Genomic DNA, 115,358 nt, shown 5'->3' on the forward strand with positions numbered 1-115,358 from the left:
GCACCTCTGGTCACCTCTGCTCTGGGCACTGGCACCTAGCAGTGGACTTGCCAAGCTGGCAAGGGACTGGTGACACTTGCCATGGAGAACCCCAGATCCCCCAAATCCCCAGGTCTGGGATGAGGCTGCTGCTCCACAGCTCCAGCTCCCCCCATGGTGCTACTGGTGATGGGGAGGGCTCAGCTAGGTCAGCCTGACCGTGTCAGCAATTCCTTCTCCGGACTGCAGAACACTCTCCTCTGCTCCTGATAGAGCAATGCAGCTGGGGAGGGACAAACACCAGCTCCTTAGTCCCTGTTGTCCCTGTCCTGACTCCTGGAGCTACCCAGCAGGTTAGGACATCCCAAAGTGAGCCAGAACAGTGCTGCAAGGACGCGCACCCAGAACCAAGCACGGAGCTGTTTTGGCAGGGCTGGGGAAATAGGGAGCACAACAAGGAAGAGGAGGAGGCGAGGAAGGTTCACTTCCCAGCACAGCTCTGCCTGCATTTCACAGCTCCTCCCTCCCAGCCAGACCCACTCGGATTCACACGGGACTTTGGCTATCCAAAATCTGTGACCTTTCCCCAAACCCTTTGGGCAGCTCAGCCACATCTCCCAGTGAGCCCCCTCTGCTCACTGCTGGCCTGGGCACCCGCATTCATTCCCACCCCGGCTGAGCTGCGGCACTGGCTTGGCACCTGCAGATATCCAAAGCCTTTCATTTCCTCAAATCCCGTTAAGGGTTTGCAAAAAAGAAGCCCCGAGTGGGGCTTAGCATCTGCAGGGCCCTGATAAGGGGGCAGCAGCACCATCTGGCCCAAGCAGGAGCTGCCACAGTGTGTGGGACTGATGTCTCCTGCTGGCTCCCTGCAAGGACTCAAATGGGGGATTTTGTCCAAGAAAAAAACTGAGAACCAAATGTGAGCAGACTCTGGACTGGGAGGGGAGGGGACAGACACAACCCTGCCACCCTTTACATCATTTTCTGCCTGTGCTACAGCAGAGCCCTGGCCCCAAGAAACACTGTCAGACAGACGGATGGACTAAGGAGGGAAGGAAAACTCCCCCTGTCTTCATTTTCAGGGGAGCTTAAAGCACAGGGAGAACAAAGGCTCAGCTTCCCAACTGAACCAGGTTGGTACTTCCCTCTGTGATTCTTCTTTTTTTTAAGCCTTCCCCACCTTGGATCTTGTGTTGGACAAGCTCTCTCACCTACTAGGTGAGTCCCTGTCTGTCTGCCCTGACAGAGAAATGGACAAATGATGATGCATTGGGATCACCACAGCTTTTTACTCTGCCAGAGAGATCCTTCAGAGGCCTCGGGTGAGGATGAGCTCTGAGTGAAGGGCACTCAGCTCTACACACTCCATCCATGCCCAGAGCAGCTGGTCAGACTGGCTTTCTGGAACAATGGGAACAGGGAGAAACTCAGCAATGGCATTTCTCAGCACAACAGCAGGAGCCCTGACAGCTTCCAAGGAGCTTCCTGTATTCCACTGGACCTTTCTGGAAAGGGTCCTGCCTGCACCCATCTTTACTTTTGGATCAGTTATTTCAGTGGAGTAGCTGTAGCTGGGTTTTCTGATGCTTTGGGCAAGAATGCACATGGAACCATGTGCTGGATGGGAAGGCTCATTCCTCCCCAGACCCCTCCCCTGGTGTTCTGCTGTGCCAGGGAGGGAATGTTGTACATTGGTTTGTTGGTAGCACACCCTTGTGTAACTGCCTGTGTCACCCAGGACCCCCCCAGAGACTTTGTTTTGACTTGCACGAGAGGTATTTAATCCATGCCAAGATGCAGGATTTCCCAGGATTATTCCCAAGAGCTCATGCATTGCTCCATGGCCCCGGATTAGGTTAAACCCATCCGTGGTGACACCTCCCTTGAAGGGGGTGGGCAGGGGTGACCATGGGTCTGGGATGTGGCCATGAACCTTCCCAGAGAAGCCCTGGGCCAGGCCGTGGTGTGTAGCAGTGCTGTGAAGTCTAGGTTGTGTGTGAGTGTGTCCAATGCTGTACATGTGGACTTTCTAAACTCCTTAATAAAAGGATCTCATCGTTACCCACCGTGTGACAGCTGGGCACAGCATGGGGACAGGGCCTCAGGGACCTGCTGTGGTGACATCAGAGAGAGTGACACTGAATCACTGCAGCTCCTCACTGTGCTGGGAGATGGCTCGTGGCATGGCATCCTTGGGGATTTGCCCACCACACTGAAACCCCTCTGCAAAACAAGAGCTGGGGAGACCCAGGGGGCTGAGGAGGCATTGAGGGGGGGTAAGGAGGCTTCCCAGGGGGCTGAGGAGGCTTCTCAGGGCTCCAGCCCAAACCAAGGCCCTGCAGGACATTGGGGTGACCCTGGGGCTGGAGTGGGAGGGTGGCAGGTGTCTGTGCCAAGGGGACCAATGGTTCCTGCTCTGAGGGACAGAGCACCGAGCGATGCCCCCAGTCCCTCCCCACTGCCCACTTCCCATTCCACTGCCACAGCCCAGGACAGACCTGGAGGGAACAGCAGGGTGCCATGGGGACCATGTTCCAACACTGGTGGCTGTGTGTGTTGACCAGGGAGGGTAGGAACACTTGGGCATGTCCATGTGGGGCCAGGCACTGGGTGGGTTTGGGGGTGCAGGGGTCCCCAGTGGTGCCTGTGCCCACAAAGGTGTGGGACCCCCAACCGCTGCACACAAGGACACACCAGCCAGATGAGGAGCAAACACTTGGGCCCCCAGATAAGGAGACCCTGAGCATCCCTGACAACTGCGAGGGACACAGGGCCAGCTCCCAGCTGCTCCTCCAAATGAGGCAGCAAATGAGGGCGGTGCGTTAATGAGTGGTGCTGCTGTGTTCCCATTGTGGCAGCTCTACCAACCCCTTTCCCCTCCATCCCCCCCTTCAGCTCCCTCCCCGAGGATCCCACCCTCCTCTCTCTGTGGCCACACGTCTGAGGGGTGACATTGCAATTAGTGCTCGTGGCTATTTAATGGCCCAAGGCGGGCTGGCCGCTCATCTGGACACAGGGTGGACACAGAGGAGCCAGCGGTGGCAGCACCGAGGTGCAGAGGTAAGTGACTGATATCTGTCTCTCTGTCTGTCTGTCTCTGCTTTACATCCCTGCCTCGATGGGCAGCACAGCCAGGGAGGAGTCAGAGGCTGGTGGGAAGCACCTGGAGACCCACCAGCACCACCAGACCCCAGGAGGGGCCTCAGCAATTTGGCTCCGTGACAGGCAATGGGGTGCAAAGAGGGAGTAGAACAGAGGCAAGGTGACAAGAAGGTAGGGGTGAAGCCCTGAGTGAAGCTTCAGGGCTAAGGGGTGTTGGGAAGGGCAGGCTGAGTTCCCCTGGGTCTGGTGCAGGAGTGAGAAACAGCCCCCTTAGGCAAGCACGGAGCAGACAGTCTGGCCCCCAGCACCTCCAGCAGCTTTCAGGCAATATCTCCAGATAGTAGTAGTAGTAATAATAATAATAATAATAATAATAATAATAATAATAATAATAATAATAATACAGTCCGTTTCCTCTTTCTGAGCCTTTGTGGGAGGAGAAAAGGAGGCAGAACAGCCCTGCCCCTGCTGAAGGTCACCCACTGCCTGTGGCACCGCATGAGGCTCAGGGCTTCACTCCCTTCTCTGCTCAGACTCCTCTGCCCGGGCAGCTCCGAGCCCCGTGTAAAGCACAGGGAGGCCGAGCACCCTCCTCTGCCCCTGTGTCACCCAGGCACAGCGGGCAGTACAGTGGGGACGATCAGGGCGATGCCTCCAAGAGGAGCGGGCAGCTCCTGAGCCCATGGCCCTGCCCGGCTCCCAGTCCCCTCCTCAGCACAGCCCAGAGAACCGGCGGAGCGGCTGCCAGGCTGGAATTTGTGAGCTCGACCTGCTGCCGATGAAGGGCAGCGGCTCTCGAGGAGGCGGGGGGGGGGGGGGGGGGGGAGGGAGCTCAGAGCCCGCCCTGCTGCTGGTGCTGCTTTGGAGGCTGCAGAAGGAGCAGTGAGGAGTGAGGGCTTGGGGGTTCTGGCAGAAGTTGCAGGGCTGGTTCGGGGGTGCTGCAGCAGGGATAGGGAACTGCCGGAGGCAGCCCGTGCTGCTGCCTCACCCTGCCCAAGGATGTTCGGTGCTTCACTGACATTGCCTCCCCCTCCTGTGCTTCCCCCAGATGAGAGCACCCTACTCTCTGTCCTGCCTCTTCCTCCTGAGCCTGGGAGCCTGTTTCCCTCCCGGCGAGCGCTGGCAGCCGGGAGAGCCCGGGGAGGGGGCTCTGCTCGCTCCCAGCTGGCAAACGGCGGCGGAGGGCCGGGGTCCCGGCTGGAGGGCAGGGGCGAAGCGGAGGAGAAGCGAGGAGCTGGATGCGCTGCTGAGCATCGCCCGGGAGCTGCGGGGGTACGGCACGGCCGGGGAGCGGCCGGGCAGGCGGGGCGGCCCCGAGCTGGGGGTGCCCATCGGAGGGGAGAAGCGCAGCGGAACCCTGGGGAACCTGGCAGAGGAGCTCAACGGCTACAACAGGAAAAAAGGGGGCTTCACCTTCCGCTTTGGGAGATGAAAGCTTGGACTTGATTCCCCACCTCCTGCGGGTCACCCCGTCCCGTCCTTCCCTTCTATCTCACCTGGGTTTGCTCGGACAAAAGAGTATTTGGGGCCTTTGCTTCTGGGGTTGCCTTGGGGAAGGAGGACGCTGCATTTGCTTCACTCCCAGCTCTGCTCTAGATCTCCCGCCCTTGTTCCCGACCGATGGAATGAAAGAAGTCGGTGTTTTAAGGAGAAATCACCAAATCCCTTCCCTGCTCGCACACAGCTTTTGCTGGGGCACAGGGAAAGGAGCTGATGCTGGGTGCCCAGTGCTGGCAGAGAGCAGGGATGGCACATGGGCATAGGCAGAGCAGGGGGGACACAACGGGACAGGCAGGGCCAGCAGGGCCAGGCAGCAAGGCTAGAGGGCTACAGCAGGATAGTTCTGGTGCTGATAGTCCCCAGGGACTGCCTGTAGTCCAGGGCCAGCTGTCAGGGAGGAAAGGGGCCCTAAGAGCTCTCCACTGAGTTCCTCCTCTTCTGCCTATTAAGGAAAAGTCCCTCCAGCAGCATATTCTGCTTAGTGTCAAGATGCCTCTTACACGAGGCAGCTCCTGCCTGCAAAACCAGGGCAGAGCAGCGGGGTTCGAGAAAATCTTGTCCTTAGCAACCCCTAGTGTGAGCACAGAATCCTGCCCTGCCACCACCAGTCCCACCACCCTGCTCATGCCCTGACCCCCAGAGTCCTCACCAGGGTGAGACAGAGATGCCTGACCTTCAACGTCCTCGTCACACCACCCCAGCTCCTGCCTGACAGCCTGGCCCTTCCTGCTGCCTTCCTGGCCTCATCACCACCTAATCCTAGCTGTAGCTACTGCAGAACTTGGGTGCAGGACTGAAACAAGAACTTCTGCACCTACTGGGACCACTGAGAGGTGCTCAGTGTCACTGGTGCTCCAGCGGTGCAGCTTTGGGACCCATTAGCCCCAAAAGCCAGCATAGGGGGAGCCTCACTGCCCAGCCACTGTCTTCCCCTCTTTTGGGCAGATTTAGCTCTGCCAATCCCAGTGTTTTCTCTGTGCCTGCCAGAGGTACCAGCAATCAGAGCTCTAACTACCTGCTGCAGGCACTAACGGCAACTTACACACTGAGCCACTGCTGATATTTCATTGCAGGCACAAAAATGAGACCGAAGATGATTTGCAAGTGCTAAATTGCACCCTCAAAAATCAGAGACCGTGGCAGGACTTGGTTGGGGGAGTAAAAAGATTTAAAAAAAAACCTAAATCAGGCTGCAAGAGGTGCATTGTAATATCCATCAAGCAGACAGACCACTTAATGCAGTGCTGCGTTGAGTCGTTCTGGCAGCAGGAGCGGTGACTGAGGCTGAATGGAGGAACCCAGGGGAAAACAGGCGTGGGGCAGCAGGGCCAGGGAGCAGTGGGGGCACAGGAGCAGGCTCATCCAGGGAGGGAGCAGAACGGGGGGGACTCCAGGTTTGCAGGGATACAGACAGTGCCAGGATTTGGCCCTCACGCCAGGACTGCGAAGATGAGGAAGGGCATCTCCTTCCCCTGCATCCCCGCAGCCCCGACCATCTCCCACCGGGGAGCACAGCAGCGACCGCCGACGGCTCTCAGGGCGGCTGAGCCCAGGCAGACCCCCACCCCAGGCACCCCCAAACCCATCCCCGTCCCTCTCAACCCCCGCCCCACCACAGACTCCCCGTTTGGATCGGGACTGAGGCGCCGCGCTCGTATCACACAGCGGAGACGGAGCTTCATCGATGTTTCTATGGCAACGACTTCCCCCCACCCCTTTCTTTTGAGTGTTGAAACCATCAATAAACACGCACTGATCAATTTTACCCTGCGCTGGAGCCGGGGGGAGGGATGGAAGGGAGGAAGGGGGAAGAGTTTCGGAGTAACTCAGGGTTAGTGAGGGCCGGTACATCCCCGGCTTTGCTGTGATGGATCATTGCAGGGGAAACTGGCACTGACTGCTGCGGAAAGGGAAACCTGCTGTGGCTGCGGGGATGCCTGAGCTCCTGCACTCAATTCTGGGAGAAGAAAAGGCTCAGAGCAGCCTCATAAAGGCTCACACATAACGAGGCTTTGATTTCATGTGCAATAACCTCTGTAGAACTCACTGAAAATTGGAGCACTTACCTGGCAGGTGGGACAGAGTTGGGCTCAGCCCCCACACCTCAGGGCTCCTTGATGGGGAGGTTGGTGCCACCAGGGTGATGTCATCAGCCTCCTCACCCTCTGTCAGGAAAGGGGCTCCTGCCAGGCTGTGACATGGGGCAGGTGAGGAGCCGTGGCATCCCTAAACGCCCCTGAGCACACCTCAGGCTGCCTGGGGAGAGGCAGCATTCCAGGCTCTTGATTACTGCTCCTTGGTGAGTAATGCTGGGGAGGTAAAGGTGAATGGAAAATAACTGCCTGGAGCCTGGGGGTGTGGCTGGGAGGAAGGAGAGGGGAACATGTCAAGAACAACCCCTGTGGGGCTGGAAAGGCCACCCCTCCACACTGGACACGACCTCTCCCACAGGAAGCTACATCCCTTCCCAGTTCCTCTCCTGGTGGGGAGCAGTTCCCAAGGGGACACCTAGACTCCGAAAATCCTTGAGGGGTGGAGAGCTCAGAACTCACCCACCCCCTAGTCCTCAGGAGCTGGACCAAACAGGCCCTGGATTCCTGTGCATACGGGCAGTGGAGAGCAGCACAGACATTGCCATCACTGCTGGGGCTCTCCATGAAACACCCCGTTAACCTTCCCTGCCCTTGGCCCTCCCCTGGCCTCTGCTCACCTGCTCCACTCCCATGGGCTGCCCCTCATCATTCCTCCACCCTGGGCAGACCCGCAGCACTACAAACACACACAACAAGAGCAGCAAGTCTCAGAAACCCAAAGGATCCTCTGCAGAGGAAGAGCCCGGTTTAATTGTATCCCAGGGACTCATGAAGAGACTCTGTGCATCATAACTGGGTCATGCAGGCTGCAGGAGCACAGGTGGGACCTTTACCAGCAGAATAGATGGTAGGACAAACACAGAACCTTCAACGGGGATTGCTGGGAAAATGTTCAGCACAGCCTGGATTGCAGGTCAGTTTTCTGCTGAGCTGGATCTACCTTAGCAGCACTGCCAAGAGGACAGTTCTGAGCCAAGCCTCAACACTGAAATGACTGAGGGCTGTCCCTCACCCACAGCTTTAGGGGCATTGGCAATGCCGAGGCATCAGGACTGACCAGGAATTGATCCAGGAACATCATTCTCAGCAGCCCACCCAGGCCAGGTCTCACCCTCAGACAAGAAGCGTGTCCCACACTGCTGGCAGACTCCTTTTAGATGCACAGGTGCTGACAGGAACCCTCTCCTCAGAGGTGACACTGTGCTGAGGTGTATTTTCCTCTCTTTTCAATTGTGGAAGGATGAATGTCAGCCAAGGGAGAGGCTGTGAGCTGTCCCTGACCGTCCTGGGGGGCAGGCAGTGGCACATCTGAAAATACCACTGGCCTACCAGCCTGACCATAAAAACATTAGGTTTGTAAGAAAAAGAGTGAGCAAAAAGCACTGACCACATTTTACATCTCATGACAAGCAACTTCTCAACAAAAAGCAAGATGACATTAAAGGAAAACTTAAAAGAGGGAACATTGTAATTTCAAAGACATGAAAACCAAAACAAAACCACAAACACAGCTATTTTTCCCCCAGAGCACTCTCACTTTCAAGCTCAATAGCCTTGAAAATTGGAGCAATCAAACTGTTAAATGCATCGATCTGTTAAATCAACTCCTACTGTACTCAGCTAAATTTAGCCTTTAATCCCCTCTCTCTCACTCCCAACACCTCAGATCGGGGGCTTTCCCCAGCCAGGTCAACCGGCCTCTGCCTTCCCACGACACCACAGACGACACCACAGACGGGTCCCTAAGCCAGCAGAGATGGAAATCACCAGCAGTGACTGCACTGAGGGGCAGGTGAAGCTTCTCCATCTCCCCTCAGCCCACAGCCATGCCCCATATTCAAGTTTGGACACTGACCTTTGCGAGGTGTTGGTCACAATCCCACCCAGAACTCCCAGAGCACAGCAGCTCTGCTCACTGCAGACCCTTTGCTGTACCTGTGCCTTGCCAAGTGCAGGCCATTAATTTAGTTTATATTCACCAGTGCATCCTCCTGCTTCTCCTCCATCTTCTTCAGCCTCACCAGCAGCAGCCCAATGTAGCTGATGTCACAGCAAGCCAAGGTTTCCCATGAGCCTTGTTCCCCCAAGCCCAGGAGTGAGCAGATCCCAGTGCCAGGACCCACAGATTTCACCATTTATTGAGGGGACTAGAAATGCAGAGAACTGGATTATAACCCTAAAACATCATTGGGAAACTGTGGGACCTAGGGCACACCACACACTGTTGCCTCTCCTTGTTTCCTTCTCATCCTTTATTTTTGGTCTTTAGCATCTTCATTAATCAAAGCAGTGGCTCATTTTAGAGGCTGCTCAGTACCTGGAAACATCCCTCCCTCAAGGTTTACTAGAAAGGCTGAAGGGAAACAGAACATAAGAATGGGCAACCAGAAATGAGGGAGGGAACTGTATGAGGAGAGAAACTCATGGGTCATTTCATGGCAGAGGAGGAGGAAAACACAACAGCAGCTGAATGACAATACAATCCATTAACAGAAGAAAAGTTAAATCTCTGATACAAATCTCCTTCAAGACAACAGCAAAGTCTCTGTCAGAAAGTCAGAAGATGATGTGATGAGGTGATGACACAGTCTTACTCTGTGCATCTCTTTTCTCTCATGACTTTTCAGAGCCAAATCAAAGGAACATGGGAAGGGGCTGCTGGCCTGGCTCTGACCATCCCACTGTGCTGAGGGGTCACAGTGAACCGCCCAAAGAGGGAACCCCTGGTTTTGGATGAAGAGTCTAAGGGGAGTCAGCTGGGCTGGAAAAGTCTCACTAACAGACAAACACAAGTTTTCCTCAACATTGATTTATTTTTAAATATACTACGCAAGAGAGACTGGAATAAAAAACAAATTAAAAAAAATGGAAATAGAGAAAGAGAGAAGAATTGAAAGTCATGTACAGAAACAATCTGCACTGGACTAAATTAAAGGGGAAATGACCCCCTTAAGTATCACAGAGATGAAGGACAGAGCTATTTACACACTGTAAAAAAGACAAGTCTACAAAAGTGTGTAATAACAAGATACAAATGTATAATATAGTGGCACAATATGTTATCAAAGTAAAAACAGTACCTCCAGGAAAGAGACAATTCAAAGGTTGGGTTTTTTCTTACATTTTTAAAGGCAGCCTGTGGCAGAAGTGTGTACTTTCTTTTGAACATTTGTCAGGTGTTAAGTCATGGCTGTTTGTGAGGGCGAGAAGTGGCATGAACACACACGAGTGAACTACTAGAAATCATATACAAAACAAACAGTTCCAAAGAGAACAGCATAAAATACAATTGAAGGCAATTAGTGTTTAAGATACACAAGAGGGGTCACAAGTTACAGGGGAACAGAAAATGGAAAATGTGTTTTTGTCATGTTTGGAACTGTTAAGAGGAGTTAAATTGCACCGTTAATAGCCCTAAACCTTGTTCTTTCACTATTGTCCCGAGTCACCGTTAATTCCCAGCATTAATTGGGAAAGTCACAGGACCTTGGCAAGGAAGCCCAGGAGTCTTGCTGTCAGCATGTTGAGGCAGTTTCCTTGGGAGATGCACCCCAGAGAAGTGTCTGCAGTCTCCACAGATCCTTGTTTGATGCTGGATGGAACCACGCTGGCATGAAGGCAGACATGCTTTCAACCCCAGAGTACTGGCACTGGAGCTCCTCCAAGGGGGTTCCAGTGGCACAAAAAGGCAGGCACCACAGCTCCCCAAAGCACAGGGCTCTGCAGGAGGGCAGGGGCCAGGCTCCATCTCCCTTCACAAAACAAAAAGCTGGAAATTCAACTGGAGACACAGCTGCTCTCCCCCACTGTGATGTGCAGGCTCAGCTAGAACAGCTGCTGGAGGCACAGTGGTGTCTCAGAACTCACCCTGAGCCATCTCTTCCCACTGCCACCCTCCCAGCTGCCCAAGATCTGCAATCCCCAGCCCAGTTAGTGTCAGACATCACCAGAGTGCCACAGCACAACCTCCTCCAGACACTCTCCAGGCCTGCTCTGCTGCTGAGGGAGATCCACAAACAGGCTCCTGGGCTGTGACATCAGCAGGTGCTGCCTCCAACACTCTGAGTGAGCCCAAGCAATTCACTGGAGCTCAACGACACTGAGAAACTACTGAAAACACAGACATGAGGGGTAGCAGGTGGAATCAGAGGAGGAATTTGAGCAATCATCACTTGTAGCATTCTGTCATTAAAAAAAACTTACATTAATAATTTTTCCCCCTTCCCTCCCAAGCACCAAATCTGTTGCATTAGTGTCAGGTAAATGTCAGAGCTGGGCCAGGGCCATGTGCTGGGCAAAGTCTCCCAAGAAATGCAGTGGGTATATTGCTATCCAAACACTCATCCTCATATACAGGGGGGCAGAGGGAGGGGACAAAAATGCAGTACAAAGTCCTCCTGAGGAGGATGGCATCTCAGTGTCCACCAGTCTGGCTTCAGTCTAAATGGTCTGTCCAGAACAATAAAATATTAATACAAAGGCATGGTGTGACATCAGCATTTAAACTTGTAGTCCACAAGGCAAGAACTCCACAGATAAGATGATTAGAAGTATAGGAAACACAGGGAAGCTGAGCTCAGAGGGTGGGAAGTGCCTCCTGAACACAGCCCTGCCCTTTGGAGCTGGGGCATCCATTCACAGTCTGTGTCCTTGGCACAGCCTTAACCTGAACGCCCTGCTCCTCTGTCAGTCCACACGTTACTCTCTCCACAAAGCTGGCTTTGGCCCATTGTGATTGATTGATCCACTGGTTTGTCTTGCAGCCTGGTTTCTTGCTACCTTTGAACAATGTCGCTGATTTCTTTCACCGAGCTGAGCAGTTTGCTAAAGTCCTGGGTGGCCGCAGGGCCGCTGCCAGCGGTGGCTGGGCAGATCTGAAGCTCCCGTAGGTTGTTCTCCAGCTTGTTGATGGCCTCCCGAAAGGCAAATTTGTTCCTCATCTGCTGAATGGAGTCCACGTAGCTCACGCAGAAGGTGTAGAGGTTCTTGCCAGCCTCCAGGACGGCACTGTGGCTGGCCATTTGCTCAGAGTTCTTGCTGATGGCCAGCCGTAGAGCCTCAGTGCTCTCCAACACCACCCCTTTGGTGATGGTGCCACTGGCAATCCTCTCTGGGGGCTGCCGGGTCTTCCGCAGAGAGACCCTGGTGGAGATGAGGGGGATGAAGGCTGTGGATGACGTCTGGTCTCCCCCTGGGGTAGAGGGTACGGATGAGCAAGAGGCAGCTGGGGTTGCTGTGCTCAGCAGCAGCTTTGTAGAGGACTGTGGCTTTGGTACAGAGGGGATCCCCAGCTTTTTCACACCTTCCCCTGACTGGTTTGGCTTGACAGCATCACTGCCTGCAGCCTCTCCAGCCTGAGTCAACTGTTTGGATTTTGGCCCAGACACCACATCTGCTGCTGCTTCATGGCTGGGACTGTGAGAAACCTTCCCAGGCTTAGCAATGGAGGATGAAGACAGTGGGAGTGGAGGGGCTGGTTTCAGTTTTGATAATTTCCCTTTGTCCTTCCCTGCCGGCTCTGAGGTCTGCTTGAGCCTCCTCAGGCGTGGCTCCTCAGAGGAAGCTTTGCTGGCCCCCATGAACCCAGCAGAGTTGGGTTTAGCAGCAGAACCTTGGTCCATCATCACAGTGGTACCTAAGGCACTGGATTTGACTCCATCATCCTTGTGGAGCCCACTGGAGGAAGGAGGGGCAGCAGGTTGCCTACGGCCAAGTTTTGGCGTCAGGGTGGGAGGGCTGGAACCAGGGCTCGACTCTGCATCTTTGAACACATCATCAACGGCCTCTTCATTCTTCTTGAACAGCCGTGGAGGAGGGGTCACTGTTCCCCTGACAGCAAGGTCAGCCTTGGCCTCGTTGGCTCGCTTCCGAGGCAGGGCTGGCTTCTCACTTTTGTGCCCCCCGAATGTGGAGGAATCAAACTGGCGTCCTGTGGACTGCAAATCCCGAGGCAGAGTCACGGATTTCCACTCTGTGTCCTTCACTCCATGGGGCACGCAGGAGGCTGAGCAGGACCTCAAAAAACGCTTGCTAGAGTTGGAACTGCTCTCCTCCTCCCCAGCCACCCCTCGGCTGCTGCTCATCGTGCTGGACTTCTTCCGTAAGTGGGGAGATAAGAAGCCAGAGTTCCCAGTCACAACCCCGTTGGTGACACCGGCCCCGTTGCTTGGGCTCTGGAACCTGGAGGGGTCAGCTGAGTCTGCAGGGGGGGCAATGAAAGCTCCATTTCCAGTATCCCTGCACTCCTCCTCCCCGCCTGCCCTGCGCTCCGAGTGTCCGTCCATCTCCCTGAAGGAGCTGCTCCGTTTCGGAGGAGTAGGGGCAGTTTTCTTCTTCTTCTTGATCAGGGCACTGAAGAGGTTGTGCTTTTTGTCTTTTGGAAGCAGCCGCTCATCTTCATTCAAACTGCTCTCCAGGGCCACCCTCTCCTTCCGTGGGAGCAAGGGAGAAACAGCAGGTTCATGATCCAGAGGATCTGCAAGGGAAAAGGTAAGTTTTCTGAGCATTGCTCAAAGAACCAGAATAACCCATTTTCTTACAGGATTAAACCAGTGCAGCACCTCTAAAAGGTGTGGGTTCTCTAAACAGACACAGCTATGGAGCAGAAATTAAGTAAGTGCAGCCACACTCAATCCTGGACTGAACATGGTCTATGATCCTGCATCCATTCTTTACTGATGTGGCTGCCAGACTACTTTCCCTGTGGGTTTCTGACTGGAAGATCGACATGCAAACACTACATGTTTGTGTTCAGATTCCCCTCCTACATCTGGAGATTTGTCTAAACTTCACACTGTGAAGAAGATAAATAGGAAGAGGCCTTTGCTTCAGTCCCTGTGCTATTGCTGTCTTTTGAATCGCTGACCCTCTGAATTAATAAGGTAACTCTGTAACCCACCTCCATCCCCAGGCTCCTCGTTCATTTTCCTGATGTCATCCTTTGTGGGGAATGGAAATAACAGTTTCATGAGCAGAAATCGAGATCAAGATCTGACACTTCAGGTCGTACCACTGTGAAGATGCTCAGCTTTGTACAGTAACAGAGAAAAGGGGCAGTGCCAGCCTCCTCCAGCATTGCTGCTGCAGAGGGAAGCGATGGGGTGACCCTCTCTCCACTTACAAGCCGTACTTCAAAATGAATAACGGTTTATAATAAATTCATACACACTCCTGAAGGTCTCTGTGTTTGACTGACAGAGGGGCTCGTTCCCAGGCCAGGCACTCCAATGGCATTCTAATCCAAAGGAGGAATGCCTGCAGGGCAGCATATACATTTACAGCTTGACTAGGCAGCAAGAAGGGAGATGAAGCAGAGTCATAAGGAAGGATGCTTCTTAGTCACAAATTGGTGATCATCATGCTACGGGTAGGATTTTGGCTGAGGAATGGATTTTGGTGGAGGGGAGAGAATTTGAAAAAAGAATGTTTGTGTACTTTGAGAGGACAACATGATTGCACAGGAACACTGCATTTACACCTTTTCCACAGGACTCAGGGGGATCTGGACAGCCAGAAGAGCCAGACCATGGCCTTACTGGGTATAGACACAGTAGAGGTGCAGAAATCCAGAGAAAACTAGCAGCTAGCATTGAGGATCAGCTTCCAGCTGCTGGACTTGCTATGGAAACATTGACAATTGGAAGGGAAACTGCAATAAAACTTTATTGTGAAAAAAATTCTTCCACAGTAAAGAAATGATTCCCAGCATAATGTTAAAATCATATTATGCCTGCTGTACTTGAATTTCTCAAAGCTCACAAGTATTTAAAGGAAATTATTTTAACTTCAAAAAGCTTGTAATAATAGGCAATTATATTTCCTATATAGTGAATCACTGATACTTTCTTTTTCCAACATTTTAAATCCCCTCTTTTTCCCTCCTTCTGCCTACATGTGTATTGGTTACTGAAACATGTACCACTGGGTAAATCTGACATTACACAAAAGAGGTCAGTCATATGAATGGTCAGAAGAGGCAGCCTCAGCAGGAGCTGGAAAAACCCACTGTAATTCATTTTATATTCTTGTTTTTCAAATATAAAGCTAGATACAAATCTCCTGTACTCATTCAGCCTTTTACCACTGCTTTTATTACCTTGGAATGCAAGGTAAGCACCTGAAAAAACTGATTGGAAGTTTAATTTTATGGAAGAGTCTGTAAATACCTCTTTGTCCCTTGCTGAAATTATATTTGGTGCCTGCCAAGAGTAATACTCTTCTATGCTGCAAGCATAAATCTGGGTAGGATGGAACAGTGAAGAAAACTCCCTTATGGGGCTTGCTAAACCTGAGCTATCACCCTGCTTTAAATTATGCAGTGTGGTAGTGTAAAGTGGCTTGAACACAGCAGATTACCCAGCACTCAGATGCAGTGGGAGATCCCAATGATAGCTCCTGCCAGGGAATGGGAAGAGGATATGATCAGAGAGCTCTGTGCTCAGGCTCTGGTCTTTAGGGAGCTGCAGGCAACAGCCATTAAGTTAAAGGAACTCCAAGGGCTTCTCTAAGCAACAGCAGGGAGATCACCAGTCCCTCAGCCAGTTAAGGATTCACACTCCCAGCTGCTGCGTGTATCTGGCTTCAGAATTAACAACCTACCTTTGCAAAAACTAATAAAAGGAGTTCTGGACCCAGGACAGCAAACTCAGCAGCCTGTCACCCAGAAACACCGCACTGGTACGGAGAGATGGCACCTGCTATTAGGCACAGCCTTGCCTACGTGAGGGCCTGGAGCTAGATGTGCATTTTGTTTCCCCCTGTATCTCCTGAAGGAATAATGACTTTAATTAAAACCTACCACATTCCCCCTGGCCTCGAGCATGTGCAGTCTCCAAGCCCTCGTTGGCATCTTTGCTTTCAGCAGCTCTCCTCAATGTTCGTGTTTTGGTTGGCAACTCTGGAGCCTGGAGGAAATTGCTCACTACACTCCTCATGCCCTTCTTTCCCAATTCCTTCTCCACCTCTGCAATGCACAGAAGAAAAACAATCACTGCAATCAACTGAAGATTAAAAACTATCACTCTGTTTGGAATTAAGAGCACAAAAGAAAAGAAAACAACTCAAAACAGGGGTTCTGTGGAGTTGTTCAGCCATTTTGCCCTTTAAAATGAGATGTTTGCCCAGAAAAAAATACCCATATTTAAACAGATAACTGCTTTCTACATCATTTACCCCAGGTAGTGTAACACAGGACTGAGTTTCACTGCAAAGCTATGAATAACAGGCAAAGTTAAAGATGCCCAGAGTTAAGCCAGTCCTTTTCTCACCCCTGGAATTACTGCTCCAACAGGGACCCAGACCTACCATCGGATATGCTGGATTCCTGAAACATTGTTTCAAAGGCCTGATGGATCTCAGCAAAGGACGGTCGATCAGAAGGACTCCACTGCCAGCCTGAAAAAAAAAGCACACCACCACTCAAAACTTCCCTCCAGCAGCAGACAGTCAGTATCCTGCAGCAGGAGGAGGCAGAAATCACAGCTCTCCTTCCAATACACTGAGATAAAATACTGACATGAAAATCTGATTTACAGGGTGCTGAGTGTCTGCAACCACTCTGGCTCAGTGACAGCTGCAGACACCCAGCACTCCTTAAATCAGGTTTTGGTGTCAGTGTGTGACAGTAGGTGCTAAGCACTGCTGGGGAGAAGGGCAGGACACTGAATCACGTACCAAAAGGCCACAGAGAAGAGTCACAGCCAGTCCTACAAGAAGCCAAATGAAGCTCCTGCTTCATCCTTGGAGAATAAGCTTTTCTTTAAGTTGTCAGGAAAAAGGAGACAAAGGAAGCATTGAGATCTACAACAAACCCCCTCTCCAGGCCTGTGGGCTCCCAGTAGAGATGAACAGCTGGTTTCATAGCATGTTCATCCTCTAGAGAAAGCAGTTTTAACCACACGCTTCCACACAGCACTGCACCTTCCCTGCACTGGCAGGGGATTCTCGTGTCTTGTCACACAGAGCCAGACCCCTGCACTTTCATTGTACCCTTGCAGAGCTAAAATCAGCATCTGCAGGGCTAAGAAACACTTACATGCTCTCATGAGCTCATAAACTTTCTCAGGACAGCCTTCAGGACGCTCCATACGATAGTCCTTCTCCAGCAGCTCATAGACTTGAGACAGGTCAATCCCAGGGTAAGGGGACATACCATAGGTTGCAATTTCCCACAGCAGAACACCAAAGGCTGCGGTAGAGAACAAGAGGGAAGAAAAAAAAAAAAAGGAAGGAAAAAAAAATCAATAAGCTTTGTTTTCATCTTGAATTTGAGAGGATGTTTAGTGGGAGTAGTCACTAAACAGTGCTGCACACTTAGACCAGCCCTGGGTGGCTCAGATCCCATGCTCAGCAGCAGCTTAAATGTTAAAGAAGCATAACAAGGCTCTCCGTCAGCACAGACAAGTCTCCTGCGATATGACAGGGTAGAATTAGACTAATTTTCAATGTATCAGTTGTCTCAAACCTGAACGCCTTGAGATCCTTCAAGTCCTATTAGAGGCACAATTAAGAGACTTCACAGTGGATTAGCTGAAATGGCTTCACTGCTGCACTGCAGTCGCTCCCTCAGTGTGGCAGCTCCTCTCATTTGCAACCTCTCCCCAGAGGACTCGCATTTTAATAGCTCAGTGTTTTTGGGGGTGCCCTTGTTTAGCTGCAGTGTGGTCTGGAAAGGGAATCTGGGAGGCAGCAGTGTGAGGAAAGTTTCAGCAGCTGCTACCAATGAGATGTGGTCAGGGTGAGACATTCTGGTCCCAGGGAAAGCTGAATAGGAAAAGGGAGAGCACAAAAAGGGTCTCGGAACAGGCATTCAAGTGGCAGCAGTCAGTGGGGATGCAGGTCAGCAGTGGGGTCAGGCAGCTAACCCAGGAGTCAGGCACACAGAATAAACCCAACACCAGTTCAACAACCTGCATGTAATTAGTTCAGTCACCCTATTTTGTTCTTAACCTGAAGAGAAAGCGATTACAATTCCGCATAAGTAAGGAAATCACATCACATTACATGGCAGTGCCACCAAGGGCAATTTACATTAGACATTTCTGTGCACAATTTTCTTTTGATTGCTGTCTTGAGGCAGTGAGGTGAAAACATCTAAACCCTGGCGTGCCCAGCAGCAGCCATGGCCTCCAGGGACAGCTGATCTCAGATGAGATCCCAAAGTCCACTGCCCGAACTCTGCTTCCTGAGGTTACATTAACCCTAACTGAAGATACTCCCTATTCCTTTGGGATCTTTCCTCCCCTGAGTACTCTGCTATTGAAATAGGGATCCTGCAGCCACCACAGCAGTACAGTAACATCCTAAGACTGTGGCAGATACTCAACAGCCGACACCACATGGAAACCCAAAGCAGCAGAAACACCCTGGTCAGCAATCACATACTCCTTGGGAGGCTATTTTGGCTTTTCCTCCTCCATCTACAAAACATTTTACATCAGCCATCTACCTAAAAGTTTCTTCAACATAAAACCTTTCTCTGCACATTTTCCCCCAAACTGCAGAAAACTTCATCTCTGCTTCACTACTGTCTGTTGGTTTATACATAGAAGATGCTCAGGATATAATTTTTCAAGTGCCTTTGGGACCACATTCCACAAACTTCTATCTCATGTCACTGGGCACTTTTGAGAATTTGACCAACAGCTATGGCAGAGATATAAAACCCAAAGAAAGGCTGATAAAAGTACAATGAGATTTTCTGTGGTCAGATTTTATACAATATAGTTCCATTTAGCTAAGCCTACTCTTATCGCCAGCACTTCAGGGCTCTTCAATAACCATTTGTCATCAAATTTTCCCTCTGCTTCTCCTCATCTCATTCCAAAGATTATTCTTTTAAAATGCAGAAAGACAAGCTTGGAGCTATCACTAGACAGATACATGCATAATTATTTTTTTAACATAAAACGAACCAGATTCTTTACTCCTTAAAGTACTTAAAAAGTTTTTGGCTACACAATTAGTCCTGTGTAGAACTCCATCAAGGCAGCAGTACTGGTGCCCTTCAGCCCCATTTCATACATTTCTATAAACACTACAGTATACTTTACTTTTCATATCTGCCTACAAAATCAGGTGGGCACTATCTGTGCTCTCCTCTGAGACTGCTCCAGCAGAGATTAGCTCCTGAACTCTGACAAGCTCACAGAACAATGTAGCTCAAACCAGGCTCAAACTGCTGCTCCCTCCTGAAATGTTCCACCATGACCTCATTTCACAACCCTGGAAAAGAAGACTGATCACCTGCACTAATTTGTCCATGCAAATTCTTACCCCAGACGTCAGATTTAATGGAGAACTTGTTGTAGGCCAGGCTTTCTGGTGCAGTCCACTTGATGGGGAATTTTGCTCCAGCATGGGCTGTGTAGGTGTCACCCGTCATTAACCTGCTCAGGCCAAAGTCTGCCACCTTCACCAAGTGGTTCTCCCCTACAAGGCAGTTCCTGGCAGCAAGGTCCCTAAAAAGAAGACCAAAAATAGGCAATGAGAAAAGTCTTTACCATCTCACTTTAGCGACAGCAAGGAAGCCTGCTGTTCCCAAAGAAACCTGGGCCTGTGTGATTATTTTGATCCAAATATTACACAGAAATTCTGGAGTTACACGCACACACACAAGAGGGAAAGTTATTCTCCATTCTGTCTTCATAAGACTGTCATCTAAACTCTTTTTTTCTTCTAATTTGAAGTGAGAGCTTCAAGAAGCCCCCTCACTTTCAATAAAAGCTGCCACCCTCAGGATAAAAATATTCCAAAGAAATGTCAGTGCTCAAGTTATCAATAGCTGGGGATGAGCACTGAATAAACTGAGTTTCAATTCCTCACTTCTTGCCCACCTCTGTAGCACTTCAGTCACCCCAGCCAACACCAGTCATTCTCCAGAACACCTTTTCCAGTCCTTGTTTAAGCACCAGGATGAGCTTCCCAGCCCGGCTCTTTCTTCTCCCAGGTGTACCACCTTTTACAACACAACTTGTCCACAACCAGCATCTGGCCTTTGCAAACCTGCAAGAGCTTCTGCTATTAGTGATGGCATTTTCAAAGGACTGGGCAATAAGCAGATTTAATTTTTTCTCCACATTTTTTCCCACCACTGGCCCCACCCTGGCAGGTGAGAGACATGCACGTTCCATTTGCCACTTCCCTGGCTTGTACATAATGTTTGCATCCTTGGAAATGCTTCAGGAGGATAAAAATGTAAAGCACATAAGGAAATTTCTCCTAATATTAGGTTTTGTTAAAAACACTTTTCCAGATTATGTCACATTGAACTAAAAACTAATTGCACCAGGAAGCTCCTGTGAGATCTTTAGATATGAGGCAGACACTGCTTGTTTCTGTTGCTTGTTCTGCTAAATCAGAATAAATTGAATTAAAAAAAAAAAAAAACAAAAAAAAAACAACAAAAAAAAGACCAGGAAAAAAGTACATCTTACTAGACGCCCATTTAAATTTCAATGTTTTTGAATGTACCTTCTTATCAATGCTGATTACTATAATGTGTATCTAAATAAAAGCTCCTCTCCATAATCAAATTCCTCCTCCTTCCTGATTCATTAAATGAGGTCAGAGCACGGCATTTCAATCCATGGATGTGAATTGTGACAACACTCTTCAAATAACTGGGTAGGTGGTTATGGAGGTGGCTGATAAGGAAAAACGTTACTATTTATTTTAGATAAATGGGTCATCAGAAGGAAGAGGAAATGAAATTAAATGAATGGCAGGGAAGACAAATGAGATTCACACAAAGGGAGTTTTTAAAGTTTACTTCCTGTGGGCTGAAGGGACAAAATCCTTTCAACAGAGCAAATCAAAGGCTGGAAATTTTAACTGGCAGCATCACTGTTCAATTTATTGACTAATAGCAGCATTTAACCAGGCCTTTCAAGCAGCAAAGGCAGCTCATGGCATAGAAGAGCACCTAGAACTTTTACACACGATCTTCATATTTGTCTCTGTGAAAAAAACACGTGCTAATTCCATATTCCAGTTAATTGGGCAGGAAAGGTCACGCCACGACACCGAGAGCATCTCATACAAAGCTCAGCCACTCTTGAGCCCCAGCGCAGGATGTGTCATTATATCGCCAGGAGCCCATTTCTGCAGACAAGGAACGCAAAGCTCCAGCCATAATTGCAGCACACTTTAAAGGTCAGAGTCCCTGAGACTTTTAAGACAGCAGAGATGCTTATTAAAGTGAATACACAATCTGGACAATAGCATGGAACAATCTCTGCAGTGGAAAAACAAAGTGAACCAAACAAGAAAGAACAAGGGACGAGGCGGCGCTCGGAGGGTGATTCTGCTGTGGGGAACTGTACACATCCAGCATCACCAACTGCAGCTGGTTTGAAAGGCTGTTAGAAATAAGGAAGTGGCTTGTCTGGTCCATTAAAAGTCCATTATCTTAAATTTTGGCCTTGCACAAAATATGTAAGTACTGAAGTGTCTTTCACCTGCAGCTACCTTCAAAGGCAAGAGAAAAAAAATCCTGAGAGAAAAGCCATCCTTTGGACAGGTTAACAGATTGTGCCAGATTTGCACTAGTGTATTAAATATATGACACCAATTAATGCTGTGATAGCCTGAAAAGGAAGAAAATACATCAAGGATTGTTCTGTGCTCAAGATTCAAAGGTGCTCACTCTCCTTCCTTCCTTCCTTCCTACCTGTGGATGAAGTTTTTCTTCTCCAGGTACTCCATGGCTGAGGAGATCTGAGTTGCCATGTACAGCAGCACCACAGCATTCACCTCCTGCCTGTTACACTCCCGCAGGTAATCCAGTAGGTTCCCATATGTCATGAACTCTGTGATGATGTAGAAAGGAGGTTCCCGTGTGCACACCCCTGGGGAACAACATAAAGTTGACAATAAATGTTGCAGAATAACAAGTGAATCTTCAGGTTTCATCCTCAAAGGCAATTTGTACCTCCAGAAGGCAGAAAAATGGGGCTTGTGGAAAGAATGGATTCTGCTTGGAAGTGGTTAATAGAGGGGTTTAATTTTCTGCTTCAGGCTCTGGCAAATTAAACATTAGGGAGACGAGATCATTAAAAATCATGTATTAGTGGTACAAATTGTGAATTTTTGCCAGACAATAAGTGTCTGTATTTAAAGCCTTGGTATGGTAAGCAGCTTATCTGCTCCTTAACATCCATATCACTGCACAAGGGTTTAGTCCAAATCCCTTTGCTTGGTATTTATCACTTACCTAATAATTGCACCAAGTTTGGATGCTTGATCTCTTTCATTACTGCAGCTTCTTTCAAGAACTCTTCCACCTCCATGGTATCCTCCTGCAGAACAATGGCAAAGCTTTGGCAAAGAAAGTGTACACAAAGGAGGAACAGATTTTTGTACGAGGACACAAAAAGAACTGCAAACTGACAACATAAGCCATAGTTCCCACACAGTTATTTTTCCCTGTAGCCACAGCACAAAGCCAAGGAGTTACAAACATTAATTTTTTGTATTATTTTAAAAATACATATTTTTGTCATTTTCATACTAGCTGAGCTTTCTGGGGCAAGAAAATCCATATCCCTTTTGTGAAGGGTCTCTCACAGAAGGCTCAGGAGCTGAAAAGGAAAAACAAGCCTGTTTCTAACAGAATGAAAAAAGATAACATGAAATAAAAAGTACAGAAAAGGAATAAGAACGAACACAAAAGAAAGGATACACCACAATCAAATGCTTGAGAGGCTGCTGAAAGGCAGGCCCTTGGGTTCACTGGGCAGGAACAAGAAATCCCCTCTCCCAGTCAGGGAGGCACAACTGATGGCAGCCACTGTGAGACCGAAAGCCTGAAGTTTCACAGATTCATTTCTGGCATTTAGAGTCTGACCCATGATGTATCCATTCTGGGCAGACGTGTCACTACCAGTTTGTTGGATGCCATAAAGTTACTTGGCACAGCACAAAACCAAGGAAGATACAATCTTGCTCAAAAGACATATTTTTTCTGAAGCAGATATGCCCCAAATGGCTGGAAGGTCACTTCAAAGTGGTGCAAAAATACAGATCTATTCCTAAAGCAATGTTTCTTTCTATATCCATATTTTTTTCAGTGATGGATTAATGTTGACAGGCTACACGGACAAAGTGTTTTAGGGAAGGATTGGAAAGGATTTACTGCTGCTGGTGAGAACGATAACAGTGGGCTGCCACTGTGAGATCCAGCCAGCTCCCTGCTCTGCACTTAGCACTGAGAACATTTTTCCAACACTTCCATTCAATCATTTACTATTCATTGCCAATTAGATTGATTGACAGCTGCGATTTGCTCAACACACTGCCAAAACTAATAGTCCAAAGGTCCTTGTGAGTAGAACCTTAAACTGTTCTCTTTGGCAAAGGAAACTGGGTTAATAATCCAGGTTGCAAAATTATCCTAAATATGCCTTTGTCTTACGCTACACAAACCTTGGAAGGTTTTGTCCTTTGCATAGCTGCTCCACAGTTTGAAATTTCTTACCTCTCAGTGACCATATTAATAGGAAGGACACATCAGAGAACCACTGTAGCAATGACCTCTCTGAAAACCTGATCTCGTGGAAAGGACCAAGCTTTAACTGGCTCCCAGCTCCCACTATATTAAACCATGGTAGAAATAAAACAGTTCTGGCTGTCCAGCATTTTCCCAGCACAGCACAGGACCATGCCATGACATTAAGGGACACCAGGGTTACATGTTACCTAATTTAAAACATAGGCTTCTCTGCTGGGGAAAAAATAAAGGAGAGAGAGGGGAAAAAAACAAAAACCAGAAGAAAAAGCAGAGACAGTCCTAGGGGCAGCAGAGCTGAGGTGTGCAGTAAGAAATGTGCTGAGCTGACCAGCTCACAGCAGCTGAGCCATTAAATGGCCCTCAGGAGAACCAGCTGTGGCCAGAGTCACAATCAGCTGCACTTGGTCCAGTGCAGGTCACAGAGTTCCCTGTCCCTGCCTTGTGCTCCTGTCCAATTTGGGGGTAAAAAACACAAATTCAGAGTGTGTCCTGTTATAACAGCCCCTGATAAATACTGTGTCCTGTGCAACCCACAGAGCTGCCAGGGGTGGATTTTAACAGGCAACATCTCATAACCAAAACATGGTCTTGCCCTCTCCAGTTAAACACTGAGGAACAGTGTGTGCTGTTTCGATCGCTTCTTCTCCAGTTCTGTACCAGCCATGAGCTATCTTTAGAGACACTTGATAGAAAACTGAACAACAAATGGGTGTTCATAAGCATCATTATTCAAAAAGATGTTGGAAGGACTTTTCTCCTCCTCTCTCTTTTAGTCTTCGCTCTCCTTTATCTTTCTTATAGCTATATCTGAGGTAGATGGGGAAGGAGCAAGAAGAATCATACAAAGTTTTGAAAAATATTCTCTCAAAGGAAAATAAAATGAGTCAACCAAAGATTTGGGCAGGAGCTGCAAAAGGCTTGTTTTTCCCAGTAGAACCGGGATATAAATGTGATTTTAAAATGTTTCCCTAAACTTTGAAGAAAGCTATAATCCCACCTGTCAGGCAGTAGACTAATGGATTTAAAGAAGGTGGATTATAAATTTGCTTTTAAGGATGGTTTTAGCGTGCATAATTGCAGGTTGAAGTGTTTCTCAACTCTCTTCCTGGTTGTTCTTACACTCCCCAGTGGAACATGCTGCTCCATACTACATTATGAACCACTTTTAGTCGTGTTTCATTAAATATTTATTTATTTGAAACAGCCATGGTCTGTATTAAGGTTTCTCCTTTGCACAAACAGATCTGATGGGATAACATGGAATTTGTCTTTGTTGATGGGTTTTAGGGAGAAGAGAATGAAAGCAACAACTCCAGAGTGGAGCAAGATGGGAAGTCTGAAAGCATCAGGAATCCTCACACTGCAACCAGGGAAGATGTTACTGCAAGCCGTACTCCAGGGAAGAGCTGAGCTCTCCTCGGTGTGGGCAGGTTTTGCTGAACCTGGTCACACTCCAGCTCACCTGCACCGCAGCGCTCTGAGCAATCCTGAGCAGGGACAACACTAGATGTCACTCGCTCCCTGTGCAAGCAGCACTTGGATCCCCCACTGGGAGCAGCAGCAGGAAGCTCCAGAGTACAGAAAAGGCCAAAATGAAAATACTTTCTGCAGCCATGGCAACCCAGAAGTACTGAGGCAGCTGCTGCTCGGAGAGTAAGGAGGAAATATTTTCCCCAAATCAAGGAAAGGTTCTTCCCCTGACACTGAAGTGTCTACAGAGTTTTCTCCACTTCAAAATTTCCATTGCAAAAAAACTAAAGAGAAACAAACAAAACCCTCGGTTCTGTTTGTTTCTGCAAGACCAAACCATGTCCCCATTCGAGGAGAGAGAACATGGTGTCAAGTTCGCATAAACTCCTATTAGGCAATCAAATGCAATGTGTGCAGACGGTGCCAGAAGATCTCAAGACAGTTTTATAAACATAGATGAATTAGCAACGACCTTATGAACTCACAGAGCACTATTTGCATTTCAAGAGACAAGGAAACCAAGACGCAGAAATCAGGGAGCAGAGCCAGAAACAGAACTGATTATCCAGTTCTTCATTAAAGCCACTTATGAATTTTAATATACCTTAGCTTGCATACCATTTTTCCTTCTCTTGTGTCTTTTGATAAGAAGCAGCTGTGAACAGTTGCTTAAGACTTCCAGGTACACAGGGAGCTTGTCTTTTGGGAAAGATGCCACATAAGACAGAAAATCAAAACATGTAAAGCCTCCCTGAAGCACAGGCTTTGAATTTCATGTTGACTAACAAACTCTACAGTTTTCCTTAATACACCAGTTTGTGCTGGTGTGCTCATCCCTGAACAGCTCACCTTTACCACACCCTGAACGTGAGACACTGCAGCACTGTTTACTTTTCTAAGGCTTCATCCATTCTCCAGCAAAAATTGTGCTGTTAGCATCCTCCTTTGTTTAGATATGAGTGTTATAGCTATCACATAAACCATAAGAGGATCAAGCTCTTAAAAATAGTCAATTTCCAGCCTACAGCACTCAAAGGGAAGACTGCCATCAACACAAACACCTAACCAGAACTGAGGGCAGGCAGCTAGCCTGAACTTGCTCCCAGCTGAATGGGGAACACTCAGAGATTGAGTCCTACCTTGAGAGTCTTCACGGCCACTGTCAGGTTATATTTCTTCCAGACTCCTATATACACCTCTCCATACTGGCCCCCACCCAGCTTGTGCTTCATGGTGATGTCGGTGCGCTCAATCTCCCACTTGTCGTAGTTGGGGGACACGCCGTAGATGGTGGGCTTGTTGCGCTTGGGCGCCGGGTAGTGCAGCGTGGTGATGAGCCCATCTGCCACGGTGGAGTGGTGATGGACCAGCTCTGCCAAAGTGTTGAAGCGGCTCTCTGAAGACACATAGAGCTGGGAAGCAAAGGGGAAAGGAAAAGCTCCTTCAGGTAATGCCCCTTGGAGAACTCGTAGATGGGAGCCACGTCACAAAATTGTGAAAGCAAAGTGTGGCGTTGCTTCTACTTGAGCCATGGAACTGTGAGCTCCACAAGCTCTGTAACCAGCTCCAGAGCCCAGAACAATCAATGCTTACATGGGAAAGGCATGGATTCAGGAGAAAATACATGCACTTTGCCAAAACAACAGGGCAAAAATGGCTGCGAATAGCATGCTGTTGCTTGAGATGTCTTTTTTCAAAAGGTGGTCAGTGGGACATTTACTGGAGAGTATGGGAAGTGTGTCAACCTCAATGTCTCGATTTCACTATTACTATTTGGGTTATGACACTTTCACCTGCCTAAATTCTCTTTGAAGCATCACTGGCAAATCAGAGTTTTCCCTGCTTTTAGCCTGAGCTTCTGCAGAGGTTTAGCATGAAGTCAGGAGCTGGTCTGTTCCATCTCTGTGATGGGCGCTGATCAACAGCACAGAAGGAAAATCATTACCCTGAATGAAAACCTGCTGTGAGGCATGATAACCCATATTTGTTACCTTCTTAACATTTATACAGAAGATCCACTTTAAGCCTAATATCCTGCTAAAGATAATGGACAAATGACTCCCTCCCACCAGAGCTGTGTGTTTCCAGTTTTCATCCTCAAGCCCAGTCTTCTGCCAGGCAAGGAGAAAAAAGCTAGAAATTTGATTATTTGAAAACTTCTCCGTGAAAGACAGGGAGAAATCTTTGTATCAACACACATTTTTGCATCATAGTCTAACCTACAAGACAGAAGATGGAAGAATTCCATTTCTCACAAAGGACCAAGGTTTGGCAAGGGACAAGCTCACAGGAAGAACAGCACAGTGTCAGGCCACCCAAATTCCTGTCCAGTCCACACAGTAGTCCTGCTGCTCACATCACACCCCAACAGCTATGATCAAACTTCCCAAATGCTTCTGCAATGCTGGATGTACACTCAACAGTTTCTACATTTGCAGTGGCTATCTGTTTGGGATTTCAGGAAGCTGGGAAGTTGATAGGGCTGCCAGGCATCTAAAAATCCCAGACTTAGAGTCAAATTCTGCTTCTTCCACCTAGACAGAATTTTTGGATGGAAAAAGAAAATGCATCTTTGAAGCTCCAGCAATAAGACAGTATCACCCAAAAAAAGGGAGCTGCATTTGCAAGAGAAAAAAAATGTCTGCAGGAAGGGGCAAAACCACCTTCAAACTTGACTAAAGTCTTTTTAATGGAGACTGGAAAATAATAGCAACTTCTTGGGGAGAATGTTCACAACTCTCTACCAAAATGAATCTGTTATTATTTTGGTAAAGTAACTGGACCAAATCTCATTTCAACACTATGGCTAAAAAAAACCCTCAAACAAACAAACAAACAAACAAACCTACAAAAACCTACAACACATTTCATGATCAAACAGGTGAAACCTTAAAACCACATGTTCTCTGAACAGAAAAGTGACAACATAAGAGGCTGTTACAGCTGCTTGGTGTGTGTGACCAAGCATAAGCCACTACAACTACAATTTAAAACAAGCCATGGCTGTTTGGGAATGACTTGAAGTACTTGCAGTGGTATGAGCAGTTCCCATGTTACACTGAGAATTAAAATCTAAAAATATGGATGTAGAAAAAGCTGAGCTCCAGGATTACTTGGAAGTATTAGAGAGTCATGGAGAAGGAAGCTCCCCCATGGTTTTATGACAACTTGTATCTCATGAAAATTAGAGAGATCTGTACTTAGTGTGACAGATTGTATGATCCTGTTATAGAAGGAGAAAAAGCGAAATAAATGGCCAAATATTTCAGAGAAAACCTGTAGCAGGATGAGGACAGAAAAGGACTACCCTGTACAGGCCACAAAAGCAACATTCCATGCCTTAATACTCATTAAGTTTTCCATTTACATTAAGATAAACTTCCATCAGTAAACATGTTTATTCTGTAGGCAGGTTTTTTCTAACCTCTCACTGATGACACCCAACAAGAAAACCATGTGGTGCTGCTGACTTGTACTCTCACAGAGGTGACAGACCCAGCACCTGAGTTTTGTAGGTACCCAAGTTTGCTTCCTGGCTATGTTGTTGAGACATTATTTGGTCAATTTTTGTATACCAAACAAACCATAAACATCCGACCTGTTCCAAGGGGCTCTGCTTGCACAAATGGGCTGCTCATCTGCACTTCTGCCACCAGACCACAGCTCTTTTTCCTGGCTGGAGTATTTTATACAGCTGGTTAAACTGGCCCATACTAACCTCAGCACATCCTCAATCCAATGGCATTCCCACTCCACACTCATCAGACAAAACTGAACATCCACACCAAAAAACCCATGAAGGTTCAAGTCTGCATCCAATTCAGAAACTGGAGGATCCAAGAGACTCAAGCAGGACCCCAGTCGCGCTTCCTTCCTGCTGAGGACAGCAGGATTTGAAGAACTGGCTGGACAAGGCTGTTTATTCAGTTGGGTTACTCAATAGGAGGTTTTCCCTCAAGTACTATCAAGTCAGGAAAACCAAGTCCCTTGTACCACAGAAGTGGTTTACCAGATGACTGGCTGCACTGTGCCAGCCAAATCAAGAAAGGTCACTTTTAATACCTTCCTTAAAAAAACCCCAACCAATAAAACAAAACATTAGAGGGTGGTCCAGAAAAATATGACCCATTAAAGTGGGAAATAAAGAAAAAATTCCCAGAGGATTTTCTTTCAAGTTGTTGAAGGCCAATGCACTCAGTACCATTTGTACTAAAATTAAGATGTACAAACCTCTGATCTCTCTAGTCCCTTCAATTTTCCCCCAGGAAAAAGGCTTTGCAATGCAGGACACACCACTGTGCTGAGCAGCAGTTGCTCCACATGTTCCTCTAATACCTCTTTCTCCCGAAGCGTGTTCTGTCAGGCACAGGATATGATCCCACCAAAGCCATTCATCCTTACTGCAGCACTGGGAGATATTAAATTCCCTGGACAGGCTGACTAAAGATGCAGCAGGCTGGGAGGGCCCTAGGTGCTCAAGGTAGTGAAGGTAAGAGCTTTCCTCCAGCACAGCCATGATCTGATCATGGTAATAAACAGAGTGAGACATGAGCAGCTCAGAGCAGGACCTGCTCCAGCAGCCTCCATTCCGCAGAGGGACAAACAGGGATATTGGCTCTTTCTCTTCCCAGCTCCTCAGCTTTGACAGCCAAGGACAGGGTGCTGGAAGAGCACAGTGTCCCCAGCCCAGCAGCACATCTACCTCTAAGATGTCGCAATTCACTGCCCAGCTCATTAACGCAAATTGAAACCGATGAGGTTTAACACGCCAGGCTGCGAACTGCAGCACATGATGCATGGACATGGCAAACTGCCCCTTCTGCAGGGATGCTGGCACTTGGCACAGCGTCAGGAGGACTGTGGGTACCTCTCTGCTAGATCCTGCAATGCCCAAAAGCCACAGCTCTGGGTCACTGCTGCTGCTCAATTTTGTATTTCCAACTACCATGAGCTGCAGACCTGCTTTAGTGAACTGTTCCAACCTGCACTTTTTCTCAAAAACACCAACACAAGCAACTTTGTGGAAAACAAACAGTTAACCTGGCTAACACAGACCTGAATGGATTACTGGAGCTCTGCAGAACTGTTTTTCTGGGATAAAAACAGCTCTGCTGGGATGAAAGCCTTCATATGCCAAACTCTGTTACAGCTCAAATGGAGAACATGTGCTTTCTCCTCATGGACACATGACTATTTACACCAACCCAAGGAGCCTTCGGTTCAAAACGTTCACATGTGAGCACTGCTCTTCTGCCAGCATCTATGGGAATAGAAGGAATATCCACTGCAGAGACAGGAGGAGGAATAATATTCCAGACTGCCATGTAGTCCTTCCAGTATGCTGCATGTCAGCACTTCACAGAGCTGATGCTGACCACAGAGAGTGTCTGTCTACATGGGAGGGAGAAGGAAGAATCAAAATGCCATAAGTTGGAAATATGTTGCCTTAAATAACATGGTCAGAATTGTCTAAATTACAACCTGTTTGCTAAAGCAGACAAAAAGTATTTCATCACTGAATAAAATCTGGTTATCTTATTGGAGGTTTTAGAGTGCTGGGTCTGATAAATAGGAAACAACTGCGTACTGGGTCCCTGTATTTTTACACTAAAGATTTTGCTGTCCGCATTGCTGTAAGAAGAGTAAAGCTCTCACAGAACAAAGGAAAATTGGGCACAGTGGGCTGCTACTATACTTCATTTACTTTTATTTTTTTCTGTTGAAGAAATTTAATGGCACAGAATCTGTCATCTATTAGGTGCTGGCAAGAAGAGCCTCAGCAGCCATGCTCCAGACCCACACTTTAACTTCTGCACAGGATCTAAAGAGACACTGCTTAAAATAGATTTGTTAAAAAACAACATTTCCAAAATCCAATGCCAGTAGAAACGTTTCCATGAAATTAAAACAAAAATCTGTGGAAAACTACACTTTTATGCTAACATTTCTCTGCAGCATCCACAAAGCACAGCATTGCAACACTGCTACAGCACACAACAATCTAAGGAAAAAATGAAGGAACTGGGGACAAAGCCCATATAAAAGTGAAAGTGCCTACCCGTCTCCAATGATCACGCTGAAATACTGTAGAGAAATCAAAACAGTAGTTAAAAATACTGCAGAATACCTCAGAAAGCATTCTGTCCCTAATATTTATAGGATTATTAGCAACAGGCTCTAATTTGACAGTCAAAGAGATTCTCTTTTGAACATAAAGGACAAGAATTCTCAGAATCTCTTATTAACGACCTATTAGATTCTGCTCTATTATTTTCGCCCATAAAGTGCTTCACTGCTGATCTGTATCACACAGTTTGCTAAAGGAATAAAATCTGTTTTGTCCCAGCCACATCACAATCTCACAGTTCACTGTAACTACACATAACAAGCCCTGCGACCAGAGCTCAGAACTGCTACAGCTCGACCTCGTGCAGAGACTAAGCACATCCCAGCGAGGTCTGCACAGCCTGGAGCCTCCTACCTTGCCATCGGAGGCGGTGTTGATCCTGTAGTGGTAGACCCTGCCCTCGTAGCGCAGGGAGATGGATCTCTGGCCGGGGCTGCTCTCGCTCTCCCGCACCAGGAAGCTGCCGTTGATGCCGCTGCTCAGCAGGTACTCGGCGGCGTTCCGCGACACCGGCCCGTGGTACCACGAGTGCTTCTCCAAGCTGTTCACTGGGGTGATGTAGTTGCTGGGGACCCAGCCCTGCCCGTTCTTGGTCTGCGCCTCGCACCACTCCCCATTGTGGTTGTAGCCCAGCACACGGAGCTTTTCACCTTTGGGGAAAAGACAATGTCTTTAGACCACTTCTCATTGTGACTGTAGCCCAGCACACGGAGTTTTTCACCTTTGGGGAAAAGAAAATGTGTTTAGACCGCTTTCCCATTGTGATTGTAGCCCAGCACACGGAGTTTTTCACCTTTGGGGAAAAGAAAATGTGTTTAGACCGCTTTCCCATTGTGATTGTAGCCCAGCACACGGAGCTTTTCACCTTTGGGGAAAAGAAAATGTGTTTAGACCGCTTCCCATTGTGATTGTAGCCCAGCACACAGAGCTTTTCACCTTTGGGAAAAACAGAATGTATTTAGACCACTTCCCATTGTGATTGTAGCCCAGCATATAGAGCTTTTCACCTTTGGGGAAAAGAAAATGTATTTAGACCATTTGCCATTGTGATTGTAGCCCAGCACACGGAGCTTTTCCCCAAAGGTGTTTAGACATGGCAAGCCTGAGAGCTGAGGGCAAAGATAAGTTCTTTCTGCCTAACAGATCTCCTATAAGAGTAGGTATCTGACTCAACAGGGAGCATGTGTTTCTCTTCAAGCTTGAGTGGACCTCTCCAAGCCAAATAAAGTCACATGCTTCAGATTTTTAGGCTCTCCTGCAGTTCTGCACCAGCTCCAATGCTGCTTGAAAAAATGAATCCAGCAAATTTTATTTGAACTGAGTTGGCTTGTTGGAGCTAGGAAAGAACTGGAGTGGATAAAAAAAAATAATTTCAATTAGGAAGGTAAATAGATGTGACTTGGAGTACATACAGTGTTTTCTTACACAATCCTTCTAGTTCTTATATCTGTACAGTCATTTTTCAGGGACTGTGTTTTGGAGAACTGTGAAGATAAGAGGCCAGCCTCCAAAATGAGCTCAGTTTAATTTCTCAGTTCAAATTCTTGCTCCTAATGGAGACTTCAGTTTTGGCAAACAGTTTCTTGCCCAATGAATATAAAAAACAGTTATAACCTTTTAAAAGGTCATGACTTTGTGAATTATTTGTATTTGTTTAAGATGATTTCCCACAGTAAAAAAAAATTCGACAGGGCTTGGTGTAAAACTTAATTATTTCACAGCGACTTTCCTCCCATACTCCCAGTGGAATTCTGGCCAGTGACCTTACCTTTAGTTATGCTGAGAGTGTTGTCCCCACTTGCCACAAAATCATACAGTGCAACAAAGAGATGGGGGTCATTTTCACTAGGGCAGGAGAGAAGGTTTTCCTTGGAGTTCCAGCGAGCTGCTTCGCTCAGACCCTGCGGCTCAAAGTCTGACACTACTGGTCTCTGAAGGGCTTCTGGAGGAGAAAGAGGGAGAGAAAGGAAAAGGCAGGTTCATTTCGGCTGATAAAAGACATCTGGTCAACCCACGCACTCTGACTTTCTAAGTTGCATTGTTTCGTGACATATGTGCTCCTTGTGCGTCACAGGACAGATATGGACAGTGCCGTAATACACATCTCCTGCCACATAGGCAGGACACTCTTGTTCCAGAGCTGTCCCCAGCCTCCCCAGAGCCCCCAGCTCCTGCCTCTCAGGAAATGCAGGAAAGGGAAAGCCCCTCTCCATCAGTCCAGTAAATGCAGCTCATGTAGGCTGTTTGCTGCCTGTAAATCCTTTGGCTCATACCTAACTGCTGGAATGGTTAGATTTGAAAACAAACCCAGGACCTTTAAAAGCTAAACCCCCTAATTATCCTATAAATGAAATTGCCAGAACGTGCAGCAAATAGAGCCAAGCAGGGCAAGATTTATAAGACATGGTATTTAAGGAGGAGTTAGGTCTTTCTGCTCTTCACAATATTTTTAATGATTTCTTTTCTTATTTGAGGACAAGGCAGTATCTTTTTTGTTGCCCTCTCTCCTGCCCATCAGTCTCAAACCAGAGCAGTGTTGAGCATACTTCTACATTTTTTAGGAACCCTGAGACACCTCCAAAGACAGAGATTCCTGAAAGCTGAGCTTTACAGGTGAGGAAAAAAACCAACCTCCAAAGCTTTTTGTACACCCCACCACATTAGGCATGTAATATTCAGTAAGTATCAGGCAAGTCCCAGTACATTAGGGAATCTTCCTGCAGTTATTCCAGCAAGTCCTTCACTTTGGAGCACGACTGCAGAGTTTGGAGCAGAAATGCTCCAGGATAGTTGTGCCCCCTCACTCTAACACGTGACCCCTAGATGTGCTGGCAGCGCCATGCCTGACTGTGCTGGCACAGAGCCTGGACAATAAGTTGTGAAACTCTTGTATTTTTCTCCATCTGGATGAGTTTGTTGAGCGAGGTCAGAGTGTTGCACACAAACCATTGCGTCAGTGTGGCTCTGGGGACAGGAAACACGGCACTGCCACAGCAGCCCCTTGCGCCATGGAACTGCCCTTCATTACACAGCATCAGCCCCTCCTCTGCACACACAGGGCTTTGGACAGAGAAATCCCATCCCAAGTGTCTCCCAGACTGTCAGCTCACCTGGGAGCACTGTACTCTTTTTATATCAGTAACATTGTGCTGCTATACAGATGCAAGCCCATCAAAACATTGTTTTAACACTATCACTTGTTTGGCCTGGAAATTCAGTATAAGCTATGCCAGTAAACCAGTGAAGATCTGATGCAATTGACACCAGAAAAGGCATGGAAGTTCAGTGAGGATGAACTCACTGAACCCAAAATATATTCCCGATGGGGAAATGCTAAAATAAAAATCCCCATCAACTCCTCAAAATTCAACCCTACAAATCCTAACAATATATATTATTTTCCAATATTATCTGTTATCTTTGACAGTGAAAGTGCAAATAGTAGTGGTGGCCACTGTTTACCCAAAGATAATCTGGGATCCTTGATATGTTGGTCAGGGGACCTCTGGTAAAGGCTCTCTGGGTGGTTATTTATGTACATGAGTACTACTGTATTTGTTGGAAAATGTATATGATAAATGTGAGCAAAGTAGCAAATACAGACACTGCTGGGCCTGTTTTCCTAGCCAAACTGTAAGTGCAGGGAGATATATTTCCACGGTGAATCAGAGCAGCTAAATAATTCCACTTTCTAAATGATTCCACAGTCAGAAAAAGTGGTAGTGTGTTGGGTGGTTATTTTAAAGCACCTTGACATCTTGTCTTCCTCTTCCTGTGTCTTGCAGGAGAATATATTTTAATAGCCTGGCTTTCCCTCAAGAGTGACAATGAGAAAAGAAACAGAAAATCCACTTTCAGAAATTAAGCTATAATCATTTTACCATGAAAACGCTTTGATCCTGTCAAGCCCATTAAGCTCCCTTATCAAACACAGGGCACTGCAGTGACGGGAGATATTCCCAGGAGCTAAACCATCAGTGAACACCTGGAACAGACAGACACTGGAGCTGCAAGTGGCAGACACAACCTCAGCAAGCAGCTCTCCCCCAGATATGGGACAAACCAGCACTTGCTGCTCCGTGGGATGGACCATAATCTCTTAGGAAGGAAAATGCCTCCCACACGGGGCACTGATTCGACAGGAAGGCAGGAAATCCAAAGCAGGCTCCCCTCCAATCCCAGCCCGATCGCAGCCCAGCGGAGGATGGCTCAGGCACAGACAGGGATGGGGATGTGGGAGCAAAGCCAAGTGCTCCACAAGAATCCCTCCCTCATACCCAGGCTGTGGCGAGGCTGGGACTGATTCATTACACATGGATGCCAAGGTATGTGCTTTGATTCAGCTGTGAGATAACACCGTGCCAGCTGCCAACAACACCCACAAGCTGCGGTTCGGGAGTCAGGGAAGGCTGGTTTTGCTCCATGACATTCCTACAGACACTGACTCAGTGATAATGCCTGCAAAACCAAGGACCAGCAAGAGCAAGGGCTGTTACACACACACGAGAATTTGCTAAGCTGGAAAACCACACCAGTCTCCCAGTGGAATCAGAGGATGTTCATACCCTCTGTCTCTCCCAGTTTGACCCTCCTGTGCAGCCACAGGCTCCCCAACAGAGGTGCAGGCTGTGTGTGAACGTGCTGTGCAGGAGAGCATGATGGAGAGATGCCAGACACTACTCTTGGGCTGAGTGGGGCTGGTTTTTCCAGAATGTAGGAACCCCAAGTTAAGAACTGGGGTGGGGAAGGTGGTGAATGAAGCTTGAAGAGTGTCCAGAAAGGGAGGATGAGGCCCTGAGTCAACAGAGAGAAAGAAAAGCATAAAGAGCAGAATTGTGGTGACCCAAGTGTAGTAAAAGCTTGATAGACCGTGACAAAACACACTTTTAAAGATCTGGGCCCCAAGAGGAGACTGTCAGCAGACTGAGGACACAAAACCATGAAGCGAGAGAAGCAGACAGGACATGTCCATCTGGGAGCCACATACAGCCGGCTGCCAGCAGCATTTATCCCTCTGAGCAATTCTCCAGCAAATCTGCCCAGACATTCCAGTCCTTCAGAGCAGGAATTAGACATTGCTGTTCCTACATATTGAGGGCCTTTTTCAACACACAGCTTCTTCACCTCCTACTGCTGGTTTTAACTACAATTTTACAGCACTGCTGAGATCTTCAGTGTGCCAGATTCCTCCTAATAAATCAGCCTGGCTGCTGTACCTACAGGAGGCCATCCTGGCACGCTGATGGGGCAGGAAGCGAGCGTAATTCAATCTGTTATCACTGCGCTGTCGCTCCTTCCACACATCCACTTTGTCTTGTGCTGCATCCCAGCAAGGCTGCAATTTATTACTCTGATCGTACCGTGCTCTGGATAACACCTGGGTTCCTGATAGGTGTCCTAAAGCAGTAATTCAGTTCTCCACTAACACCAACTAAATGATGACTCTTTAATTAAAGCAGTGCAGACTTTGAAATAAAGACAACAGCAGCTTGTATTTTGAGGCATTAAGAATGTCATCATTTCCCCCCTAAATTAAGTTTTTAACAGACGGTATTTATGCTTGCACATTAAAAGGTTTCGTAAGAGTAACTATCTCCTGCTCATTACTGTTCACACAAAGCCATGAATCATTGTTAGGGGCTGTGTGAGAACTTCTCAGATATGAACAATTCTGGTCTAGATCAATGCAAGCAAATTTCCTTCACAATGTAAGGGAAGGGTTGGAAAACAGGCAGGAGCACAGAATTACACTTGGCTCCTCCATAGCTGACTGCAGGCAGTCCCGAGGGAAGGAGGAGACCTCCTGTCTCCCTACAACACAAACATCCTGTGGGCTTACAAACTGTGCTGGCATTTTTTTCCACAAGGTTTATAGAGCAAGGGAATGCAGAACACGTCTAGTAATCTCTTTGGAGGCACAGCACATGCCACTTAAACCTTCTCCTTTCCCTACATTCCCTCTACACTTCTTTTCTACTGGAAGAAACTATGATAAATGGCAGAATAGCAACGTAGATTTAATACTTTCAAATGTTTCCAACTCTGAGCACATATGATAGAGCAGCTGCCTCTCTGTTTCAGTATTTTTCCTTAGTGGCCCTCACAGACTCCCTATGCCTGATGGAATATGGATTTAAATATAAAATCGAAGAACCTGTAAACCAGATCTTTCCAAAAAAGAAGGAAAGATTCATGTTTTATTTCAGACTCATCCCTCTAGTGACATCAGGCTCAGACTCTCTCGTTACCCACTGCACAGCCCAGCCCACAGGCCCTTCTGCAACAATGGCAACTGCTCATTTTCCTGCTCTTGGCTGATATTTGGAAAGTCTACCTTCTTAGAGCCAGCATGAGGATAAATACCACTTTTTAAACATTGTGTCTTAATAAACAGAGATAAAGTAGTGCAGAATCTGATCCAGCCCCACTCCCCTGAGCTGGACCAGTCTCCCCAGCTGTGTTGCCCTATTTCCCCTCCCAGCAAGGCACCTTCCTCTTGCGGTGCTCCCTCCACATGGACACCAGGAATCTCCAGTGCCCCAAATACTGAACACCAAGACTGCTGAATGCCAGCATGAGAAAAAGGGTACCCATGTCTCCTGCTGCATTGTCCAGGCTCAGACTCTCACAGTCAACTGCAGTGTTGGATGTTGTCTGAGCACCCCTGATGATGCAGCATCTCCCACTCCTCCAAGAGATTATTCCATAATTTAGGGGCTTTTACTGATGTTTTTTTGCTTTGTTGGTTTGTCTTTGGGTTGTTATGTTGGGTTTTTCTTCAAGTTCACTCTCACACAGACCTGTAGGTCCTACCTGAGCTCATTCACTGAGTTTATTCCATTTATAATCCCTTAGTGACATGGCAAACATCATCTTTCTTCAGCCAGCTAATCACAGCTGTAGATGGATGGAGTGGAACAGTGGGTATGGCAGAAATTTGAACTTTACTCCCAAATATGCCACTAAGTTCTGTCTGACCTTAGAAAATAACCTCTGGGACTCTGGGAGAGGAAAGGAGAAGAGTAACTAGATTCAAGTGAACTTCAATGACACTTCAGTATTTCTGACAACTTCATCATATAGCCTTTGGTTTTGTTTCCTTACTGAAGGAGCAGAAGTAGGGAAGTCTGCCTGATCCTGAGCCCCAGGCAGGGAAAGCACCAAGCAAAAATCATTAAGATTTACTGTTATATTCCCTTGTTTTACTAAGCAGCCCCACAGACTGCTCAGGGAAGGACAGGCATATTTGTGGATGATCCCTTTTAGGTCTGATAACAGTTACAATTTTTCCTGCGAAATGATAATCATTTCCTCACCACATCCCATGGGAAACTGTAACAAGCACAGCAATCAGATTTTATAACAACGACAGGACAAATAAGAACCACTGCAAGAAGCACATAACTAAGAAGCCACTACAAAGCCAGAAATGTGGATAACAGCAAGAACTCTACTGAGGGGTGGTAGACGAGAGGCCATGAGGTGAAGAGCAGAAAACAGCCAAGAAGAGAGGAAGCAAACAGAAGGGAGGCAGCAATTCCAGGTTAATGCATTTGCTCTCCCTAACAGGGTGATCAAAGTCCTGCTTGCTGATCCCAGTGACACTGGGGCAGATGAGTCACTGTGCTGCCAATTTAGGTCTGGCTTAATATGTGCCCAAATGCATTAAAAAATCCCTCTCCAGGAACAGGGCAATGGGTACAAGCTGCCACTCCTCCCTAGGCTTTAGCTGCAACAAATCAAGCTAAAAGAAATAAATTAGAGGGAAAAAAAAAAAAAAAAGAAAAAAAAGAAAAAAAAAAAGAAGTCTGACAGCTGGCAAGACAAGAGTCTTTTCAGTTAAGAAACAAAAGGACTTTACTAGTGTCCCCACAATATTTTTTTTAAACTTCACAGAGAACACTGACAGGTTTTAAACAAGGCTTCTGCCTTTCAGTGGTAGAGCCAAGCCCAAAAAGGCAGCAAGACTATTTCAGCCCCTATTTGGGACATGGACATGCTCTGTTTTCCTGATCAGATTGGCAGCAATGCTCACTGTGCCTCCTCCCTTCTACTCTTTACCCTTTCTTGGTGTGAAGTGGGTGAGGAATTACTCATTTTGGCAACGACAGAAAGGAGAAAGCAGACGCAGAAAATTCAAATCTGTCACATTTTAAAATAATATTTACTAGTGGGAAATAGAAATGAGGGCAAAGAAATGCCCAGCTCAAACATCAATATGACAACTCAGTCATTGTTAAATGTCTGAACTTATTTTTGATTGAGTTAAGAGAAGATTTCAGCTTTTTCAGGGAGCAGGACAGTCTGTCTTTGCACAGCAGCACATGTCCATGGGCCACAGCACCTGCCAGCCCTCCACACCACACACAGAGCATCCCCAAACAACCCCCTTCCTGCAAACTAACAGAGCAGAAAAGCCTTTCAGACAGGACCACCATGAAAAGAAAACTACATTTCTGATTACTTGGTCAAAGGACACAAACACCTGCACCTTAGACCAAATCCACACTTGGCACAGTATTCTCAAAAAGTATCTTTAAAAATACAACAAATAGACCTGAATTATTTCTGTTAACATATGGATACAAAAATAAGGAATGAAGTAAAATTTCATCTATCCTCCTGGCTGCAACTGGTTTTCCAAGCACTTAATGGACCTTTCAGCCTTTAAACTGTAGTGTTTAAGGTTTCCTAATATATTATAGTAAATTTCAGCTTTCTATACAACTAAAATAACAACAGCAGAGTTAAATCTTCCAATGATATCACCATCATCCCATTAATTCTTTCAGAAGCTTCACAGAGGCTGAGGGGTGTGCATGGAAATGCACAGGCTGTTCACAGGGATCCAGGAGCAATGATCTGGAGTTTCTGGCCCTTGATACAACCTTGCCCCCTTCTCATGATCTGCCAAGCCTAAAATAACACATCCATATCTAAAAACTTGTTACATTCTTAAGGGCAACACAAGCAAACGGTTTTCACTTGTGCTCCTGGAATTCAGGAGTTTGGGACAAGCCATCACCATTCTTTTGGAGGAGTCCTCAATAATGATTTCAACCTCACAGTAATGTTTGTAAGAAAGCTGCCCAGGAATACATTCAGCTTTAGAAAGGAGTAACAGAAAAGTCTGCTTTTTCAAACTTCTTTTTCTTCAGATGAGTATCTCGCCCTGCTCTCCAGGAGTTCCCCAATCAATTATGGCGGTTCTGGGCAGGCTATGTCCCGACTGCCACATTAAGGCTGCAGTTGCCACATTTGTACACCTTTAACATCCACTCTGACACTGGCTTTGGGTCTGCCCCACGCTGAGCTGAGAAGTGAGACTGAGCAACCTTGAGAGATCCAGTAAAAGTTGTTCCAATGTGCATGTTCCATGCCATCATAAAAAACAAATGTGGCAACCACAGTCTCTGGGAAGCAGAAGGTGGAAGTACAATATTAATTGTGTCCAACATTCTTAACTCTTACTGCCTATACAGCCAAGTCAAACTATGTTCTAATCCTATTATGAAACTGCATTGCAAACTGGGGAGGGGGGGAGTGGTTGTAATGAACACGAAAGAGAAAACTTGCAAAAAGAGTCAGGGCAACACCCTTGTAACATCATCCTTCAGCGTTCATTTCTGCAGAGGGAAATGAGGCCCCAGATGCTCTGCCTGTTCTCCCAGGGCTGTGTTGAAAGATCCAGCAGCACAGACAGGAGGCCCAGCACAGCTTGGGGCTCCTTCTCCATGCACACCCTGAGCAATACCAGAGGCAGGGGACACGGACAGGGGTTTTGTATACTTAAAAGACTGCAGAAGAATTCAGTCACATAAAAACATCAAATTTATTCATGCATCTGCCCACCACTTGGTTCCCGAAACTTTAAATAAGCAGAAAAAGTCCTCTAGAAACTATTCTTTCTGATTTTAGAGAACAGAAAATTCCTCAGAGTCACTGAATGTATCCAATCAATACAGACTCTTGATACAAAACTTCTTCAAGTGAGTTTGCCACGAGTAGCCATTTGTAGATCCTGAGATTCCTAACCCATGAATTTCCGAGGGCCGTTTCTGCACTGAATATTTGAGAGTTGAGCAACAACGACTTGCGATAGGCCCCTGGAAATCAGCTGCTGCCTTTCGTGCCTCTGATTTGATGAGTTAGCACAGTCCTCCTGGCAGGAGGATTATTTTCACTGAAACAACCTCCAGCAACACGAAAGAAGTTGGAGGAGCCTGTGGGATGGACACAGCCCTGGGAGGGCAGCGAAGAGGCTGAACGGAGGGACCACAAGGCTGTTCCACGGGCAGGGTGTGAAGCCACGTCAGGGTGAAAATCTTGCTTGAGGTCACACCGAGCAAGACCTCAGCCCAAAGTCCCCAGTGCCTCTGTCGCCCAAGCTTTCCATCCAAACCAGTTGAGTCCATATGTTTAACAACTCACTGTCTACAAGTAACCACGGGTGTGACTCAGAAATCACTTTTTAAAAGCAAACATGCAAGAAAATTCAGTTAAATTCAGTTAAATTCAGTTAAATTCTTAGTGTGCTGTAGAAAGCACACTAAGAAAAGGGATAACCAAAAGGGACCAAGGAGTTACATATTAATGCACGCCGAAAATATTTCAGCCATGGACTCATCAGAATTTTTTTCTTGAGTATGGAGTTGGGTTTTTTCACGTCCAAAGTAAGGACGATTCCCCCCCGCTCCCCCCCCCCGGGAGAAGAAAAAATATATAAAGCTGAGGCCTGAAGATAGGGATTTGTTTATGGGCTCGGCAATAAGATCACTTGACATTTTACAACCATAAATGGTAGAGCCGCACTCCCTCTGTAAGTGCATTAATGAAAGGCACCTGGGTCCGCATGCCGCCGACACCGCTCGCTCCTTCACCCCCGCACGGCAAAGCCCAGACTGAACCCGGCCAGCTCCAAACATCTCCCCAAAGCTGGCCCCAACTTGGAGCCGAGGAATAAAACTCCGGGCTGGCAGTGATGGGATCAGGCTGTACCCCCCCCGGGAGCGCGTCCCAACTCCGGCCCCTGTGGTTACTCACCTTCCAGGTAGCAGCTGGAGGAGGAGGAAAGCCCCTTCTTCGATTTGCAACCCACCAATTTCAAGCAAATCTCCAACATTTTCATTTGTTAGAGTTTGGCTTCGGCTGTTTGTTTTCCCTTCCCTCCCCCCCTCCTTCAGCTTCTTCTATGTGGAATTATCCGTTAGAAGTCTAAACCAAAAAGTCTAAAAAAGATCCGGTAAAAGTCTAAAAAAAAGTCCAGGAGAACTAAAACAACATATCCAGGAGAAGCCTAAAACAAAACATCCAAGAGAATTCGACGAAATCCAGCGCTCCGAAGAGCATTACAACAAGGGCGAGCCCGAGAGGCGGAAAATCCAGGGGCCCCGCACCTCCTCTCCCGGGCAGTTAACTCCAGCCATCTTCCCTCCTTCCCCAACTCTTTTGGCGGGAGAGAGAGGAAGGGAAAGGGAGGAAGGCGGGAAATAAAAGAAAAAAAAAATAAAAGCAGTAAGAAGAGGAGAAGGAAAAAGAAAAAAAAAAAGGCGAAGCCAACCAAGTCGGGCAAAGTCAGCGGTGCCGGCCGTGCGCGGCAGCCGCCGGGCGCTCCTGGGGCTCGGCTGCCAACAAAGGGCCCCTCACTCCGCCGCCGCCGGCCTCCATGACATCAGGCATCCAGCAACGCCCTCGCTCCTTAACCTCCTCCTGCCTGCGCCTCTCGCAGCGCCGCCGAGGCCGAGGGGGAACCCAACAGGTTTGGGAAGGCGGGATCCAGGCGCTCCGTGCCGCCCGGGGAAAGCGGCAAAGCGCATTTCACAGCCCGTGGAGAGAGGGGCTGCTCGAACACCGCGCCGGGGGCACCCCCAGAGCGATGCCCCTTTGTAACCCGGCACAAAACCGGCGGGGGAGCTGCAGCTCCTGCCCGGGGATCCTGTCTCAGCATCTCTGCGCTAATTACAGGCACAGGGATGCTGGTTTCAGCTAATGAGGTTACTGCTGCTCCTCTGGCACAAGGGCCCAAAAGTTTTCACTCTCCCACTATCTAGTTGTCTTCTTCCCTGCGAACTGTGCCCTTTCCCTGCATGTTTCTCAAGGCTACACACCAATTAATGCTCTCTGCTTATGCATTTTTTATAGATTGTTTTCTGGCATTATTGTGTGTGTGTCCCATTTAAACAAGCATCATTTTTGGTATATATATAATCTATCTACCTACCTACCTACCTACCTATGTTTCTCTCTAAAGGAGATAGCCCATTAGGTATGTACACAACTGCATTATTTCCACTCAGAAATCCCTTTTCTTCTTCTCCCAAAGCTTGAGGTGCTTTTGCTGCTTGAAGCCAGAGGTGCTCAAGGGTGCAGAGTTCATTAGGGGTGCAAAACACAGAACTTGGGGGAAACGGCCTGGGAAGCTGATCCCAGCACAAACCATGGCACAACGTGTGGAGCCCTCGGTGTGCCACACACAGAGTCAACAGAGCAGCATATCTTCATTTTTGTCCCTGAAAACTTGCCTTCACATCTGACAGTTTATTTTGGCAAGGTTTCTGACTAGTGCTTGTGCTCTTTTGCCCTCCAGCGTTTTCAAACATTGAATACTTTAGGGGAAACTCTGCATGCTTCCAGCATCTGAGGTCTGTGCCTTCGAAACAGCAAACATTGCTCAGACTCCTTAAACATTATTTTACAGCATCACTTTGCCTCAGTCTTCTGTTCCATGGGGTGAAAACAGGAAAGACAGCTGGGAAAAAAAATCCTTGATCTCTCAACCCATACTGAACTGCAATAAGAGCATTTACTTTTTTTTTTTTTTTTAATATCACAAGTCACAGTTCTAGCAAAGAAATAACACTAAGGACAGCGTGATGTTCAAAGTGATTTCACCTTTTTCTCAGAAAACATGAACATTCCCCATTTAATGTCCCAGAAAGCAGGTAGAGAACTTCAACATTTCCTCGACTCAGTTCAGCAAAGAGCTGAACTCTCCCATCCCCACTCCTGGCAGCCTGCATGGCCATTGGGAAAACAACAATACAGTTCTCCCCAGTCTATCCCATTCTCTCTCCACTTCTGGAGAATTTCTATTTTGTGGAAGCACCTGAGTTTTAAAAGAAACCAACACCTATCTATTTGTTCCTTGCCTGCCTAACAGGGAACTTGTGTGCAACTGCACTGGGGGAGAGAAGGGGAAAAAAAAGAAAAAAACACCAAAAAACCCACAGAAAAAAAAGAGGAGTTAAACACAGATTTGGAGGAGAAAGGTTTCATAAATCACAGGAAGAGCTCAGTCCTCACATGTTTCAGCCCAGTGTCATGTTTAGGGAACTGGGATGAAATGAGGTTTTAAGAGCAGACCAAGCACCCTGCACACAACTTCTCTTCCATGAGAGGAGCATCCCTATCCTGCAGCTGTAGGAACACAGAATCCGCAAAGCATTCCCCACAGTACAAAGGCTGCCCCCCATGAACACCACCCAGCCACTACAATTAAGGTTAATACGACTGCCAGCAGAATTAATGCGGATTACATTTCTGATGAACTCCTGGGGTTCTAATTCCTGAAGAAGAATGCCTCATCTCAAATTAAATTAACCCGCTTGCAGAAGGACCTCACTGTAGGAGAAACACATCCACTTGGGGAGTTAAACACAAAGAGCTATCCGGGATAACTTCCTCTGTAGATAAACAAATTAATTCCCTTTATGCTTCCAGGCAGACACGCTTGTGTGGTCCCTGTGCTACAAACATCATCCTTCAATGTTTCCTCTTTTGTGTCATGGCAAACTGGGCTGTAAATACTTTGAGCAAATACCCTCTGCCATTCCTGAATGCCATGAAATTAACTTGTGATACAGAAATAAAAGCCATACTGGTAAGTGTCACACAACCTCTGCCACGCTTACTGCTGTCACCTATTAATCCCTCTCACATTTGTTTGTCATATACACATCTTAGAACAAGATCAGTCATGAAATGTGTGCAGATTTCTGGACTACAGTGACTGATGCAACCTTCAACTCAGGCTCTCTGCTGCAGAATGGCAAAACAATTTGGTTGGGAGCAGGCTCAGAAGGGCTCCAGTTCCAGCTCCTGCTCTGAGGGAGGCTATGTCCCTACATCAGGATTTTCCAGGCTCTATGCAGCTAAACTTTAACAGAATCTGCTGGGCACTTAAACACTTTTTATCCTCTCATACCTACCCAGCTTTCCCTTGTTGCAAGTTTTAAGTGTTGCTTCTCCTCCTTTTGCTGAGCATCACTGAGAAGAGTCTTTCCAGCCACCAGTTGGGTGGTTATGAAAGCTCTGGGACCCCTTCCATCCCCTCTCTCCCTTGGCCCCGGGGGGCAGCCCCGGCTCCAGCTCCCGCCAGGCTCCCTCCAGGGTCTCGGCATCTGCTACAGGGAAGGAGCTCCAGATGTGGCTTCACCAGAGCCAAAAAGAGGGAAATAATCACTTCCCTCGACCTGATGGCTCTGCTCTCATTAATGCAATCCAGTATCCATTAGCCTTTATTGTTCATGCACCTACAAGAGCACAAACCTATTTAGCCAACGGCCTTTGTTTGAGCTGCTTCTAGCAGACAGATATTTATTCTTTACGTTCTTAATGCTACCCAGAATTTGAGGACAGATTTTTATCCAAAAGAAGATGATCACACATACACACACACATGACAGCAGCAACGAAAGGACTGGACTCCATGAACAGAAAGTGAGTTTTGGCATGATCTCACATGTTAGCAGCTGGAGTGAATTTTGTTGCAATACTGTTAAAAACAGCTTGAGTGTTTGTCATCCATTTAAAATCTGAGCTTAATTTTGTTTTAAAATCCTCTTCTGAAACATGGAAAGTTAACAAAGTTTCAAGTCCTAAAGTCTGGGCATGTTTTGATAGGCACATTCAGCTGATTTGGGATGGAGAAAGTCACTTGAAACAGAAATATCACAAACTAGTGGTTAAAGCAAAGGAGTAAAGAAGCCTGCCACAAGAAGAGCAAAGTCTTGCTTACAGTTAAAGTTACCTGTGCCTTATCTTTCTCTTCTGTAATTGCAGTTGAGAATTTCCCCAGAGATGATAAAGACTAATTCAGTGCCAGCTGTAAAACAGCTTTTTGTCTCTGGAGCAACAAAATGTAGAATTATGTAATTTATAAGATGCATTTTTCTTAGTAAGTGGTAAGATTACATGTGATTTGGGGCATTCATAGGTCACTTTGTTTAGGATTAAAAATACATCCATGCCACACAGCTCTCTTCTGAAGGCATTTTTCACACATCCTAACACTGTTACCTGATTAAAAAAATGTGTGTGTATGTGTATATGCAAATAATTAAAGAAACCTATGTTGAATTCATGAATGACCATAGCAAGTGCTACAGATGCAGCTGTAACAAAGCTGGGCTTTCATCTGACAGTAAATGCAGCATTCCCTGTTTTCCTGGGGGTTAGTCCTGCTTTGTTTGACAGGTTCCAGTTTTCCTTTGGATTTTCAGATTCTCCACTGTTAAACAACTTCATCCTCTCTTAGACACAAAGTGCCAAACATTTGGGAAGACAGTGCTGTCTATCAGATAGAGAGGACTAGCAGCTTTCAAATGCTGGCTACTCAACTCTATCTTCTTGGCATGTGCAGCACAAAAAGCTCTATTGGAGTCTTGTAGAGCTGTTTGCAGTGAATACAACAACTTCAGTGAGTCAAGCACATTGAGTCATAAATTTTTTTTTATGGTAGAGAAATTCCTTCTGCCAAAGAAAGCACAGCAGAAGGTGAGCCCAAGGTTGGCAGGGTTGGAGGTGAGTGCATATCCCACACCCAGCCAGTTAAAAGCCAGCTCAGATTTAAACAACTGTCTCCTGAGTTGGTCGCCTCTTAGTCTCAAGTGATTGTTCAGACACCTTGTAGCTACTCCAAAGGACAGGTGAAACCAAGTCTTCCAGGATACTCCAAGTTCTTCACTTCCTTAGCTATGACAGCATTATACAAGAAGGCAATGATATGTGGGATTTATTTGTAGTATCTACCATGTAATGAGGAGAGAGTGAGAAAAGCCCTTGCTGGTATTTTTCACACAGAATATCCTCTTCATCAACCTGGTAAAATCTCCAAGTGTGTTCACACACCACAGGAGAAAGCCCAAGCAACCAGGATGCTGAGGGATCTACAGCTACCACTGATTTGGTGAGCTCTGGGAATCCATAATACCACTGGCATTAGGAATGCACACCCAGACAAACAGGACTGGAGTGGTTTTACCACTCTGCCCAGATGAACCTTTGTGCCAGAGATGTGTGTAAATTCCAGCCTTTCTCCACCACTGCCCTAACTCAGAACCATTCCACCAGTGCTGCCACTGTCTCTCTTCCATATTTTCATGTAGAAACCTCTGCCTCTCCTTTTCCAATTCACACACAAACCATTTTTTTCTACCTTCCTGTTCAAGCTCTTCTCAAAATCCAGCTGACATGTTTACAACAGCTAGTTAAAACAGCACGTTAAAAACAAAAGCCTCTTGCTACTACTCTGATCATTTTACAATAGGTATTATTATAAATAAAATAAAAACCTCACACATGAATTTGAACAAAGGCAAGTTAGCACCTGAGGGTAAAGAGTGTTTTTCTTCCTTCAGTCACCATCCAGCACAGCTGGAATAGCCCTGCAAGAGCACAGAGAGGTATCTGCACTTGCAGGGAGATATTAAACACTTCTGGTACTTGGACTTACTAAGTCCCACTCTCATCAGTAGAAACTTCAGAAAAACAAGAAAAGCCAGGTTACAAAGAGTCCACTGTACACATCAGGAAAAGCCAAGGATTTTGCAATAACGCATGCGCATTTGTTGGTTTTTCTCCTGGATTTAACAGATGTTTGTTATTTGCAATTTTCATGAGTGAAGGAGGTGGCTGGGAAGTGGTGGGATTTCAGAGCTGGAATGTTCAACTATTTGAAATTCCTTTCAAGCAACAGCGCAGAATCCTTATTTTTTAAAGGTAGTAACAAGGCAGAAGGTACTACTAAATTCTTTCAATGGTGGTATGTCTTTATAAACTACTAAATTCCTGCAATGGTGATCTGTATTCACTGCACTCATGTAAAAACACAAGATGAGTCATGAGTTCCATAGGGAATTGCTTGGAGTATTAGCAATTGAAGCCTGCAAGGTTAAATTCAAGTCCAAAGGGGCTCATCACCCATCACTGAAAAGGTTTTCAGCCTCTTCCACTGAATGCTTTTTGAAACATCTGCAGGCAAAAAAAAAAAAAAAAAAAAAAAAAAAAAAAAAAAAAAAAAAGCAGTTTCTTGCACTTTTCAGATCTGAAAAAAAAAAAATAGCAGCATACTTTAAAGACACAAAAATTGCATAAATTCCTACTGACTATTAATGACTAGACTTCCATTGTCCAGGAAGTTTATTAAGGTTGTGAAAGAGGGAGCAGGGACTGGAAGTTCCTGTGCATTAGGTAGAATTCCATCCATTTAGGAATCCTGCTGAAGTTCAGTATTTTCTGCCAGCCCAGGGAAAGGAGGAATAACAGACAGCCAGAACACAATCAGAAAACATACATGCTTGGAAAGGATCAGCAAACAAATTTTAGAGAAAGATCTTTGCCAAATACTGACTCAGATCTTGAGTGGGAGCATTTCCGTATTTCTTTTAAATGAAGAGGCAAAGAAATGCAGATGAAAAAGTAAAGGTAAGAGAAGATATTTTAAACAGGGAGCTCAAAGCTGATGACTATGTGGGCTTTTCTCATCTCCGAGCACAACCGCAGGAAGAGGCAGAAGGACCAGTGAACAGGGGTTACTCTTGGCAGTAACTAAATGGTTAATTTCTTCCATTCAAGAGCTGAAAAATCTGCCAAAGCAGAAGAGCAGGCCTCGGAGATCAAATTACACATGAGGAGGGGGTGGAAGGGGAGACGAAGAAAAGAAAACAAGTATTACTGAACCACTGCCGCATGAGACCCAGCGGGGATTAGGGGGAACATGGAGGAGGAGAGGTTTATCCAGGGCTGGCTGTAAACACACACCGACCTGTCCTGAGCCCCTGAGCCAACGTGGAAAACCTCCTGGGCATCAGCTATGGAATTCCAGTGATGGGACCAGCTGGGACTCCCCACCCAGTCAAAGTGGTTGTGCTACGTTTTCTCTCCCAGCTGGAGAGTTTAGGCTGGGGCTCGGATCTATGGACGTGTCCTGCCGCTGCCACAGGTGTGGAAATCACCCAAGGACTTGAAAAGCAAATGGATAAAAGCCACGCAGAGCAAATAATGATGCACAAATAAATAATCCATCAAACCCGGGAGCGATTCAACTCCTTTGCCTTGAAGTTGATCACACAAAGGAGGTGTCCCAGCAGTATTAACATTTTCACAGCCATTTCAGGGCAGGTGAAGGTTCCTTTCCCAGCCACACATCATTTCTGTACTCACTCATCTAAGCTTTTTCAGCACTGAATTCACCAAAGATTATCCTAATTTGCTGAAATGCAGAAAAATCCAAGTAACATGCATAAAGTCACAAGAGAATAGGATAAATTTGATTGCAGAGATCATTTTTTACTAGGTATTTAATCCTAGACAGTTAGTGCCTTTGAACACTATCAATATCAGCGGGCAGAAACCTTTACAACATACAGATATTTTGACACTGCAGTGAGTGTGCTTTTTTTCCTCTTCTTTTAAATGAAATATTTTTTTAAAAACCAAGGAAAAAAACCCTCAAAAACCCAACCCAAAGCCCCAAACTCCAGTGCCTTCTGCTCAGGAATTCCAGACATCACTAATTCATCCACAGGGGAATACATATTATTTTGAGAAAGTAGTAGAAGCCCTCTGTAACTATAGAAATAAAAAAGCATCCATATAAGCATAAAACCCACTATATAAAGCCATCTACAGTCACTTGATTTGAATTACTCTACTTATCCACCCTCAGGATCTACTCTCAGCCTCCCTCAGATGTGCAGGTAAGTGCCTGGTGCTCCATAGTACTAATTGCTTATTATTCCCAGTGTAAGAAAGTAAATATATGCTCCCAGAAAGGAAAAGCTTCCAGTTAATTAGAACTGCCTGCAGCAATGGTTCCCTCCGAACAGTTCAGCATTTCATTTTGTTGTCAGGACACAAATAAGAAGTTTTGAGAGTCCTGCTGGGACTATGACGTAAAGGCAGGACCAGTATTTTTTCCTGTGAAGGCTGGGGCCGACAGGAAGAAACTTCAGACAGAAATAAGCTACTTCACCATGAGGAAAGGCAAAAGCAAAATGTATATATACACCTCTGTCCTGGTCCAACTGGAGCAGGGATGCAGGAAAGGGGCTCTAATTTACTCATGCACTGCTGAGCATAGACAGATGCAGTTCAAGTGCTAAACTCTCACAAAGGCTCAACACCTTTTTCCAATTCCTAAACATAAAAACACATTGAAAAAAGCATTTTAATTTGGATTTTTTAAAAAACATTCACCCTAGGTTGCACCATTAAGACAAAACAAAAGACTGATGCTGAATTCGTAAGGAGAAAACGTTTTTAGCTAAGCTCTTTCAGGATGAGGTTTTTTGGTATGCTTAATCATGCATACATCTGAATACAGATTTAGAAAATGGCACAAGACTGTTCAATTCCTCTGCATGTTTTCTGCCTTTCCAGGCAGAAAGTGGAAAGATAAAGGAAGGAGTAAAAAAGAAAACAGTGCTACTGATCTCCAGTAACCCCAAAAGTTCCTCTCTGTTCACTGCCTCTTTACCTGCCCATCATTAATCAGAGCCATTCCCAGAGCAGATATGTTACATGTGGTCTTGAGGTTTTCAGCTGATTCTGTCTGCCCACATACCAGACAGAAAAGAGGGAGAAATGCCAAGTATCAAGGCATAACAACCACTGGCACCCTCCAAGCCATCCCACCCTGCTCCAAAGGATGAGCTAGACACTTCTTTCATGTCAGGCTCAGCTGAGTCACTTCACTGTTCAGGTAGAGAAGAGGATCTTGATGATGTGCACAAATATTTAAACAAACAAACACAAAACTAAAATACCTGTGACTGCTCTGAAAACTTGCACAATGGAGCGGCAGGGCAGGAAGCAGGAAAGTGCACAGACAAACATGGAGATGAGTTGGGAAGAAATCCTGCTGACACAGAGTGAGGGTCTTCAACCAGTTAACCCCATCTAAAGACAGAGTGCCTGGGTCCCACCTTTCCCATCTTCTCCCTCTTGCTGGCACTGGTTCTCACACAACCATGTGGTGACCCAGTTCAAAGATGTGAAGAGTCTCATCAGTGTATGCTCACACAATTAACAGTGCTGGCATCATGAGGGGGCCAGCAAAGCTGTTGCTTAATTCAGAATACTGAGTAAACCATCTGTATTGACAAGTTGTATAAACAGCTTAATCTTACCAACCTTTCCTACTGAGAGAGATACAAACAAATCCCAAAGAAATAAATGTGAATATAGAGCTGGACTAGCTATAGATGGACTTCATCAATCATTCAGTGATTGAATGATAGACCACAGTTATTCTGTGCTGGGAGATGTGCTTCCACCTGAAATGGGAGTACTTCATCCAGCCCCAGTAACTGGCTGCACTCCAGTCTGGATCTAGGGAATGCAATGCCTCGAATTCCTAGAGAGCTGAGAGATACCCAGATATGCAGAAGTGCTGCAATACAGACAACAGTACCAGGAAACACAGCTTGGTGAGAAACCTTCTGGAGTAACAAGTTCCTCTGCAGCTCCACTCTAAGCCTCTTCTGATTCTGGGGTTGTTCCATGAAGTTGAGATAGAAGATACTGCAACTCTGTAATTTAATTCACAGCTTTTCCTATTTCTCATTGATTGCCAGTCCATACTGAGGTCTCAAGCCAGTGATGTGCAAAGCTCCTCTGCCTGCCCAGCCAAGTCAGAGATATTATATTGACTTACTACAAGAATAAAGACTGAAAAATAGTGAACTAACAAAAGCAGCCTAGAACATGGGAGAGGGAAGGCTCTGGCTTGAGCTGACATCAGAGCAAAAGTCAATGAACCGGTTTTTGTTAGGCCACACGTCCTGATTTCCTCCCTTCCTTGGTTCAGCTCAGTCTTTGCAAGTTCAGCGTGACCAGAGGATTTTCAGGTGGTGAAAGAGCTGCTGTGTTCTCCTAATCCCTCCCTCCCACACATACAGCACTCAGGGTGCCAGGAGAACCTATTTTAAAATTAATAGAAAGGATCAGGACTAGAAATCTTCAGCAGCCCAGGAGTCAAGGGGAATGAAGCAATGGCACTGGCATGGACAACAGAGGATATTGAGGAGGTGACACAAAAGGATTTTAAGCCATGTAACACACCATTAATAAAATGGAAAAACCTCAGAGACCATGTGATCTCTCATTTTTTAATTCTACCTGAAGTAGAATTAAAGCTCACTGGGAGGATTAGCGGGTTATTGTTTTGGAAAGACATGATGATAGCTTGGGTCACTTTTGCTTACACTGTCAACCCCTCAAATGGGGCCTGGATTTTAAGAAAAAATAATTTTAGGAAAAATAAAGAAATAAAATAAGGGGAAATTAACTATTCTGCTTCATCATATGAACAGGCATGTCATAATTTCATTTCCAACTCTTCTTTAGATTTCACCAATCACTGTGGATAAATAATTAATTACCTGACTTGGCATCTCTTTTTTTTTTTTTCCAAATGTAACTACTACGAACCTTCAAACTAAAAATAAGGTCCCAGCCTTGGGACCCACGACTAGAAGGTACCACACAAATATGAAACATTCAGTAACACACCCAACGCACCAACTTCCAGCTTAGAAACCACACTTCCCATGTACTTCAAGGGCACTCACATTCTTTCCATCAAGTGGGGCTGCCTCTGGTGGCTGTGGCACAGGGCAGGATTTTAAGATTCCTGACGTTGAATTTGAAGGAGGCTTTTCACAGCTCGCTCAGGGTGTGCTCAGTATCACCAACACACCCTGCACCACCTGTGAAATGTCTGCACATTTAGAAATTCTAAAGGACATGAGAAAGAGATAGTTCCAAGCACACCGGGCAATTTTTTTCTCCCCTTGCACAGACACACTTTGTTTGCATCCAAGAGAAAGGAGGTTTCTGTGTGATGGAGCACCAAGAAGCCTATCCTGGGAGGAAAACCAGGTATCTCAGAGGACAAGCTGTTCCACAGAAATGTGCTGGGACTCCCTGGGGTCTCTTAGCACAGACAGAGGAATAACACAAGCACAGGGAGCTCGACAGCCTGAGGGCAAAACTTCTCCAAACCACTTCAGTCTTGAAAGCTTGAGAAGTCAACATCGTATTAATTGGAAAATACAAACGCTTCCACAAATGTCTGTGAACACTGATTAGTGCCCTTTTCTGAATCCACTCTCTTCAAGCTTCTTATAATATCATAAGAAAAAGCAAACATGAACAGCAATGAGGAACAGCCTATTCTGAAACCACTTCCAGGAACAGGGATTGTTTAAACAAAATACATTAAGTGAAACCATCTGTATTAAGGGTCAAACGCCATCTGAGGCTGAATGTGCAGAAATAGCCATTTTACAAAATTTGGGCAACTATCCCTTTGTTGTTTTTGTTTTTAACATGAATAATCAGTGTGTTGGAGGTGTTACCAAAGGGGCAAAGCTTGAGGAAAGAATTTAACTCCGCAGCTCCCCAGCTGATGGTGCCAGGAAGATACTCCTGTTAATCTCGGTGCTACCCTCTCCCAGTGCTGGGAGGAAAGTTTGCTCAATCCCATGGACAGAGCATCCTCTCCCCAGGCAGTGAAGGGTCCCAGGGTGGGGGTCTGGCCTTGGATTGCTCCCCACAGGAGGGTCCTGTCCTGCTGCCAGACAGTCATTTGATCTGAATCACAAGGGATGCTGCTTTCACAAGACTTGCTGGCAAAACAGAGGTGACAGAAGAGGCTCAGAGAAGGAAAGAAAAAAGGCAGTTTAAAGCTGCAGAGCCACAAAATATGTTTTAAGTCATTTCAGCACAGAGCACTAGTACTGGAACTCAGGAGGTTTCAAAGATGGTTGACCATTGCTAAGGATAAATACTAAGCTAAAATATTTGACATTTATGTGGAGCCTATAAATGGGCACCTTGAATGAGACTGACACGTTGTACTGTTTCAAATACATGTTGATCCTTTCCCGCCCTAAATCCATCCAACTTATCTGAAACTTAACTTTAATCAGAGCAGCAGTGCCTCAAAGCAAAGGGAACAGAGCACATCTTGGGCACTAAGCTCCTCCAAAGCAAAGGGAATGGAGCAAATCTTGGACATTAAGCTCCTTAAGTATTTATTTAATATAAAGTGTGAACTAGTATCACTAAACAATGGGGTAAAGTGCCATGGAGGGAAACCTGCCCTCAAAGATCCTGCTCATTGCAGCAACTACATCTGAGTATGGTCTTAATCACTTGCTCTGGATTTGATAACATCCAAATAACTGCAGAAATATTTCCGTATTCATCACTAGTGATGTCAGACTGCAATCAAATGTTGCAGCTGCAAAAGCTAAGGCTCATTAATCATTTTTTTCTGGAAACCAAGAATGATGATGATGGAAGGGAAAACTACAATTCATTTGTTTTCAACAAAACTGCCAGCAAGAAAACCAAAAGAATACTAATTTCTATTTTTTTAATTAATATTTGCATACTAACATGTTAATGCCTGCCAGCTCTTTAGGTGGACAAGTATTTAATGGATCCAACATAAATGTATATGCCAGTTATCAGAAGGCAAATTGAACAGCTATGATGTAATGAAATAGCTTTGCTTTATGGAAATGAGGTCACAGGTTTGAAATATGGCCTTAGGTATAAAAAAAATAGATTTTTCACAGAAGCCACAAAACTGTAGTGCAATTACTTGCCTAAGTCTAACATTTTATAGAAATTTAAATTCAACTCTAAAGATATAAATGAGTCATCCATTTGCATTAGCATGGCTGGGGACTATATCACTCTTCAATCAACATGAACTAATGAAGCTTTCCTGGTCTGAATAAAACAGCTAAACTGTAGTGCTGAGGTGCATACACATTACAGTCACAAAATGCTTTTATATTCTTGATAATAAAGTGTCAGAATAGCTCTGAGGGAGCCCAGGGACTGAGCTGCCCCTGCTCAAAAAAACCCCAAATGAATGGGAAAAGCCAAGTTTTCTCATTTCTCTTCATTATTGGCTCTCTAGAAACTCATTCTTTTATTTACAGAAAAGTCACTCTGGAGGTTCATGTTGCCTGTAAAGGGCCAGCTCACTTTGATGCCTCTTACCCTGTCCCAGTTAGATAAACCACCTAAGTTCAGCCCCTCAAGTTACTCTGTTGCAGCAGGGAAAGAGCCTACCGGGAGGGGAGATTTTTCAGGATTTTTTTTGCTGTGTTCTTCTACATCTGCTGGGAGGAACAGCCTCGTTCTCCTGGTCTGGTAAATGAGGAAAACAGGCTCTCAATTCTGAAGCAGAACCAATAGGAAATATATAAGCACAAGACACTGTCTTTGACTTCACTTCTAGGCCACTTTCCCTCTTGTCTTTGTACTTTTTCCCTCCAGAAGCAGAGCATAAAGATGAATTCATCTGTGGGTTTTAGGCACCCAAATGTTACAGTGGTTCACATCCCTGAAAGCTTTCAAATAAAACAACCAACACACCAACAGTATCATGACAGACCTTAACTATTTCATCTACTGAAAGCATTTTAAGGAGAATACACCTAATCTCTGAAATGTCCTGCTGTGGATCACTGCTGGGTTTGGAGGAAGCAGGGATCCCATAACCACTTTGTCTAACTGTGGGTGGACACAAAGAGAAAGAGCAGCATCCTCTGACAGCAAAGATGGTGACACAGCCCAGCAAGGACTGGGCACGTCCTTACAAACCATACTGGGTTCCCGACAGGACCTGGGGCATCTCCTGGGCCAGATGAGCTGGGCCAAGAGCAATCCCAACACAGCTGCACTGCAGCAACATACAGCTCGTAATGCTGTGGAAACCATCCCAAATCTGAAGGCGGTTGAAAACGTTAAGGAAAAAGGAGGAGTGGGGGCCAAACCAAGAGGCTGCCCCCACCTTTCTTCCTGTCCATCCCCATAAGTTATTCATTAACATACCAAAATACACGTATCAATGAAGAATTCATGGAGATTCCCTGAATACCAAATTACTGAGTATAATGACAAGGAGAACTTGCTTAACACCCTCCTCCAGTCCCACACCCTGTCCCGGGTGGATCACTCATAAAGCTCCACTTGTATTTTACAGCAGCAAAGTCCTTCCTGAACCCTTCCTCACCAATGCCTCTGATGAATGCAGACCATCTCTAAACAGAGCAGCAACCACAAATGCTGTATCTTTAAATCCATCCCCATTTCATTTTCCAAGTTTCTGTTTGAGCCGTTACAGCTCCCTCAGGACTCCACTGACTCACTGCATTTTCTGGATGACGCAAGCATGCTCTTCTGCACAGCTTCAAAACAGGCTCCAAACATTTCCAGGCAGAAAGTGGCCACCAAAGAACCATGGAAATTAGGTGTTTTTCCTGAGCAGGCATCACCCCATGAAGCAGGGGGCAAACTTGTTCCTGTCCTTATTGCAAACAGATTAATCACTGGCACTTCTCCCTGGGAATACTTCTAGGAAAGCTTAAGTTTCCACTCTGAATCCAGTGGAAAATATTTTGGTCTTGACAGAACACCTACAAACAGTGGTCCATCACTTCCTCTGACTCTGCCCCTACTCCCATGGGACTGTAGTTCCAGTTCTCTTATTGAGTGCAAACCTCTGCTTTCAAGCTGGACCCTTTTCAAAGGGCTCTGAAAATTCAAAATCACACTAAATTTTCCAAGCTGATTCCAAGTTTCTCAGATCTATCTTCCCAGGAAGAGTAGGCAGGTAAAAGAAAAGAAAATCTATTCCAGGAGGGAATGTTTAGGAAACACTCCAACAGGTTAAGCACACATGCTCGTGCGTGGACTCTGTGAAGAGACCTGAAACCACCATGGGGAGAGATGCATGCAAAAAACCCTGGATTGGGAAAAGCATTTTCCATGACTCAAGACTGAACTCTGTTTCTCTTCCTTCTGAATCCCTGCACTCAGCTCTTTGTGTTCTCCTAGTTACTGCAAGTCAGCAAACAGCCCTTTTATGTACATTTTTTTTTTCATACAGGAATGGTAACAAAAGCAAAATAAACACTCGGCTTCTGACTGATGTTTGCAGCTTGATAGCAAAGGCAGGTGAAAAATTCTGGTTTCTGCTTGTAGCCTTCAGCTTTTATCCACTCTGAAAGATTTCACCATGATAAGAGAACTGGAAGTGACATAAAAATGTAAAACTGCATAATGAAGTGGAGAACAAATTCAGAGAGAAAGATGAGTGTCTTGTTTTATCATCTCCACTAACGTTGGTAACACACATCCTAGGGAAAAGGCCTCCTTGCTGGAGAGCCTGCTCATTCCATTCAAGCCAAGTTAAGGAAGATAAATGTCTAAGACAAACCTGTTCACACTTCACTCTCTAGAGCAGAAAGGCAAAAACCTTTTGCTAGCAGAGAGTTCCTGATTCCTGCCTCACAGGGAGCACCTAACATTCATTTCCTCTCACTGCAGAGTGATGTGTTATCACAAACACTGCAATATCTGAGACCAAGAATATGGAGCACATGAGGAGCTTGGAGCCACCAGAAGAGCAGGCAGCAGGACTGGAGCATGTACATGTTAAGAAATGTAGGATGGTTTCACATGGGCCAAAAGTTCAGAAATCAGTGTATTGGCTCCATTCATACTGCAAAACTAAGACTTGAAGGGTACCTGTAGAACTTGCTTTAATCCTTATTTTCAGTCATTCATTCAAAAAAAGCAAAAGGGCATACAAAGCTTCACATTCTCCATACAGAATTGGGAGTTTTATGTTGAACCATATGTGAAAAAGATATCTAGTGTTAATATATGCAAACAACTTTATTTAGATATAGACTTTTTAATTAGTATTTGCACTGTCTTGGAAAGACAGAGGATTGAGGATCCTGCCAGTTCTTAAGAAAAAGAGCAGATTTTCTAAACAGACAAACACACTCTGTTTTACAAACTGTGAACTGAAAACTACATACAAGGAATGCTTTTGCTCACAGTCAAATTACTGGTTATTTATCACATATCTACAGCTAACTAAATTTCTTATGCTGATTTTTTCCTGTCTTCTGGTTCACTCTTAAAGCAACAGAGAAAAGAAATGAGTCACAAAGTCTTGATGCGGGATTAATGCATTGGTGTAGGAAACTGGCAAACTTTTAAACTGCTTGAAAGCTCTTTTCTTCCAATCAAACTGGATTGGTAGCCCGTGAACCAAGGACACACTGAGCACATTGACCAGAAAAGTGTCAGGAATTATGATGCAGAGAGGTGAATCACCAGCAGCTCCCCTGGGGGGTGGATTTGGGACAAGCATACCCAAAACTGCAGCCCTGTGCCAGATTACACAACCGCGGGCAGCAAGCGCAGGATCGTTTACTTGGAGACAGAACTCAGGTCCTCGTTCCCAACCCTCTCCCGGCAGAGCAGCACGAGGTGCCTGCTGCTCTCGCTGGGTTGTTTCCACTTGCAGCCTGAGGTTTCTCCTGCCCAGAGCCCACACACCAGCACGGCCCCGCTGCCAAGCACGCGATGGAGCCCTGGCATGGAACTTGGACTTGATCTTCTCAAGGGCTGTTTGCTATTCAACAGCCACAGATCAGCCAGCTTCACTCTGACTTCACACGGGAAGAACAGCAGTGGTGTGCTTTAATCCTGAGGTGCTCCACTCCACTCTTTCCATTCTACACGTTACCTTTAGACAAGCACAGGCTTTGAGCTTGCCCAATAGTTTTACCTCTAGCAAAAGCACATCCCAAGCTCAGCACTAGGCCAAATAATCCACAACACCTTCAGAAAGTTCATTTTGTTCCATGGGAAGCTCTAAGATGCATTTTTATGAGGGTGCTTTGAATCACGGGTGTGCAAACAGGGAGAGAAATTCTGCAGCCCATATTTGAAGACAGGCAATGGCTTTTTTTGCTCAAGTAGGAAGAGTGGCATTTGGCCTGCAGTGCTTCATCCAGGCAGCCATCTGATCTCATGACTAAGTGCATGCAGAGCAATGGGGGTGGTGGGGAGGAAGAGATGCAGGAAGATGGAGCTCTTCTAGTAAACATCTGAGCTGTCTGGAATCAAGGCTGCGCTATTAAAATGAAGCCACTGCTGGTTTTCCAGTATCTTTCCCTCTGTTTATCTCAGTTGCCATGGCTCTCACTTGAATCATCTGCACAAATTGCATACACATGTCCTGGGCCATATTATTTCCACTCGCTCCACAGCTCCAGATCAACTTTCACTCACCTGGCAGCCACTCGTGCCAAGCAGTGTCATCGTGGCCAGCGATGGAGCGCTGCTTCACGGACACCCCCAGTTGGAAAACAACGGCAGTTATTTCAAAAAGGCTGATTAATATTTCAGGAATTGCAGAAAAGGGAAAGAACTCAGAGAAAATGGCCTCGTGCTATCCTTCATGACCTAGGCTCCAAGAGAGTTGAGTCTCCAGTGTTGACACTGAGCTCTTCTGGGGCAGCTGGAGCAGACCAGCTCTGAACTGCTGAAGCTGCTGCTCCCCTGCTCCTACAGTGTATGAGCAAGATTGAAAGGAATGGAAACAAAATTCATCTCCCTGGCACATCAAGCTATCTAAATAATCCAGTATATTGTCCTCTGGCTATGGTTGTGTGCCATGTGTCCCAAACTAATTATTTACACAATCCAAAACAAGGTACCAGCTTACTGAAAGAGGGTCAGACCCTTGGTGCTGCTGATCCACAGCTCTCAGAAATACACTGTATTGTGTAGGAAGCTCAGAGCTTAACAGAATCCTACACCTGCAGTAAAAGAAAGATGTATTTTCTGAGTGTTTCTCTTTACATCAGAGAATTTACAGAAGGGAACTATGCCCTGCCTTAAACACAGAGCAGAAAAACCAATCTCTACCACTGCTGCCATGTCAAAATTGTGAATATAGAAGATTTCTGCCCCCTCCTCCCACTTCCACCCTCTGCAGACCATTAAGAATCAGAAGGTGAGAGCTGATGCTGTCTGAAAGCAGCAGCTGAGGCAGCACTGCAGACAGGATCCCCTGCCCAGACAGAGGATCTACTGCTGCTGGAGACAGAAAGATGGCTTAGAGAGCCTGCTGTCCTCCTGTGTCAGAGACAGCCAGCAGACACCCACCACCCAGACAGGCTCCTGCAGCTCAAGTTGCACAAAAACAAAAATCCCTCAGAGTTTGTCATGGGAATGACTTTTTGTCTGGGACTGAGCAAGATGGAAGCATAATGGGATTGCTGTCATGGTTCCAGAAACCAGATTTCTCCTGCTCACCTGCCCTCAGCTAAGGGAAATCTCACTCACCCAGCCAGTGCTGGGCAAGTACCTGCAGTCCCCAGTCACACGGCTCAGAAACAGCTCTGTGGTATGATGCTGAAAATCATTTTCTGTTACACCAGTGTTCCCACCCTGGGAATTTAACAAACAAGCAAAATACAACAAGGAAACTTCCACTGTAATTTTTTAATCAAAGTTTGCATTAGGTGAGGAGCAGGCCCAACATCAAAATCTCTCTGTTGCCTTCAGCATCTCCATTAAGTGGGTTTATTCTGGAGGAAATTTGCCTTTACCAGGTTTTCTTTCTGTCTGGTTTATTATCCTGGGATATAGCTGCAAATTAATAAAAGAACCACTAAAAGGGACATGGTTTAGTTGTGGCCTTAGCACTGCAGGCTTAACGGTTGTACTTGATCTTGGAGGGCTTTTCCAACCTCAACAATTCCATAATTCTGTGAAAAGCACTAGTGCTTTGACTTTACTGAGTACCTCCACAATTCTGCTCTGAATTGAACACAGCACAAATTATCTCACTTTGCAGCACACCACATTTCAGAACCCAAGAAAACTGATCCCAGATTCTTGAGATTACTGATTTGCTTCAGGACTATAGCTGCCAGAAAGGTTCTCCTGGCACCAGCAGCATGAAATCCACTAAAATACCTTAATACTAGATGGGAATGTTTCATGAATGTTTCAACAGGCAAAGTGTTGCCATAGAGCAGCACAAAGAGAGCAAAATTAATTTTTTATTTTATTCTACTGCTCTGACATTCTGGGAGAATTTTGCCAGATTTGAATGGAAAGAGAAGATAAAGTGGAATGATTCAATGAAGATATTCTGTGGTTAGTCCAGTACAACATAAATGTTTGTCTGACCAGCTTCTACTATGCAGGAAGACTGACAGAGCTTTCCCTGCTTCTCCCTCTATTCCTGGATTAAAATTGGCTGCAAGTTATTAGGTATGGACCAGCTACCATGTAGACACTAGGCAGGAAACCTGCCTGAAACATATTTTCTTCACTTGAAAAAAGTCCAGCTAACAGATTCACTGTCTAGAATAAATTAGCAAAAACCTCACCAGCACCAGGATTGTGCCTTTCCAGGGAAAGATGAGCAGCATAGCCTGAACAGCCTTTAGAAGGCTGCTCACAAGGTGGGAACGTGTGCATATGAGTCAGCTCTGGTGACAACCTGAGATACGTTGCAATGATGGAGACCTGCCATTTACTGCATTTGACTGCTTCACAAAAAAGTCCTACCAGCAGGTGATATTCCAGGGAGTGAGTTAATTAAGAAGTGATAATCTGGTACTTAGAGCAAACTGGCATTGAGGAGCTGAATCCCCGCACTCCACTTCACATGCAGACAAATCCCTGTAGCCCAACCTTCTTTACTCTGAGATTTGCTGTAGAGGAACACACACTGGTCAGTTGAGCTCAAGCCTTCCTTTTAGTGGTGATGATTTTATTTTAGAAGACTGTCACCAAGTGGCAGAGCTCTGAACAGCTGCACGAGGTCAGCAGAGCTGCAAACACACCATCAGCTGGAGCAAGACAACCAAAAATCCACTGTCCCAAGACATCCTAGCACACCGAGGGAAATGTTGGGATAGATGGTGCAACTAAACCAAAATACTCCATGGGAAAAAAAATTATCTTGGGAGGAAACTTCAAATACTGCGAGGTTTGTTCTGTCAGTATAAAAACTGGTGGATTCGGATTCTGATCCTTGCCTTTGAAGCACAAAAATCACTGACAACAAAGCCTGATGACACTGTTTCATGTGAAACAGCCACCTTGGGGGCTGTAAAATAAAAAAGAAGGAAAGACACAGCCTCCCACTTTAATCTGCAGTTTGAGTCAAAATGCAATGTTTTATACCTGACATGAAGTGATACAAGTTATTTTTAACTATTATACTTTGTGTTTTCCCAAAGCACTACAAAAAGGCAATTTTTAAGAGTACATACATCTACGCAAAGCAGGCATTTGAGGATTCATCTATTAATCAAGCTGGAGCCTGGCTGGTGAAGCTGTTAGCAAACTGCATTACCATTGCACCCAGAGGGATGGGAGACTCCTCAGCTGCATCAGGCACATTGTGATCCATATAGGAAGTACAGGATCGATTTGTTTCATCCCACACCTGTAAGTAGCCATCTGCACTACAGCAGTAGCCAGGCTGGGTTTTTTTTGTTACTCCTCCAAGCAAAACGCCACAGTTTGTCTTTTAAATTGCTTATAATGTTAATTCATTTGAAGATGTTGATTTTTCTACATGTAACTGAAGGTGAGTAAAGACAAGGAAGGGCATTGCCAGGAAACCACCAAGATTTATATCAACAACAACCGATCTCTGGGTTACTGCTTATACACAGACTATATACAGAGAGCAGAGACCATCAGAGCACAATGATGGAGCACATGGTACCCAAGTAGTCTCTTGACAACTGCTGTCAGTGCTTTAGAAAGAGCTTTGATGCACCATCATTAAAGCCACATCAGCTCTCTGGGTCTAAACTTGCAATAAATCACAGAATATTTTGAATTGGAAGGGACGCATAAGGGTCATCAAGCCCTGAAGCTTGGAGATAATTTAGGCTACCTGTGCCTGCTTTCCTGTTAGAAACTTGCCTTCTAGTTTATTCAGGGAGTAAACCAAGTGAGTTTACATGGAATTTTCTTTGCACTCTCTATTCATTACCCAGAAATCCAAAGCAATGTTAAAGACCTGGGAAGATTTTCAAGAGTAAATTGGAGGCAGTGACTTTCTTGCAAGCCTCCCAGTACACAGGTGATGTTTACTCAGGCCTGCTATGGGGTTTTTTCTTCAATCAACCAAGTTTCCTGTCTCTCAGAAGTTACAGAAGTCTGACAGATTTCCATCTTCTGCTCCAGGCTGGCAGGCCCAGCTGCAATGGGCCTGGATGCCCCAGCCACCCAGCAAGGAATTGCTCTGAAGAGTACAAAGGGAAGACAGTGCCACATGTCCTCTGCAACTGACAGTGTAGTTAAAAACAGCATCACCTAAGAGAGGAAAACATCAAATCTGCCAACGGGAGTCTCTGTGCAATGCAGTGAAAACCGGAGTCTGCCAGGCTGCAGCCTGGTATTTGTTACAGCACAACACACCTTCCTGCCAGGGCTGAGAACAGGTCGATTTAGCTGCCCCTTGGCTGCTTCCAGCACTGGAGTTGGCTGGCACAGCCACAGGGAATCCATCAGACCCACACTGCACACAGCATTGACACAGACAGGGAGATCTGTGGATTCGGGAGTTTGGGAGCACCAAGGAACCCAATTCATCTCACAGAACCCACAAAATAATGATTCCACTTTACTAATTGCTCTACTCTAGATCCTAAAAATGACAAAAAAGAAACAGTCGCCAGCCACTCCCTAAAATAACCCATCATTTCCACCATCCTTCTTGTCTGTCTCAAAAAATAAATCCTTCTGCCATAGCAAACTGATCTGGAAGCTTTACAGCTCCTGGAGGAAATCTTGTCTCATGCCTAGAGACCTTTAGAAAAGCACTGGCAGCAGAATAAATTATTTACAGTACTATTTCTGACAAAACCATCTCCATAAATGATACAAGATTGAAGGGTTTAAAAATGTGTGCATGTGGCAGAGGGCCCAAAGATGTGTCTAATAGAAATATTGATTAACTCCATTTCTACAGACTCTGTAAACAGTCTGATGGAAACAGAAACTGTAAGCAGATTTTTTTTTCCCCTTTACTATAAAGTAGGACAAAGCAATCACTTCACCCATTCAAATTAAGCCAAATTAAAGTGGTTTTGGACATTTACAAAATTATTTTCTCTTTAAAGCAATCCAATCTACACGTTGTTTACCTGATTCTAATTCACAACTTATTCCATTTCCCCAGAATAACTCAGTCAGTTGAGGCTTCTGGCTTGAAGCAAGGTTCCTGCTGTTTACTTAGGTTTTCCAGCTGAGTTGAATGATATGCAAAGAGGTCTGAGGACTTGCTGGAGGTCACACAGAGAGGAAAGTCAGTTGGCTCCGCTGGCGTAATAGCCCTGCACTTTTACAGCTCCCAGGACTTTGCTCTAAGCACCAGGCTAACCTTCTCATCAAAAGATACTAAATCTGTTCTCAACATTTCAAACATTCCCCAGTTCTTAGGAAAAGGCACTTCCCTCCATAAAGAGCTTGAAGCAACCCTGCCTAAAGGGCGCGATGAAAATCTGAAGACACTGAGTTCACGTGCTCACATTTAGAAAATTCAGTGGAAACTGCCAATGTGGAGTTTTCCATTTTCAACAGCAGAATTTCAAACTTACTTAGGCAAGCAATATAAAAGAAAGGAAACTGCAGGGGATGTTTAAATAGAGCCTGCCTAAATATTTTGTTTAAAGGAACTATTTTCATTTTCGCTAGAATTTATAGGGTGAAACATCCCAGGCAATCCATAATGGCCATTAGCCTTCAGTTCATCCCAGTCTGGACTCCCTGCACAGCCAAGGACAATCCAATGTGTTCCCTGATGCCTCTGATCCTGTAGGGAGTAACACCCTGAGGTTTTCTCACCCCTGCAATTCCACCAGGATAAACTGCTCTGCTAAGCAGGGCTCTGGAGCATTGGACTGGCTGCAGAGTTTTTGAGTTGTGATGTTTGGTGGTGCTGTCCCAGAGCAGCACCAGGGACACCAACCACTGGAAGAGCAATTCACCTCTCTTGTACCATTGCCAATATGCTTGATATAAACAACCCCCTCAGAAACACTGACAAGACAAAAGCAAGGGCTGTAAACTCCCATTTGAACACAGCACTGACACTAAGAGAGATTAACAATGATATTTTGAAGAAAAGGCATTTTGTTAGTAATTCAACACCCACTCCCATCCATTGGGGCAGAACCATTACAATCCATGCTCCAAGAACTGCAGGGCCCTCCAGCAAAAGACCTTCCACTTCATCATTTCACCCCAAGAGGCCTCCTGCCCTTCAACATTTATACTTCTGCCATCTAAAATCCACTTATTTTCACTTCCAAGATCTTCAAATTCATGCCCTGATGTTCCTCAGCTCCTCTTCTCTCATCCCAGAATAATTCAGGCAGTTGTACTTCTGAGATCTGCTCTTCCAGCTCAGCTGTTCAAATGCCCTCTGGCTCCAGTGTGGCTCCTCAGTCCTTTCTTTTCCTCCTCCATTGCATCAATATTGCATCAGCTCCCAGTTCTCAGTTTAGTATTCTTTAAACTTTCTTCTTTTCAACCTTCACAGCTTATTCTCTTTATTTTCTCCCAGCGTTCCTCACTCTATTCTCCTAATGGACATCTCCAATTAAACCTTAATTATATCTCATACCAGCAGCTGTTCTCAGGCTGATGAGCACACTCTAGAAGAAAACCCAAGGCAAAAGGTCTTGCCTGTTAGACACTTTGCTACCATCCAAAGGTCACACTTACAGACACATAACCCAGTAATTTACACTTACTCCAGCACTACAGGTTTCTTTTTCTGTTTAAATTACTTTGGAAGAGGTTACCCTACCCCTTAACAAGGTTAAGTATCTTTGCATGGTAACGACTGCAGATGTCTGAAGCTTGGCTGTGTTACTGGGACAGCAGTGCAGGCTGGTTTAGCGCATCAGTCACAGGATGAGTCTGTTCTAGGTGCCATCCCCTCCTGTCACAGCATTCCTGCTGTGCCGTGGTGGGCTCAGACCCTCAGCTGGTCTCCAGGCACACAGTTCAGCAGGCCTCAGGTCTGCCTCCAGGGTTACCATGGTTCTCCAGCCTGACCATGAACCAGACAGGACAGGGGGTGGGGATGGAGAAGCCAAGTTATGCCAGGAATGAGCCTGGGGAATGCAGCAGAGGTCACATTGCAGAGTGGGTACCGACACATGCCACTCGTTCCAGCCCGCAGCTCGCTCAAACTCCTGGATGGAGGGTTCTCCCAAAGCCTGGGAAACTGGCAGTGGGCGATGACCTGCACCCACTGGATCCTCATCCTGCTTAGCATATGCCAAATACAATAAGATGCATTAAGTCAAGTCTTTGCCTTACCCAGCGCATGATGTGATTGGCAGAATAACCTTTTTCCCCCCTCTAATTCTGCTGATAGTATGTAATTCTGTTCATCCCTTTAGCCTTAGCCAAATATTTATGTCAAGCTGGGAAAAAAATGCCAGGCACAGAGCAGGAGGTGGAGGGAAAGCAATCTAGAAAAGGCTTATAAACCAATTTCAGTGCATAAAGAAGTTACTTCTGCACAGTCATACTCAGATTAACAATCAGGTCCCTATGCTGGCCATTCCTTTTCTTAGTCAACCTTGAACAGTTTAAACAGCCCAAGAAAATGCTATTAGATGATCAATAAACCCAGGTGCTAATTCCACACACACAACACAAATGTTTTCCTGGGTTAGGATAAACCCTCAGTTGCTTGTTAGACACAACTGCCTGCTAGTGAGGGGCAGATGGACCCTGAAGTACTAATGATCCCACACACTCATGGATACTCCAGCCTGCCTGAACTGCATTCAATTCTTCAGTCACACTGCTGCTCCCAGGCAGGGATCTAACACATACATCACTTCTAACAATTGTCCGGTTCTGGATGAATGGGAAAATTCATTATTCATTTAATTCTAAGTAACAGCCAAATGGCCCAACCATCAGCAGAGTGCCCCAATGCTGTGCCAACACAGATGAAGAACAGCTTCTCTCTGATGCAAAGGGCTCAGAGCTGTAGCTCATGGGGTAAGAATATGCCATCATTTTCTTAGGAGATTTAAAAGCAAAAGCAAAGCCATAAATTATTTTCTAATTGTTTAGCAGTGAACAAAGGCAAAATGGGCCTGCTGTGTCGCAACTCTTCCAAAGACACACGTGAATAAACAGGACTGCTGGAAGCCTAACAAACTGACAGCCCATCCCAGGGAACACAAAGAGGAATGTTTGCCTAAACGCTGTCTTTCAGCAAGACTGTAATCAAAGGAAAAAAACACATGTACGATAAGAAAGATGCCTGGTGGTTCTGGCGCAGTGATTATTCTCTACGTAATTGGGAAAGTTTGGGAATACTTGACTAAGCTGTTCTGATGGCATGCTTTCAGAAAGCACTAAAAACCCAAATGAGTAGTTCAAACAGCAAACGAGGCCTCAAACCAGTTACTAAACCAAAGCACTACAGATTGACAGGGGGAAAAAAAACTCACATATTTCTTCACATTTTCTGCACTATGAATGAAGAGATAATGGAAGCCTGTACAGATACCTGGTATTAGCCTGTCCACAGGACACGGGTATAACTATTACAAGTTGAAATAATCAACTTGCTTTTATGGAGGAGTCAAACAAAAGGGCAGAGAGGGGAGCTCCAGCTGCACATCTCAGCAGGGACAGGAGTGGGCAATGTGACACTGTCAGGTATTGTGGCCCGAACATTGGCCCTCCTGCGAGGAGCCCAGGAGGTCCCTATTTGATGGCTTTGAAACTGATCCATAAGCTCTATTAGGTTTGCAGGGAATCAAAGAGGCAGAAAGATCATGGAAACAGGGAAAAAAAATCAGGAAGAGCGATACCAGTCAAAACAAGTGAGTAATAGAAAGAGAGGAGGATAAACCGGCCTTCTCCTTCCTAGAGAAGCAGGAAGATCTTGGTGAAAAGCTTCTTAGAACTATGGGAGCACCATTTCAAAATCCTACCAAAAGACAGCCTGTCCTGAGAAAATGATGTTCTCCTCACAAGGAGATGAATCCAATCAAAATTGCTTCTAAAACCCCATGGATCATGAGGCACTCCTGTAGTGCCCATCAGCTCTCTCGAGGGAAAGCTGCCTGCAGGGAAAGGATTTACCTTGGTACAATTCACCTGTGCAAGGGAAAGGCAGCACAGCCCATGCACACAGGGTTGGGGGTTAAGTACAAGTTAACACTGCTTATCTGAACTAGGCCAGAAGCAGCTGTGGGATACAATGAGATTGTGATGGAGAGAAATGCACAGCCTGAACTTCTAAGCCACAAAACCGACCTAAGCCAACAATTCATTAGTTACTTTTTCTAAAACTGGCAGTGGAGGGATGAATATCTACTGAAATGTGAGCTAGATCACTCAGCAGGTATTTCTCAGATGCATGGGAAATAAAACAGCCTGCAAGGTATTATTAATGTTTATTATGTAGCTCTGTTACAACACCGTTTATCACCAGCTATTTTCAACAGGCTCGACACCCCAGGCTGAATTAGCCTGGAGTCTTCCGGAAGACAAAATACGTGGGTGCCCAGCCTGAAGGGGATCTCCCCAGGCAGAGCTGTGCCACTGCTCCAGCAGTGAAGTCTGCAGGCTGGCACTCTGCAGACTGACACCCACAAAGCCCCTAGAATGTCTCCACGTGCAGGAGTTTATCAGTGAAAGGAAAAGAGATCAGTCATGTTGACAAATCAGAAATAACTCATGGTATCTTAATTACAAAGCCCAAAATTCACTTTCGTGGCTCTCTGGGAGTTCTCAGAAGGGAATCAATCCTCCAGGGGAAAGGAATGAGCTGATTCAGGTTGTTGGAGATGGTAAAGGGGCCACAAATGCTGATTTTAAGTTGATAAAAACATTTTAATTAATCATTCCTAAGAACAAATTTTTCATTTTACAATGTCATTTTATTTCAAGGATGTTTGCTGTCCTGTAATGACTGAAATAAAGAGATCCCCCTGAATTTTCCCACTAGCACCCAAAAGCCCTCAAGTAAATATGCCAAACCATACACCCTCAGTTATTAAACTAACGGCCACGGCACATTAAAGAACCCCTTGGATAAAAGCCTTATTGAAGGCAGTTCTGCAGGGGGACCCTGCATGTTGACCCTAGACAGATGTTGCTTCCCTGGCCTGAAATGGAGAGGTCTGGCATAAAAAGGTGTTTTGTCCAGGAGGCAGAGAAACCCCCCACCCAAAACACACCTCCCACAAACAGCTCTACATCAGCCAGCTCTGTAAGAGCACTGCTTTAGGGCATTCACAGAATGAAACAGCCATAGGAGAGCCTGCTCAAGCCTCCCCAGAGCAAAGAGGGATTCCACCAGACACCCAGGAAAGAGCTAATATGAGCTGGAAAACTAATTTCAGCTTCGAACAGGGAGCCGGCTCCTCTCTATCTCTGTAATTGAGCAGGAGAGCAAGCCACGGGCACAGGAGAGGAAAGCTGCTCCTGTCCTCTCCCAGAGAAAGGCAATGACATGATGACAGCGTGTTCCTATCGGCTCCCCAGACTGCCAGAGCACCATTCATCAGGAGAATGGACCGGGAGGACAATCAGAAATCCATTAGCAAGCTGCTGCTCCGCCTGAACTCCTGATCGAATATCACAGCGCTGAATGGCTTCTGTTGCTCGAGAGGATGGAAGGAGCAGGGAATTGTTCCAAGGCGATAAAGATATTATTACAATTTTTTGCTTATATTAGCACGAGGGCAACCATTTGCAATCTATGCTGTGCCTTTGAGCAAGTTTCTCAAATGCGGGATAAAAGCTTCCAGAGCAATTAAAAGGGAAAGAGATCTCCTCCAGTATCACCAACTGGCACCACAAGGAAAGCAGTGGGGGAGAAGGAAAAGCTGGAGGTGGAGGGAGCACACAACCTGTGCTCCAAGGTTGTGATCAGAGCTTTTACTGCCTCTATCCAGCAGCCAGGGCTCAACTAGGAAATACTGCAAACTTGCAAGAAAATAGCAAGAATTACCAACGCTGCTATTTGCTAGCAGGGGAGTGACCCCACAGGAATAAATCAGCTCATCAGCAGCATTTCACTCGGCTCTTCTGCAGGTTCAGTCCTGCTCAAACACTTCATTGTCCACCTATCACAGCAGGAGACAGAGCCAAAACCAATTTGCTCAAAATTTACCCGAGTTACTTCTTCACTCAGAGGAAGGGTGATCGGGCCATTTAAAAAGCAATGCAAATAACCAGGTTCATAAATACGTTTATCCATTAAGGAGTCTGCACCATGTCTCTACAATGTTATTTACGTGTCTGGAAGCTGTTATCCAAGCTATTATCCAGCACAGAGACTAGAAAAAGATAGTGTTCTGAGTATATTAGCAGCAGCATATTGAAATGATCTGTGCAGATTCCTTCCGTTCAGATACTGTTGATGCTTGAAATATAATGAGGGGTCTCAAACAGGAAACTTGCACATGTAGTATAAGCAGAGGAAAAGCAATAATTAAAAAAAAAATTAGGAATTCTCCAGTGCAAATATTTCCAAATATTTCAAACTGATTCTCATTAACTTTCATCTGCCAGAAAACTAAATTAAAATATCAATCAAATGTAGTGATCCAGGTAAAAGTCTTAAACTGCATATCTGGTTCAATAACAGCAATTATTGTGTCACTGTTCTCAACTCGCTGAGCTCCTCAAATGAGATCAGAAATTACTACAGAAAAAAACCCAACACAATATCTCAAAAAAAATCTGTCATCCACAAGACCTAAATTACATTCGAACAATGACATTTTTGTCTCCAAAACAGGTAACAGCAAAATGAAAATGAGGTTGTCAGCACTGCCATTATGAAATGTTAGCTATAAACACTGCTACTGTAAAGTTTTCATTTCCTTTATTTACTACTTTTTTTTTTTTTTTTTTTTTTTTTTTTTTTTTTTTTTTTTTTTTCCCCAGAGAATCAATCTGAAGCTTTGACGTGTGTGAAAACAAGGTGTCAGTATCAGATCCTGGAGGAGGAAGGGCTGCTGAGCACGGCTGAGAGACACTTACTGTGACATTGCAAGGCCACCGTGGGTACAGTGTTTGTTTTACATCAGGGTACAGAGATATCACGAGTTACACACAGGAGCAGATCTTAAAGCTCTGCTTGTTTTCCAACAAGACAAGAGGAAATGCATACCCAGCAAAAGAGCACTTGAATCCACATGAGTCCCAGCAACTTTCCTTCATCTGCGTGGATCAGACCATATATATAAAAATTAAAATACTGACAAATAATGGAAAGGACTAGTGGCAAAACTCTTCTTCCAACGTGCAGGTCCAGGTCTATCTGTAGTCCTGGTGCTTTACGAGTTGAGATTTCCTAAGAAAATTCCCTACAGCAATGCCTCCAACATTACCTTTATTCTGGAAAAGCCACTTATGGGTATTCAGACTCTGATCTCTCCTATGCCAACTGTCAGCTGAGCATGAATCTTCTTTAAAGCAACAGTTAAGGACCAATGGAGGAGGAGTAATTTCCTTACTGCTATGAGGTCTGTGTTTTCCTCATAGCCCATCCTGGCAGGGATCAGCCATCACAGGCATCCAAGGACTGTGGTGTGGCTGCTACCAGATGAGATGAGGTATTAGTTATGGCCCAGCTCCTACAGGACAGATGTCCTCCCTGCAGTCCATAAGCACAGCCATCCAGAGCTGGGGAAATGGACAGGACACACTAAAACACCCTTTCCCTAAAATGCCTAGAACCCTTCCCCCAGCCACCACAGCCACACTCTCACTGCCTGTAGATCTGCAGGGACTCTTCTGCCAGGGCGTCCAAACCGACATCTTTTGAAGTGCTACATTCATGTAAATAAGTAGTTTTTCTAAGAATAAATTAGTTGAGCATATTCTCTGAAGTTATTTCATTTGGTTTTGCTCCTGTTCATTTATTCCAATCTGCTGCACCTTCCCTTGGAGAGGTTATTAAATGCTCTGCTAATGGGCGCCAGCACTCATTTAATTCTTCCTAATGAATGTATGAGTGAGTAGCGGAAGCTATTATGTAGGGCTTAATAAAGGGCGGGAAGGAATTTCCTAAAATTTATTGCCACAGGCTGCTGCTTGAAGATAAAATAAATGGTAAGTGCTTGGAACAGGAAAGAGGAGGATGATAAAATGTCCCCAGACATGAGATAAAAAAAAAAAACAACCAAATGCTCCCAACCAAAATCTCAAAGCCTGAAGGATTGTGAAGGGAAGATGGGCTCCTCGGGCTTTAGCTTTTTGATAATCCTTAAGACTTTTCCTTTGAATATGGATGCTGGAGGATGAACTTGATCTCAGCTGGAATGGTTATTTTATGACACAGAAAAAACATATATTTTAAAAAGGGCATTAATTCAGACTGCATCTTACGAAAATAATATTTGTAGGAAAGAGACAATGTAGAGGAAATGGAAGGACAATGTTTCTGGACTATTGAGTCCAGCAATACAATCTTCCCTAAAATACAGGCTTTGCAGAATGAAGGAGAGACACGTAACATTTTGCTACAATTACATTCCTTCTTTCCCATTGCTGTGTTGGTCAGGGTTCATGGAAGCAGAGAAATAGCTGAGATGTGAACCTGTGCATTGTTTCTTCAATTTCTGCAACTGTTTGTTAAGAGAGATAAAAAACTGCAGGCTGGATGAGAAAAAGTATCTGAACTGGAAGTCCCAAGTGTCTGTCCTGCTCCAAAGTGCTGCAATCACACTGCCAACCTCCCAGCAAGCTCCAGGTCAGGCCTCAACAACTGGCAAGAACAAAGTGGAAATCTAAGTCCTATCTCCTGTAATTGCAATGTAGGAGAAAAACACAGGTTTTCAAAACCAAGCTTCTTGTTATAACTCACAACAGCCTCCTGTCCATATAATCCTTCAGGCTTCGTTCAGACAGCATGATCCAGTCATACAGAAGAGTTTGGCTAAAAGCTTTGATCCATCTCATCAAGAAAGCTAAAAAGCAAGTTTCCCAAGAACATGTTTGATTTTCTGGTTCCACTGAGCTGTTGGAGGTGGTACTTTGCACCTCAGAGACTGCTAAAGTGTTCTCTACCATCAAGCTGTTCAGGAGTTACACCAACTTGCATGTTAATTACAGAAACAACGATCAATAGCTCAAGGGTCACAGGCTGTGGTGGGAGAGGAGAGCAGGGATGTTAGGGATGTCTGGATGTCACCTTAACCAAATGCCACCAGCCTTTCAAGTCCAGCTATCCCCAAAAGGACACTGCCAATCTCTAAGGACTATCTTCCCAAAAATGCAGCAAGTAGGAACAAGTATAGAAAGATGCTAAAATATCAAATTGAGTGGGCAAAGCAGCCATCTTCCTTTACTTAAAAGGGTAGAAAGAAAGAAATACTATTTTCAGTAGCAAGCTAATATATCCAAGAACTTAAAAGCTGACCTGAGAAGAAAAACAAGATTAGGTTTGCTCTTTTTTGCTGCTTTGGGGAGACAAAGCCCCTCTCTGAAAACCACCATTTTTCATGCCAGCTTTGACCATCTTAAAACCAGGAAGAAAGAGGATAAAATCCAATTTTTCTTTCTTAAATCCTTGGCAGATCACCTGCAGGGGCAGGCCAACAGCTTCTCTAGCAGGCAGTAAGAAATTATTACTTCCTTTCTAAACAAGGATTTCAGTTGCTTCAGCTCAACAGCAGGATTTCCATAGTCTTACATAATACAAAGCAATCACTCAACCTGCAAGAGCATCCAATTTGAAAATGGACACTTGTTTCTCCAAGAGAAAAAGCAACAATTTTGATAGAGACAAAGAAAGCCAATGACAGACAACCCCCAAATAATCAAAAGAAATAAAAATACACTGCTTTAGCACACTGGAAGACAAAAGGCGAGCGGTTACAAGATGAGTGTGAAATATCAGGGATATACAACACAGAATTTTAAAGGATCAAAAAGGATCAAATTTGGGTGGCTATAGGATAGGCACCTACTAGAGGCATTATCCAGGAAGAGTTTAATCTTCCCCCACCCCAAGGAATAAATCAAAGCCAAATAAACCTACACAGCATTCCATGTTGGCATCGGTACCTGTACAAAAGGCAGAGCTTCAATTTAAACCAGCAAACACAAACTATTCCATCTCTGAGGACCTTCAAGCACTTCCACACTTTCAACCTTCTACCCGTTCTAAGAAGAAACCTTATTACTGATTTATATGGGTTATAGAGCAAGAAGTAGCAGCTTTATGTTGATGAAGAACATAAAGGATCTGGTTTTGACTTAGGAACAATCCAAGCAGGTACTTGTTGTACTATCTGTGATGCTGCTCCCTGCCACAAGGAATAATATAAGAGTCCATCTGCCTCAGCACCAGTGCATCCCTGGAATCACTGCCTACACAAACCTCAATTACCCAGCCTGAAAATATACATTTTACTTATCCAAGGACAACCCCAACACAGAGGAGAAATGATTGAAAAAAAAAATCTCCATTATTCTTTGCAACATAACACTGATGTCAGGTACAAAGAAAAAGCTGCTTTTCCTCCTACATTATTTGGTCTGCTTTTGGTAACACATCGCTCCTGTGTGCAAGGGCCAGATGTGGGAGGAAAAGCAGAGGTGGCACAAGGAAAAGCAGGATACAAAATCCCTGTGGCGGTTTATCTGTGGTGTCAGAGTAACAGGAGCTCTGTCACCCAGGCTGGCTCGCAGCCACCCCCGCAGTAGGAAGCAGCAGAAGAGCCCCGGAGAACATTTCCACGGCTCTCCTCCCCCAGCCCTGTTATCTGCTTTTACTTGTGCATCTCATAAAACACCCCCAGGCCAACCCCTGGCAAGGCCAGCTCCTCAAGCCTAAGCTTCATAAAACGTCCCAGGTATGATCCCAGGCTAAAAGCAATTCCCTCTCCACGGCTGCAAACCTTGGATGCTCAGATTGACATGTCAGCCTCTGAAATCAAGAGTCAGGGCGGGTGATTTGTGCTCCAGAGGAGTCGGAAGTGCTGCATGACACAAGGAGGTGAATTCCAACATCCCTGGCTCCTGTGGGGCTTTGTTTGGGCAGGAGCTGCATTCACACAGCCTGGCCCCACCAGAACATAGAGTCAAGGTGTAGGTGCACTGACAGAACTCCTCAGCAAAAATTCTCTCACAGACCTCCTCCTCCATCCCTTTTTTTCCTGAAGTATTGAACTCAGACTGGTTTTTTAAATACCGTTTTTGATGGGGAGAGAGGCACAAGGGGAAGCATCCAACATACTCAAATCCAATTTGTTGTAGTCTAAAGAAATCCATTTGTTCGGCTTTGCATTCAGCATCCTTGTGATAATAATTTTTAACAGCACTGCTTATTTCAATCCATTTTCAATAAGTCAGAATTTGATTACAAGTCAAGAATGCACCCTTCAATTACCTTTTGAGTGTGAGTCCTCTCAGGTAAGACCTCACGCTCCAGAGGAGGCTGCAGAGCTCCCCTCGACTCATCCCATATGGACCCACTCCACGTGGATACAAACAGAACATACTGAAGCAAGATAAAGAGAACTCAAATCCAAGTGTGATTGTGCAAGACTGTAGTAAAGAGGTCTTGGAGTAGCAGACAGCACCTTTACTTGCACAGGGTGAGTCTTACTCCTAAAAATTTTAGGAGTTAGTACATTTTTAAAATTCAGCTGCTAGCAATTCCAATTTGAGAATCATAAAGAGTGCTGTATTAATAATTGAAATGTAAAATGCCTGTTTGATTCACTCCAGCCCTTAGTCCCCCTCCCCAAAGGGCTTGTTTGCCTTAGGGGAGCATTTCACAAGCAGCATATCAACTTTCTGAAATACAGCTTCAGCAGATGAAAGCCTCATAACCACAGAAGAGCCACCTTCCTTCTAAATCTGGAATTAAAAAAACTGTGACATCCATGCAGCAATTTAAGGGTAGGATGGCCAAGATATTTCAGCCCAACCAACCACTTTGGCTACCACTCAGTGTAGTTATTTCAGAAGTGGCTTGCTGGTGATCTCCCCATTTCAGCCACAACATCCACCCTTTATCTCCCAGCAGACAAAATTCTGCAGTGACTCAAGGCACTGAGGTGACGAGGCTCCCTCAGCACCAGGTGATTCAAGACTTCCAAGGCCATGAAATGTGTCTCATTCCAGGGGCTGCACATCATCCCACTCCCGAGCCCTGCTGAAGCCCACCACTTCCTAATTTGGGAACACTGCGGATGACAGGGATGTCTGAGCTGGAAAGCAACTGCTCTGTTGGTGTCTGTGACTTTCACCTCCATGTTTTTAAGGCTTCTGTAGTTAGGACTAAGTGATGTGGACATGGCCAACACAATGCAGTACTCACTTTTCTGAGGAAAAGTAGCTCAAGTTAACAAATTAGAAAAAAAAAAAAAACCCTCACTGGATTTGTGCTACTTATTCCTATGAGTGGAATGCAAACGTTTCAAGTTAACATTTCATGGTTCTTTGAATCGTTACCTCATAATAAATGCAGCACTGATCTATTTTCATTTAATGTTTTTTCAAATCCTGTGTTTTTAACCACAATTACAAAGCCACGCTGCTGCTCAGTGAAGTTCACGGTTTCTCTCAGGAGAGGTCGGCTTATCAACATCGCAGCAGGTCTTCAATGAAATGTCATGCACTACCTTTGCTTTGCAGAGGCAAAACTGCAGTCACCAAGACGATTATATTAGCATTTCAAGCTAGCATTTGCCTCTAAAAATCCAGCCTTTATTATTCTAATTCTTCCTTCTGCTGGGCTCAAAATATTACCTACTTAAGAGGTAGCTCAGTACATTTTGCTAAGCTGCAACAGCCTTCAGGATTCAGCCCTTTCCAGACCCACTGCTGCAGCTAAACCAGAATTAACTCTCAGATTATGTCTCCAAGTTGTATTTCCCAAGCACAACAACCCACACCACATCTAGTGGTGTACCTGTGGTTATGAAGAGTCTTTTTTATCCCACTTTTCAGCAAGAGCAAGGTAAAAACCACCAGCAGTTCCCACAGTAAGGGCTGAATTAGACTGAAGTTTCCCCAGCACATTTTTTTTTTCCCTAATGACATGGAATTTGAAAGGTTGAGCAACACTTACACTGTCTTATGTGATCACCTCATAATAATAATTACTACTTAATACCTGAAACATGATAGCACCTTGACATCCAAGCCTCTGCGTGGAAGGCACTATTTAGACATAACAGACAATCTGCAGAGCCCAGGGAAATTACAGCTTCTATATGAACATCAACACTATCAAATGATGGGAAGAGCTTTGTCTTCCCTCCAGTTCATTTCCTGTAAAGGACATCTATTTTCTATTAAACAGCTGCACGTTGAGGAAAAAAAAATGTATATACCAAACACATTTAGTGCAATCCATCAATAAGTCTTTTAAGAAATAACAGTTGGATTGCAAAAACTTTTAAATGCAGCTTCTTATCCATCCAGCTAAATATATTAAAAAAGAAATAACAGCTTGGCATTTATTCAAAACTTTTCATTTGAGCTTTCCTAAGTTATTTGCAAACATGAGGTGTAGTCAGACAACAATAGCTCTAATAGCTGTTCCAGTTATTCAGGCTAAAATGGGATGTAGTTTTTCAATTAACATTATGTGTTGTCAGACTTATATCAGGAGTGAAAAGAACTTAGCGCCAATAAAAATAATAAAAATAAAACCCCATTCACACATACATATTTATAGCCTAAACTATTTTGCTAGATGCACTAAATCATCTTTGTTATTATAAAATTCTCCCACCCAAAAGAGATTTGAGTAAAATAGAGTATTACTAGATTACAGCTTTGCCTTTGTAAGCATTGTTATGACTTCCTAACAATTTAACTCCACAATTAGCTCTGTGAGAGCAATTCTGACATTCAGGCAACACCAACTGTGTAAATAAGTCTCACAGGCTGATTTTATTTCCAGATATTCCCAGAGCATCTCTGCCATAAAAAGCTCATGTTCACAAAAGTTGAACTTAATGCTACAAGAGGACTTACCAAATCAATTTTTATTTTGAGAGAAAACAAATATTTAATATTAAGGAAGTATTTATATTTTTAAAAAGTCAGTGCAGCATAATAAAAGAAGTAGGGGAATTAGACCAAATGCAGAACACATCAATAAGTGAAAAGGGATGCAGAACTGAAAACTGTTTCTTTTATTTTTTAAATAAAGAATGGGCAGAAATAGAGCTTGAGATGCGGGAGCAAGATTTTCCCATTAACAGTGAAAGCAAACATCACCTACCAACCTTTTTTATATCAGCAAGAAGGCACAGTAAGATTACAGGTTCTAATAGGATCTAAAAAGACTTGACAGCCACTATTTCTGAAACTCACAGTTGTCACTTCTGGCCCTGGTTCTCACCATTAAACTTTTGCTCATTTCCAAGACGACTCTCACTGCAGCGATTGTTTTAATCAGAGCAAGTTAGTGAAGAGTCACAGAAGACATCTGGTGGCCAGTGCCCCAAATGACAATTTCATTTGCTTTACACTTTTGTCATAAAGCTTAAATTTTAATTAAGTAAATATTTTTATACACTTTAATTAAATAATTTTATTCATAAAAACCAAGGTGAAAACAGTTGTGTTTGCTGCACAAGAGCCCTGTGATAATTCTCCATGATGAGGCCAGGAACTGACTTGGGAACAGCCCTTCACCAGGTATGTTAAATGAGGCAGAACCTAACAATCAGCCTTTGAATTTGGGCAACTTGAACACGAATGACAGAGCAAACATTTCCTGAAAGCCCAAGGAATTTCCTATTTAAAGTTTCCATGTCCTCATCCCACCACCATTCACACATTCGGCCTCTGGAAAAATAACCTTGTTTATTCTGGGAACACATATAGAAAAAAAAAAAGGCCATGAAATAGCCATCAGTTCCCCCAGGTGTGGAGTGGCAGGAGATCAGATCACTGGGGTCACTACAAAACCTGACAGAGTGTGTTTTGGATTCTGCATGTGCAGAGCAAGTGAAATTTCCTCCTCTACAGCAGCAGCATGACAGGAAACACAGGGAACATGCCCAGGTCACTCTGCACTTCCAGCAGAGATGGACATTGGACAGGGAACAAACAGCAGGTCAGAAAACGGGGGAATCCTGTCCTCCAGCAAGCCTTGCCATCCAAAACCCAGCCATTTAACGGACAGCAGAGTATGTAATTCCATATAGTCCTCACCACACATTATTCCCAGTTTCTGAGGCCATCACTCCCTCTTTGATGCAAATGTGGAGTGCAAACCGCAGCGGGAGGAAGGTTCAGCCTTTTACTATTTCATGAGCTCTAAGGAAAGACTGGACCAAACAACATTTGCTACTGCTCAGACAGCACTTCAAAGGAGAAATCTACAGAGAGGCAGACTGGACACAGCTCAGGCCCTGGGAAGACGTGGCAGGAATAAGATAGGAACTGAAGCCAGCCCAAATGATAAATGCAGCAGAATGCCTTAGAAAAGCGGCACTAATGGATAAGCGGCTTCTCAAGGCAGGCAACATGTAGCAATATTGATTCTTTAATACACACAATGAAACCGAAGTCTTAATGATTAATAATCTGTTGTGAAACTCTATTCATTAGGTAAAAACAATGGTCAGAGATGACACAACATAAATCAGGCAGTCTCCTCACTCATGAAAGAGTGATGAGCTTGCTCACATCCATGTAAATTAGCAGCAATCACTCTGCATAAAAGCAAGGCTTCTGCTTTTCACAACCCAGCTGGTAACAGCCAGGAAAAAAATGCTGGGGAAAAAGAAAACATGCACAAAAAACCCCTAAATCTAATTTCAACACTAATTTCAGAAAGTACTTAAGCAAAAACTAAAGCAAGCTGGTATTCAGGACACACTTGCCTCAGCATTACAAGATGTGTGGAAAGGGACTCCTCCCAGAGCACAAGACACCATTTTAGCAGAATTATATCAAATTTTGCCATAAGAATGATGAAACTTCCAGCCATCTCACAAAAAATTATCCTTAATATCTAAGTGCAACACAGACACTAAACACAGAAGTTTAAAGAAAGATCAAAGTTAAGAACTAAGTAAGAACTAATTTAGTTAAGAACTAAGGAAAGACATTGCCTTAGGCAGCTTTACTCACTAAAATTGAATGTTCGTTACCTTTTTGCCCAAAAATCCTCCTTAAACCAATTAAATGGACACTCTGGCAAGCAGACTGATAGCCTCTACAGATTGTTTAGATTGATCTTCAATCAACATGAAGCAGAGGAAGAGCTGACTGATGGGAGAGTTGCAGAAGAAAAGAAGCATGAGTCCCTCTCACTTCTGCAGGACCTGCTCTGGGTGTTCCTACAGCAAAGGACTTCTGGGATTCACAACAGGCCTTTATAAGGAGACTACTTCTATATGGCTGAACTGACTAAATGCTGCTGGGGGCAGACCCTGGTGCTCCTCACACGGCTCTTAACAGACGCTGCAGAGAGAAGGCAGCCCCTTCCCCCTGCCAAAGAAAAAGGAAAGCAAAGTCCATCTGCAAAACTACTCCAGAAGGTCACTAGTGTTTCAAACATTTCCTTCGCTCTTTGTAAATGCAAATCAGAGAGTTTTATGTAGCTGAAAGAGACGGCACCTGCAACACACCCAGTGTCCACCCACACAGCACCAAGCCATCCAGGTTTTAAACTTTACAGGGTGGATTGAGTACACTGATGGAGCTGCAGAAATGTCCTGGCGATGCTGAAACACTCCAGACAGGGCCCAAAACTCACGGCAGAGTGCTATGAACCTTTACTGAACACAACACTGGTATCAGCTGGGTGTTAAGAGCTGGACTAACTCCTGCAGCTCTGCATCCCCACTGCCTGGTGTCAGCTAAGAGCATTCCTCATTTGGCACCTGCCAAGGCACTGGTTACAGTCCCATCCACACCAGGGCTATCAAAATACTCTCCCAGTTATTTCTTGTCTGCCTTATCACAGATCCTACAAGCACAGCTGGAAACACATCCCTGTTGTTCCAAGGCACAACCTAACAGCATCCCCACCCTAAAGTCAGCAGGACAAGACTTTCCAAGGCCTTTTTCACCTTTCTGCACCCTCATGATTTGCCACATGCCACAGAGCCTGACACTGAGAGAGCACCAAGGATGAAACTTAGGGCTCTCAGCAACAGGACCGTGTCAACTCCTCACTTTCAAGCTTAGGATTTAAACTTTCCAATGTAAAATACTGAGAGTTTGATGGCGAATGTTGAAGTGTCCTGAAAGAGATGATCGCCTACAAGGAAAGATTTCTATGCTAATACCCTGCAGCTTTCTCTTGCCTCCCTGTCCTCATTTCCTACCATAGCCTTCCTATTAAAATTTGTAAATAAGAATGCAGAACTAGCATAATCTGATAATGAAAGTCTGGCATACAAGCAACTGCTACCTATTTGTCATAAAGGAGATCAACTGCTTAAACATGGTAAGTTATCAAAGATTAGTCAGTGCACAAAACAGAACTGCTTTTGCTCAGGAAAGGGATTAGCCTTTCCCCATCATCATAACCATCCACCTCGGCCTGTGGAAAAGCAGTTTAGAAAGTCTTAGGTCTCTTTCCAAACATATTTCCAACCATAGATCAAGTTTTGTGGAAGAGCTTCTTAGCAAAACCTAGTGGTATTTGATAATTGGAGCAGGATAAAATACAGCAAGTGATTTTTATGATGAAAAGGGATATAGTCAGAGGCAGTAAACAAATCTGCATTCATCATGCAGCAGATGTCAGCATTAACCAGGCTAATACTGAGGCACAGTGAAGTTGGATACCATAAGCAATGATCCCAAAAGCTGGGGATAAGTCTCTTCTAATAGAGATGGAAAATGAAATTTGGGAGCTGCCAAATCTCCAGTCTTTGTCAGTTCAGAATGAAAACCTGAAATACTGAAGGCAGACTCTAAAGAACGGCTTCCAATTAGGCTGGTGCTAATGATCCAATTTCAGGTGAATTGTCTAAAGTGGAGTCAGAAGTAGTAAAGCAGTTTCTTTGAAGTCTCAGGTTTTGCAGTTGGTGAAGCAGAGACAGAGTATAAAAATGCCCTGAGGTACAATGGAAAGAGATAAATGCAGGGGTTTTAAGTACATGGGCTTGGAGAAACAGTTCTGGTACGGAAGGAGTCTAATTTAAATCATTTCCATGTATGGGCAATTGACTATCTAATAGATGTGTTGCATAGTAGGAAGACATATTGAGCTCACCTATCAGATAAAGGATAATGAGTACAAAAATCAGACCTTGAAGATAATCTTGTTCCAAAATCCTGCCATGGGCAGGGACATCTTCTACGATCCCAGGCTGCTCCAAGCCCTAATGTCCAACCTGGCCTTGGACACTTTCAGGGATCCAGGGGCAGCCACAGCTTCTCTGGGAAACCTGTGCCAGGACCTCCCCACCTCACAGGGAAGAATTTCTTCTGTATATCTACTCTATCCTTAGTCAGTCTGAAGCCATTCCCTGTGTCCTGTCACTCCAAACCCTTGTCCCCAGTCCCTCTCCAGCTCTCTTGGAGCCCCTTGAGGCACTGGAAGGAGCTCTGAGCTCTCCCTGGAGCCTTCTCTGAGCTGAACACCCCCAGCTCTCCCAGCCTGGCTCCAGAGCACAGGGGCTCCAGCCCTTGGAGCATCTCCATGGCCTTCTCTGGACTCCTTCCAAGAGCTCCAAGTCCTTCCCATGCTGGAGTCCGCACTGCAGGGCAGGGGGGGAGGGGCTCAGCACAGTGGAGTAGAGGGGGGAGAATCTCCCCCCTTGCCCTGCTGCTCACACTGTGGGATGGAGCCCAGGATACGCTTAGAACTGATTACAATGTAATTTATTCATTTCCACGATGGCAGTACTTGAAACATGAAACTTAACAACATAAAACAAGATAGATTATTAAACATAAAGATCCTTAAAATTTATTTTTAATCAATAATGTAGGAAATGGTACTTTTAATTGTTGGGATTTTTGCTCACAGTGAACTGTATAGGGCACATCTCCAACTGGCAGCTGTGGCAAGCTGGTGCTATAGATCCATTTTGCACAATTACTTCCTAATTAAAGCAGTAAAACTTTCAGCACCCTTGTAAGAAAGAGAATTCAGATCTCATATGACAGAGACTGTAGTTGGCTGACTTCAGCTATGTTCAGCCCTAAATGTATAAGAAAAATGGATGCAGTTCTGCAGTTTATCTCTCTTTACAGTGAGGTAAACAGCTCATTTGAGCTTCCCTATCACTCACCTGCTGGAAGAGAAACTCTGAGACATTTTATCACTATGAAAGATTATGAAAAGGCCATTTTTGTCTGAGTGCTTTATCAATCTCATCCTCATCTCCGTATTGTGAAAAACGAGGTTCACTTTTTAGTAAATTTTAAGGAATATGTTTAATAAAATAATTAAGACAATTAGGAGATAAGAAAAAACCAAGAACGGCCGGACGAGTGACTTGGCATTCAGCCAAGTCCACACCTTGCCTTTTCAGGGATACTCGTTAAATACCCTTTTCGTTATATCGATATATGAATATTCATAAAATTCCATAAACTAGTTTCCATATTCCAGGAACTGCTTTGCATGGTCCCTCCTTGGGTCCGCCTTTTTAGAGCATGCGTGTTTCGTGGCTGTGTCCTTTTTATTGCTTCCAGTTTGGGCCTTGGTCCGTGCCTTCTGCGGGTGGTAGATGCTGATAGTTGGTGTTATCAGTAGCAGAGTCTTCTTTACATGTTCACTGGATGTCATCCCAACCAAACAGACAGTTTAAGCAGCTGCTACATCAACTACTCCCTTTATATCTAGTCTTACCAATAGCAGAAATAAACTTATATCCTTACTATGTTATTAATCATATAGCATACATCTTGCGAAAAGCCAATTTTATAATACACACATATAACAGTATCACGTATGCAATGATTAAGAGTTCATTTTTAAAGCCTTCATGTTCTGCTTTTGCTTGGAGATACTGTTCTACGAACCTGCTTTAGGGGATCTGCTCATCATTCAGCACAGCAACATCTCCACGAGACAGTCAGAGAAGGTGGGGTGTTTGCCAATTACTCCAGTCAACTCCTGTCAGCCCTGGGATCAGATCTGAGCCCTCTGAGAACACACCGTTTTTCTCAGAAGTTTGAGTTTTGCCAAAATTAACGTTCTGGTAAGGCACAAGATACACTGGTGTTCAAATTTCAAGGTGCACTGACAGTGTCTTTCCCCTTAGCAGTCTACTGACCACACTTTTTTCTCAGCTGGATATCCCCAAAAAGCAGTGACTATAGACTCATTTCCCACCAAGAAAAGCAAAGAGAAAGAAGGAAACTTTGCCTTTATAATTCCTCTCAAGTTCAAGCTTGCAAGCAAACTGTGAGCCGGAGTAATCTGCATCTCAGGGTGAAATTTGTAAAATCCCAGCAAGGGCTACTCTGCTGCCCAGGGTAACGACACGAGCATGAACTCCAGCTTGTAAAACTCCCTCCATGGGGAAAGTAACAGCACAAAGAGAGAAGCCCAAAACTTGCCCATAGATTACTTCTTTCCCCCTTAAGGCACTCCTCAATTGTCAGCTCATGACAAAATTTGGAGCCTTTCTGCATTATTCTCACAGAACATTTGAGCACCAGCAGAGCTGATTTCTGGCCAGTTGCCTCCTTGGCTTTTCAGGGGCCTCTCGATGTGTTGCTTTGGGTGCTACGGAGAGTGCGATGACCGAGAAATGGAATTACTTTCCTCAAAGTTATTTTGCCTTGCACTGTTAGTATCTGATAATATTCACTACTAACCCTTTCAGGCAAAATCTGATACCACTAAAGCAATCCAGATCTTTCATTGAGTGCCTGCTGAATGAGCCTCAGTAGAACTTTGCAGATAATGGTCCCACCAAAACAGGATCATGAATACCTTTACAACCCTAAAAGGAGAGCCCTGCCACACCAAAAGTTCCACTTCTTCTGTTTGTTTTATCATGGGCTTTTAATATACAAGAACTCTGGACAAGTACATATAAGAATTCACCTGTCTCTAGAGGGTTAAGTGGCCCACCATGGAATTTCTCCTTAAGCATTTCCTAGTTTGAAAAGCCAGAAACATGATTTTCATAGGACAAACTAGTTCCCACAGTGGGACAGAGAAACCAGATACAATGTTTGGTATTTAGAAGAAACTGTGTAATGACAGTACTGAAAGGAAAACACGCAAACATTTGTGATAAATTTGGTGTAAAAATTCGTGTATAAAATAATAATCCAATGTATAAAAAGAATGATGTTAATAAAATGTAAAGTCTAGTAGGTAGCAATCTGATCCCCAGCCTGCACAGCTTCAGTTGCAAAACAGGAGAAGGACCATCAGACTGAACAAAGACGCTAGCCAGCCCCGATAAGAATCGCACCCTTTCCAATGCAAGGAGAATTCCTTCTTAACAACAATGCAGATTTCATCAACGCCCTGGCACGATATGCAAACTGAAATCAACATAAGACTGACCTGTATAATTGGCATAAGAAAGAACCTTCCCAGAATGGATCAACGGGACTTGACAAGATCCAGGAAGGCCATCGAAAAGAAATTTGGACTATTTGGCCCACCCTGGACACATGGACTGCCTCAGGGCAGAAAAATCCTATAAAGCGGTGGACTGAGGGCCGTTCGGTGTGGATTTGGGCGTCCTGTACCCTGGCGTGCCGACCCCTATCCACCCAGCGCGGCGCTGCTAATTTCCTATTTTGTGGTTTTCTCTTTTATTGGTGATTGATATCGTGTTATTAATAAATTGTTTCTTTGTTAATCCGATATTTGCCATTGCATTTATAACAGATTTGGTGCCGTGACTCGGATTCGGAGGAAGCTGCGGGGACCTGCGATCCAGGAGGGTACCCCCACCAATTTTGGCAGCCTGGTGAGTGAGGAGACCCCACGGCTCCACCCGAACCTCCGAACCAAATTTAGGACGAGAAAACCACAAAATAGGACAGGGGAGAGGACGGATCCGGGGGCAAAGAGAGCTCGGGAAGGCAAAGGGCCTTCGAAAAGCCACGGCTGACATTGCTCGTAAAACGTCTATGTGCACGAAGACATCCACGCAGGAAAAGGAGCTGTAAGTACTGCTGGTTGAGCGGGTGATCGAGCGAGTGTGTGAGACGTGATCTGATCACGAAGCGAGTGTGGGCTTCAAGGTCGAATTTCCGTTTTTCCCACGAGGGGAACGGTCGGCCGCGAAGGAAGCGATTTCGTGTGAAAACGCTCGTCAAAACTGGGACTAGGGAAGTCTCAGGGACCGATCACAGAGTGGGTAAAAAGGGGAAGGATATGTCCTGTTGAGCTCGGGAATTGGTAAACCCTTTTTGCCAGCGGACCAAGGTAAGGGTCCAAAGAGAATCCAAAAAGGATTGAGTACCGATCAGGGGCCCCTCAGCACAGCTCGCTGGAGGGGTGAATGATCGGAAAAGCCCCCATCCCCTGAGAAAGAACCAGAGACACAATGCACAGGCAGAAAGTCGACTTGCAGGGAATTTGAAGACTTGGTAAGGAAATTTGTGAAACATGGGACAGAGAAAGAGTAAACCCCAGAAAAAGACCTCAGAAAAACTCCCCTCCGGTAAGGGAAAGGGAACCATGAAAATCCCTCGAAACAGTCCCTTGGGGTGGATGTTGGAACATTGGGGAGATTGCCCTCAGAGGAAAGGGAAGTCCAAAGAAAAGTTGGTGTACTATTGCATGGATGTGTGGGGTGGTGAAGAATTGAGGAGCCACCTTACGTGGCCAGTGTTGGGATCATTTGAAAGTTGGACATGTAGTGAGTTGAATCGCTATGTGGAAAACAAGAGCCCCTCAGACCCTGAGGAGAGGGAATACGCTCGGCTCTGGCTGAACACCCGAGCAGGTTTGTTCCCGATGAAACAGAAAGGGCGGCCCGGAACTGGGACCGAGCCCTGGGACCCCCTGGATCACCTCCCACCTTCTTACAATGGGCCAAATTCCCCACCCTCTCCAGATCAAGTGGTGCCCACGGCTCCTTTGGACCCCCAAAACCAGCTTTTGGAGGCACAGGCATCCCAAGTAGGGAGCCAGGTCTCCCATCCATTGTCCCCGCTGGCAGTCCCTTTGCTGCCACCCCCTCTCTTACCTCTTCCGTCCGGCCTGGGTCCATCAGCGGCGCCCCCGTCGATAGACGCCATGACCGCGAGAGCCCCCTCTGAGATCCCGTCTGTGCAAGCACGGGAGCACTCCCGTTCACTCTTTCCGCTGCAACCAGGGTTGGTCCGAGCGGAGGAGAGACTCCCCTCTGCCACACAGGCGGCAGTTCCACCCCCGCAGTCCGGGAAAGGGAGACAACCCACAACTACCAGTTCTCCCCCTGCTAGCAGAATCCGCTTGAAAGCAAGGATGATGGGTGATGAATGGGGAGAGAGCGAGAATGAGGGACACAGTTTACTTCCACTAAGGGAGGTACCGACGGTCCCCGGGGTCATCGGGTTTGTGAATGTACCTCTCAACACAGGAGATGTAAGAGCTTTTAAAAGGGAAATGGGGCGATTGTTGGATGATCCTTTTGGTGTGGCAGATAGGTTGGATGAGTTCTTAGGGAGCAGCATCTATACCTGTGAGGATCTGATGGCAATCCTGAGGTCTCTGTTCAACAACGCGGAAAGAGAAATGATAAAACAGGCGGGTATCAGAGACTGGGACAGGAGAAACCCACAAGGGACACCCGTGGATCAAAAATGGCCCAGCTCTAGTCCGAGTTGGAACGCTCAGACAGAGGACGGAAGAAGGAGCATGATAGACCTGAGAAATATCATAATCCAAGGCATTCGGGAAGCCGTCCCAAGGGGTCAGAATATCAGTAAAGCCTTCAATGAATGTCAGGGGAAAGAGGAGTCCCCCACCGAATGGATTGAGCGATTGAGGCGAAGTCTGCAGATATATTCTGGGACGGACCCTAATTCCCTTGTGGGGGAAGTGTTGCTCAAAACACAGTTTGTAGCAAAATCTTGGGAGGACATCCGGAGAAAGTTGGAAAAGATAGATGGCTGGCAAGATAAGAGCTTGCAAGAATTGCTGAGGGAAGCACAGAAAGTGTACATGAGGAGGGAGGACAAAAAACAGAAAGTTCAGGCTAAGGTCTTGGTAGCAGCTGTGAAGGAGGTCCAAAGACAGGAGCAGGCTTCGGGTAAGTATAAAACCTTACCCCGAAAGCCTCAAGGCCCCTGCAAGACAACCCCAGTCACGAGAAGGGAACTGCCTGAATGTTACTATTGCAAGAAGGCAGGACACCTTCGGAGGGATTGTAAGAAAAGGATGAAAGATGGAAAGATTTTTCAGGAGGATTAGGGGTGTCAGGGGCTCTTCACCTTGGGGACCAGGACATCTAACGAGCCCCTGGTAAAACTGAAAGTAGGTCTCCAGCGTCAAGAGACTGTTTTTCTGGTGGATACCGGGGCAGAAAGGAGCACTTTACAGCATTTACCAAAGGGGTGTACGGCCAGTGAGGAGAGAGTTATGGTGGTGGGTGCAAAAGGGGATCCTTTTAGAGTACCAGTGATAGAAAATGTGGAAATTGGATCAGAAAACAAAGTCTGCTTGGGGAACTTGTTGTTGGTGGAGGAAGCCGATTACAACTTGCTAGGGAGAGATATGATTATCGCCCTTGGAATTAGCATAGTTGTAAAAAGTTCCAATCTAGTGGTGAAAATGTTTAAGTTCACTGAGAAGGACAAGGCAGACGTCAATCCGGAGGTATGGCACTCTAAAGGAGAGGTGGGGAAACTAGAAATAGACCCCATTCACATCATAATCGAGAACCCCGAGGACCCTATACAGGTCAAACAGAATCCCATTCCCCTGGAAGGGAGAAAGGGATTGAAACGGGTAATCGATAACCTTTTGAAGGGAGGAACAATAGAGCCATGCATGTCCCCCCATAACACCCCTATAGTGGCTGTGAAAAAGGCAGATGGAAGTTATCGGCTAGTTCAGGATTTGAGGGCGGTGAACGCTCGAACCAGGACTAGATTTCCAGTAGTGGCCAATCCATATATTTTATTGAATCGGCTCATGCCCGAGGATGTGTGGTATAGTGTGATTGACCTAAAAGACGCATTTTGGACTTGCCCCTTGGATGAGAAAAGCAGAAATTACTTTGCTTTTCAGTGGGAGGACCCCGATACCAACAGAAAACAACAATTAAGATGGACAGTGCTTCCCCAAGGATTTGTGGAATCCCCTAATCTGTTCGGACAGGCTCTGGAGCACCTCTTGACTCAATTCACCCTGAAGGAAGGGACAAAACTGTTGCAGTATGTGGATGATCTGCTAATAGCTGGATCCTCTGAGGAAAGTGTGAGGGAATGTACTGTGGCATTGCTGAATTTCATTGGAGATAAGGGCCTGAAAGTTTCAAAATCCAAACTGCAGTTCACGGAGCCCGAAGTGAAATATTTGGGTCATTGGCTATCCCAAGGGAAAAAGAAATTAGACCCTGAGAGGGTCGCGGGAATTATAGCATTGCCTGCTCCAAAAACTAAAAGGCAGATACGCCAAGTATTAGGGGTCCTGGGGTACTGCAGGCAATGGATTGAAGGTTTCAGTGAAAAGGTGAAATTTCTTTATGAAAGGTTAAACACCGACAGAGTGAAATGGACTGATCAGGATGAATTGGATTTTCAAAAATTGAAAGAGGTCCTCATGACTGCTCCAGTACTGACCCTCCCAGACGTGACTAAGGAGTTCCAATTGTTTGTAGATGTCAGTGAGCAAACTGCACAGGGAGTCCTGACTCAGGAATGGGCCGGCAAAAGAAAACCCATAGGATTTTTATCTAAAATCCTAGATCCTGTGAGTCGGGGATGGCCTACGTGCTTGCAGGCCATAGTCGCAGTGGCACTCCTGGTAGAGGAGGCGAGGAAAATCACCTTCGGGGCCTCTTTGATAGTTTACACCCCTCACGATGTGAGAAACATTCTACAACAAAAGGCAGAAAAGTGGTTGACCGACTCTAGGCTTCTGAAATATGAAGCCATTCTGATCAGCTCCCCGGGATTTGAGTTAAAAACCACCTCGGCACAGAACCCTGCACAGTTCATGTTTGGAGACCCCTCCGAGGAACTGTTGCATGACTGTGCTGAGATCATGGAACTCCAGACAAAAGTAAGACCTGATTTGGAGGACCAGGAATTGGAGGGGGGAGAAAAATGGTTCGTGGATGGGTCGGCAAGAGTAGTGGAAGGAAAGAGAAAATCGGGGTATGCAGTGGTGGATGGCAGAACAGGAAAAGTGGTGGAATCTGGCCTCCTGAGACCCAAATGGTCGGCCCAGGCTTGTGAGCTTTATGCTCTCCTAAAGGCTCTCAAAAGGTTGAAGGGAAAAAGGGGGACCGTATTCACTGATTCTCGGTATGCGTTTGGGGTGGTTCACACTTTTGGAAAAATTTGGGAAGAGAGAGGTTTGATAAATACGAAGGGGAAAGGTCTGGTCCACGGGGAAATGATTCGGCAAATCTTGGAGGCAATCAGGGAACCCAAAGAGATTGCGGTAGTCCATGTGAAAGGGCATCAGACTGGACTGCAATTTCAAACCCGCGGTAATAACCTGGCTGATCAGGAGGCGAAAAGGGCAGCATTGCTCACGGTGAGCGTCGCCGAGGTGATCGGGGAGGAGGACTCCGAAATCCAAATATGTCCCTCAGAAAAGGACATTGAAGGATTCAAAGAGATAGGAGGGGCATTGGAGATGGGAAAGTGGAAATTGCCAGATGGGAGGGAATTGGTCCCGGAAAGTGCAGCCAGAGGGATCCTGAGACGTTTGCATGAACATACTCACTGGGGAACACGGGCACTGGCTGACCAGTTCTTGAAGTTTTTCGGGTGCAAGGGAATTTTTGAATTGGCAAAACAGGAGGTACAAGGGTGTGTGATTTGCCAGAAGGTGAACCAGTCCAGATCCAGACAAATGGCCTGGGGAGGTCGTCCTCTCTCATATAGGCCGTTTGAAAGGATCCAGGTGGATTTCACTGATTTACCAAAGGTCGGAAGATATAGGTACTTATTGGTAATAGTAGACAAATTGACACATTGGGTAGAGGCATACCCAAGGGCAAAAGCTACGGCCCAAACGGTTTCCAAAGTATTATTGGAAGAAATAGTCCCCAGGTATGGAATCGTGGATTGCATAGATTCAGACCAGGGGACTCATTTCACCTCAAAAAATCATAAAACAATTAACCAAGGCTTTGGGAATCAGATGGCAATATCACACTCCCTGGCACCCTCAAAGTTCGGGACAAGTGGAGAGAATGAATCAAACCCTAAAATCACAACTGGCAAAACTCATGCTGGAAACGAAAATGTGTTGGGTGAAATGCCTTCCCATTGCTCTGCTTAATGTGAGAACCATGCCCCACTCCGATACGGGGCTGTCCCCTTTTGAAATGTTGTATGGGATGCCATATAAACACGGAATGCCGGTGGGACATCCCCGAGTCGAGGATGTGCAATTGCAACCTTATCTCATCACTATAAACAAAAATTTACAGGAGCTTCGAAGGCGTGGACTCATTCCCCAAAGTGCCCCTCTCGGATTTGCAATCCATCAGATTCAGCCGGGAGACAAAGTGTTGATCAGAACTTGGAAAGAAATTCCTCTTGCCCCGCAGTGGGAAGGACCGTTCCTGGTGCTGCTAACCACTGACACCGCGGTTCAAACTGCCGAAAAGGGTTGGACTCACATGTCAAGGGTGAAAAAGATCGAGGACCCAAAAACCTCGGACTGGAAGGTCACCACTCCTCCAGGAGAACTCAAAATCAAGCTCCGGCGTCAACCTAAATGACCAGTCAAATAAGTTGCAATACCCCAGACTGTGAATGCTTTCCTTTTATTCATTTTGAATGTGTATACTGTAAACAAGTTTGGGTCACCCATTGCTGGGGAGGGAATCGACCTAGGGGTCTGTGTACTAACTGTCTAATTGAGGAGCAGGAGAACACAAGCCATCTCTTAACACTTGCCACTTGGGCCGGACTTTTGGAGTTAGACTCTCCTGAGTGGTACCAAATTTACAGAAAGGGAATAAGGGGAAAATTGGACGCTAAAGCAGAGGCTTTGGCAATTGAGTGCCGGAGGACCATCAAAGTACCTTGCCGAGGGGACACAATCAAATTATCCTGGTGGGCAACCCACAAAAGAAGGTTTGCCATCAGGACTACACGGGCCCCTGAAGCATACCCTTGCTGCCGAGAAGATGGTTTACCCCGCCGTATGTTCCCATACGGGCGATGGGCAAGGCAGAGGGGTTTTTCGGTGGGGAATCCTGACAGTCCTGAGTCTAGCCGTGTGCTGGACCAATGGGGCCCTTCCAGGGGCGCTCCTGGGGGAGAATCCTCCCGCGAAGTGTGAATGGTGTTTAACAGCTCCAGAAACCGGACAGATAATGGATTGTCCTCTGGAAAGGCAGTTGGGTGATTGTTGGGCCAATGGCACTCGATTTCACCTTTGTGAATTGGAAGGAAGGGTCCGGTGCCAACACTCAGGGGCAAGTCCTAAGGGCGGATCGTTCAGGGACCCTGCTCACTCACTCATTAGACAGAGGCACGAACTCGAAATTCCTTACCCGGTGCAAACATGTAACCAATGTAACAAAACTGTACGGGTGGGAGGAAAAAGGCAATCTACCTTCCTTGCCTATTTCAAAGTGAATCCCCTGTGCTACGACAAAACGAAACTGAAAATATGTAACATGGGCGGAAAATTGTATTGGGAAGGGAAGAATCTCAAACACGAGGAAATAGGTTCCTTTAATACTGAACCCATCGTTTTCAACTTATTGTCCCCGGGTGATAATTGCGTGTGTTTGCAGTTTGATCAGACCTTTTGATTTTCAAGGAACGAGGAGGGGATGGACCCTGAGAGCAAAATGAAGCAGGCATTATTTTCCTCCCATGTTTGATCCCCCGTTTCATCTGACTGATTCATTCGGTCGTCCAAGGGATGCAGATAGCATCCCTTCCCATAGACCCAGGAGCAGCACAAGGGAAAACAGTGTCCAAGTTAATGAAGCTAGAGGAGGAAAAAGGGAAAGGGAGAGCTGCAGCAGCTTTGAGGAGATTTGAAGAGGGACAAAAACTTCAACCAGGTGATGAATCCTCACAAGAGGACTGGGAAGAATGTGACCTCAATTGGAGTTGAGGTCAAAATAAATAAGGGATACGAATTTTTAATTTGATGAATTATTAGGCGGGGGACTGTGATAAATTTGGTGTAAAAATTCGTGTATAAAATAATAATCCAATGTATAAAAAGAATGATGTTAATAAAATGTAAAGTCTAGTAGGTAGCAATCTGATCCCCAGCCTGCACAGCTTCAGTTGCAAAACAGGAGAAGGACCATCAGACTGAACAAAGACGCTAGCCAGCCCCGATAAGAATCGCACCCTTTCCAATGCAAGGAGAATTCCTTCTTAACAACAATGCAGATTTCATCAACGCCCTGGCACGATATGCAAACTGAAATCAACATAAGACTGACCTGTATAATTGGCATAAGAAAGAACCTTCCCAGAATGGATCAACGGGACTTGACAAGATCCGGGAAGGCCATCGAAAAGAAATTTGGACTATTTGGCCCACCCTGGACACATGGACTGCCTCAGGGCAGAAAAATCCTATAAAGCGGTGGACTGAGGGCCGTTCGGTGTGGATTTGGGCGTCCTGTACCCTGGCGTGCCGACCCCTATCCACCCAGCGCGGCGCTGCTAATTTCCTATTTTGTGGTTTTCTCTTTTATTGGTGATTGATATCGTGTTATTAATAAATTGTTTCTTTGTTAATCCGATATTTGCCATTGCATTTATAACAGATTTAAGCCCTGAAAAAACACCAAACTTATTTTTATGAGCTACAGCCCATGGCACAATAAGTGAATAACTGAAAGCATTAAATACTGATCTGTTCATTAATTATAAAATATGTGTATTTCAAAGGTAAATTACTGAAAGGAAAAGGAAGAACTTTCTAAAATGAACTTTGTTCCCTCTCCATTTGTCCAGATTTTTAACGTAGCATTTTTCAGGACAGGAGCAGCCCAAACTCAGAAGAGAGCTGAATAAACAACGGTGGTACTGCCTTCTACTGCCAGGACTTGGAAGAACCTTTTCATCCACTCAAAGGAAGAAACTTTTACTCATGTGTATAAGCGAGGCTGATCTTTTGCAGTTCTCTCAACAGATGTCCTAGCCCTGATGTCCTCTTTCAAGTTCATTCTTTTCTAAATCAAGACACCAAGGTCTCTCGTGGACATATGGCACATGGACATTAGAGATGCCATTTTTCCTCATGAATGTGCTGGGATCTGCTGACCTCAGGTCACACTGGCAAGAAGTTACCATCTGCCTATTGCTGTTAGATGATCAAAAAAGAACGTTTCTGGCTTTTCTGCTACAGCAAAAACACCAAAGGGACTAAGAATATTGTATTGCTTGCAGCAAGTGCTCTGGCTGTATCTCATCTGACCTTGAAACTTTGTCCAAAGTAGTAAAAGCAGGAACCAAACTGGGGGTGGAGGAGTGGGTATATCACAGGACTGGAAGCAAGGAAAAATCTAGCAGCAGGCTTAACATCAGAGGGCCAAGTTAGCCCTGATATTCTCTAACCTTCCCTTAATTACCTCGAGTTTCTTCAGTGCACAAACATTGTATGGGAAAATAAAACATTGAAGTAACTCAAAACAATGTTTCAGCAGAGCAGTACAAACATGGGATCTCTGTGTGTTTGTTGAACACTGCAGGGAATTTCTTGGGCCCTTCTAGAAACACAGAATGAGAAAAAGTTTGAAAGCAAAGCCCTTAAAAAGTAAGAACAAATCAAAACTTTTCCTTTAACTAGACTGTGTTCTCAGACACAGCAAATATTTCAATTTTTAGTTATATGAAGATTACAGATGCAGTTTTGTTTTGTTCACAGATAAACTTCCTCTAAAGGACAAAAACTGTTACAGAAGCTTTGTCAAAATCACATTCTCCAGCCAAAGACAGCAGCCAGCAGCATGTCATCTCAAAGAACATTAGAATTTTAAAAGTGTTGTGCAAAAGCAAGGATTACTCCAAAGAGTTTAAGCGAAACAATGCATTTCTGAACCTTCCTTCTGTAGAGATGCCTTCAGCTTACAGTTTCTTTGGTTTTGGGGGAAGGGGATGTTTGGTTGGTTTTGGTTGTTTAAGAAAGAATTTGATGCAGTGACCAAATCTACCTCTGAGTCCCACTGAGTTTTTCATCTGGCTTCTTTCCTGAGGTTCTGAACTCCCCCCCATACTTTGCAGAAGGTCAGCAAGTGACAAGGTTGCTCTACCCCAAACTTTTGGCCTCTAGCACTTCAGTCCACCACAGCACAGGATAAAGGTTTAACCAGCTGTGAGAAACCACTAAGCAAAGGTGTTCCAAATGCACCACGAAATTCTTTTCACAACAGCAATAAGTTCACAAACTTTCCAAAATAAGGTGGGTTTTTTTTCCCTTCCAAGTAGCAAAGTCCCTTCAGTAAAGATAATTAAAGAGCACCTGTCACTGACCACAGCATCACCACTGGCCGAGGCTGGTCTGTACTATGACACAGACAACTCAAAAAGGAATCAAACACTTTCCCAGACTGCAAACCAGAACATAACCAAGGCAGAAATTAGAAACTTGTACAATGTTAAAAAGTTACTTCCTTACATTTCACCTTTAGCTGTACAATAGCCTCTCCTCAAGTTTCGAGCAATCTGACCCAAGTATTTGCTTAATAAACAATCACAGAAGATTCGCATTAAGCAGCAATGGAAAGAAAACAAGACTTCCATAAAGTACATGACTGCATCTGCTCCATGGTCTTGAATAAATCCATATTGTACCTACCCCAACAAACCAAAATTAAACCAAATACCAATAGAAACTTCTCACCATGTTCCACGAAGACGTTGCAGTGTGGGCCCGCATGCCTCGATGACTCCTTCTTCCCCGCTCCTTTGATGAAGTGCAGGGCAGGCAGACTTGGCCTCCTTTGGTCCCCAAGAACTTTTCCAGGCTGCTGCCCCATAAAGTAACTATGGGCAGCCTTTCCCAGGACGAGAAGTTTTTGAAGAAGTCTGTGATCCCTGATCTTCCAGGCTGGGGAGGAGTTTTGAAGGAGAAGGTATTGAGGTGGGTGCACTGCTTGCACTCACAGTGGGATAAAGTCACTTGAGGTGAAGAATTAAGACAAATTCCTCCAATGGTCCTGAAGACAGCAACAAGGCTCCTTAGGTGACTTTATGCAAAACAAACAAACAAACGAACGAACGAGTAAAAGTTCCAACCGCTCAGCAATGACCAAGCATTACCAAAGTTTCAGGTTGCCATATGTAGCGTGTTTTCCACCAGGTAAAGGAGAATTATTAGTTCATCTCACAAGCAAGAAACCACATATGGGGCTCACCCAGGGCGGGAAACAGCCATTCCTACCACGGCTAGTGTCAAGGTTTCTTTTTTTTTCCTCCTCCTTTTCTTTTGCATAGCATTGAGTTAGCAAAGGCCAAAGAGCCACGGGTTTGGCTTCAAGTATCGCTGAGGTCCAGCGGGGCCGGGCGCGCTGGAACCATGTCAGCTCTCCAGGAGAAGCAGCAGCAGCTCCGGGTGGACTCCGCACGCTCCTCGGGGCGCAGGCACGGGACGGGGGATCCTCGATCACCGGCTTCGGCTCCTTCCACCGCCGCTACCTCGGGCCCGGGGGGCCCGGCGGGGCCATGGCGGCGTCGGGAGCAGCGCTGGGGCGGCCAGGCCGGCGCCCCGTGCCCGCTGCCTCAGGCAGAGCCGGGCGCGGGGCTGCGAGGCCGGGGAGCTCCGGGAGGCCGGTTCCTGCCCAGCAGCCGGGCCAGGGCGGGCGGGGGAGACCGCGCCGGCCGCATCCCCGGGCGGGCGGCAGCGGGGCCGGGCGGGCGCAGCGCGGCGAGAGGGGCCGCGGGTACCCCGGGGCTGCGGGACTGGCGGGGGGCGGCGGAGGCGGCGAGGGAGATCCCGGAACCCCCGGGCCGGCGGGCGGGCGGTCACATCCCCTTCCGGCCCCTCCTCCTCCACCGCCCCCGCCTCCCGCCCGGCGCTGCCCGAGCCCGGCCCCGCTGCCGGCTCCGGGGACTGGCCGGGCGGGGAAGGGTGGTGAGGGGTCCCGGGGAGAGGCCTCTGAGGAGCGTGGTCGGCAGGGCCAGGGAGAGGATCCTCCCTTGACTCGGCCCTGGTGAGGCACGTCTGGAGTGCCGTGTCCAGTGCTGGGCAAGGGGCTGCTGGAGAGGGTCCTGAGGGGGCCGCGGGGAGGATTTGCGGGCTGGAGCATCTCTCCGATGAGGAGACACTGCGGAAGCTGGGCCGGGTTAGTCTGGAGAAGGGAAAGGGGAGAGGGGATCTCAGCAATTCATGTAAATATCTCCCCGGCGTGCCCGAGGATGGTGCCAGACTCTCTTCAGTGGTGCCCGGTGACAGGATGAGGAGCAATGGACATAAACTGAAAGACAAACACTTTCCCCTCAACATGAAGAAGAACTTCTGTAGGTTGAGGGTGGCAGAGCTCTGGAACAGGTGCCCAGGAAGGGCGTGGAGTCTCCCATTCTAGAGACATTCCAAACCGACCTGGGCACATTCCTGTGTCTCCTGCTCCAGGTGACCCTGCCCTGGCAGGGGGATTGGACAGGATGATCTCCAGAGGTCCCTTCCAACCCAAATTAATCTGTGATTCCGTGAAAAAAAACCTGTGAAAAGGCCCCAAAAAGCTGATGTGAAATCCCTTACCTCATTAGAAGGACCACCCAAGTTGTTTTCCCACAGATCTGACTCTGCAGGGGTCTCAGAGCCTTTGGCCAGCTCTGGACCCTGGATGCCTGCAGAGATGGACAAGGCATAAGAGATCCTTACTGGACCAGCTGTGTGCACAGGCAGGAATCTGTCACCCTGCTTGCACAAAGGACTTCACTTCCTTATGAATGCTCTCAGCATACACAGAACTTGTTACCAAAACCAGCCATAGAGGCCAGTAACAAATGAAAAAAAAATTTGTGCACCATTTGGTACAAAGATGGAGTTAAACCCCCAAAATCTTCAGCAGACACTGAGAAGAGCTAAAGAGCAGACCATGCTGCTGAAGGTATTTAGTTTTTCATACATTCTCCAGTTCACCTTGGGATAGAAGAGGGTCAAGGCAGCAGCTTGAGGTCAGGATGTTTTGGTCAAAGGTCTGTGGTTGCTCCCACTTGACAACAGGAGAACACACAATTGCAATTCTGTGCTGTAGCCTCCTGCTCAGGGCAACCATCTGGACACAGAGCAGCTTGTTTATACTGACTCCTCCCTTGTGACAAATCCAAACACACTCCATGTCTCCTACGCCATATTCAAAGTCTCTGGCAGACCTGTATTTTTCATCTTCTAACAATAGCATCCAAAATGCAGCACTTCATGCAGCCCTGCAGGATCCTCCATCTCTGCTGTGCCAGGCTGCTCCTACATCACTAATTCTTAGTCAGGAGACTGAGCTCAAAACATTTCTATTGGATTTCTCCATCAATGGCTCAATTTGCAGGTACTGAGGCTGGTTGTGCTGCACACACCCACACAGGAGAGAGAAATTCTGGTACATCATGCTGAGATAAATCCAGGGTCACATCTCTTGAACTCTGCAGAATTTCTCCAGGTTTATCTCAGTAATGGAGATTAGCTTCTCACTGAGGTGATATAACCCTGCTTGGCTCCCATGGATTGAAGGAAAGTGAGGAAATGAAGCTGTCAAGTTACTCTCTTCTGGGTCTGACTGGAACATCCTGGATAATCTCTCCTACCATGGCAGGGCTGAAACAGAGTAAACTCCACAAAACAACCATGGGTTCACAATAGTCAGAAAAACCTTCACCAAATTAAGCAAAAATAATTGCAAATGTGCAAGACCTCATAGAATCACAGAATTGATTAGGTTTGAAGGGATCCTAAAGACCATCATGTTCCACCACCCTGCCACAGGCAGGGACATCTTCCACTAGACCAGGTTGCTCCAAGCCCCATCTAACCTGTCCTTGAACACTTCCAGGGATATGCTGTGGGCAGTGCAGGCTGTAAATATGCTCTTCCCTGGCTTGCCTGAGATCTGTGCAGATGAATGCAGTTACTTTTTATTTAACAGACCAGGTGAGTTTATCATTCAGACCAACAGGCAGTTATTCCTTCTAATGCTGTGCAATCATAAGTGGGGCAGGTTCTCTGCCAGCAGTTCCCAGCCTCTTTCCACTCAGCAGTTTCTCCAAAAGCATTTCCTGTTTCCCAGAGCACTGCTGTAGTTAATGTGGGACAATAAACAGGCAGATGAGTCAGCTGGTCACTCCCAAATGTCAGAGTGAGGTACCTGCTTTCTTCCCCTTCCTGAAGGGTATTACATTTTCTGCCCTCAACCCTGCTGCCAGTTTTTGTGAACATGACTCTCATGTTAAACTTGGAAGTTGTCCAGTAGATTCAGAAATTGTTAGAAAAGATAGAGACAGAAAAGTTATGTGATTACAGAATAAGTTTTTCTTTTTAAAGCTACAGAGTGTTTTTTTCAATCAAGTCCATGTACATCCTACCATTTATTTTTTTCCTAAGAGATACTTCAGTACTTTCTCTGTTTACCTCCCATTAAGTGTGGGTTCTCACCCAACAGCTGCAGTGATGTTTTCTCCATAACAGTATCTTAAAAGCTTCAACCTCTTCACCAAATAATAAAACTTAGCATGTTAATTAACAGTCCTCAGGAACCTGAGAGAACCATTTCAAGATGTCTCTAATCTCAGTGGAATTTCAGTCTCTTCTCAGGTCTGCACAAAGCTTTTTATTTGTACCACTCTCAGCTGAGCAGCAAAACTGTGCATGGATGGTACAGAAGTAATGTAATAAGCAACAGTAATTGGATTAATAACCCATTAGCACAAATTTAAAATCTCAGTGGTTATTCCTATGAGTAAAGGAATTCTTCCTATTAGTACATGAACACTGGGACCAAGAAACAAGATCGTTTTTGCAGATGAGTGATGTTGTGTTCTCATTCCTACAGGCAACACTCACCAGCAAGGGAAGTAGCTACCAATTCCACTTCTGAGCACAACTGCACCATGTATTAACTTGGAGTAAGCAGCACAGGAGGTGCTACAGCTGCTTTACAGTGTCAGACAGTGGTGAACAAAGAAATCAGGTTGGTCTGAGCTGTTTTAATGCCTGCATGGGCCTTTTAGCTCCATATATAAAAATGAACATTTACTAGGTTTTTCCCACCATGCTTTCAACTACCTTTTTTTTTTTTTTTCCTTAAACCAGAGAAGCCAAAGTTTCTTCCTTTTCACCCTTCCTGCTTAGAAGTTGCCCAGCAAAATCCCACAGACTATTTCAAGAATTTGAGGGGACTCTGCTGTTGCTGGCTTGTTGTTACCTGCTAGTTTGCAGTGCTGTGCTGGATGGGGTTGCAGGAACTGCCAGCAATGACCTTGCTGAGGTCTTGTTACAGAATTTAGGTCTTGGCGCAGCACTGGCTGAATGTGCATGGTCACAGGGGAAAACACTGAGACGGTTGGTTCCCTCCCATCAGGAAAGATCCACAACCAAACCTCACCAGCTGGTGTTCTTCTTGGGTTTAAAAACAAGAGTGCCAGGTATTCAGGAATAAGGGAAATGGATGAGTCACATGCCTCCCCAATTTAACAGATTATTAATGCCAAATTATCAGGAATCCTGCAGCAAGTTGGAGGAATCAGAAAGCTCAGACCTGAAGTAGTCCAGATCTTGAGTTGTTTTTTAGCAGAAATCCCTGAATCTCCCCATGTGGTAATAAGATAAACAGCTGCTAAACTACAACAATTGGGTAAGGGGGAAAAAGAGTACTTTTCTAAGTAAAAGATGCAGACTGCTAAAGCCTTTTTACCTTTTTTGAACCAGTCTTGTCTATGCAGATGTGTGTTATGTGGCTACCAGCAGCCTCATGGAGACCTGAAAGTGTCACCATCAAGCCTTGGTTTTCAAATTTCCCCAGTCATCTTGAGGATGTGATTGTTGCAACACTTATTAGGGAATCCCCTTAAAATTCAATAACAATTCCCAGGTCTTCTGTGGATCATTCCAGCGATACCCTCAATGAGTTCAGTACTATTTTCAGAGGTAGCACGGGCAGTTGTGCAGCAGCAGAACAGATTAGCCATGTCCTTGCTTGTCCTTAGCCCCATTATGCTTTAGGATTTGGGCAGCAGCGCTGGTGGCAGCCATCCAGGCCCTGCTGTTTGGCAGGGCAGCGAGGCGGAGCTGCTGGCGAAGGGAAGTGCCACAAACACGATCCAAAGGTGCCATCTAGTGCCTGCTTGGGACCACAGGGAAAGCAGCCCGAGCTGGAGAGATAGCAACAAAGGGAATTTCTAGTTCCCAGGAAAAGCTTTACCCGAGTAAAGAATTTTCCCTTGTGCCTGAGGCAAAAGTGCGAATCTGCAACGTGCAATTGGATTCAGGGACAAATGGGACAGATGTTTTATCATCCTTATCATTCTATCACAAATAGACAGAATACATATATAATAAAACAGCTCTAATATAGCACCTGGAGCTGAGAGGATTCTGCAGGGAAAACATCACATTCTGCACAGAGAACATGACTGCCTGCCTGCCAACACCTGGCTCCACATGGCCACCTCTAACCACTGGCCTGAAGATCTTCACCAGTGTCATACTGGGCTCCCTGTCATCCCCCAGTCACCTCTGCTTGACTCACCTCTCCAAGGGATCCTGCAGGGAGGCAGTGCTTGGAAAGCCACTGTGAACACCAGGCAGTCCTTACAGAGGAACCCTGTAAGGGCTGAAGAGGAAGGTCAAGTCCTGCTGGGATGAAGGGCAGCAGCTGAAGGGGAGATAAGACAGTGTAACCATTCCAAGTGTCCTGGCACAAGGAAACAAGTGAACCACAGCTCTAAAGCTAGACTAAAAACAAACCAATGCACACACTGCTGAAGGACTAATTTGTTTCAAAAAATTTATTGGAATGCAAAATACTTAATACAAAACCATACTGGTGTCTCCTCAGAAGAGGAGCTCAGCTCTCACGCATTTAAAAAAAAAAAAAAAAAAAAACAAAACAAAACAAAAAAAAACAAAAAAAAAAAAACAAACAAAAAAAAAAAAACAAAAAAAAAAAAAAAAAAAAAAAAAAAAACCACCAACCCAGAAGGATACACACAAACCAGGACACTGCCACTGCTTGTTTACAGCTCCTGGCTCATATGGACAGTGACAGCCACATCCCATCTCATACCTCTGAGACATTCAAGCCATGAACAGTCAAACCCAAACTGTAGTTAGCAAGGGTGTGGATACTCCTGTTTTCTAAACACATGTGCCTGGATTTACATTCTTAAAAACGAGAGCTCTCAGTCAGGGGACAGATTGGAAGATCTGTATCACAAGTAAATTAAAACCCAAATCATCTTCTGGGGAGAGAGAAACATCACAAAACATATCCCTTTCTCTCTGTCATTCTGCACAAAGTTCTGGGACATTAGACACAGCAACAGGTGCTAGGAGACATGTCCCAGTTGCATCTGCATCTTTATAAAGGTCAGATATCAATTTTTCAGGCCGTTGCACTAAAAGGCTATTGTACTTAAGTACTACTTTGTACTAAAAGGACACAGGAGTGTCCTAGGAGTGAGGAATTTTGGTGGTTTCTGAAGTGTGGAATGAATGCTGGGGACTAGAACACTGAAAAAAAACCACATAATACTGAGAATCAAAGCTGCCATGCTGGGATTTCAAATGACTGCTTCTGGCCACATGCCCTATCCCTCTGAATCCAGCAACCTCTGTCGAGCTTCCAGAACGATCTCCTCTGTCACCTCTGGTTTGAGAATGTCCTTAATCTGCAGTGGGAAAAAAACCCAATATGAGCACCAGGAATCAACTACTATTTTTGCCTTCTGTGGGGAGACAAAGGTCTCTGACACGTGGCAGCAACCAGCAAGGAAGTTTAGAGGGTTGTGGTGAAAAAAGACCCATAGCAGAGGGTTCAAGGCAAAATTAACTTTGCCAGCTGGAAATCCTTAGAGAGACCAAAGGAAATCAAAAGAAGAGGCTACTAATCCTCCTCATCTTCCCTGAAGGACACACACCATATTTGGGAAGGGCAGAGATGACTTAAACACAGTTATACTTCAAAAGAACACCTCACTGGGAATGAAAGCAGAAGACAATTCAGATCTCATTTGTTTATGGGAAGAGAATTGCCCATGATTGTGCTGGCAGGAATCACAGTGAAAAGCTGCACAGCAAGAGGTCAAATGGAGGCATCCTTTCAGCAGTGCAAGATATAGATACAGACATGAGACTGTTCTCTGTACAATGCATGACATTTACTTTTTCATTGCTTCATAAAATGCACTGTACCCTCATACAATGCCAAATTTAACACTGTTTTCACAGGAATTAAAGGGTCCATAATCCCAGGGAGGGATACACAACATTAAAAAAGGGACTGATCTCTCTTCAGGAATAGTTAGACTTTGCCAGAGGCAGAACCCTTCAAACTATCCCTGAAATTGTGCAAGGCAACTTATGCAGAAGGGGAGAGGTCATACTGTCACTCACTACAGGATGCTTTGGTAAATTGAAAGGAAACTCTGACTTCAGCAGCAACTGATGCAGCCTTTCTGTTCCCTCCCCTCAGTGTGGAATAAACACTACTGGTTCCTGTACCTGATGAGGAAGGGATGCTTCATAGCAATACAGGATGCTGGTGTCAAAAAGCATCATCTTGTGAGTAACCAGAGCCATGATGCAGTTTCGGAGCCGTGAGATCACCTCCCGGTCAGACAAGGGAACTGGCTGAGGAAGGACAGAGGAAAAGGGATGAATGCACAGGGAAATAAGGCAGGTAAAAAAGCCTTGCTGTGAATCTAACAGGTTACTCACATGCCTCTGACTATGTCAGACTAAAAACCATCACTGGTATAAGGCTCACCTTCCCTGAACACCCACCTCCAAGTTGGCAGTGTAGCCTCCAGCCTCATCATCCTTCTGCTCCGGAGTTGGGTAGATCCAGATGAAGCCATTGTTGCCAAGGATCACAGATGCACCACAGGGCAGGTCATGGAAATGAGTCTTCTGGCGTTTCACAAGGGAGGGAGAGACCTGCACCAGCACACCCTGGGCAAGCTGGAGAGCAGACCACGAGGCTCAGCATGAGAGACATCATGAGCCACCACAGATAACACCAAGCCATTGGCACACACTCACTCCATTCCTGGCCTAGGAGCAACTCTGTTTTAACACCTTTCCTGTGAAACAGTGAATATAAAACCTGCCTGCCTCTGGGAGTGCTGGAAGGATTAACTAATCCCTGTGCAGCCCTTTGAAGATGAAGAATACTCTAAGTGCTTAGCACAAATGTTAATAATATCTTGATCGTAACTACACATCAACCATCCCTGCAGAAAAATGAGGAGTCAGAGGCCCAATTTAGCAGAACACTTTCCCTCATAATCCAATCACTGTCCTTCACACTTTGTGCAATAAGCACACTTCTCTTTCATCTTTTAAGTGCTAATACTCTTGGCCTGGTAATCCCAAACTGCAGCCTACGCTCCAACGGTCCCTTGGCTTATTTCAATGCACAAAACCAGAGATAAATGCCAACTGTGTAAAGCCTCAAACAGAGCCCTGGGGAGAGGAACAAGTCACAGGGCCAACAGCCAGCAGAAGAGGAGTGAGGAGATCTCTCCCCAGGATTTAATTCCCAAGTGGGTAATGGGGAAAACAGAACTAGCAGGCTGAAACTGTGGACAGGGAGAGCAGTGGATCAAAGGGCAACTCAAGGACACCTCCTCTGCTTTGGGGAAACTCTGTATGGTGCTCCCATGTAGAAGCTCAGAGTCTTCTTGTCATGTTGGAATGGGTCATAACAATATCCTGCTCTACCCAGAGCTCTTTCCTTTAAAAAGCCTCTAAAAGGCCTCATACGAGTCAGCTGGTGCAGAATTAACCCAGGATCAAGGGTTTTGGAGTAACTCACCTTTCCGTACTTGAGGCTCCGGGTGTGCAGTGATACAGCACCATCAGAAAATATTGACTGGACCTCTGCCTGTTGGTGCCACTTAAGGAAACAGAGTCCCTAAGGCTGCCCAGTGCCACCCCAGCATAGCTCTCACCCCCAGCCAGGCTCTCCCTGTTCTTCCCATGCCCTTGGCTCTTGTGTCAATGGGAGCAGCAGAAGGATACACTGATGAGATCTCCTTCCTGCAGGTAGTCCCTCATGGCAAGCTCGTCTTCTGCTGATTTCCTTCTCTGAAATATCACAAGAAAAGTTACAGGTAGCCCAGAACGAGAAAACACCCATCAGTAGCTCATTGTGGGGGTCCTTAGAATGCCATACAAAACAAAACCAGCTATACTCACCAGCTCCCCACCAGGTAAATTTATTGATGACAGCAACAGGACTGAATCCAGCCTGGAATTTGTTTCCACTTTCCATCGCTTCTGCTGAACCTAAGAGTAAGAAAACCACCCAAACTCATAGGTACACATTTAAAAATTGAATGGGAGCTGCAGGAGGGGACAGCTCTGCCGGCTTCTTCCAGCCTCATCCCGGTTAAAGTCCACACGCTCCCAGTACCCTGCGCGGGGACACCGATGTGTATCAGTGTTCTAGGATCCCAGGAAGCGCTTAGAGCCGGACTGAGCCACGGCCACCCTCTTTTTCCTCCTCTGCGGCAAACACGGGGCTTTACCTCCGTAATCCTCCCGACCACGATGTCGCCGATCTCGCCGTTGTACCTGGCACAGAGAGCGGCGGTCACACACCTCACCGACCCTGCCGGGCCAGGCCCCGCCGCCGGCCCGCTCCCGCCGCGCTCACCTGGCCTTCAGCGCCCTGACACACACCAGCTTGTTCACCCTCTCCACCACGCCGGCCACCGAGGCGATCAGCTTGTCGTTCTCCACATAAGTGCCGTGGCCCCTGCGGAGAGACAGCGGTTCCCTAAGGCCTGCCCGAAGCCGCGCCACCCCGCCGCCTTCCCCGCCTCCCCTCGACCGCTGACCGCACCTCATGTATCCCGTGTCCGTGGTGATCGTGTCCCCCGGTGCCACCAGATGCTTCTCGCCGCCCCGGAGAGCGCTGGAATCCAGGGGCGCAAGGAGCGCCGGCAGCCTCATGGTGACCGCCGCCATCTTGGTCCCGCCTCACGTGTCTTCCGCCCGCCATGTTGGCTGCTGGCAAAAGCGCGCCTGAGGGCACGGGCGCCGCCATCTTGAGTAAGGGCGGCAGGGGCGGTGACGGAGCAACCACGTTTATTCCTGGCAAAGAAGGGGCTCTTGGGCTTCGCCCCGGGGGAGCCCAAAGGGGACCGCGCCATCTTTAGTGCGGGCAGGGTGCTGCACTCTTGGGGCAGCCCTGGGCGGTGACCCGCTCCACCAGAACCCGCCTGGCAAACCGGGGCGGCACCACGGGCCTCCCCCGGGGCTCACCGGGCCAGGCTGAAGCGCTGCGGGCCGAGGCGGAGAGCGGCACCCGCAGTTTGGGCGCCCCTCACACAAGATGTCCCCCTGAGGGCAATCCTCTGATGCCCTCCCCAGCCGGCCAGTGTTCAGGCTTGGCTTAAATATCGTCGCGGGGACTCGGGACTGAGCCCTTCCCCTCGGCCGAGCTGTGCCAGAGGGAACTGATCCGTCCGTGGAAAAGTTTTATCCGTTCAAGCACCGTTCGGCTCTCAGAGCTTCGGAGGGAGCTGCCACGGGAAGAGCTGCCCGCGGTGACCGTCAGCAAATGTCGCTTCCTTCCAGCAGGGCTTGCTCCTCTATCCCATCGCAGCCAAAATATGGGGGCTGATTCATGGGATGTGTCAAAGGATAGCGGTAGCTGTGGCTTCAAAGAGGGACTGGCAAGGTGGAATCAGTAGATACACCTGCTCCGGAGTGAGCCAGCACTTACCTCAGCGTCTAGACCCAAAAAGGGCTTTTTTAGCCAAAACCTGGGCTTTTTTCCCCTCCCCAATGCACTTCTTGGTCCAACAGATGACTCCACATCTCTTCACTCACAGATTGTTGTGTTAGTTAAGAGCTTCACTCATCCCAATACCCACATCCTTCCCCTGGCACATAAAATAATGCTCTCCATGCTACCCCTCTTCTAAATGATAAATGTTCCAAGTAATTTTTATTTCGAATACAAGAGAGGTACAAATGTATTTACATTGTGTACATATACAATCAAATAATATATAATATCAAAGTCTTGTAAATAATGTTTACATAAATATTTACAAAGTTAAAGTGACAGTTGTTCGGGGATTTTTTTTTTTTTTTTTTTTTTTTTTTTTTTTTTTTTATTTTCTTCTGGAAGTGAAACACGGTTTGTGAGAACTTTATACATCTTAGACTTATAATTAATATTAGAATACCTTCTTTTAAGATTTATGATACACAGCCCTCCTCCGCAGTGTGGAGACTCCAGAGGGCGCTTAGAGTTGTCCTTGGGGACAGAGCTGGCCCGGGAACAGGTTTTCTCTGTCCCCAGAGGGCAGTAGCAGTTCCAACCAAAATGTTCCTTCACAATTGGGAAAAGGATAGGGAGAAGAGCTGCCGGAGCTGGAACAGGCACAGCTCGGCAGAGCTCAGGGTCCCCCCAAAACCTGCCTGTGGATGGGCATTCCCGGCTGGCACGGTGTCCCCTCTGCCCGCAGCATCACTTGGAGCGGTGACAGATCCCACTGCAGGGCTGGGGCTGGAGCAGGGTGGGCAGGGGGGGCTCGGGTGCGGGAAAACACAAACGTTCATTAACTCAGGGCTCCCAAGGAGGAAAAGGTGTCCCCTGGAAGGAGCTACCAGAGCCAAAGCCCCTCCCGAGGCAAACAGGCATGACTGGGGTGGCCGCATCAGGGCTGTGCCAACCTTTCAATGGGGCATGTGTCTGCTAGAGCAGAGGAAGATGGACAACAGGAATTTTCCTTTCTACCAAATTATCTGTAAAACCCAGGCATGACTCAGCCAGGCCCAGCTTTTCAGCTCCCTCAGTTCTCTCCAGTGCACTGGCAAACCCACACAGGACATTCCACTTCATCCCTTCTCCCCTGCCAATGCCAGGGGCCACCAGCCCACCCTATGCCGCATCTCCCTGGGGATGACCCTACACAACTCAACTCCAGAGCTGGGGGTTCCACTCCTTCTGAACCCCTGCTCAGCAATGCCCAAAAACAACCCAACACTCCTCTGAGACACAAAGCAGCTCAGCCAAGGGCCACGCCCCCCCCCCCCCCAGTTCATTGCATGTCTCAGCATCAGTCTCTGCTGTCCCAAAGCCACACCAGGGCTTCACAGCACCATGGTGGGGATGTGATGGGCCAGGGAGGCAGGGTGGGGCACGGGCAGGGCGGGTGAGTGGGCCTGCAGGGAGGCGTTGGGGGGCCGGTGGCGGGCGCTTTTCTGGTGCGCCCGCAGCCCCGCGAGCTGGGAATAGGCACTTTGGCAAACCTGGCACTTGTAGGGCCGCTCGCCCGTGTGCAAGCGGACATGGTTGCGGAGGGTGGAGGACTGGCTGAAGCGGCGGTTGCAGAAGCGGCACACGAAAGGCTTGTCCAAGGTGTGGATGCGCATGTGGGAGCGCAGGTTGCTGCGGGAGTTGAAGCCGCGGTGGCAGATGACGCAGCGCATACGCCCCGTCGTGCTGGCCCCTGTCTCCACCGCATGGAAATCCTCTGGGGACAACAGGGGACAGTCAGGCCCTCCAGCACAGCAGCTCACCCCACCCCGAGTCCCTCCGGTGCTGGGTGCCCTGGAAAGCCCCCAGTACCCTCTTGCTGGCTCCCTGCTGCTGAGGTCACCTATCCTGGGCAGACTGGCATCCAGGCTGGCTCTTAGGATTTTGGGATGCAGCCAGTGCTGGGAATGGGCTCAGCAGATTTAGGTAAGGGGAACATTCAAGCTGAGCTGAATTAATCCCTTCTAGATGGACACGAAACCAATTTTCCTCTCCCTGGGCTGCAGCAGAGCTGGAGGGAGTGGGTGCAGGAGCTCTCAGGAACTCCCAGCCACACTGTCCAGCCCTTGCCCCAGTCCCAGCTTCTCCCCTCGCTCTGCTGGGCTCAAACATGGCTCTGTCAGAGTGGGGAGCAGAGTCAGGGAACGCAGAAGTGGCTCCAAACACAGCCTGAGCTCTGCTGTGCTACAGAGAAGCACCTCAGGAAGCCACTGAGACAAGCGGAGAGCAAAAGCCCAAGGAGAGAAAAGCATCCTGTGTTGGTGATTAAGATCCCTTAAATGCAGAGTGGGGATCCACTGCAGTAGAGGCTGCATCCACTTGGTGTTTCACAGAGTATTGGGGCTGCTTTGCACTCACACCCTGCGCTGCTCCTCCCTGCCTGGCTGGGTCAGGCAGCCACTGCCAGACACACCACCAGCAACAGCCACAGGCAAACTGGCTGGAAGGCATTGCTCTGAATTACTGAGGACCTGCTCAAGCTGTATAGATCATAGACCTTGTGCTTGTCCACAGAGAACTGGGATATCTGACATACCCGTGGGATGGCCCTGCCTTGTGCCCACTCAACGGCCTCAGAGATGGGCACAGGATGAACAGGATGACTGTTCCTTGGCTTATGGCTCTTTCTGATGTTACCTACCATGTTTGTTCTTCTTCTGCTCCTCTTCCAGCCCTGGCACACCTGGGATGCCCAGGAAGGTGTTGTGGGAGTTCCCATACCAGACCAGCAGCTCTTGATCTGGAGGAATCATCTAGAGAGATAAATAAAGAAAGGGTTGTTGGGAGGGGCAATGAACATCCATCGCTGCACTGATCCATTCGGACCTACCCTGGGTGTGCCCCATTTCTGTGAGACCCTGCTGCCACCTGGGACCTACCAGCAGTCCCCAACTCCCACAGGCAGGCACGGAACAGCCCAGGATGCAGCACTGGAAGTGATGGCACAGCTCAGGACCACCCAGCACCGCCACAAACCCACTTCAGGCTCTCCCCCAGGCTAGGACACAAATGGGGTTATGGGCAAATATGCAGCTACAGAGCACAGGGACAGATCTGGACTCTCCAGAGTGCAGGACCCAAAGGCCCCAGCAATGCAAGACCAGGACAGGGTGAAACACAGAGACATGGAGAAAAAACGATTTGTGGAGTCACAGCATTAATGACAGAGACCAAAGCAGGGAGCTGAGCCCCAGCTCAGGGCTCCAGCAGAGCATTTTGTCTTTGGACAGAGCCATCAGCACCCTCCAGCTGCAGGGCACAGGCAGCACCTCCCACCCATCCCTGCTGGGACTGATTTTAGAAGACGGAAATGCAGATCCGCCAGCAAAGGGCTCACCAGCCTGCGGAGCAGAGGAGAGCTCAGGGCTGCTATAAGAGACCATCACTCAGGTGTGAAATGCTGCTTATATCCCCCACCAAAGCTGCAGTGCCTGCAACAGCCCAAGGACAGCTACAGGACCAGGGCAGGGGTTTTGCATCATCCACGCTCTCATTCTCCTGATGCAATGGCACTTCTCCTGTCTCTGCTGTTCCTGCCGTGTTCTCGCATGGCCGGGGCGGGCAGCCAGGAAATGCTGCTCAAGGCTCCCCTCCTGCAGCAGCCATGGCTGGGAAAATAGATCCTCTCAGACCAGTTCAAACAACACTAATAACAACATCACTTTATAAAAAAATAGATATTTTCCCTAGCAGTCCCTACTGTTAAGAACTTAATTTAGAAATAGGAACATCCTGCATTTTGGAGGATGGTTTTCTGTACACTGAGCATGTTAGATCCAAGTAAAGCATCATCCACATGAAACACAGATCCTAAGTTCAATCACTTCAACACTGAAAATATGTTGAATTTTAAGCATCTGAAATCAATAGAAATTTGACTTCATATTGTTGTCCATCTGCATAAAGACCTCACTGGGCTGCAGAGGAGGAATTTGGGAGGCAGAGAAAGCCGCTATCCTTTTGCATCCCAGACTGATGACACTGTTTCTTGGCATTATTTACTCTTAAAAGAAAATTAGTCAATTTTAATGCAAACAAATAAAATGTTGCTGAAAGGATAAAACAATCTGCATGGGTGCATAGATGGGTGTGTTTTATTCTGCTGAAGCTGCTGCAGCCACACCAGCAGCGGGTGAGCACGCATGGGCATACACCCCAAACCAAATTCAAATTGCCCCCCAGGAGTCTTGTGGCCTTCAGATCAAAGGCTAAAACTTTCTGCCCTCACTTTATTTTTCAACAGCAGCAACTTGGTATTGCTGAGAAAGAGGATGGAAAAAACAAATCGGCAAATAAGGGCAGGAACGGGCAAAACGCATTAAAATATCAAACATAAATAGGAAAAAAAAGCACCAGATAAATCTGATTTTTTGGCACGTAGGTGAGAAAGGCATCCAAAGAGATGCCTTTGGAGCCCTGGTGCAGCAGGGGTGGGTGCAGAGCAATAGGAACACCGTGCCACTGCTAAGGGGCACCGCAGGCATGGGCAGGAGTCTGTGCAGGGGAGCAGGAGGTGGGGAAGCCACCAGGGCTGGTAGGGGACGGAGGGTGACAACAGCTACACATGGACACCTGTGGTGCTGAGCAGGGCAGTATTTAAGTTCGGGTTGGTGTGTGCATGTCCTGCTGAGCTTGGGGAGCAGTGTGACAGCAGGCACCCTTCATGCCCACCTCCTCCAGCACATCACTTGGGGTTCAGCACTCTCAGCATCTCAAATTCACTGCTTGTGCTGGGAGAATTAAACTCACCCTGCTCCACTGCTCACTGCTTCAGCCCCAGGAACAAGCCCACAGCTGGAACATGGCTATACCCAAATATTCACTCACCCATCCCCTCATTCATGCCTGCACAATGTGTAAAAACCTCAGCTGTGTTCCTAATGACACCACAGCTACCTGGAATTATTTTACTTGTTTACATTATTTTAGAACAATAGTAAAAAGCACTTAATGTGCTGTCACAACAGACACAGCTGCCCACAAAAATATCAGGTCTTAAAACTAGAAACGCCTGAAGCCTGTAGAGGGGTGTCTGGTATGAGAACAGCAGGGAAATGCTTGGAGCGCTTGGGAAAGGTGGCAGAGCCCAGGGGACACACGGGAGTCTCCTGCAGCAGGAGAGAATATCTGATCCTCTTTCTACCCACCCATACTCCTTTGCCACCCCACAGCAGCAATCCCTAACTCAGCCCTGCTGCTTGCTTAGCGCAGGGTTGGGCTGTGGTCCTGTGCCATGGAGAATTTCCATAAGCCATGGAGCACTCTGTAAACCAGTGCAGGAGCCTGGATAGATCTGGAGAGCTGCCTGTGCCCATGGAACCAGCAGTCATTCCTGGTCATTCCTGGCTGAGACCCTCTCCCAGCTGCAAATGCTCATCAGGTGAGGCTCTGAACCCAGTACTGGAGGGGGACAATCCCACAGTGCTGGTCTGGATTGGGACATGTCCCCTCTTGTGATTCTTTAAGCCAAAGCTGCTGCACCGGGGCATCTCCCCAAGCCACCACCTTTCTCCACCTTCAATAGTATTGGGTTATGGAGACACTGCACATAAGCAGGGCTGATCCCCACCATCACCCCACTCTAGCACTGAGATTTGTATGAATGTGTCATCAATTATGCCAAGGAGGCAGACACCCACCTCCATCCCAGAGTCTCCTGTAGGGAGCTATGGGTAGCCTTCAGCCTTCCCCCCACTGCACGGCAGCCTGCGCCACCCCTGGGACCCTGCTCCTGTACCACACCAGACCAGCACTTCATACAGGAGCACAGGGATGAGGGGGCAGGAAGAGTCCCTTCCCCTCAGTGTAAAGCCCAAGGCACAACTGCACCAGCACCACTCCTTGCCCTCTCTGTGGCTCCCTGCTCCCTACACAGCCCAGAGTGTGATGCCCAGGCAAAGTAGGGCAGAGTCAGGCACAGCCTGCGCTCAGCACCTGGGTTTCACAGAACCCCCTAGACTTTACCCTGCTATAAAGAAGGTTCTGCACAAAATCCCACTTCTTCAATGGAGCATCCAAGCCCTGTCCTTGCCCAAAGCCCCATGTGGGCCAGAATTGCAGCTCTTTTCATGCTTTATATCCCAAACAAGGATCTACTCTCCTCCTGTTCAACACACATCACTCCACAAGCCCACAAAAAGGGAGCAAAGAGGAGAAGGGACCTTTACTACTCCCTGAAGCCAATGCAATGAGCCTTCCCTGCAGTTTCTACCTCTGCTGGTGGATCTGAGCACCAAGAATGGAAAAGCTGCCATGTCCTTCCACGGACACCCCACCAACAACCCAAAAAACAAGGGAGGGAAAGTCTGTAGGATGGGGGACCCCACCACCCTGCTCCTCTATTGCAGATGCCCGGTTGCCCTTCAGCCCCACTTACCTCAATGGCTTTGTAGAAGATGCTGTTCCCAATCTGGACCACCTCGAGGTTCTGCTCCTGCTCATTCCGGGCGCATTTGATGTAGGTCATCCAGCTGCGGTGATCCTCCTGGCTGGCATCAATGAAGTACCGCACTGTGCCGTCCTCATTGAAGACCTGCGAGGGGACAGAGCCCTTGGTGAGGATGATGCCCTCCACCTCCTCCGTCTGAGATAAAGCCCCTGGACAGAGACAGGCTCAAAGCCAGAACAGCCTCGGGGCTGAGATCCTGACAGCAACTGGGAGATGCCAAACCCTTCCTGCTTTGTGGTGCTGGACTACAGTGGGGCTGAGAAATGTGCCCTGCTCTGACTGGCATAGCTGGTCTTGCCAGCCTCTATCTCCCTGGATAATCCAGCTCCTTTCCTCCATCTCCCTTCTCATCAGAGCCCCACCAGCAGCTCAGCCCCAGAGAAAGGGGCTGTTCAGCATCCTGCAACTGCTGTGGGAGTGGAAGAATCCCTGGGCGGAAGGGGAAAGTGCATGCGAGGCCAAGAAAGATGCTTGGCAGGGTACCAGGAAAGATGAGGCAAGTTTCTGATAGGCATAAAATTATAATAATAATTAACAATAATTAAGAAGTGCAAGTCTGAATCAAACAAATAAAAAATAGGAAATATCCTCTCTATTGGCTGTGCATTAGTGCACAATGTCCTGGCATCTCAGATCCCCCAAACTCCACAATTTCATTTGGGATTAACCTCACCAGGGCTGGGAGGAGGGGACAGGGCAGAGCTGGTTTTACCCACTGTGGCCAGTGCAGGCAGCAACCAGTCGGATGTTCTACCAAGACACGACAGGCAGGGCAGGGCAGGGTGTGATCTGGCTGCTTGGGACATGAGCAACAGCATTTCAGAGCTCCTCTCGGGCTGGCTGCACCCCGAGGGCTGAGGAAACCTCATCCTTCTCCTGCAAGGGGTTCCTAAACCCACCTGCATAGATATTTGCATGGATGGGGAAACTGAGGCACATGGATGGTGCCCGATGGTGCCCAAGCACGGGACAGAGTCCCAGCACTCCGTCCCTGCTTCTCCCCAGACCAGTCCGGGCTTAGGGTTCAGGGGGGTCGTTACCTCCCACATGAGGTTGTTGTTCTTGCACAGGTCCACATGTTCGGGGGAGATGACCCTGCCCGTGAACGGCCCCATCTCGGTGCCAGCCTTGATCCAAGTCTTGGAGAAGATGCCGAGCCCTTCCCCGGGGATGGAGCTCTGGGCGATTATCACTTCCGACGGCAGCACCAGGCTGGAGAGCTTCTGCACCTCTGCGAGGGGGGAAAATGGCTCAGAAAGGTACAGGGGTAGGGGAGAGGGGGGAAACCGGCGGCGACAGGGACCCCGCCCAACCCCAGCCCAGACCCCGGGGCTGAGCCTTTTAAACGCCCAACCGGGCTCCCACAAAGCGCTACAAGGTTCCCCCGGGGCATTGAGGAGGTACCTGGGAAAAGCATCCCGGACTGGGCGAGGGAGCGGGGCTGGGAAAGGAGGTTAAATGGTGTCTATTTCGGCCCATCCAGCAATTTGTCATGCCGTTAAAGTGATCTGCATTCATTAAACTCAACTAGAAAGAAATTGCTAATTCTAAATTCATTAGTCCTTTAGGAATGCTGTAGCGGTACATTGTGCCTGAATGGCGCGAGGGCTTGTTTAAAAGGGCCCAGGAATTCCTCTTACAAAATGGGGAGATGAGATGGTTGACATATCGTGAATAGAAATGGAATTAGCCTTCATGGTAAATTAAGAGAGGAACAGAAATCCGAGAGGGGGAAAAGGGAGCTGGGACGCCCCGGCGATGCCGGGGCTAGAGAAAAGATATTGTCCCGGGCGGCTGAATGCGGGACGGCCCCGGCCCCCCCAGCCCGCGGTTTAAGTGGGAACTTTCTCAGGTCAAGCCCAAGTTAACCAAATGAATTTAAAGCCCTTTTTCCCCAGTCCCACGCCTGGGGAGAGCGGGGCACCGGGACCACATCCCGCCACCGGGCACCGGGAGCCGGCCCGGGGCCCGTGGGGGAAAC

At 46.4% G+C, this 115,358-nt stretch overlaps 4 protein-coding genes across 5 annotated transcripts in view; 1 reads left to right on the forward strand and 3 right to left on the reverse strand.

Annotated features, from left to right (window-relative positions):
* Positions 1–4,132: 4,132 nt before the first annotated feature.
* Positions 4,133–4,516, forward strand: QRFP (pyroglutamylated RFamide peptide; the record flags this gene model as incomplete). Its single annotated transcript, XM_083875683.1, has 1 exon — positions 4,133–4,516. The coding sequence occupies one exon, from the start codon at positions 4,133–4,135 to the stop codon at positions 4,514–4,516; it is 384 nt and encodes a 127-aa protein (XP_083731809.1).
* A 4,939-nt stretch (positions 4,517–9,455) lies between these two features.
* Positions 9,456–96,612, reverse strand: ABL1 (ABL proto-oncogene 1, non-receptor tyrosine kinase). 2 transcript variants are annotated; one of them, XM_083876090.1, is made up of 11 exons: positions 95,844–96,612; positions 32,550–32,723; positions 31,136–31,431; positions 25,794–26,066; positions 21,889–21,973; positions 21,346–21,523; positions 18,951–19,135; positions 16,711–16,863; positions 15,981–16,070; positions 15,475–15,639; positions 9,456–13,152 (listed from the first exon to the last, which is right to left on the reverse strand). In XM_083876090.1, the coding sequence occupies exons 1-11, from the start codon at positions 95,977–95,979 to the stop codon at positions 11,453–11,455; spliced, it is 3,435 nt and encodes a 1,144-aa protein (XP_083732216.1). In that variant the 5' UTR covers positions 95,980–96,612; the 3' UTR covers positions 9,456–11,452. The 2 variants fall into 2 exon arrangements, with proteins under 2 accessions (XP_083732216.1, XP_083732217.1); XM_083876091.1 differs by lacking the exon at positions 95,844–96,612 and adding an exon at positions 41,825–42,698.
* A 5,094-nt stretch (positions 96,613–101,706) lies between these two features.
* On the reverse strand, positions 101,707–106,130 carry EXOSC2 (exosome component 2). The gene is made up of 9 exons (XM_083876054.1): positions 106,000–106,130; positions 105,811–105,912; positions 105,683–105,728; positions 105,351–105,440; positions 105,174–105,239; positions 104,968–105,036; positions 103,935–104,111; positions 103,653–103,781; positions 101,707–102,820 (listed from the first exon to the last, which is right to left on the reverse strand). The coding sequence occupies exons 1-9, from the start codon at positions 106,122–106,124 to the stop codon at positions 102,740–102,742; spliced, it is 885 nt and encodes a 294-aa protein (XP_083732180.1). The 5' UTR covers positions 106,125–106,130; the 3' UTR covers positions 101,707–102,739.
* Positions 106,131–108,263: 2,133 nt separating this feature from the next.
* The window catches only part of PRDM12 (PR/SET domain 12), a gene marked incomplete at both ends in the record, with an annotated part of 7,345 nt that continues 250 nt past the window's right edge, over positions 108,264–115,358 (reverse strand). The window contains 4 exons of the mRNA XM_083876108.1: positions 108,264–108,646; positions 109,571–109,682; positions 113,306–113,461; positions 114,418–114,608. Coding sequence (XP_083732234.1) covers positions 108,264–108,646; positions 109,571–109,682; positions 113,306–113,461; positions 114,418–114,608 — 842 coding nt within the window. The remainder of the gene's footprint in view (positions 108,647–109,570; positions 109,683–113,305; positions 113,462–114,417; positions 114,609–115,358) is intronic.

The sequence above is a fragment of the Zosterops lateralis genome (genome assembly GCF_965231275.1).
Source record: "Zosterops lateralis genome assembly, chromosome: 20".
Classification (NCBI taxonomy): domain Eukaryota; kingdom Metazoa; phylum Chordata; class Aves; order Passeriformes; family Zosteropidae; genus Zosterops; species Zosterops lateralis.

What these genes read in the sequence shown, in the direction of transcription:
- ABL1 (XM_083876090.1), bottom strand. Translation starts at nt 95,979, where the DNA reads ATGGGGCAGCAGCCTGGAAAAGTTCTTGGGGACCAAAGGAGGCCAAGT. An exon ending in AAGAAAAACTTCATCCACAG is followed by an intron (nt 19,136 to 21,345) that starts GTAGGAAGGAAG and finishes TCTTCTTTTTAG; the next exon opens with GGACCTTGCTGCCAGGAACT. An exon ending in CATTAAATCTGACGTCTGGG is followed by an intron (nt 16,864 to 18,950) that starts GTAAGAATTTGC and finishes TCTCTACCGCAG; the next exon opens with CCTTTGGTGTTCTGCTGTGG.
- EXOSC2 (XM_083876054.1), bottom strand. Translation starts at nt 106,124, where the DNA reads ATGGCGGCGGTCACCATGAGGCTGCCGGCGCTCCTTGCGCCCCTGGAT. An exon ending in ACGGACACGGGATACATGAG is followed by an intron (nt 105,913 to 105,999) that starts GTGCGGTCAGCG and finishes GTCTCTCCGCAG; the next exon opens with GGGCCACGGCACTTATGTGG. An exon ending in ATTTACCTGGTGGGGAGCTG is followed by an intron (nt 105,240 to 105,350) that starts GTGAGTATAGCT and finishes GTGATATTTCAG; the next exon opens with AGAAGGAAATCAGCAGAAGA.